The 144,179-nt window shown below is 43.2% G+C and overlaps 2 protein-coding genes across 3 annotated transcripts; both read left to right on the forward strand.

Moving 5' to 3' along the window:
- Positions 1–4,734: 4,734 nt before the first annotated feature.
- arhgap27l (Rho GTPase activating protein 27, like) lies at positions 4,735–31,145 on the forward strand (the record flags this gene model as incomplete). Its single annotated transcript, XM_080857144.1, has 17 exons — positions 4,735–5,724; positions 16,859–17,341; positions 17,925–18,131; positions 18,316–18,396; positions 18,573–18,707; positions 22,177–22,263; positions 23,218–23,285; positions 23,660–23,747; positions 25,457–25,558; positions 26,008–26,106; positions 26,246–26,309; positions 26,644–26,760; positions 27,885–27,983; positions 28,425–28,502; positions 29,750–29,884; positions 30,354–30,459; positions 30,816–31,145. The coding sequence occupies 17 exons, from the start codon at positions 4,735–4,737 to the stop codon at positions 30,991–30,993; spliced, it is 3,117 nt and encodes a 1,038-aa protein (XP_080713270.1). The 3' UTR covers positions 30,994–31,145.
- Positions 31,146–41,989: 10,844 nt separating this feature from the next.
- wnk4b (WNK lysine deficient protein kinase 4b) lies at positions 41,990–114,387 on the forward strand. 2 transcript variants are annotated; one of them, XM_080856621.1, is made up of 20 exons: positions 41,990–43,119; positions 72,573–72,745; positions 73,209–73,429; positions 76,998–77,155; positions 89,433–89,521; positions 91,070–91,289; positions 95,091–95,589; positions 96,793–96,974; positions 98,409–98,479; positions 99,591–99,726; positions 100,575–100,691; positions 102,451–102,621; positions 104,061–104,115; positions 104,324–104,455; positions 106,783–107,792; positions 108,656–108,752; positions 110,360–110,891; positions 111,195–111,400; positions 111,731–111,825; positions 112,131–114,387. In XM_080856621.1, the coding sequence occupies exons 1-20, from the start codon at positions 42,499–42,501 to the stop codon at positions 112,131–112,133; spliced, it is 4,788 nt and encodes a 1,595-aa protein (XP_080712747.1). In that variant the 5' UTR covers positions 41,990–42,498; the 3' UTR covers positions 112,134–114,387. The 2 variants fall into 2 exon arrangements, with proteins under 2 accessions (XP_080712747.1, XP_080712748.1); XM_080856622.1 differs by lacking the exon at positions 41,990–43,119 and having other exon boundaries at positions 72,728–72,820.
- Positions 114,388–144,179: the final 29,792 nt, after the last annotated feature.

Raw genomic sequence — 144,179 nt, forward strand, 5'->3', positions numbered from 1 at the left:
ACCTACTCAAGCGTCAAGTTCTTTTTGGTTTATGCTTTATGGTTCACATGTTTGGCAGGTTTTGATAATGTTACACTTCACCTACGCTTACATAACTGTGCAAAAGTGTTTGCATTTTTTAAACCATTGTAGTGCATGGCTTAGGGAAAGGTTGAAGTGTATTATCACTTGTCTCACCATTTCATGGCATGACGCTGTTGTCCTCATTGATAGTATTTGCAGGTGAAATAAGCCTGTCGTATGATGATTTGGGATTCAGTATGCATTGTGAATTATATATATAAAAACATTTGAAATTAGTCCACTCAGTGTGTCGAGTGTTGAGCTATACATGAGGGCATCTCTGTATCCTAAAAGATAAACAAGCCTCTTCAACAACATTCCTGTGTCAGGGGGCAGTCTGTCATTATGGTGGATCAGAGTGTGAGGTTTGGGTTCAGTTTCAGAGAGGCAGGAGGACACTTAGGAAGGTGTGCCTAAAGCCTGAAGCTGAGTCACACAGAGAATCATGGTACGTGTAAAATCTCACAGCGAGACGGTTGCAAAATGCAAGAAGGGAAGCAGGTGGGTCACTATATGAATACACTAGATCAGAAAGGATGTGAAGCCTATGCAAGCCTCTGCTGCTCTGCTGTACCTAATGAAGTAATAACTCTGCCACTTTACCTAAGCTCTTCTCAGGGGCCTTGCGTGGCTTGCAAAAGAACAGGCAGAAAACTGGTGAATATATACGCTGATGCATCCTCCAAAGGCAGCCATTATTTGAGATATTTTAGGGCACATGGTGTGTTGTGAGAAAAATGTGTGTCTTCATTTCTACCCTTTTCTTTTCTGTTCTTTTCTTTGTTCCTTTTGTCCTGTCAGACCCCTCTCCTCATGAAGTCTATCTTTAAGCGTCTTTGAGAACTTTGAAAAGCGCTATGTAAATGAGATGTATTATTATTATTATTATCTCTTTGTTGTTGTATTATGGTCATAAGGCTGCTAGCGCACTGCTTGCCTGTGTGATTGCATAATGACATGGTTATAGGAGTCATCATTACCTGTTTCAGTAGAACCATCAAAGCATATCTGCGTCTATGCTATCAAAACACCACGTAAAACATTAGCTATACCAAGTTAGATGGGCATTTAATCAGTCTTAAGTATGGGTTGTTGTCTTTGCTTCACTGCTCTCTTCTCAGTTGTTGGATGAAAGCCAGGCCTTTAGATTGGTTATGCTGCCTTTGTATGAGTCAGGTACTATGCTTCAATTACATACGGCTTAATGGCTCATTAAAAGAACGCAACCATTTTAAATTGAATTTTGAAAACCAATCAAAAACAAATGACCAATGACAATGAGGACATTATCTTAATATGCAGGGACAAAGGGTCAAAATGCTGTGCAGTTCAAAGCACAGCAGGATACCTGGCCTCCCTACGTTTGTGTTGACAGTGGGCGTAGGTCAGAGCTATTCAGTGATCTTGTGTTTACACAAGACGTCGTGAAATAATTCACTAAAGGTGAGGAGAATGTTGAGTCTTTGTGAAATTATGTTCACATAGCTTTTTAAGAAGTTGGGAGAACAGGACAGCAAGTACAGACAGAATACAATGAGTTAGAATGTGTCACTGAGTTAACCTGAGCTGAGTTTTTCTCCTAATTAGTGTGCTTGCCCGAAGGGAAGCACAGTATTGTTATCGTCAAGTTTTCTTTATTTATTTATTTATTTATTCTCCCCGTTTTTCTTGCAGCTAACTCCTCCTCGCCCGTTTGAGCTAGAGACGCCATTCAAACACCAAAATGTCCGGCCCGATCCGGTGCAGGTTGCTATGACTTTTCGTGGCGATACTCTTTGCCACTCCTTTTTTATCCCTCTTTTTCATCCCCTTTTTCTCTCATTGACTAACATGGGGAAGGTTGAGCCATTGTGACGTCACGCACTCTAGCCAACTGACATTAGATCAGTTGACATAGGAGAAGCTCTCTTAAATGCCAGAAGTGGTTAGATAGAGAGTGCAAAATATTAAAACGAATGTAGTGGCAACAGTTTCAGGTACAGTTTATACACCCGCTCTAACAGTGTTAACCAGTATGTGAGTAACGTGGGTTTTATTAAGGCATAGCGTGTGTAATGTGTAGCTATTTCATTCCGTTTGTTAACCTTTCCGGCTGTCTGTATACCAGCAGCAGAGCGGAGCATTTCACTCCCCTGCAATCTCGGAATGAAATAGCTACACAATACACACGCTATGCTTTAATAAAATTCACGTTTTACGAGACACCAACAGAGGCACAACCGACAAGTCTTACCATTGAAGATCTTTGACGTTCGGTCTGAATCTTCATCCAGCCATCCAGGTTAATCCAAGTTGTTATGGAGAACGACAGTTGCATCAATCATATTTCATTAAAACTTCACACTTCTTACATTGGACATATCCACCAGCCTAATTAGAATCTGCATTGTCTACTGAGCAGAACATTCTCCATACAGTAGATTTCCCTTCGTTTAGTATAATTTTAAACTTTCCAGATGACTGTATTGCCCTCGCTCGTCAAGTGATACGTGTCCAGAAACAAGGCTCCTTTGACTGGATAGCCAGAGCTAGCATAACTGCCATTGAAATCCAATGGTAATGCTACCTAGCTAGGTATGCTAATTGTCGGTATCCATCGTTAACTCGCTAATCGTTAACCATCATGTCACTGGCTTTAATTTAAGAATGGCATGTTAGTAGTACATTTAGTAGTACATTTAATATCAGTACACTTGATTCATTACTGCTGATGTGTTACTTATATATGTTACTTATTAGCAGCTAGCTACCTAGCTAGCCACTGTGTTCCGATGTGTTTTCAGTTCGCGTTAGCGGCAAGCTAGCTGCTGTAAAAGTTGAGTTGAGCTTCAGTTAAGACGCTGCGTACCGTACTTCATCATCACATTCGATTATTTATTACAAACAAATTCGAATTCAGCTGTAGGCATGAGACCTGTATCTTGGAGACTAATTGCATCCACAATGTAAGTACTGCAAGCTAGACTACTATGCAGTTGACACAACACAGGAGGTCCCTGGGCCTGAGAAGGGAAGGGAATGAGTTTAATGTGGCTATAATATGGAATTTTAAATGTGCCTAAAACTAGACTAAATTGTAATGAGTTTTCGAAAACTAGACTGAAACTAAGAAGGATAACTATGACTAAATGTGACTAAAACTGTTGTAATGTTTAAGATAGTAGTTCTCTGTTGTACCACCAGGCGGGGCTCTACTATAAAGTGACACTGGCATTATGCATTTCCTTTGTTCTGTGAATGCACGAGTAAAAAGACCTGTGGCTACTCTGTATGGCGACACTTCTAAGATTCTACATAAAGCTACATGTTGATACATCGTTCTCCGTTGTCCGTGTCTTTGGTCAGGTTACTACATAATATGGAATTTTAAATGTGCCTAAAACTAGACTAAATTGTAATGAGTTTTCGAAAACTAGACTGAAACTAAGAAGGATAACTATGACTAAATGTGACTAAAACTAATATGCATTTTTGTCTTAAGACTGAATCTAAAAATAGCTGCCAAAATGAACACTGAGATAGGGGACCCCTTAATCTGCAATTCATGGTTGCTAGCTCTAATCAGATGTACTACCTAGGCTTATAAGAGAAGACTAACTTGTTATGCCAACGAACACCAATAACTAGAACTAATTTGACAGACTATAAACCAATGTGATACACGTGCTCTCTATCTATACAGTAAAAGTGTTGCTTACGTTTGATACTAGACCTACAGTCTAACTCTAACTGCATTAAGTCTAACATAAAGGCCTATCTTACAATAAACTTTAAGTAAAGCTGGCTATGTAACCGCATTCTTTCCAATATTGTTGCAGAGATGTTTCCTTTTACCAAGATAGCAATTTCAACAATTAACTTAGCTCAGTAAGTCAGTATAACGAAACTCTGAGATGCCCTCATATGTCTAAACGTCAGTGGAGCCAAAAAATAATGGTTGAGCTTGGTTTCTTTCTAAAATATATTGGAAGAAGGCCCCAATACACTGATTGAGTAGATGTAAATACATGTTAATTCATAGGCACTTGTTCTCTCTGTCACAGAGCAAGCACACTCTCGCAGTTCGTTCACGAAACGCATTCTAGTTTTTTTCTTCTTCTCTTCTCACGGCAGTTGGTCTTTCCTGTGGTAACCTTGCAGTAGCACTTTCCTCTTTCATTTCATAAACGTCCCTCTCAACAACCTTGGTAACTTAAAAAAATACTGGTGTGTGCGAGTCTAGTTGAATTCATGTCAGCTTGTGACCGGACAATACATTATTAAATGATGTCATGTGTACTCTAAACTTGGTTTCTCTATACCTCTCCCCCTCCCTATCCATAGCTTTGTTTTTCTAGATATTTGGTGGAAACAAGAATAATGGTGGAGTCCACATTGTGTCAATAAGCATACAATTTGGCTCCGATTTGGAGAGAAAGGGTGTGTAAGGGGGGAGGGAGGAGGGGGGGGGGGGGGGTGGCAAGAGATACCATTCATGACTCTGGGTGGCTTGTGTCTGACTGGTGATGTACAATGACTTTATTGTATTGGGCGATATGATTTTTTCAAATAATGTTATTATAACTCTCTCTCCCTCTCCCTCTCTCTCACTCTTACAGGAGGGCCAGAGTTCAATCTTGAGCGGTCCTGTCATTGGGACTTACAGATATTCAAGAGGTCGCAGGTGTTACCATGGCGACACTGAGTGGTGTCGGCGGAGGCGGCATGGGGCTGATCCTGGTTGAGTTTGAGTACGAGTACAAGGGCCGCGACGGCAGCCTGGTGACCATCAGGCCCAACGAGCGCTACACGCTCCTGGCCAAGACCAATGACCACTGGTGGCATGTGCGCCACAACGAGCACTCCAAGCCCTTCTACATCCCCGCCAAGTACGTGAAGGAGCTGCCCAACACCTTCCCCTCCCCACTGGACTTTGCCTCCGCCTCGCCCCCCAGCCCTGAGTGCAAGCAGGCACCCCCCCTGGACCTGGCCGACGAGAAGAGGGGGGGTGACGAGGTGACCATCCGCCTGCGCTCGCCCAACAACTACCGCAAAACGGAGAACCGCATGTCCACGTTTGGTGTCCCACTGGAGATCCTCGACCCACCTACTGGGTTCAAGCGAGGAGGTCACACAGAATCGGCCCTTTCCATGAACAGTGGGATGGGAGGAGGAGGAGGTCTCACTCAGGAGCTTCCTTCTTCATCAACCTCCTCTGCCTCATCTCAGAAGAAGAGGCTTAGTTTGGCCTCTAACATTCTATTCGGTGGATCGCGAGGGTCCAGTACAGCTCCCGCCCCGACTGTGCCTGTCGTTCCGTCACTGGAGGACATATCCCATAAGCTCCGGGCGCCCAGCTTCAGTCCGGCTGACCCTCTCCATCGGCCTGTCCAGGGGAAGCCTGTGGATCTTCCCTTCATCAAAGTCGTCACCAGCGAACTCCCGTTACGGGAGGAGTCACCAGAACCGGCATCGCCCCTGGAGCCGGACTCGGAGTCCGCCTCAAGCATGGAACTGGACCGTTCGCCGGACTCGGAGAACATCTACGAGTCTATAATGGACTTGAACCTGGACAGGTCGCCGGAGACTGAGACAGCGCCGGCGCTGATCCCTGCTCCTGCTGTGCCAGAGTCTTCCTCCTCGCACAACTGCCACGTCCCCCCCGTACCTCCACACACAAAGGTAAGCACGGAAGACAGTTACATAGCCGCTGCGCTGGACATTATTGTGTGCACTACATCACAGGGACAACACATGTTCTGGCATGCATGCCTCTCTGTGGAATGCCGTGCCTTTAGCGGTATGTTCTAAGCTTTAGGGCTATGACCTCAGACTGATTTGTTTTTGTTATGCTTGCTTGATTTTTGTGTATTGAGCACCAACAAAGAGAGTACTTTCAAAACTGAGATGAAATCAGCAACTGTTCCAGATGACTTAGGCATTGTATCTTCTGTGATATTTGTTTTCCAACCATCCATGGACTCATATATTTGACATAAATATGGTACAGACCTGCTGATCTGAAGGTTTGTACCATGAAGAACCGAAAGATGACAGTGAGAGCTTTGGATGGCACCAGAAAAAGGAACAGGGGGATGTTTTTCTCTTCTGCATTCTGTTTACGTTCTTTGTTCTTCTTTTGTAAGAACCAGAGTGCCTGAGGATTATGGTATAGTTAGAGCATATTGATGTGGACACACCTGGCCAAACTGTTTCAGTCTCTCCAATGGCGCACATTTTTTTTGTACAAAGACATAGTTTCATCTAACAGGATTGTCTGGAGAAAGTTTTTCTCAAAGTCTGGGAAAGTGACAATCTGCTGGTGGAATTCCAGTAATGGGAAATTGTCATTTGTTTAAGGCTTACCATCCGAATGAACATGTTTATCAGCTGTGTTTTGTTTTCGGCAGTCCACTGAATTGCAGGAGGCCCTGGTGATATTACACTGGATGTTTTGGTTTCCTGGAGATTACGAGACGTCTTGAGTTGAGAGTCTGTAGGGTGGCTGTAGCATATCCTGCCCCCTTAACCACCAGAAAAACAGAGCCAGACGAGTCTCAACTCACATGCACTAACAGGTTGTTTTGGAGTGGGCCAGTAGCAAAGACAGCCACAGGGAGGTGCTGTTGCTCTCATCTCCACAAGTTCTATTGTTGCCTGTTGACTGTTGGCTGAAGAAAAAATATTCCTGCAGAGTCATTACATTTTATTGGGTTCCGTGAAGACTCCTTCAGTTCCCAGCAGCAGTGTTTCCTTTTCCGGGCAACAACTGTCTTCTTTTGAATTTTAGAATCAAACAGAGTGTTGCTCACACTGTTGACAGTGTGAGCAACACTCTGTTGACAATGTTTGTGGCCTGGCCTGGAGTTTTTTGTTCCATGAATGCTGAATTCTGACACAGACAGCCAAGTCACTAGATCTACTCCAACACTGAAACAATAGAGAATGTTGGCCATGTTGAGTCTGCTGTGCAACTGTGATGAGAAAGACAGGATGTGGAGAGAACGACTAAGTGAGAACGAGCCAGACATGAACCCATGCAGGATCCCCTGAGGTTGGATGAGCTACGTAACAAGACCTAAAGTATTCTTCTCACATGTTATGTAACAATACTCTTGTTACCATGTAATTATGCCATTAAGTACAGTTTAATACTGTCAGTGTGTACGGTCAGTACACTAATACTCTATTAAGCACTGGCCTTTACCTTCACCCTAGTGGTTGTGTAATGTAAAGTGTGATTCAATGCTTTTAAGGGGAATTTTCTTCACAAACTTGTGTGCCTTTGCAAGTGTGCAAGTGTATATGTTAGTGGAAATGGTTCTTATCGACTGAAAGAGAGAGATTGTAGGGCTGAAACTGCTTAAGCACTGAAAACCAACGAGTCCTTGAAAGGTCTGCCAGATGTGTCCGTAAAATGGGATACTGTAATACACTAAAGCTTTTTGTACTGCTGAAACAATAGTGCTGAAAGAGAGATGTGTCTATGACTGTAAGCCAGAGGAAGACGGCCATGTGTTTATGAGGAGTCTGCAGATACAAGACTGTGAGTTTCAGTGTCCTCCAGGTGATGCTTTGAAACTAGACTTAAAAAAGAAGAAAAAACGTAGTTTTCACTGGAGCCTAGAGAAGAGGCTCGCCCAGGTGGCAGAGCTTTGGCTCCACTGCAGAAAAATACATGAGGAATGTTAAGAGGATTTCTTGGCCCAAAGCGATCTGTCAGTCCAACCGGGAGTCCAAAAATGAGAGAGAGCTGAAAGTTCAAGTCGCTTCATGGGTAGCCAGACGTGTTGAGACACGCCACATATATGTGCTGCATGTCTCAATGTGGGTTTACTTTGAGATTTATAGGTGGATACCAGTTACTGAATTATGCAGAGCTTTCTAAGAAAAACATGCATGTGAATTTTGCCAGTGGAAAACACAAGCCTGTGCCTGTGAGATGAATTTCCATGTGAATCTAATGAGCCATAATAACAGCGCTTTTAGGAAATAGTTTTGGTTCAAGCCAAACTTCATGTTCTCTCTTTATTGTGGACATGTCTTACACAAAAACATACAGATTGTTTTGTTTTGTTTTACATCATTTTTTGTCATTACACTACCCACATTACTCTACCAGTATAATACACTGATAGAGGCTTCAGTTTAAAATTTGTGTCTAAAACACACACACACACACACAGACACACTTACTCCCGAGGGCCCCTTATCGCCTTCATAGATCTGAAAACAAACTGGACAGTGGACCCCTGCAGATGTGCTTGCCTCATCCATGAAGAACAGACTGAGTGCTTTCATAAGGCCAAAGCACCGGCAGAGGAGGACAGGTCTGAGCTCCCAGGAGCAGTGTTACTCTGTGACTGCCTTAGCATCTGGACCTGCATACCTTAGGGGCTCCGGTGTCCAAAACTTTTGGATTTTACATTACGGTGAGCAAGTCATGGGAAATGAGTCGGCGTCGGGTAAGTACTGAGAAATGTGCTCGGAGGGTTGCTTTTTGAGGGGGACTGAGTTTCTCTGGCACAGGTGAGGCTGTGCTTCACATCTCTATTATGTTCCTAGTGAATGGAGAAGGTGAATCATTTCCAAGGTGAAACGCTTATCTCTGAGCCTTTTCACTTTTTTTGCCTAGTTTTTTTTTTTTTTTCTTTCTTTCTTTTCACTGTAAAATATGATACGGAGGCCACAGTTCTTTATTTCTCTTTCATACCATTGCCTCACTTTACTTCATCTTACCTTAGATGAACCAAGCCACCACATGCCTTTAAGTAAGAGCGCTGGTAGGTACAGCAGATTCAGACACTTCCATCTTTACAAAATACACAAAATGAAAACACCTTTCTCTAACCACCATTAGGATCACATGGTGATATTATTTCGTGAAACCACTCAATGAGAAATGGGATGGGATGTAATATTTCATATCTTCACACTCTTCGCCAACTTTCACATCTGCTTTATGATTCAGCCATGTCTTCCTATCGTACGGTCATTTAAAGCCAACGCAGAGAAACCCTAGGGCTTGGGGTGACTGTCACAGCCTGCCCGCCTGCCCCAGTGCAGCCAGCTAAAATTACACAGGCATTGTGTGTCCCCAGGAGTCACAGTATCTGTCACAGCCATCAACTGTGTCAACCACGTGTGAAGATCGTGTTTCTTTTCATGGACATCTCATATTCTGATTTCGAGTAGTGCTCTCTAGTAGGTAGGATGCGAAATGAGTCAGAATGTGGAGTAGTGTGTATACGTCTGTCAGTGCCTGGCACTGTGAAATTAGGAAGGTCACATAAGGAGATATGTGTGTATATATATCAGGCTATCTCCAGTGTTGACATTAGAGAGCAGATTTACCTGTTTGGGATTTCTTCATTCTAATGAAAATAGGTGAATGACCCTTCAACTGACACTACTAATTCATGTGTGTTACATAGTAGAATGGGTTTTCAGTAAGTGGTACCTGTCAATCCAACATGGGGACTTGTTATCTTGTATTCTCTCAATCTGCACTGGTAAACGTGTCCTCCCAGCTCCTGTTTCCTTTCCGTCAGTAAAAAGGCAGACCCGCCCCGCTGCCCCTAGGCCACGGCTCTTGTGTTTACCAAACAAAGGAGGAGTTATTTTCCTGTAGGATTCAAAGCCTCGCCCGAGTGCTTTTATCCCAAATAACCGAGATCCTATGCACGCAGGCAGGAGGGACTCCTAGACACACCCCCAGTGCGCACAGGAACGTCATCGACACGTTTCAGAATGATCACAAAGTGTCGGATCAGTTTTGACACATTGGTGTTTTGACCGAGTGGGGCAAAATCGCAAAAGATGCAATTTCATTACCAACTGAAATTGCATGCTATAAAACAGAAGTGACCGCCATCTACTAACCCGTCAATTATCTTTGCTGAGTCCACACGATAACCTTCACAAACTGTTTATATTCCATTGCACACTGGCAAGTGGCGACTTGGCAAATTCCATCTGAGAATCAAGGCCTGAGAAATAGTAGTCGACAGCCAATAGCATATAAGTACAGGGTTTTGTTGGTGGAAAGGAAAGAGTTAAATTTAGCGGGACCAAACAACCACTCCCAAAGGACTCGTTGCTGAGCCCTCCTCACCTGCGCTAAATACTACCCACCTATACCTGAGGCGTCGATAACTAAGTGAATGAGTCTTAGACGGGGAACTGTACGGTACCAGCCTTAAATTAAAACTGTTTTTAGTATCTCTGCGCAGGATTGAAGAAGGTTGATTTACACTTCCACAATTCGACTGCCCGCAACAGTTGCGGACTACACCTAACGAAAACAGGTGAGGCAAATGTTAAACTTGAAGGCACAATTAAAGTAGTGTGAATTTGTTTGGGCAAGTAAGACAAAAAAGAATTCGCGTCAATTGTTTATCCGTTGGATCGTATGTTGTTGGTGTTGTCAGAAGCTGATCACTAATGTTTCAAATGACTGCATGCGTATCACCACTAGTTATAAGTGAAACCTGACGTCAGGAAGCTAATATTTGACCTTCTGCTTAGCCATTTGTTTAATTGTCACTCGTTAGCTTTATGTTGATTAAAGCGACCCAAAACATTTATTAGCACTTAATATAGTGAAAATTGCTTTTTTTTTTAAACAAGAGGAAATGGCATCAGCAATATTAAAATGCCAGTCTAGTAATACAATAATTTAACAGTGAGTTACTTGTTAAAACCATGGACAGCAGCAACAGAAGTTTGACTCATCACTTTCCTATCACAAGCAATGAGGAAGAATATGCGTATCGTTGTTGGACCTTTGAATGGTTGGCCTTTTGATCAAAACAAATCAGTGCACTGTAATCTTCTGGAATTCGTGCCTGGTGGAGTAAGTGATATCATGTGTGAGAGAAGACACTGTTTGTTTCTGTGGGAGAACCCTTGTGACATACTAGTTTACCTTTAAACCCCCGTGACAGCAAAACTATTATTGCATTAGCCTAAAGTGTGTGTGTGTGAGTGTGTGTGTGTGTGTGTGTGTGTGTGTGTGTGTGTGTGTGTGTGTGTGTGTGCGCGTGCGTGTGTGTGTGTGTGTGTGTGTGTGTGTGTGTGTGTGTGTGTGTGTGTGTGTGTGTGTGTGTGTGTATGCTTGTATGAATGTCTGTACACAAACTATAATTATTATAAATTACAAATGTGCTAAAGGTGTATTTTTGTGTGTGTGTGTGTGTGTGAGAGAGAGAGATAGAGAGAGAGAGAGAGAGAGAGAGAGAGAGAGAGAGAGAGAGAGAGTGTGTGTGTGTGTGTGTGTTTCAGTATGTATTGCCCCAGCCTGTAAGCCTCTGGTGGACCTTGAGCAGAAACAAAAACCTCATTGATGTGATTGATTCTAACTCATTATTCCTTACATCAAGGGACTCTGTTCTTATCTCTCCCAGTGAGGGAGACATATGGATTTTGAATATTTACCAAGGATTACAAGGATTTATGTGTGGGGTTTGAGGCCAGTTAACATTTGGTGGTGTTCAGCAAGCCTCTGCGTAACAATGTAGTCGCAGCTGGCATTTATTTGAGGTTGAGATTAACTGATGTTTCATTTACCACAGTATATGGATCACTGGCTGTAGTTGTGTTTGTGGCTGGGGCCATATATATTAGAGCATTATATTATCTACCTTCTTTGAAAACCGAAAAAAGGGACGATGGGACCGGACCACCATCAATACTATCCATAGGTCACACTATAATCCATTTATGTGCTTAGAAGAAAACCAATTATGGATTCTGTAAAAAGATAACAGTATAATCTAAATCCTTTCTATGCAAAACCTACATTGTTTAAAAGGGTTCTCGTGAGACCAAATTGTGCCTCAATAGCTTAAAACTGGTTTGAAGCTGATAGCCCAGAATGTTCTAAAGGGTTCCTTAAGGAAGTTCTCAGCAGTGGACTCTGGAGTGCTGTTAAGGGTTCCTCTATGGAGGCAAAGAAGAGGCAAAGCAAATCTGAGAATTCCATATCGCATAAGGTCTTTTTGAAGAACATTCTCTAGCTTTTCTGTAAGCGTTAGCATTTACCCTCTCTTACAGTAAGGGCATGGTCTCTTGGTAAGTGAGTCTAATCTGCCATAATTTATATTATTATGCCATCACACCCTTTATGATACTCCAAGCTATAAAGGAGCTGCGTGGCTGTGTGTATGCATGTGTGTTTGTTATTAGGATTGCCTCTGCTGGGGTCAAACTACCAGGGAGAGGAATTTCATGAGACCTCTCCTGAATGCATGAATCATTGATGCGCCGTCACAGTTGGCTGCACTGTACGCCCCTAGAAAGCGTGCCTCATGGGTTCTACAGCTCGTCATGAGACAGCCCTTCAAGGTTTCACCTCAGTAGGAAGAACTAGCCTTTGCCATTCAAAACTCTTGGAGCCAAATTTATGAAGGGTGTTTTTCTCTTAGATGCATAGAAGTTGGTTAATCGCACAATAATCAGGTGTTTAAAATGAATCACCAAATTACAAAGGGTGATTATTCAAATGACGTTTAAATGTTAGCCACCTGTGACCATAGGATGTCTTCCTGTAGATAAGTTGGCTACAGTCAGAGAGCTCCGGTTCCACTCGCCCTATGTCTTACCCTGCTGCCCTTTTCTGAAACTATACACTCAGCTTCACAAACACTGGAGGTGAAAAAGAAAGGGGGTTTTCCACCTTTTCTTTGGTGCTCCCCCCATCTTGTTACACGTTTGCAGTGCCATCCCAGTCTCAACAAACTGAGGAGGGATAGTGAGAACGTAGAGCTAAGCTTAAATTACTGTGTATTTTGTGGTATTCAGTTGATCATCTTAGTTTCCATAACATGGTACTAAACTATTAATAACTATTTACTATGAAATTATGAATAACTATAGTACGGCATACAGAGGCTATATTTATTTACTTTTAGTAGTTTTTTCTGAAAATGAAAGTTAGTGTAAGTTGCATAAGGTGTTTGTAGACAGTGTATGCTGCTGAGACATACTTAGATCAATTAAGTTCAATTTTATATCTTTACACATATTTATGTTGTATTGTTGGCAGTGAACATTGTCTGAAAGCATTTCTTGTCACAAGACAAACTCTTAGCAATAAAACATTTTTTGCCCCCACATCTAAAGTTTTAGGAGCAACTTTGTACATTTCCAGTGTAAGTTTTGTCATGAGCCATAACGTCTCTCCTTAGATAAATAGTGGAATGATTGGAAAGGATGGTTCTGTTGTGATCAGTGATGATCAGTGCTGATTAGCTGTAACCCTATCCCAAGGCCTCTGAGAAGACCAGGCCACTGGAGCAAGATCAAACCTAGCCTCCCCCTCTCCAATGTGACCCTGTCAGAAGGGCCAGGTGCTTAGGAGGCCATGGTGGTGACACACCCTACCACATCCACACATCAGTACTCACCTTTCCCACTGGAGTCAGCATGGTCACATTCAGTGTCTGTATGTTTACTTTTCATTACCACACCAATTTACAAGGAAGTGCAGCCTAGCTGAAAGGCCACATGATGGTATGGGCAGTGATTGGGCAGATGGAGGTTTGAAGCAAGTCCCACTAATTACCGTGAGTAAGTCTGCACTGGATCCTGTGCTAAGATCCAGTTGATCCAGTTGACCTTAACTATGAGACCTATGTGTGTTGCATTGTGGGTCTTGAGTTCATGCCCACATTAGTGCAGTTTGCTGACAGTCGTAGTCAGTTGAGAAACAGAAGGGTCTTTCCAGACCTTGTGTTCTTGCTTGCCTCTGGTTTACAGGAAAGGGAACAAAGACAGACGGTCTTGTTATCATGAGTGTGAAAGGACTGCTTCCCCCAGACGATTTGACGTGCGTGGGTGGGTGGGTGAGAGGGGGTGCATCTGTACATGCGTAAAAAGTGATGGTGGCTCTTCATGTGAGAGTTCTGTCTGGTTTGCAAAATCCTGTGTCTCTAAATGTGTCTTGCTATTCCAGCTAAGTCAGTTGTTGTTCCACCACTGTTCTAAACAAACAGGCCAATTGCAAAGTTTGCTTACATTCAAATGCTCAGTATCCCTTTCCTACAGGAAATGGATAATGGATTGTTCACCCCCCACCCAGTAACAGCGTCAGAAACACACTCCCCTGTGTGCCTATGGGTGTGTGTGTGTGTGTTTAGTGTTTATGTGTGTGTGCATGTTCTTACTTTGGAATGTTTTTGGTTTGCAGATGCATTCATCTGTGTGTGCGTGTTTCACTACTAAGGGTGTGCACATACTGTGCACATACTGTGCTTCAGGTACGTGCGTGTCTGTGTGTGTGTGTGTGTGTGTGTGTATGTGTGTGTGTGTGTGTGTGTGTGTGTGTGTGTGGGTGAACATGTGTGTGGGTGTGTGCACTGTTATATCTCTGTGTGTGTGTGATTTTCACTGTACTGTGCTCAGGGGAGTCCTGATAAGTCTCGACTTTGATGCCTGCGGACCCCGCAAGTGCCAAGCCTCTTTTACTCTCATAATGAGCTGCGTATCCCGTTAGTGTAACTTTCTCCTTCAGGAGTACTACATGCTGTGGTCAGCTAGAGAGTGTTCGGACAGTCTGAAATTCCCCCCTGTCTTCTCCCTGGCTGACGTGTTCATGTCTGGGTTGATATAAGTGGAAGTGGGGCCAGTGGCTTCCTCTGCTTGTTTTACTTTCGCCTCTGTCTCGTACTAGTCTTTGTCCTCGTGCTCGTCTTGCTCCTCGGTTAACTGCTAGTTGGTAAGCTGGTATTCAGTTATTGCACGTGCTGCTCCTCCGTTAGGATGCCCATGTCCGAACTGCTCCGCAAGGCCTCTCTCAGAATCAGGCCCCGCTTGGACTCGCTTCTGCGGATCATCAAGGTAAAGCAAGCATTCATGGGTCGAACTTTGAAGTCAACGAGATTGGTATGTTACAGATCCTTCCCGCCAAATTGACCATAGCAAGAGTCTATGAGTCGGTGGTAGTTTGTTGTGTTGTAGTAGAACTGACAGTAACATTCCAGTTGACATTGTAGAGATTTTAAAAAGTTATTCTTGTCACTAGCATATCTGCTTATCCAAAGTAATATGTTCGCCATTTGCTGTCCTTGTTTTGCACGACTTACAATGTGCTGGTTTCTTTGGTTATACTCCATCTATGCTATATTCCTACTCTATTGGTTACTCTATACTCTTCAAACCTGTGAAATTTGGAAACAAAATAAGTCTAAACAGAAAGGTGTCAATGTCAAAGGAATCAGGAGATGATGTATGTAAGCAGTGTGGTAAGCAGTAACAGCAATGCCTTAAGGCAATCCATCCTACTCCTTTGCATATTTTAAGCGCATTTATAACAATGTGGCTAAAAGAAATGTGAGTCTTTGAGTCCTTGTTTGAGTCAGAAGTCAGTGCAGTGGTTCCTGTTATTACGCTTGTGGATAATTTTACTTCAGATAATGCAACCCTGACAGTTTGAGCCAGGGGGACAGTGAAGACTCTACATGTAGTAACTCCTGTCAGTTTTCATCAAAAATGAAGCGTGGAACAAAACTACTGCAGTCAATTGTGCTGTTGTAGTGTAGTTGTAGAGTCAAAGAGTATCTTCAAACACATGAAACTATACAGTTTTAGGAGTGGATTCCAAATGAAGTTGGTACTGCCAGAGAATCGGCAGGAAACAGGTTCTCTGAAAAGGTTTTGGTCTTCGAACAAGAAAAGAGGAGGAATTGAGAGAGAGAGAGAGAGAGAGAGACAGACAGAGAGAGAGAGAGAGAGAGAGAGAGAGAGATAAAGCAGAATGAGTGGGGCTGTTTGACTGTTACCCTATCCCTCAAACGTGCTTTGTTTGGTGTGGGTAAGAAGCACAGAGGCCTGGTCGTCCCCCCAGGGCAGTTTGTCCTGCTCTGATTCCCATGACTTTTAACACTACGAGCCTCTGCTAGGCACCACTGTGAACCTGATTGGGTCCTAATACTTGAAAAATACACACTTCAAAAATGCTTTTTAATCATTCAGTGTTTCATGCTACATGTCTTTCAAACTGTCAAATTGTTGAAGCATAGACAAATCAGCAAGTCAGTTTCATTTTATTCTTCTTCTGAATGCTAACTACAGTCATAGCTGATTTTGTATTTTGAACCCAAGGTTAGCTTCCGTTAAAATCCTCACAACACAAGTTCTCAGAACTTTTCTATTTATTATAATCTATTTCCAACTGCTCTCACAACTTCATGTCAGCATTCATTTTTCTGCCAAATAAGCAGAAACCATCAGAAAAGATGACCTACTCTACAAAACAATGGAACTGGTTAGATCCACATTTGAAACTGGAGAGCATAGCTGTATAGGATCACTTTAAAACTTTTAATACAAAACATTTGTTGTTGAACCCTTTTGAGCGTACTTACAATATCAGAGTTCAGATATCAGTATTTTGAAGTGTTAATAATCCTGACAAAGGGGGTTTGCATTGAGGAACTTCTTTGTAATGCCTTTATGTTTTTAAAGAGGCATCACAGAGTTTGACAGTAAAATATCAAGCTAACTAGCTAACAGTCTAAAGATTTACCATGCAAACACCAACAACGGTGCAGTTGGAACTGATAAAAACTATGTAGCTAACTGTTGTTATTTGGTGATATATTTGGTAATACATAGTGAGTAGCTTGGACAGCTGGGTGTGTATATCTCCTTCACATGAATATGTATCATCAAAATGAATTTGGAAATCTTAGAAAGAATTTACGTAGACATTTTACACAACAAATGGCAAAAACCTATAACTTCATTAATGACCCCATGAAAGCCATCTAACATTGTATTGCATTAAGGATGACTGACTTCCTGTATCTTTCCACAGGCAGGGAATGAGAACTCCACCACGCCCGAATACGCCAAAGTGACGAAGACCACACCTTTAGCTCCACCTTCAGCCTCTTCCTCTTCCCCTTCACCCGGTGCCCCACAGCACCCCCTGTTGTCTGTGGAGGGATGGCAGGTGCACACTGATAAAGACAGTGGCAACGACTTCTACTACCAGCCCTCCACGGGCCAGAGAACGTGGGAGGATCCCCGCAGCCCTCTCCTAGGGCCAGGCATGGATTCGCTGGCCTCGCCCCTCTCAGCCGCCTCCTCCACCTCTTCCAGGGGTTCGGACTGGGAGCAGCTCCTGGATGAGGCCACTGGCCGGCATTACTACCACAATCCCACCTCCGGGCAGACAGCTTGGGTAGCCCCTGGGGCTGTCTCCCCTGCCTCACCTGTCTCACCTGTCTCCCCCAGTTCACCTGCCTCGCCGCTTGGGGAGAACCAGAGTCTACAGCGACAGAACAGCGATGGACCGGTAAGAGTCATTGTGTGAGGACTAAGGGGAATGTAGATCTAATGTCATATAAAAAGAGGTTTGGGTATATTGATTGTGTGTTGTAGAGCTCTACGACTGGTTTAGGCTTACAGGAGCTACTTTAGCAATGTTACAAGAGTGAGAGTGGGGTTGGTAAAGGAGCTACTTTAGCAATGTTACACGAGTGAGAGTGGGGTTGGTAAAGGATATTGACACGGCTGTGATTCGGCCGTAGGTACGAGGCTGGAGGATATACAGGATGTCCTCACTCTTGGAATGCCTCTTGTCCAATCAGAAATGAATAAATAGCTTGACAGGCTCTAACAGTTAGCTATTCTTAGAATAGTGCTGCCAGAAAAGGATAGGGCCGCACACCATAAGAAAGAGAAACAAGCCCATGAACCTCCACAAACAAACTTTCATCATGTTTCTAAGAGGAAGATTATTACCGCTAAGGTACCTGCTTCCTGAAAGAGCGTCAGATCACTGAACGATCAGATTATGCTTCTGTTGTAACTTCAAGTTTGATACAATCCAACCTCTATTTTATTCCACCTCATGCCTCTCTCTTCCATCCGAGTAGCCCCCCCTCCCTGAGGAGGACTACCCCACTGATGAGCAGAAGGAGCCCCAACCTCCCCCGGGCTATGGCAGGGATGTGTCCGCCCCCTCTATCAAACGCACGGTCATCCCCAGACCCATCCTGGAGTCCAGCATCCCTGCAGGCTGGGCCCGCACACACCAGCAGGACGGCAAGATTGTGTTCTCCAGCGACCGTACGCAAGAGCAGGTTGGAATTCTGTTCAGGAATCCTGCTAGGGAATTTTTGCAGGGGATTCTGTTTCATAAAATTTTGGAATTCATGTTTGCACAAGCGTTCAGCACAAATGTATTATAAGGTTTGCCATCTTAATATAACTGCAAACTGCAAATATAATTGCTGTAATTGCTGTGCTGTTTCATTTTTTCAACAGTGGATCCAATCCAAGGATGAGAAAGGGAAAACCTACTACTACCGGAGAGATGGGTCAAAGTCACAGTGGACCCTTCCTGAGGTATGTGTGTATGTGTGTGTGTGTGTGTGTTATACAGCATAGCCTTAGTGTAGAAATGTTGAAATGCCAACTTTTACTATCCCCGCAGTTTAAATAAATGAACGGCATATTAAAAGCAACAACAAAAGATGCACACATGCACGCATAAACACTCCCTTAATATCTAGCAATAACAGCTCCCTCCACAGCTCACAGCTCCCCCCAGCCAGCTTGCCATGGGCAATGGAATGGACCAGGAGGGACCAGCGGTCCAGAAGAACTGGAGGCACACCATGGGCCCAACCCAGCTGCCTGCACCTGCAGAGGACGCGGTGAGTGTCCAGCCTGACCCAATCTATTGTTCTGAATCACTTATTTTATGATAACATAACTATGTTCACTACCCAACAAGCATATAACTGACAGTGCTGGGCTTCTTAAGCTAGATGAACAAAACTTAAAGCGCAGCTCTGTGTCCCTTAGGCATACCGGTCCGATTGCATTATATTTGTATGTCAGCCTCCCCTGGATGAGGTTAAACCTTCATCAACTGCATCAGGCTGCCCAGCACACAGAGCCACATGAGATCAGTGGCGGGATTAGTTACGTTTTCTACCTGAGTATATATAAGTAAGGAAAGGTTGCAGTAAAGACAGAGTAAGATTACACGTTCTGCCAATGGGACTACTCAGCTCCGGATGTAGAACATCCTTTTGGGGATGCATCCTATAGCCATGATTGACCATCTTTTTCCATGCTGTGGTAGAGTGGCAAACTGTAAACTGCTTCCCTTCCCCTGCGCCAGCTCATGTTTTTGATTTGCGGTTAAAGCCCTGACTGCATGGTGACCTCATCACTAGAGAGGGAAACACCTGCGATCATTCCTCCTCTCCCAACAGCCACCCATCCACACACATACTGCCAAAGGGCTTTTAGGAAGGATGAAATAGTATAGTTATTAGGGTGAAGTGATTGTGGTTTATGAAATAGCCAGGAGCAAGGCAGTCTGTGAAGAGAGACAAAAGCCTAAACTATTCCAGATTCAGAAAGTTTTTTAGCTTCAGGAAGTTCATTTCATTCATGGTATTAATATGGGTTTACTAGAGCCTGCATCAATGGGCCACTGGTGTAGCTGAAGAGCCACCTTTATCTACAGGGCATAATTATGGCTGAAGAGGCCATACTTAGAGCCACCTTAATCTACAGGTCATAATAATGGCTGAAGATGGCACACTTAGGGCCTGAAGTCTAGCTGAAGAACTTTGTTGTACTGGCATTTGGTCGGTTGTTGTGGCTAAGACTCTCACTTATGTTTGAGATGTGTCTTGAGGTGTACAGTGCCACTTGAAAGTATGTGAACCCCTTGAGCACTTAAGCGTTTTCTGTTGTTTTACCATGATTTTTCATTTTTTTATCACCAATTTTCCATAGATGAAATGTCAGGTTTATGTTTATCATTTGCATGTACTTGTTTAGAGGAAATTGTTTGAGTAGCCGAAAAACTACATGAAACATGGAATTAGTCCATTTCAAAAGTAAGTGAACCCCCAGCTGAATTGATAAAGTCAAGCAGGTAACAGATTCAGTGAAACTTATTTGGGTGATTAATTAGTCAATTGAGCAAACCGATCATCTGAGACATCCTTAGGGAAAGGTTTGGGCAACACAGATTAAAAGAGAGAGGAAACCAACCAAACTACTGTAGTGCCAAGGTGTACCCACACAGATCAACAATGCAGAGAGGAAACGAGATATCCGAGAACATCAGGAAGAAGGTACTGACAGCCCATCAGTCTTGGGAAAGCTATAAGACCATCTCCAAAAGATTCCAGCTCCATCCATCCATCCAAGACAAATAATTTAGAAATGGAGGGCATTCAACATGACCGCATCTCTGCCTAGAAGTGGACGCCCATCAAGACCATCACCAAGAAGCACCAGAAGAAGAATAAATCAGGTAAAAGTCAACCCACACATCACCTCTAAAGAGTTTCGGACCTCTCTGGCAGCATCTGGGGTAAATGTACATGGGTCTACAATCAGACGAAAATTGTTGGTTTTGATTGTGACAAAATAATTCTATCTCGGACTCATCTGTTTAAAGAAGGGACTTCCAGAAGGCCTTTGGTTTATCCAAGTGCTCTTGGGCAAAGTTGAAACGGGCAGTTTTGTTCTTTCTTAAGAGCAGAGGCTTCCTTCTAGCAACCCGATCATGAATGTTATGTCTATTCAATTTTCGTCTGATTGTAGACCCATGTACATTTACCCCAGATGCTGCCAGAGAGGTCCTAAACTTTTTAGAGGTTATGTGTGGGTTGACTTTTACCTGATTTATTCTTCTTCTGGTGCTTCTTGGTGATGGTCTTGATGGGCGTCCACTTCTAGGCAGAGATGCGGTCATGTTGAATGCCCTCCATTTCTAAATTATTTGTCTTGGATGGATGGATGGAGCTGGAATCTTTTGGAGATGGTCTTATAGCTTTCCCAAGACTGATGGGCTGTCAGAACCTTCTTCCTGATGTTCTCGGATATCTCGTTTCCTTTCGGCATTGTTGATCTGTGTGGGTACACCTTGGCACTACAGTAGTTTGGTTGGTTTCCTCTCTCTTTTAATCTGTGTTGCCCAAACCTTACCCTAAGGATGTCTCAGATGATCGGTTTGCTTAATTGACTAATTAAGCACCCAAATAAGTTTCACTGAATCTGTTACCTGCTTGACTTTACCAATTCAGCTGGGGGTTCACTTACTTTTGAAATGGACTAATTCCATGTTTCATGTAGTCTTTTGGCTACTCAAACAATTCCCTCTAAAAAAAGTACACGCAAATGATAAACATAAACCTGACATTCCTTCTATGGAAAATTGGTGATGAAAAAAATGAAAAATCATGGTAAAACAACAGAAAACTCCTAAGTGGTCAAGGGGTTCACATACTTTAAAGTGGCACTGTATGTGTTGTTGTCTCCGGTATTGACGTGTGTCCTAACCCCTGGTGAGGGGGTTTGGGCTGGGACACCAGACACCACGGTTGAGCCTTCTTGAGGTGTTGTGGGCCTAATCCAACGAAACACTGACAAAGGAAGGTGCCCACTTGACAACCCCAGTTAAACACTTATGTAGGCGTTTCTTTGTTGTTGTTGTTGTTCTTCTTGTTGTTAAGTATTTGTAACAGGTGATGATGTATCCGTCAGTATCAGTTCTAGAAAGCATTGTTAAGAGTTTGGTTATAAGGGGAAAATGCTTAAGATTTCTTAAGATTGTTAAAGGCACCCAGTGCAACTTTATGTAAACATTCAATGAAAAATAAACATTCAATTTCTAGTCTTTTTTGCACGTAGTAAGTTTCAATAACTCCATACCATTACATATCGACATTCAAGGAGCAAAGATGAGACGTCGTTGTGTGGTGAGAACTGATAGAAAATCGTAAACAACAACAATCGCCGGTGGGGAGAAGCCATTTTTCCATTGACTGGAACCTGCTTTATTTATTGTAGGTTACCAAAAAATAAAGAAAATGGCGGCGATTGTTGTTGTTATCGATTTTCTATCAGTTCTCACCACACAACGACGTCTCATCTTTGCTGCTTGAATGTCGGTATGTAATGGTATGGAGTTATTGAAACTTACTACGTGTAAAAAAGACTAGAAATTGAATGTTTAGTTTAAAGCCTCGAAAGTTGCACTGGGTGCCTTTAACCTTACTTGAATAGATGTTTTTGGCCTTAGTGCCTGCTGTTTATATGCCGTGAGCCCCATGTCTGACCAATAATCTGTGTTTCTCTGTGTTTCCTGTTCAGAGGTTCTTTCCATCCCACCGGAGACACGTTTCTGACCACACCAGCGATGCCTCCAGCTCAGGAAACTCTCCAGAAACGTCTCATCGTGTACGTCATACTAAAAAAGAAGCTACAACACACACATGCGCATACGCACACAAACTCCCGTTCACCCAGACCCCCCCCCAAACACACACTTTCACTCCTCCAAACACACACACACACACACCCACACACACACCCATCGTGTCTACCTAATCACCCCTACCTGGCACATTATCCTCTGTTATCACATTATCCTTCTTGTGTTCATGCCGAACTCCTTCTTGTTTCTCATGTGTCCTGAAGGATGCTAGGTACAGACTGCGGAGGAACTCGTCCAATACGAGCACAGACTCACAGATTTATACCGTGGGTGTTTATTGAATAAGCCCAATGGCTGTGGGCATTTTTAATGTGCCATCTCGCGGTGTAGGTGATTCGGTGTTTCAATCTGTGTTCTTTAATTACTCAACCTTGGGATCAGTTTTTGGCTGAGGCCTCTGCATGTCTGTGCAGGTTATCTTATCTCTATACCATATTGATCAGTCCCTTGTCACGACAGGGCTTCATAGGCTTGACTACCTGCACAGATCTGCATAGAGTCCACAGTATGGCACTAACATGGTGACTAACATTGGGAGTGTAATGGGGGATGGTGGTTTCTCTGGGGTGTCTCCTCTCCCTGTGTAAATGTCTACAACACAGTTAGATTACAAAACCAACCGTGGAGCCACTGTAGAGGGTACTGGTACTTTTACGAGAACTCTGTCGTGAAAATAGTTCTTGAGGAACAGGGCTCACACTGACAGCAAAAGCCTAATGAATGCAGACATGCCTTGGGTTTTGTCTTTACTAACCACGGTTCTGTTCAGAGGTGCAATTCTTCCTTTCTTTCTCTGTTTTACCTTGATAAAATCTTCTCCAGGATTTCCTCTTTCCTGAGTTGAAATTGGGTCAGCCTTAAATGCTCATTGTTTGGCCTGTCTGAGACTCAGACTCCTCTGGTCCTGCTTCTTACAGGGCCACCTGCTGGAGAAAGCGGGAATTCTCAACAAAACCAAAGTGGTTGACAACGGAAAGAAACTCAGGTAATCTTGAAACTTTGGCTATTTGTTCAGCTGCAAGTGTTGTCTAACAGAGGTGACATTCAAAGGTAGTAAACTTAATACTTTTTATGATTGTTAATTAAAAATGTACTTGGGGTTAATGTTTATGACTTTGTTGGGGTTTAAGTGACATACATGCATTTTCACATACAAGGTATATAGATTTTTTTACACTGTAAAAGGTGTTTTTAAAAACTGAAAAAACTGTTCTTTCAAGGGGAAATATAAGCCCTGACAAAATGTTACATTTTCTGAAGCATCCATCGGTACATGAGTGTATCCCCTCTAGACTAGAGGATGTGGTTTACCTTCTGTTTTATACATGTATGTTCTTTGGCCTTTGTTCACTTTTCCAGGAAGAACTGGTCTCAGTCCTGGACGGTTCTTCATGGTGGCATCCTAACATTCCACAAAGATCCCAAATCAGCCCCATCAGGACCTTCTGTAAGCAAACCCGCTCTATGAAATATTCCCACTAAGTTAATATGTTCAGTGTATGTGAATATGGATTCTGCAATAGAAGGATAGCAGTCATGAAGTCTTGGTTGTTTTGCTACTTTTACAGTTTTTCACTGTTGCTAAAACCCGTTTTTCAAAACAGTAACGTCTTTCTCAAAACTGCACACAGAAAATTGAAAACCTCACACACAAAATGCTAAACCTGACACTCCCTTTGCAAGATGACTCTTTGCTATCAAATCTCTTAACTGTTCACAAAATGGAACTCGTGTTTTCATTTGGTACACACAGCCATATTTTCAAAACACACACACATACATTAATTTAGTACACACAACTAAGCATTAGCTGCACACTACCAAACATTTACAGCACACAGAAGTGCAAAATTGAAAACACAATCATCGAAACACACCATAAGGGCTCAATGAGTCATTGTCATTCATATCATATGAATGACAATGACTCATTGAGCCCTTTCTCCTTTTGTAAAATGTATCAGTGTAGGCCTACATTTTTCATAGTCAAACATAAAACAGCAATACCGTTGTTCTCACAAACCATATTTACAATTTTAGTCTCCTGTTCCACCAGATTGTATTGACATAAAATGGTATACAAAATGCTTATAGTTTTTCTCAATTGCTTACACACATTTTTTGAAAGCATGCCTCGTTCTCAAAACTCTAAACACAAATTCCAAAGCAACTAACTGAAAATGCAAAACCCTTTATATCTCCTGGAAAATGCTACTTTGCTTTCAAAAAATATTGAAAGTGTGTTTTCTTCCTCCACAGTGTGGTTCTCTTTCAGTCCTGCAAAATACAAATACTGTGAGCACACTACGTATATTATATTGATATGCAGTATTACAGTACACAAGGCAAACAGATTTCGTACTTGTTCTCCATCCTGAAGGTTCTAATGAAAAACCATGAAAACATGGTCTACCACAGCGGCCCAAATCTCATTAGAGATGACCATTCTCCTTCTTCTTTCTCCTGATCCTCCTCCTTCTTCACCTTGTCCTCATTCTGTTCCTCCTCCTTGTCCTCCTCTTCCTTCTCTCTGTCCTCCTACTCTTCAACCTCCTACTCCTCCTCCTTCTTGTCCTCCTCTTCTTCCTCCTCTCACTCTTACCCCTCTCCTTCTCTGGTTGTGGATCTTTTCAAAGTTTTCAATAGTTTATCCAACAAAACAGAGGCTCAAGACACTTTAATGGTGCAGTCCTCACTGCAAATTGGTCAAAAGACCTGAAAGTTTAGAGATTTGACTATTTGTGGTTTGCAGGTTGATGCTTTGAGATCTTACTTGAAAATTGTGTGCAACAACAGAACTTTGTGTACACTGTTTTGACAACAACGTGATGTGTAATTGACATCAGTGTGTTCACAAGGAAAATCGGACTCTAATGTAGATAGGGAATCTTAAGTATTTCCGACTTGGGGCGAGCGATTGATACATGACGTGAAGGTTGTGCAGATTGTGCCGAATTTTCGCTTTATACTTTTTAACAATAGTGAAAAACTGTAATAGAGGAACCTTTAAAGGTTCTCATAAGGACCTTTGGCTGAAGGTTCACTCAAAGCTTTGTGTCTATGTTAAATGTGTTGTGCGGAAACAACTGAGGGGGATCTTACATTTAGATGCCGTGACTAGGATTACATTTGTTATCACTCTTCTGACCCTTACAGAGCAAAACAAGCCAGATCATCCCTGAGTACACTGTTGAACTGAGAGGGGCTTCTCTCACCTGGGCATCAAGAGACAAATCCAGCAAGAAGAACGTTCTGGAGGTTTGTGTTCTCAACCAAAAGCTATTAGTCACAAGTTTCACTGCATTCATTATATGCACACAAGCTGTGTTGTTTCCCATATGGATGATACATATATTAATTATTTACACGTTGTGTGTTAGTGTTCTAGAGTCTGATTTTGAATGACCTTTCATCAACTGATATCATGTTTGCTTACTTATTAAACGTGCAATGTCATAAATACCTGAGCAGTATAGCCTAATGGGGTCAATTACAATGGTTTCTGACTTTCTTCAAATAATTCCCTTTTAGTTTAGAGAGATCTCATGACAGTCTTGCTATAGATTTGACCAGAAAGGTGCCCTAGTTATTGAACCCAAGTTTGAACCCATAGTTTATACCAGCTAAGTTACTGAGGCAGACTAGTTTTATTAAATGAGGCTGAACTGAAGTTGTGACATTGTTTTAACTTGTTGTGCTCTGGACAGATGAAAACTCGTAACGGGTCGGAGTACCTCATTCAGTATGACACTGACAGCATCATCACTGACTGGCACAAGATAATCGTGGACGCCATCAAACAGCTGGTGAGTGGCATGCAGCGCCCTCTGCTGTAATGCGCTGGTACTGTGCCAGAGAGATGGCCAGCATATCAGAACTGGGCTGTCGTTTGTGTGTGTGCACCTACGAGTGTTGTTTTATGTGTGTGTTTATCATGTGTCCCAGGAACTAGATCACTTCTCAGAGGAGGAGGAGGATGATTTAGAGAATGACAAAGACAGAAAGAGATGTGAGTATGAAAGATATAACATGGAAGTTCACTCTCACACAGATACACGTAACTCTCACAAAGAGAGCTGTGACTAGGATTCCCCCCCACACACATACACACACTATTTTGAATAAACGTGATTTAATAATACAAATACAACTTTTGACCCATAGAATTACATGCACATAGACATAAAGCACACATACATTCACACACACATCTATATCCAACACACCTCACACACACACTCACTCTCTCACACACACACACACACACACACACACACACACACACACACACAAACAAACACATGCTATTTTGAATTAATCAATCATGTATGGTATGCCAACAGCTCTTCGGACCGGATCCAACGTGGATTCGGACCCGGGCCGAGTCAAAACCAAGCTGCGGAAGTTCCTCCAGAGACGACCCACTCTGCAGTCAGTCAAGGAGAAGGGCTATATCAAAGGTGAGAGACACACACCACTGCCGTGGGCTTCTGGTAGAGCACACAGTCTACAACAGCACAGTCATAACACTCTTCACTGCTCATCACTAATTCAGTCTGGAATTAATCTTCAACATCTGTCCTACAGTCAGTCCAACATCTGTCCATCTGTTTTTACACTCGTTCACCAGGGCCATGTTCTTAGTGAATTTTAGCATCATTTAGCCTGTTGGCATGTGTGCCTCATTACTGAACTGCAATTCATTATTTACCGTATCTATTCAAAGTTCCAATCTCACAAAAAAGACTCTATGTAGGATATCAGCAGATATGAAGCATCAAAGTAGAGCATTTTCTTTTCTTTTTTTTGCTCCCTTAAAACTGTACGTCATCAATCATTATAGCTAGACTGTGAGTACGTAGGCGTCTTAGGACTTCACCTGTGGGTTCATGAAGACAGCTGACGATGAAGTCATCAGCAGTGCACACTTAGTATGTAACGAGTTTGGTATGCAAGCCTAACTCATTACTTTACTTCCTGTTTCACTTTCACAATCGAAAGGCAGCGCTTGTTTTCTCTTTGTGTGGGGTTTTACTGAGTGATTGCGTTTAGCATGTGGGAGAAACTCCTCTCACTAATTCGACAAGGGATATTCCTTCCGACACCTACTTTCTCAACCTCAAACAGCAAAGAGAAAGCTGATTCTTTGATCTGGACCTCTGGAACTGGTTTCAGGATATTCATAGTAATATCTAATCCCTTAAGAATTTATATGGTCATGAAACGTCATCATTTCTGGATTTCTGAATATTGGATTCTCCAAAGTTTTAATCAAGCACTGTATAGTCTGATTAGTCTGGCATTTTAGGAAAATCCACCATACCACCACCACCAATACATTAGGATTTATCCACTTCATTCTTAATCTTAATCTCTTTCCTTATCCTCAGCCCCTCTGCCCCCTTTCCCTATCTGAGGCCAAGTGTGTGACTATCTGTCATTTCTCTGTCATCACAGTATTTCTCTGGCTGGCCTAAATATACTTTTGAATATGGCTAAGATCGTGTTTTAGGAGTTATGATCTCACCTCTCTTCCCTCCCCTCTTCCCTCCACACACACACACACACACACACACACACACAGATGCTGTGTTCGGCTGTCACCTGGATACACTGTGCCACAGGGAGAACACAACTGTCCCGCGGTTTGTGGATAAGTGCATCAGGGCGGTGGAGAGGAGAGGTGAGCACCTCAGAGGCAATGGTTTGGATGAGGGTTGCTTCTCACGTCCCAGACAGGCAGCCAGCTGTAAAACAGGATGCAATCCGTAGGCTGTAACAGAGCAACTGTATCCCATACAACTTGTAAACTGATAGATGTCTGTTTAGCCTTGGCTGCTGTGTAAAAGCACACCTTGTACGGTAGTAATAAAGAAGCAGAGCCACACTAGAGCTAACTGTCATCGAGGATGACTTTAAGAAAATCCTCTCAAATGTTTGGTTTCATATCATTATATACAGCAAATCAGTTCACTAATAAATAACAAATGCTACTTGGGCCATCGAGATCCTATTTTTGTGATTAGATATTTGATGATCACCAAATGCTGTGTGACGTATTTAGGCATTGATGAATAAGTTACTTTCTGGGATTGAAAGGAACATGTCTGATGTTGCTCTCCAGGTCTTGATGTCGACGGAATCTACAGGGTCAGCGGCAACCTCGCCGTCATTCAGAGACTGCGGCACAGAGCAGACCACGGTGAGAGTCACAAATGTGTGCCCTCATAGGAATCAGTTCACCATTAAATGCCAGACAGAATTATAAAACATCCATTCTTTTGCAGCGATAGATAGTAGATTAACCTAAATAGAATTATATATTTATCTACTGATGAAACTCGTCATTTTAGAGCAGTGTGATTTATGTATGAATTATTTCTGGATGATTGAGTGAGAAGTGGTGCAGACTTAATAGCCTGTTTAACAGGTTAGCTGCACAAGTATTTCTCTTGCTCTTGTCATTTCTTCCTATTTCATTTTCACTTTGTGATGCACATAATTCTGTTGGTTAGATTGTGTTATGTTTGGAGGTATGCTTTCAATCATTATGAAATACACCAGTCCCTCTTGCAGAAAAACAATCCTGCAACATGATACTGCCACCCCCATGCCCCGCGGTTGGGGTGGTGTTCTTTGGGTTACAAGCCTTACCCTTCTTCTTCCATGTATAATGTTTATTTTTGTCTTATCTGACCATAGAACATTCCTGCAGTGCTCATCTGCAAACTTTAGACTTGCTTTTTCTATTGCCCGTTTTGAAGTAGTCGTTTCCTCCTTGGGGAACAGCCTTTTAGGTTATGACGATACAGCATTTTCTTTACTGTGGAAGTAGGTACTTTTGTACCAATCACCTCAAACAACCTCACCAGTTCCTTGACTGCTGTCCTTGGATGCTTTTGAACTTTTTTAAATGAAAAGTTCATCTTTAGGACTCAGTAACGCTCTCCTTCCTAAACTATGTGGTGGCTGTGTGGTCCCGTGGTGTTTATATTTGTGTAATATTGTTTGTACAGATGAACACAGTAGCTTCAAACGTTTGGAAATTGCAGGAATTCTGATATTGCGAAATAAAATCTCTCGATATCCTAACTGACTAGCCAAAAGACATTTATGTTAACATGAAGTGTCTGAAGTGTCTGAAGTGGTGATTTTTAAAGTTTTAAAAGTGTAAGTTCTTGGTAATCTTCTGACCTCAACTGTAAAGAACAATATGAGAGGTTACTATATCAGTTCCGTGAGAATCAAACCTGTAATCAATAGCAATTGTTAGTAAGTGCACTATTCAACTACTTGGTCCACATTTACAACATAATCGTCATATTAGTGATTTTAAATTCTGAACAAATGCGGCTCTAATGACGATGTATTTGTGTATGTGTGTGTGTATTGTCATCCTCACAGATTCTGTTCTTAACGCTTGTGTTTCCTCTTCCTGTTAATGTGCAGATGAGAATCTGGATCTGGAGGACGGGCAGTATGAGGAGATCCATGTCATCACCGGAGCACTAAAGCTCTTCCTCAGAGAGCTGCCTGAACCCCTCTTCCCTTACAGCTTCTTCGAAAAGTTCATTGCTGCCATCAGTCAGTACACACATTAACTTAAAACCACACACACACACACACACACACACACACACACACACACACACACACACACACATATTCAGTCACATATTTACACCCACATATGGGGACACACATGCGCACAGGATAAGTACCCCGCTCACAAACACAATAACACACATACATACACACACAGTAAGCACACCAGTTCATAACGTGGTCAAATCTCAGCAACCTACATATAGCTCAGATATGGTTTTTTATTTTTCAGTGACACCATCAAGACAACTGTATATGCACCAACATACAAGTTTACCTGTTGTCTCTTAAATTCAAGTCTTACATTTACATGTACAGTAGAGACCTAGTGTAACAATAAATACTATTTTACATAAGAAATAAATAAAAGAGCAGGAATGTAAATACTGTAAGTCCAAGTTAAGTAGTAGTTAGTCTTGAATTCATGATTATTTTTTCTCCTTTCCAGAAATCAGTGACTATAGTCAGAAGGTCTCCTACATGCAGGACCTGGTGCGGTCTCTGCCTCTACCCAACCACAACACCATGGAGGTCCTCTTCAAACACCTTCTCAGGTGAGCGCCCTCTTGCTGCCATCCTCTTCTCTGTCTGAGGCTGAGTCTGGCCTCAATAGTCTTTTGGCTACAGTGAATTTGAATAGGTTAATCGTTAAATTGATCGGCTTGAAAAGGTCAAAACTGACAAGGGAAGACATAGAGTTGAAATTCACACGTTATATTTATAAGAAAATTACATCTGTAGGTGTTATGAAAAACATGTCTAAAAACATGTTTGATTGAAACCGGATGGACTTAACATATAGCCGTTCGATTATAAAACTGTACAATCTTATAGCCCCCCCTTTTTTCACTTTCTTGGTTTCTCTCTCTCACACACACACACCACACTCTCTTTGTTCTCCCCTCTCCAGAGTTATAGAAAATGGTGAGGCAAACCGAATGTCAGTCCAGAGCACAGCCATTGTGTTTGGCCCCACATTACTGCGGCCCCAAACGGAGACGGGCAACATCACTGTGAACATGGTCTTCCAGAACCAGATCGTGGAGCTCATCCTTAATGAGTTTGAGGAGGTGTTCAAGCCCAGATGAGGCCTAGGTGATCTTCCCCCCTCTGGCTCACCACTAGCAAGAACCCTCATGAGACTCACTCAAAGCCCTCCCTAGTCTTCTGCTGCCTACTACTGCTGTCTCTCTCTCTCTCTCACACTCTGTATATCTATCCATCTACCTCTCCTTCTGTCTGTCTCTTTCTCACTCACTTAGGCTATCTCTCTCTCTCTCTCTCTCTCTCTCTCTCTCTCTCTCTCTCTCTCTCTCTATCTCTCTCTGTCCCTTTCTCTCGTAAGAACAGTGTGCCATAGAGAGAAAAGAGGACAAACTGACTGACTGTGAGACTCAGGCTTGTCACAGAGTTGGGGTCGACGTAAACTGTGATGAAGGACCATGGCGTGTGGGAAGAAAAATGCCTCCCTGGGAGAAGGCTGACTCTGGACCTACATGACGCCTTGTGTTGTGTGTCTTTTTTTATGAGACTCGAATCCTCCTCTACCACTTTTAGCCCTTTGTGGACTCCTGTGACTGTGGTGTAGGAGATGTGGTTGGTAAAGTACATCTGGATGGCAGCTGACTGTTCAGCCCTGATCTGACCTGGAGTCGGTTGCTCTCTGGACATGTTGGTACTGCAGATGTATAAAACAGAAAAATACTGTCAATGCTGAGGTTTTCCACCTGCTCCCTGCAGGAAAGCTAGTCATTGTAATGTCATCATTCTTCCCTTTTGTGCTATGAGTGAGGTGACTCAGTGCAGCAATGGGTATGTACTGTGCAGTGTGGGTATGGCTGCATGGATTTAATTGTATTACTTAGCCAAAATACAACAAGTATGGGTTTCATGTCAAAAGGGATTGTGCTGCTCACTTTGTCCCTGCAGGTGTCCAGATTTGCCACAATACTGTATTCGGCAGAAAAAGGTCTTAACCTGTATTGCCTATAGAGCTGTAGAGCAAAACAGAAGAAAAAAAAACATTCCACTGCCTTAACATTTGTATGTTTGATTGTTTTGTTTTATTGTGAAAGGGAATGGGAATTCTATACTGAAACATTTTTTTAAAGTGGTGGTGAAATCAATAAATAAAGCAATATTATAATTGTAACTGCAAGCTATGGGCTGTAAGATATGGAGACATCTAATATATGACTGTAACTGTACAGGCTGGCTGATATGTCAGTGATGATGTTTATATACAAAGCAGTATGAAATCAGTTCAGTACAAAAAAGGATTTGTTTAAAAATAGTTTAACTGTGTACATAAAAACTGGAAATACGTTATCAGTGAAGGTTCTTTAAATAAAGGAACTTAATTTGTATATCTTATGATTTCTGTCTTCATTTGTCATATACTGTAGGTCCGTGTTTTAAGGGCTTCCTCTACATCTTCACAGACATTCACATAGAAGAATATGTTTCAGTCATGGTAATGAAAACCAAACAATTATAAAAGGAGAAGCAGAACATTTTTCTCTATACTCAGCCTAATAAGTCTACCAATCGGTAATAGATCTATGACAATGCTACACTTGTAGAGAAGTACCACAGCGCCACCTGCTGGTTAAAGTTACCTCACAAATATTGTACGTATTGTGTATTGACGTAAAAAAAAAATAATAATAATAATAATGAATAATCCAGAGCAACATGATGTCATTTTGGATGAAAACAAAATGGTAAAAGTGACTGCCACCGAATGGGAGATAGAGGCTAGAGATAGAGATAGAGGTCACTACTATGCCTAAAAGTTATTGTGCCAAGTCTTGCATGATAAATAATAAAACACACATGTATTCGTTTCCTCTTGGTATCGAATACAGAAAATGGTCGGCAAATAAAGAGATTTGTAGCTTTATTGCCTTTTCTAGGCTATGGCAAACACTATCACTCGCATAATAGTAGGCTATCCTACATTTAATCTACATTTTATAATTACAATCATTGGCAAAAACCCTTGTAGATTGGACTACAACCTCAATGTTAGCATGCTGTGCAGTGGTTGCAGCAAGCTAATGTAGAAAATGTAATATAAGCTAACCATGTCATTTATTTATGCTAATAAAACTTTATAATTGAACACCTTATCAGTGGTGGAAAGTAACATTTATTCAAGTAGGCTACTGTACTGTTCCGTACATTTTCTTACCCCCCCCCCCAATGGGCGTGTTTTTCACAGTATGACGCATTATCCAAAGTTCCCGGATGACTGCAGATCTATCATGGCGGACAAAGGTACGGAAGACGTGTTGGGAGAAACAGCAAAGACTCAGGCACAGAAAAACCTGATGAAAAGGAAACTTGAACTTCAACAATGGAGAAATAATTCGCAGAAACTTCGAAGCCGCAATCTTATCACTGGACTCACGATTGGGGCTTTCGTCCTCGGCATGTGTATCCTTTCTGGTGTTTCATAACAGAAGACCGTATCTGTTATATGTCTGTACTGTAAAGTCGTTTCAGTTGTTGACTTGGACTGCACGGGTTCTTTCATGTTACTAATTTTGCCGACCGCGAACTAATTAGGCCTACAGTAACCGTGTGCAGGTCTAAAATGCGCATCGTTATGTAGATTATAACACGTATAACATGTAACCTCTATATAGAGGTTGACCTTAAATGACGGATGAACTAGACACAAACGGACTAGCCTCAGTTATGAAGTGTAGTCCAGCGGAATGTATTGTACTTTGCACTTCTGTATAACGTGACATTTTTACTTAATCGATGTATTAGGCCTACTATTCGTTTAAAGAAGACATATAGGCTTACATAGGTCTGCACAACTGCACACACCTACAGGGTCGATTGATCTGGCGTGCCGTTTGACCTGCCGTGCAGCCAATTGGTTATAATAAATAAACAAATGCAATGCAAGTGACCTCTTCAAACTTGTAGTAGTATATTTCTGGAAGCTGCCTGTGCATAACGTAGGCTATCCCAAGCAATGTAGGCTCCCTTGCCTACCTAGCCTTCTATTAATGCAGACTTGTTTTGCCTTTGGAGTTAATTTGGTCTGAGGATAGACTGTATGGTCCTTGACTGTTGTTTCCCCCAGTTACCTACACCATTTACTCAGTAAAGCAGGAGAAGATCATGGATGAGATTGATGAGGAAGCCAAGATCTTTAGAATGACGGGTCCCAGGACATCAGCCAACTCGTAACAACACCATATTTACTCCAGTTTCACAGACTTTTGTCTCATAGATGTGTTGAGGCTATACAGCTTTTATTGATTCATCTTGGGCTTAAGAGCGAAACCATTTTTGACGGTTTGAAAATGAATTGACAAATTGGTTCTTTGGATGTCCTTGGAAAATGTCGGCCTACGCTATACACTTCCTGAGACATGACACTGTTGCAAAAAGCATTATTTATGATTTAAAGTTATGTAAATAAAGATGGCATGATGTAATAAAATATTTGTCCACACTCAGCCAATATTGCTGAATGCTGTTTATCATTTGGTACGATTAAATGAAAACTCAAGGCATAATTTCGGACAAAGTTTAGTTCTATAAATTGTTATTCCACAGTTCACCAGGACATAGAAATAGGCTGCTCGTTTATGTGTTGCAAATAAATGGGGCAGATGTTAATATGTTGTGGTCATCTGAGTACATCTCCTCAACATTTTTTTTACCTGGCATTATTCTGCAGGAATAAGTGACTATTCACTTAGTGTGAATGAAAAATGCAATGATCCGCCAAAGACACGAGGATAAGAAAGGTCATTGTTTAATCAGAGAAACCAAATTAATTTTGTTCACAGAATAACCTACTGATCACAAAGCCTTGTCTTTCAAAAGGGAAATGTGTATACCGGTAGGTGATTGGTGCTGACTGTATATGACAGTCACTGACATAAACTTGAAACCAGTCAGACACTTGTGTTTCTCAGTAAACGTGAGTGGAATAGTTAAAGAGATTAACACCTCTGGTTGGGAACTAAACTTTTGACAATGGAAGGAGAAGCAGGCAGTAAAAAACAGTTTTATCTAAAACACTATCTTGATTGCCAAAGTTTGACCACTGTTTAGGCCTACTGCCCATGAATTATGGTAGGTCTTGACGTAGTCAAACCTCCTTGCAGTCTCTGTCATTTACGCAAGCAGAAACCATAATTTATGTTTGGTTTGGCTTGTCAGGTTTGCCCCAAGCTTGACATTGACACATTCAAAGAAATTTGATAAGAATGTTGCTTGGAAATTTCCCTCCTAATGTTTTCTTTGAATGCTTTTGGAGTGATATGTATGCAAGGTTATGAGGCACACAGGGGCTTGGTGTAACATTTTATAGCTACTGTTCTTATGAAGATATTACCTAATGTTATCATTACTTTCTGTCTCACTTGTAACCTTTAAAAATATATTCACTGTTTTCACATGGACAAGAAGACAGTCACCTTTTCTAACCATTGCCACCCAATGTTCAAGTTCCGCTTTAAACCATTAGGTGGTGTCATTGCTGTATTTTTCTGCGTCCCTCCATAAAGTTGAGGAGTCCAGAACAGGTAAGGCCCAGACCCAGCTGCTGTTTGGCCTGTTATCTCCATTGCATCTTTAAATATACTTGTTCCTGGAATGATTCTTGAATTTCTATTTAAAAGCTATGTTTATCACTTCAAGGGACAAATGTAGATGCAAGCTAAAACTTCTATAAAATGCTAATAGTAGATGGTAATGTTTTCCTTTTGCTGGGGTGAAGATGTGAAAGGTATATGTACGTTTAGTAATGCCATACCCACACATACTAAGAGCTAGAGATGGTTAATGTCTGCAAAACTCTGCATGTTATCCAGCGATATCTAACCCTTAAGCAGTCATGTTCACAGAGTCACGAACATATGCTCACCCATAAGCGCTTCTCCCCTGAAACAACAGAAGTGTCCCTTTCCCCCTGTTTATTTTTACTCTCCCAATATATAATGGATGCCCTCTTTGCTGTGAGCATATGCCCTGCACAAAGTTTTTATGAACTTGCAGTGAAGTCTGCATAAGAATAATAGGTTTAAGTAACAACTTACTTTACCTGAGACCAGGTACATTTACACACATTCCAATGCGTAATTTTACAAAAATTCCACCCCCATAGATTTGCACCTCACCTGTTTGACTGCAAACATAGAGGTAGAGCATCGATATGATCCTTCTCTTGTTTACACAAATATCTGCCCTATCTCAAACAGACAGCAGACATTACATCCTGAAGGCATTATTTCACTCATTATTTCTCTCGTTAACCAGAGGACTTTGACTTTGGGACTACTTTACATCCTACTTCAACTGCTAATGACCTATCTGTGTTAAAGATCTTTTAATATCTTCACAATGAGAATTAGTCATATAGAAATAACAAGTGTGTGTATGTGTGTGTAAGAAAGGGGTTGAGTCCAGACCATGGTTACATCTTACACAGGAATATGACCTGTTTGTTTTTTATGATCTTCAAATGTTTGTTTTGTGTGTGTTTGTTTAGGAACAGGGTGGAATTGTACCCAACTGACTGTATGATGTGTAACAGTTATGATTCTCTCTGCAGTAGTGTACGCTCTAAATTTAGCTGAAGATGTGTGCATGCTATCGACAAAAGCAAAGAAACAGCAGCTATAGTCTCCTCACGTGACTGTCACCCTATGAAATGGCTTGCATATCAAGATAACATATCCTGTGAAATGCCCGAGACAGACTGTGCTGGTTTACATTGTGTGCAGCCTCATAGAAAATGCACAATATTGACAGCTATCTCTATCAGATTAAATCCTAAACAAGTAAACACAATCACCAACATTTTAATGGTAATGTCTCCAATAGTCTCCAATGCAATATTATAACTATAATTACAGATATCTCCTCTCCGAACTCCCATTAAAGCTCTGTTATAATTATTAAGGTCTTGCAGAAATGTTTCTAACTGAATACCCTCTATTTTGATGTGGCTATCAGCACACTGGTATCTCGTGAATTGTGATTAAGAATTGTTTGGTAAATAAAGCTGGCTAGCTAGCTAATGTGCTCTTTCCTCATGGAGATCAGACTGAACCCATGTAATCTTTAGTCTTCGATTACTTTAGGCACACAGTGTGAATACTGTCAGGCCCCACAAGATAACTGAGAGCTAGGTTGCAAGAAGACGTAATTCTCTGGAAACCCAGAGCTGATTAGCACGTCTTCTTGGTGACCCAGTTAAGCTATCTCTCGCTCGCTCGCTCGCGCTCTCTCTCTCTCTCTCTCTCTCTCACACACTACCTACCTGTTTCCCCCTGTCTCTTACTATTTCTCTCTATCGCTTGCTTTATTTCCCTCACTCTCTTTTCCTCCTTTCCCCCTCTAGCTCCCCTCCCTCCCTCCCTGTCTCTCTCTCTCTCACACACACATCTCTCTCCTTCTCTCTTTCTCTGAAAAGATGACTCTGCAAGGGAATGAGGGTGATTAAGACTCTGTGCTTGTCCTCTCGCTCACGAAGTACAGGGGCTCGCTGAGAAGCAATGTGTTCAAACTGATAAGCCACACAGACACACCATCACATTCACTCAGTCGTAAACACACTCACTTGCTCTCACCCACACACATACACGCATGCTTATACTACTATAAGCTCTGCCTCCATGGTGTTGTAACAGGTGGTGCCTCTTGACCCCACCAGCACCATATCAAGATGTTCGACCCAAGCTATCCACACACACATACAGTATACATAAATACACACTCTCACACAGGGACACCCAGTGTTTATACTGCAAACGGTACAATTTATCATGTAGCAGAGAGTGATTAACAGGACAACGCGGGAAAGACAAAAAAATGCAGCTTAGCATGTTGGCTAAATACAAACAATGCCTTGGTCTTCATTCTCCAGTCAATGTAGGAACTCCAATGTAGGAAATACAATAAAAACATGAGGAAAACCATAAACAGGAATCATGCTTACTGTACAGCTAGGTCTGAGTCAGGGGCTTACGCCAGGTCTGCGGGGTGACCTCTGTACACACATCACATACGCCCTGGGTTCATTAAGAGCTGAGACTGGGCTGTTTGGCAGCGCTCATGGAGGTCAGTGTCATGGTGACTGAGGGGGATTGCCATCGTAAACCCACGACTGGCATCAGTTCCTGAGGGGGGATGGGGCTAATCCACACACATTGTCTCATGCTTGGTCTAAGGAGTCAAAGAGTTAATCCCATTCCCGATTCACAAAGTCCTGCCAAGTTTACTGTCAGCAAATCAGCCGTCGCCACTGTAGTGTCCTCACCTCAGCTGTCACCTGGATTGTCACTGCTGCTGGGTGAAAGTCTCTACTAGGTTAAGATTTGTTTGCATGTGTGTGGCAATTTAACGCCAGCTCTTACTGGAGACGAAAACAATTGTAGAATGACATTCTTTTTAAATGAAATGTAAAATTAATTTGCTTGATGATAAAGTTTCCATTGTGATCTGGCTTGCAGTCTGATGGCCCACTTTTTCTGTCTGAGGTATACACCGATCAACCACAACATTAAAAACACCTGCCTAATATTGGAGGGTCCTCTTCATGCCGCTAAAAATAGCTCTGTCCTGTGAAGGCTTAAGACTCCTCAAAACCTCTGAAGGTGTCCTATGGTATCCGGCACCAAGACGTTAGCAGCAGATCCTCAAAGTCCTGTAAATTGCGAGGGGGGCCTCCAGGGATCATATCCCACAGATGCTTGTTTGGATTGGATCTGGGGAATTTGGAGGCCAAGTCAACACCTTGAACTCTTTGTCATGTTCTTTGAACCATTCTTGAACCATTTGTGCAGGGTGTCATGGCGCACAATCCTGCTGAAAGAGCCCACTGCCATACTGTTGCCGCGAGGGGGAGTATGTGGTCTACTACAATGTAAAGATAGGTGGTTCAGTCCTAAACTGGGTTAGGACCTATCTAACAGGCCGGGAATACTTTGTTGCCCTCGGAGACCACAGCTCAAAAAACATTTCTATGACCTGTGGGGTCCCTCAAAGATCCATTTTAGGGCCCTCACTGTAATAAGGAGGCACAACTTTGATGACTATCATAGTTACGCGGATGACACCCAGCTCTATATTTCTGTAACACCCAACAACAACAGCTCTATTGCTTGTTTGGTAAATTGCATTTCTGATATAAATGTATGGATGTCACAAAACTTTCTCCAGCACAACCAAGATAAAACAGAGGTATTAGTCAAACCAAAAGAGAGAAACTATCTGCGCATTTAAAAACACTTAAGTGAAGTGAAGTGAAAGTCCTCTCTATGGCAGAGGTGGTGTAGACACACACACTCTGAAATCCACCTCTGCATTTAACCCATCCAGGGAAGTGACACACACACAGTGAAGTGAGGTTACACACTAACCCAGTGAGCTGCCTTTGGCGGCGCCCGGGGAGCAGTGATCGGGGTTAGGTGCCTTGCTCAAGGGCACTTCACTAGCACTTAACACCAAGCACCCTGCCAGAAGCCTAGGTGTCATATTAGACTCAGATCTCAATTTTGAAACCCATATCAAAAATATAATTAAAACATCTTTTTATCACTTAAGAAACATTGCTAAGGTGCAACCGTTTCTCGCACAGGCTGACACTGAAAGACTGATGCACACGTTTATCACAAGCAGGCTAGACTACTGTAACTTTCTTTTGACTGGTCTACCAAAAAAAGCCATTAGTCAACTACAAACAATACAGAATGCAGCATCGAGAGTCCTCACTAAAACAAGACAGAGAGCATACATCACACCAGTATTAAAACCCCTGCACTGGTTGCCTGTTAGTTTTAGAATAGATTTCAAGATAGTCTATAAATCACTCCATAGTCTGAATATATAACAGACATGCTCTCAAGGTACACACCCAGTAGAACCCTGAGGTCCTCCGGCACTGTTCTCCTAACAGTACCAAAAGCCAGGACTAAGAGACATGGGAGAGCAGCTTTTAGCTTCTTTGCCCCCAGCCTTTGAAATACTCCAGAATACCTAAAAATGGCTGAAACGGTTGGAAAATGTAAACATACACTTAAGACATACCTCTTTGATCTTGCGTATCACTCACTGTAAAATGTATTAATTTAATTTTGTAACATTTATTTATTTATTTACTCATCTGTGTCTCTTTACTAGTGTTTGTCCCCCCCCCACCACCAAGCAGCTGTCTCTTAGTTGGATGATTACTGTGCTGAGAAGTCCTTTACGGTGCCAGTTTTTAGTACATCATTTCCTGTTTATTTATCTCTGGCCAAATCTGTGTCTCTTTAAAAGTTTTTTGGTAACCTGTAAAATGTATTTATTTAACACTTATGTAATTTACATATCTGTGTCTCTTTACAAGTGTTTGTACATAACACATGCCCTGTTGCCATGTGATGCCTAGTTGTCATGTGATGCCCTGTGGTCATGTGCCACCACAATAGGAGGCAGAGTCTTTAGCTACCGAGCCCCCCTCCTCTGGAACCATCTCCCTGCCGCCATCCGAGATGCAGACACCGTACCTATATTCAAATTGAGGCTAAAGACATTCCCCTTTAGTGCATCCTATAGCCACAAGTAATTTGTAAGCGTAACCTTAGCTAAAAACAAATACATGGCACGTACACACGTAGGGTACACACCCGCTCTGCCCCTGACCGTTAGGTGGGCCTATAGGGGCTGACCGGGGGGAGAGAGAACAAAGCCAATCCCGGCATTGGGGGTTGCACTTCCCATTCTGGTGGCTCGCCGCTCATCTCTCAAGGCCGGATTATACTCAGTTTTAAACGCAACGCGTAAGCAAGTAAGATACACAAGAGCCCTTTGCGCACTTAAATAACCCCCCTTACGTGCTTAAGTGTGTCCCCCAAAATCACTCCTGTGATGCTTTTCCATGGGCAACTTGGTGGATAACACCAAGTCAACGGGAAGGTAAATACAAGGTAGAACAGTTAACTGAACTGTTTGGAAAGGCAACGTATTGTTAGGTGCATTGTGTTACCTCCTGGTATGAAATGTATATATAAATAAAGCTTGATTTGATTTGAGTTAAAAGTAACAACCACATTAATTCCCAACACCCATTAATGCACACACACCCAACTGTCCACATGATGTACAAGAAAACATGATTCATCAGATCAGACCACCTTCTTCTATTGCTCTTTGGTCCAGTTCTGATGTTCACATGCCCATTGTAGGCGCTTTAGAAGGTAGACCGGGTCAGCATGGGCAGTCTTACACAGCCACATATGCAGCAAACTGCGATGCACTGTGTTCAGACACCTTTCTATCATAGCCAGCATTAAGGATTTCAGCTAGTATACATGTGCCACTATAAGAAGATAATCATTGTTATTCACTTCACCTGTCAGTGGTTTTAACATTGTGGCTGATTGGTGTATATCTCTGCAACGCTCCCATAGGATTGGAAGACTGAGACACTATGAATTCTGCACAGTAGGTGGCAGCATGCCAGTCCCCGCTAAGAACATTACCGGGAGTTTCATACACAGACTTCAGACATAGTACCGTTTCGAAGATATAGTCAGATCACAATTCATTCTGTCCACGTCCACTCAGTGTCCATTGACACGCCGCCTCCTTTAACCAGCCCAGAATATAAATGCTTATATACCGTTCCTTCTAGTGTCCTTTTGGAGTAAACAGAACATGTGGTGATATTTGCTGAGTCACGTTCTTGAGAAGTTTAAGTCAAACTGTTATCTCCTAAACACTGCGTGTGGATTATTTTTGAGCTCATTTGTAAAATAGTTAATGAGTTTAAGCAATCGTATGAAGTTGCTCTCATGCCTATTTTGACTAATTCATTCCATTTAGCGCAGACTTTAGTTTTTTAAACAGAATCTAACGAGAGGTCACCATCCGCTATTGGGTAAAGTAATGAGGTATACACAGGGTTCACTGTACAGGTAAGGACTGTGCCGTGCCTCATGACACATAAAGTGGAAAGGTGATTCTGAGGGGCGGAGCAAGAGGAACACGCGCATGGAGAGCTGTGCGCAATTGAGATACTGAATCTTTGTGCGTCTTTCCACATCTAACTGTGGGTTCTGAAGAGGTACCATCAACTACAGACAACAGCGGAATAATCGGACAGTGCGTGTTCAGACGTCGCCAAGCATTGTCCAAAGGAGACTAAACATTGTGGACAATCCCGGGGACTTTTCTTTCGCTGAAGAAATTTGCGCGACCTTCAGAGATCCTTTCGTCAGTGTTTTTCGCGTTGCGCCGTGCTTCAAATCATTGTCTTACATACGTAGCAATTTAGTCTTTTTTCGTATACGAAGCTTCAATATTTTTTGTCGCTGTGGTTTTAGACTATTAAAAGTCACAGTGGGTTGCCTGGTGACGAGATTATGTTTATTATAGACGTCCAACAACTATTTCTTTATCGTGCGTAAATTGTATTTTTTGTCTATTCTTTCTATTTATTTGCAGTCATTGGAAATATAAACTGCCCTCATGCTCTGCTCCTTTTGGTGCTGCAGAACAAATCTAAACTGACGAAAACAGACCAAGGGACACCTGTTGTCAACGCCAGAGGCGAGCAACTCTTGTGACTGACAATGTCTCAGGTCGATGTGGATATGGCAGGACTTGGTTTCCCCAAATTACCTACAAGTTTCGATGCCGATACGTGCTTTCCAGCCAGAATGCCACCAAGGCGAAGAAGACATTCTGCTAATTCGAGGCGAAACGCTTACAGGTTGAATAAAATTCACACGATGGATCTGGAAGCTCAGGATAATGTCGCACCTCTTTCAAAGACACTCTCGTGGTCGGCTGACAACATCTTGTCAGAAAGTACGACAGACGAGAAGAAGGCTGATTCCTCGGTAACAGAGTCGCCTGCATCGAGTACGAGCTCACCTCCGGCCACCCAGGACCCTAGCCCACTGCCTTCACCGGGGGTCTGGAAAGTCGGCGAGCCCATCTCCAACGTGCTCGATGTCAGCTCGGACTCTGAGGAAGAGACCGCACAGAAGAAGGTGGTTTTGACCAGTGCTCAATCCGAGAGTAATCGGGAACAAGAGGAGAAAGATGAAGTGGAGACCAAAGCCGTGGCCACTTCACCTGATGGAAGGTTCCTCAAATTCAACATTGAAATCGGGAGGGGTTCTTTCAAGACTGTGTACAAAGGACTAGACACTGAGACTACTGTTGAAGTGGCTTGGTGCGAGTTACAGGTAAGGTTTGAATTAAGCATACTTGTACTAGTTTACTACAACAAATCGCTCACTTCTACCTTAAACTTTGAACTGAACACTTAACAGTAACTGCCTACCATTTAAAAGCCTTAACCCCAAAGACGGCGATATTTGGAACATATTTAGAGACGCTTATGGTAATTTGACCAAATAACTTAAAGGCTACTTGAGGGTAAACAAACACTTATCAGTTCATCATTTTGTTTTGGCAGTCATGAAAACTGTTTCACTGATAAGCAGTGGAGATTAGTAGGCCTAAACTTGGCTAGCATAGCATTGTGGTCAGTTCAAATCTTACTAATTAGCCTAGAAGTCTTAATATTTAGACTGTATAAGGTTGGTGCAAGATATTAGTTCTTAGACAGGTACATTTAAACCAAAAAATAAACGTATTAGGATAGATACAGACAGACATCTGTGTTGTCCTTAAGTGGAAAAGTGCTTTGTGCAGACTGCTTCCTGCTTCAAATATATAATTGTAGCAAAATCATGCAATAAAAGACATAACATACGAGTATAACACACGAGTCTGAATACACACAATTGCTGTAAAGATCTAGCAAAAAAAAATAATATATTTTTCTCAGAAAATATATAAGGCTGTGAAATTTGTATGTGTGTATAAATTAGAAAATGAGTCTTACCACTGATGCCACTACCTCTTTTAATAATTTTCAAACAACTGGAAAGATTTGTAGGTTAGATCATGGTGACAATGACAGACAGACAATGTTGTCTAAAGGTGGTGTCTAAAGGCCACTGATCCTAAGTGCTCTGTTTATGTTGTCTTTCATTGTTAATTGCCCACATCCACAGGGCATCTGAGTTGTGTGACTTGGACAGCAGCAACAGTAGGGCCGACAGGACAGACATGGACAACACCAAACCATTTTAAACACTGTATGACCTCCCACTGGTGTGTTGCGTTTGATTAGCTTTTTGTTCCCCACCAAATAGCATGTTGTGACTAGAACACCTGTAGTCCTAACACCCTCCTAACGCCTCCCGAACTCAACTCTCCAGTTGCCACATGAAGAACTTTTCCATAAAACACCTTTTGGACTTTCCCTTAGAGTAATAAAACACTGCTGAAACACTGCTTGCCAGAGAAGAGACATGCCAAAAACAGTCTCAAAGTTGTAAATACTCTATCTGACTGCCATGTGACTCAAGTGTTGGCTAATTTATTCCTCAGTCTCTTCCTCATGATTCTGTGGCCGTTTGGCTGTGGACATGCATTCATCACTGAGATGCTGTCAGTAAAACTGCGGAGGTTAGCAAGGCCCAGAGAAAAATGCATGTGTTGAGGCTCATGTCTATCAGTCCGTCAGGAGAGCTTAGACTGTAGCTCATGGACTTTTCAGGCTGTCAAAGCAATAAGGGTTTTGGAGCATTCGTTGTAATCAAGGAAAACAAGGCACCAACCTGTTACTAATAAATGTGTGCAAGTGTTAATGACTTTGTTTCCCTGCATTTATACTGCCTTCAGGCTTCTGTCTTGGCAGCAACCACAAAATCAAATAAATCCCTTGTTAACAACCCACAGTGTAGTTTCTCTCTCTTTTTTCCTTTGCATTTTTTCTCAAAAGGGTGCACATGTAGGTGACCTTGTCCTCTTCGGCCTGTCTCTGGTAGTGGAGGTTTGAACTGAGAAAGGCAGGCGGCGTGGTTTTGATAGCAGCCTAATCCCCCACTGACTGACCTTAGCTGTGGTCAGCTGGGCCACGGCCAACATGCCCCCAACCCCCCCAAATCCACTCCCCCCATCTTATCCTTTCTAATCTCTGTTTTCTTTGACAACCGGCCATGCCAGAGTGCATGCACCAAACCACGTGTTGCGGAACAAGAGCCACTAGATACAAGTACCATTCCCTCTCCATTCTTCTCATACGCTGTGGAAACACGCACAGCATGTGACTTTCAAGCACATCTGGCCCTCGTCTGGCCCCGAGCCGGTCAAACGTCAACTGTTATCTTGGAGGCCGAAGCTAAAATGTCAGGCTAGGCGTTTTTGGCACTCTGCAGGCAGGCTAGTGGGAGTACAGGGCAGCACACAGCAGGTTGTTTTAGTTTCCAACAAGTGTCTGTGTCAGTGAAGGATGCAGTGAACAGAGTAGCACGACTGACTGTCTGCAGTCAACCTCTGTGTCTGCGTCCCCTGAGCTTTGGTTGGCTCGTCTGGCATGACACATGGGCTGTGCTAAACATGACATGCTAAATCCTCATTGAAATGTTTTTGTTGTGTAGTTGGATCCATTTCCATACCCCCTCTCTCTCTTGCGGTTTTTCACCTCTCTCTGTGTGTCGTAATCCTTTGGCTCCTGGGCCGTCCTTTTTAATTATCCTCCCGCAGGCTGGACTGTGCTGATGGCTCCCTGCAGTAAGGTCAGGTATGGGACCAGGGGCTGGTGCTGAGCAGACACGTAACATTATCCTGCACCACCAGCACCCACCTCTGACGAGCGATCCCTCAAGGGGGGGGGGAACAGAGGGGGCCGATGGGAAGAGCGGCCGTAGGAGAAAGGAGCTTCTAAAAGGAGCCTTGCAAGTGGGAACCGAGGGGTGAAAGGTCAGAGATGTAAATATCTCTCTGTCAAGGGTAGTTGAGCAGGGCTGTATGAGGTTATGGGTGGCGCAGACTTGTTGAGTGGTTACTGTCAGTATGCCTGCCGAAGTATTCCCTCGTGCTGGCCCAGAATACAACAGAGCAGGACTGTAGTTACTATCAATCCATTTAGAAGCACAACACTAGTGAAGAATTTTTTTGGGAGGGGGTGGGGGTGTGGGGGTGTGTGTGTGTGTGTGCTATTTCCAGTTAGCGTGAACACTTCAGTGACACTGCCACCAGAGTTGCTGCTCTTCTCGCAGCTTCCTTGACACAGGTTTTGTCCCTGAATAGACTGCTTTGTGTAACAGCGTAGAATGTATGTACCTTACTACACCCCACCTCTCTTAAGACTGTTTTGCCCACATGATTTTATCCTAAAAACACCTTCAGCTAGCAAAGATTTTGCTGGCAGGTCTTTTTCCGTCAACCTTTTCCACGTCGGGTCATGCCCTCGTGCACCCGCTGAGCACCTCGGAGAGTTAATCCTCTTCAGAACAGGAACATATATTTTACCCTGACAATACCCACACCTTTTAATTCCCCCCCGATAAATCACCAAGGGATCTGAAACAAAAGGCTACCATGACAACAGTGGCTATTTAATATCCCTCCCTCTCTCCCTCCACCTCCCAACACAGGGGCAGCCATGGCCTATTAGGGGCAGCCGTGGCCTACTGGTTAGGGTTTCAGGCTGGTAACCGGAGGGTGGCCGGTTCGTTCCCCGAGTAGGAAAAATGTGGGCGGGGGAAGTGGTAGACCACTGCTCTCCCATGCCCACATCCACAGCTGAAGTGCCCTTGGGCAAGGCACCTAACCCCGATCACTGCTCCCCGGGCGCTGCCAAAGGCAGCTCACTGCTCCGGGTTAGTGTGTAACCTCACTTCACTGTGTGTGTGTCACTTCCCTGGATGGGTTAAATGCAGAGGTGGATTTCAGAGTGTGTGTGTCTACACCACCTCTGCCATAGAGAGGACTTTCACTTCTTTCACACTTTTTCAACACCACCACTACAGTGTAAAAAGACTTATGTCCATGTGTCAGTGAGACAAATGCACCTCCCAGGGCTCAAAGAGGGCCTGATGGGATTGATGGGGGCCCCTGGCTCTTCGAAGCCTCTGTTTATTCCTGTGACGTGTGCAAAGGGATCGGAGATAAGGCTGATTCAGTCTTCACGGGAATGACATCACAACATAAAGCCCTTCCATGCATGAACCCTAGGAGGCCTCTGTGAGGTTAGGCACTTTTCCACTGCAGGAAGTCGCGGGGCGTTTTACAGGGGCCGGCACCTCTGAGCGGTTTTCCACTGCAGTAACCGCCACTGCAAGACCTCTTTCTGGGCCGTTTTTAGGGATGAAACAAGTACCTCCTTTGGGCACGTTCTTGCAGTGATGGTTGAGGTGGCTGGGTGGTGCTTGCAGTAATGGTTAACACTTATTGTTTAAACGTGACATGAGGGGAAGACAACAACAAGTGCCATTTTTAAAACCAGCAAAAATGTACCAGACATTACAAAATACAGCTAAATACATTTTTGCTTACATATAGTAAGCTTGTTTAGATTTCATATAGTGAGCTTGTTTAGATTACAGTCATTATCAGCTATAATATAAGCTTAAATTAATCATAGTGGTGCTGGTATATTTATATAGGCTTTAATGAATCATAGTGGTCCTGGTATATTCACTGATCAAGTAATTACAGCTGACCTGAAACCAACGTCCGGCTATCCGACAACTCTTTTTTTTTTTTTGGAACAGCTATTCATAGGTTTACGGTGTCCATTGACTTTTCACTCCATTTGACTTGTAAACTATGAACCTTAGAATAGCTGTTACAAAAAAGTGTTGCATAGCCTGACATCAGTGCCCTGAACCCATGTCAAAGCATCTGAAAAGCAAGTTTACTTGTGGACTCGACCTTGAGGCAATCCTAACAGTGTTCAGAAAATCTCTGGTTAAACGTCTAATGTTGGTGCTGCCTGGAGAAATATATCATTATTTAGTTGTGTTCGGATTTGACATCAAAGAGCAAAACATTACGTCACTTGAAGGTCTGTTGTTCCTGCACCACAGTAGAAACAGAAAGGACGAATGGGCTAATTAGGGAGCCGTTCCCGTAAACAAAGCCTGGGAAGTGCCCCGAGTTCCTGCAGTGGGACATGAGCGTGAGATTGAGGTGAGCATGAGAGTGAGATGAGCGTGAGAATGAGACGAGAGTGAGATGAGTGTGAGAGTGAGATGGCATCTGTGAGATTGAGGTGGGCATGAGAGTAAGATGAGTGTGAGAGTGAGATGAGCGTGAGAATGAGACAAGTGTGAGAGTGAGATGAGTGTGAGAGTGTGTGTGTGTGTGTGTGTGTGTGTGTGTGTATGTGTGTGTGTGTGAGACAGACAGACAGACAGATAGACAGACAGAGTAAGTGTTTTTTTTATGTGAGGGGATGAGTAATGTTTGTGTGGGGGTGTGTGTGAGTGAGAGAGAAAGATAGACAGATAGATAGAGGGAGTGAGTGTAGTGTTTTATATGAGAGTATTGTTCGTTTGTTTGTGTGAGTGTTTGTGTGTGTGTATGTGTGTGTGAGACAGACAGACAGACAGACAGACAGAGTAAGTGTTTTTTTATGTGAGGGGATGAGTAATGTTTGTGTGGGGGTGTGTGTGAGTGAGAGAGAAAGATAGACAGATAGATAGAGGGAGTGAGTGTAGTGTTTTATATGAGAGTATTGTTCGTTTGTTTGTGTGAGTGTTTGTGTGTGTGTGTGTGTGTGTGTGTGTGTGTGCCTCTCTCCCTCTGGTCTTTGATGGTGTAAATGCCACTCAGTGCCAGCATACACGTTATGACTCCCTGTGGTGGGTCATTTATGAGGCCACAAGGAGAGTGAGAGCAAGAGTGAGCGAGAGTGTGGATGAACGGACACCTTACACCCTGTGGGGGGTTGTAGGTGGTGAGGGGATCCGTGAGTGTCACTAGGGTCACATGACCGTCAGGGGGCAGCCATGGACACAGTGGAAGAGTTGGTTTCACAGGCCCAGGCCTTCACCAGGAGAGGTGAAGTGTGTGTGTGTGTGTGTGTGTGTGTGTGTGTGTGTGTGTGTGTGTGTGTGTGTGTGTGTGTGTGTGTGTGTGTGTGTGTGTGTGTGAGTGACAGATATTATTGGATGTAGAACCAAGGCTCAAGATATCCCTTGAGCAAATCCTATTTTTAGGAATTATGCCTAATAACATTTCCTGTTGATGGGGACCTCTCTGTTTTGTTTTGTAGTGGGAATACTGGGAAACTGCCCCTGAGAGTGTTTCAGCGAAAGAGATCTCTTGACCTGTTCCCATGCCATAAGTTTATAAGAGGGTTTGCCCCATAGCCTGAGGTGCTTAATGATACTTCAGTGTTAAATCTTTAGCAAGCAAACACTTAAACATATGCATGAACACATGAAGAGACTACACACATGTGAAGCTTTACAGAGGAAAAAAAAACTAAAGTGTGAAACTAAAGCTATTGTGTGGCGCATGGGAATATTGCATTGACCCACCCCTGTTAACGCTTAGGACCTTTCTCATGGTATTCATTTAGCAAAATGATTAGCTTTAGCGGATTTTGTTCAATGCCAGTTGCCCATCAATAAAATTAGGGCCCTTTGGGTTTTTGCTTGACACACGCTCAGTCTGTCTAGCCTGCCTTTTTGTGCTGGTGTCAACATTTATCATCAAGCAAACTCACAAAATCAACCACCCACACAAAGTTGAACTCTTATGTAAAAACAAGTGGGACGCTTTGACACACATACTGAGCATGAAAGGATGTCTGTCCCACTTCACTGCACAGTGAAAAGTTTGAGTGGCCTTGTATCCTTTTGGTCTAGACTCCCCAGATATGTCCCTTACACAGAGGGTAAGAGTTTGAGCGGGTGTGTATCCGTGGTCCCACTCTCCCTCTATTGTTGTCTTTTGGATACTCTTTTGTTCTTTCTGTAACTTAGCCGGTAAAGAAAGGTGCTTACAGTAACTATAACTTGCACTCAAGGTCACTTTGGATATTAATGAAATTAATCTTTAATGACAGATTATAAACGTACTGACATCTGAAAGCATTGAGTATAATCCAAAGATTTTCTGTGGAAGGTAAAACCTGTTTGCCTCTTGTTTCAAACCGAAAGCTGAATATCTTAAAACCTGCTGTGGATTTTCTTCTTGAGGAAAGATTCATTTCAAATCTAATTTTTAACTTTTGTTTATTGTTGCCAAACAGAGATATATTTTTTAAAAGAGACCAAAAATGGCTGCAGATTTTTTGATTGCTCTTTGTTTATAGTAGCCTACTAAAGAGGATTGACATAGTTTTGTGGTAGACCCTGTCTTAGTAACGGTGGTCCGCCAACCTGACTGATGCGTCACTCTGGTCGACTTGTTCTCTGGTACTTCGTTTGAGATTGTTTGAAAGGGCCTCTCAGGACACCTCATGGAGTTTCAACCCACTCCTTTTAAAGTGAGAAAAAGCTGGACTCACTTTGACTAAGTATGCCAAACTTCAAAATGAGAAATAGGTTTCACAGCGACAGGTCTTATGTCACTTTTTTTCTGTTGGAGGCTATGCTGTTTTTGCTCTCATAGGAGAGTAACAGACTAGGTTTTCAGCACCTAATAGAAGTGCCTGTAGTTTGAATGATGGCTTTGACCACTTGAAGACATGGTGAAATGGATACTGCTGACATGAGTACAATGCAGCTAGTCTGGCCAACTAAAGCCCTTTATAAATATTTACATCCTTTCATTGAAAGTGGTGCAATGGTGAAGTAAAGGAAATTGAGATCCTGTGCAAAGTCATTATTTGAGACACATAGAAAAAACCTTATAGACATTCAGCGTTTCAAACATTCCCTCAGAAGAAAGGACATTGCGTTATGCTAACAATGCTAGCACTGGACTTAGTGCTCTAACTGATTACCAGTCACCTGTCACCTGCAACACACGTCTGCCCACCACAGGCAAGAGCCTGGCAGAGTCCTGACAGGGTCAGCTGCTGGAGGGCTGCCTGGGATAGGGCTCCTGTCACATGATACCTTCCCCAACTCGCATCTCCGCAACTTTGCCCAGCAGGGCTGTGCCATCAACCCACCAACACGTTTTTATTGCCTCCAGCTTTTTGTGTCACCATGATACTCGAAAACAGGTTATATTATCTCTTGTTGTGTGCGTGTGTGTGGGAATATATATGTATTGACATATAGAGAGGTGTGTGGGAGAGTGGTGGGTTACGTGTAAGTGACATTCCCTCCATCCCTTTCCCCAGTCCTGCATAAAACTAATTGGCAGCAGATTTTAAAGGTGCAGTCCACCATTCTAATCTGTAACACATTTAGTCACATTCAGCAAACTGCTCCTCACAGGTCTCTATCTGCCTATTCTGTGTGTGCACTTGTAAAAACAAGGCTCCAAACGAGCCATAGACTATTCCAGCCAATCAACACATAGCTTTAGAACCACAGAGGGTAGGAGTGTCATTTGATGAGAAGCTGTTGAGATTGGTCAGAATAGTAGACTCTACCTTTAATGCAGTGTGACTGTCAATCTATATCCTGTAGTGGAGCACAGGTGTATTTAGCCCCCCTCTTCTTATCACTTGCCCTTTGAACATCGTGATAGAGCCCTATGATGTCTGACTTAAACCAACAGAGAGAGTGACGGTCGATTTTGAGGTGTAGAAAGAGAGGCATGCAGACAAGCGATCAGTCATATCTGTTTCATAATGTAAATCGGGTGTGTACTCTGAGACACTACAACTATGCGGCCCTTTTCTATGCTGTAGATTTTATTTGTATAAGACAACACCTTACCGCCTTAGGTCTTTGTCTTCGCGTTAGTGAACACACTGAAAACGTGTACGTGACCAAGTGCGCACATCTGTGTCTGTGTAAGGGCTAGTGATGTCATAGTCATGTCATAGTGGACTCACAAGGCTGGCAATTAAAGCGCAACACCTGGAACCCCAGAGTCACACCTGTAGTGACACATGTAGGGTGTACATAGCAAAGACCATGATCCTCTTGTTACCCCTCAGCTGAGGGAAATGGTCCTCTGTGGAACTGCACTGACAGCCCAGAAGGCTCTAATCTAGGACTCTTTTGGATTCTGCAGCCTGCCTTGACAGAGGAACCTCTTTTGGCAGTAGTATCTAGATAACCTTTATCCTTTCAAAAAGAACATTTCTTCAACGGGTGTAATTAAATACAACCACAGAGGTTTTGGATTGCAAGATGTCTGCTGTTCTGTATCTGGGGTTTTTTTTGGTGTCCACCCACAGCCTCTTGCCTCAGCAATAGTTAAACTGGCAGAACCAGCCTCAAGCCATTAAAACAACACATTGTCTCGACATGTTGTCTCTCCTCTAAGATTAATTTAAAGGTACAGTCCATGATTGGAATCCCATTGCTTCTCATGGTCCTTCAGTGTTCAGTGTTCAGTGTACAGTGTGCAGTGTTCAGTGTTCAATGTTCCGTCCTGGCCCTGTAAGTAGAAAACAATCATAGTGGCATGGGCCAAGCCATAATCAATAGCAGCTAATCAACACTGTGCTTCAGGAGCACAGAAGGGAGGGGTGTCATTTAATTGGCTGTTGAGCTCAAATATCAACAGCCTTTCATGGAAGAAGTGTGCACTGCATCTTTAAGGACTGTATTGCCATTCTACAAAACAAAAGCAGATGCTGTTAGAGGCTTATTTGGTATAACGCCCTGGGGTTGTTTTACAGAATTGTGAATAAAGGTAAATCCATGTTATACTAATTGGTCAGGAATCTACTGAAGATCGGTATAAGCCCATCCTGAAAAAAATGTGTAGTGTAGGTTGTAGAACATGTTGTGGCATCATTATCTAAGATGCTCATCAAAAAGGGAGAAAACAAGAATTCAGCCAGAACTGTCTCTCCATCTGTAGAATTTAAAGTTTATGGAAATATTTAGGTTAATTTATAGTTGTCCCAATCTCCAGACCCACTTTCCAGATGTCTTTGTTATTGTATAAATGAATTTCATTTTGCTCATAAAAGAATATGATTACATTACATTTGTAGGTTTGTTGCCATGCCTTTGCTTTGTAATGGGTGACAAAGTCATTATCCTCCTCAGGATAGATGGTGTTGTAGTTTGATTTATATGGACGCTGTGTCAAAGGTTAAAAACATTTTAGTCAGGATCAGAAACTTCCAACAAGATAAAGTTTGAGCAAAGATACACAATAGTGGAGCAAGCCTGAGATATTCTCATAAGTCATCCGGTACATTCTGTGAGTGTGCTGGTCTGTTTAAAGCACTCAAGTCTCACCTTGTGTAACCCCAGTGAGCTCACAAGCCTGACCAGGCGAGGCCAGTTTCCTGCATCATTAGTGTTGGATATATGAGGCATTGTTTGCTGATAATTGAGACAGGCTGAAGAGCAACACTGTGGCATCCATAACATAATCACATCAAGTCACACGTCTCCGTTCAAGAATAATTTGTCCTGTTCTGGACTTTTTGCGCTGAGGTGAGATGTTTTCTGGAAAACCTATAGTCTGCACACATAGAGTTCAAATTATTAGATGTTGTTGTTGACTCATTGTCTTGTGGAATATCACAGTAGATGGTGCTAGACAGAGATGGCAGAAGGCTACAATGTCCAGCTTCGTTCTCCTATTCCATTCAAACTGATATCCTACAGTTATTAGATCGAAGTGTCCTCTCACAAGACAGTTTGTTTTTCCAGTGGGTTCACATTTTTCCTCTCGTACCTGAAGATGCAGTATGTAGGGGATTTTGTTGAATCAAAAAAGAAAATTGTACGTATTTATAAAGCTTTTCAAATGAAACGGTTGATGTTTGCAGGCCCTTCAATCTAGGAATAACAGAGCACTGTATCTTTAAATCTGATCCCCAACTCACAAGGCAAGCGCCTTTTTCTGTTCCGTGGTAAAATACACGGGAAACATTTAGAAAAACACAGTTACAAGGATGTTTTCCATGGAATCCAATTAATTCAAGTCCATGGTAAATTCAATACGTATGATGTCAGAGACATAGTCAAATGTTAGCTTTGAAGATGGATCTAAGATGTGTATCTCCACATGCCTCTACAGGGCCCCTTCTGAAGTATAGTTTAGGATAATGTTTCCCTGACTCGTGGTGGGTGGATGTGCACATGTATTGTCTGCAGTCAGCCAAGCATACAAAAGTATAGGTTAGTGCTAGACGTGGAACTATAGTTCACCTCAGGGTATTCAGGTTTTTGTCTTGCTATGTGCTTTATCGTGTGCGTGTGTGTGTGTGTGTGTGTGTGTGTGTCCATATACCCTTGTGACAGTGTGGGGTGTCTTTTCTCTCTCTCTCTCTCTCTCTCTCTCTCTATCGCTCTCTCTCTCTTTGTGTGTGTGTGTGCGTGTGTGTATACTCAGACAGTGTGGGGTGTGTCTTTGTGGGAAAGGGGCTTATTTTTAGTTTTACACCACTGGTTTTGAGAATGAGCAGTAACACAACTGTGTGGTGGGACTGAATGCTACTCAACAATGCAAAACACCGCTGTGCTGTAGGTGGGTGCAACTGTAATCTAAAATTCATGTAATTACACCAGATTATCATGGACAATGCATGTCCCTCCTTATTCTGTCTTTAACATTGTTTTTATCTGTCTGCCAATCCCCAGTCTCTCTCTCTTTCTTTCTTTCTTTCTTTCTTTCTTTTCTCTCTTGGTGTCTTCTCTGTTCTGTTTCCTTATTCAGAAATAGGCCTTTATGTGTGTATTTATGTATCATGTTCATTTTCCTTAAGATTGTAAATAGTTTTTGGCCACTTTGTAATGGTGCTTTTGGTATTTAATTTCTCCTTAGTCGAGGTCAAACTACATAAATGTCTCTAGTAACATGGGACACAGGTGATGTATTTGCACACTGTTGCATTCACTTCAATCCAATTTGGGATTCACACAGACTATTTAGCGAAGGTCACCAGCTTTAAAGAGTCAGGACTAGATGCATTATTTGTGCATATTCATGTTCCAGACATCTGTCCTGACTTGCCCTTCTCCCTTACAGTCTAGTCATTGCTTGGAATAGCTGAAATATTTATAGCTGATTGCAGCTGCTGATGCAGATTGGAACCCACTGAATCAACACCCTCACCCCTCCCTCTCCAAGCGTGTATGAGGAAAAAGGTTACATGTCCATGGTCATGTAGTAGCTATAGCTATCAAACAGGCTAAATTACCTGGCCAGTTAAAACAGGCAACTTCAGGTCTGGGTGGGCCTTGGCCCTATTGCTGAGGCAGTTGGGCTACCATTCCCCACTGCTGGGATGGCTGGAGTTCATAGCTCCAGAGCAGATCACTTACAGTGCTATCTGAACCAGCTTGGCATCCAGAACTCCTGTTGAGCCTAGCAGGTCAAATGTCAAATGATTGAGCAATGTCGTAGAGGGATGCAGTTTACAATTACAAATTCCAATATGCAGGTTATTAGGAAATGAACAGTGCAGTTTTACAGCCGGATATGGTGGCAAAGGTTAAACACAGTACAAATAAAGTTTTCTTTTTTCCAAACAAAAGAAATATAATAGAAACATATTCTTTTTGTTAAGTTGTGAACTTGTAATGTAAGGTGTTTTTTTTTCTGTAGAGTGAATGATCTTTCCCGTGAATTGTATGGTAAGCATGAAGGGTAAGGTTCAGGATTCAGGAACCAGACTTAAAGCCGCGTTCGTCTCTCTGTCTCTATGGCAACATCCCTCTGGTGTTTTCTGGCTGGTTAGCTCTCTGTATGTCTGCATGTGAACAAACTGTCTGGTTTCATTTAACTGACACCATTAAGTCTTTTCAAGAAGATTGAATGAGGTTTGCCCGTTTTACCCTTGTTATGTGTCAGCTTTGACCTCTGTATCAACCAGTCAATCGCAAGAGCATGGACAGAGGATTGCTTTTCAGCCAGAAAGTGACTGTGCGCAAACTAGTTGGCATTTTTTCCCAGATTGTAAGTTGTGACGCGTCATCATATTTAGATCTTGATACAGGTCATATTTGGACAGAAAGGAGTTTGTAATACGTGCCATAGAGCACAGAGGCGACTAACTTCGCTTTGTCCTGTCTTGACAGGTTTCCTGTGGGTGAACTGTTACAGTGTCAACTGTCTGAACTATTTCCCATACATTTTAACTTCCTCAATGAATGTGCTGAAGTCAGGGAAAGGCCCACTCAGTGTAACATGACTGTGCTGTGATTTTGCATATTCTGTCAGTGATGTGACAAGAGGCGTAAGATATGCAATGATATACAAGGAAGTGAAACATCATATTGTTGTAACATTAGAAAATACAGGAATGTATTCTCAAAAATATCTGTTAGCATGACTTTGGCAATGGCACTAGGGCTGGGTATTGGCAAAGATGCCCTGATTCGATTTGATTCGGTTCACAAGCTAACGATTTGATGCAATTGCAATCCGATTTTATTTGATTCGATTTCCTATTTTGATATTGATTGGAATGAGATATGAAATAGCATCTGTCCATATTTAGAGAAATGTTTTAAAAAGATCTAAAGAATGGTGACCATGTGTTTCGTGTGATTGTGTGTTTTATTTAATTTTTAGTTTTTATACCTTCCACACGTATTCCCTGGTACCCTGGCTCCTATGACTTCTGCAGAAGCATGATAATTCAAGATGAGTCAAGATGAGCCATACTCAGCCCCCACCCTCAGGTTCGCTTTTCAAGACACGTCCATTTAGGACACATCTGTTGCATCGTCACAAGTATACCAGCTGTTGTATAACTCGTGCTTTAGTGAAAGCCCTCTGGCTGGCTGTCCTGCAAACCCTTCAGGCAGAAAACAAAGCCAGTGTATAGCTGTCGCTGTGTTCTCTGCTTCAGTAGATGTGAAGCACAGCAGTTGGGAGCCAGATGGGTAGCGGCCATGCTACCTCAAACTTCCTGTTTGGGCTGGCAAATCCACCCTTAGAGGGACTACAAAGCTGACTCATCTGGCACTTATTCCTAGGCAGTTGCCTTTGACTCTCTTGTGACGGGGCGTACGTGACCCATAGGTACATGTTGGTACAAACAGTTTGAGTTACTGAGGTACAGATTGTCCTGAAGTAGTTCTTGGTGTAAATTGTTTTCACATACTGCCAGTGAGCGAATGTATGTGGGAGTTTTAATACCCCATCATTATTGGATAACAGTAATTTATCAGCATGTCAGGATGGCAAAGTGTATTAATTGGTTGTTTTTGTGGCAGCATGCACAACTAAGCAGTCATTGTGAATGGCCACTAAACAAGTCTCCTAGGGAGTGATGCCAAATAAAAATGGCTGACTAACGCTCAACCAAAGCTTTGAAGCTCCCTAACCATCTCCTATTTGGAGTTCTGCCCATTCGTCTGCATTCTCACAGGTCTGTAGCACTCAGTCCCTACAGTCAAAGGACACAGTCATTGAAGGGAGCACTGAATGAATTTCTCATACTAATTTTTAAGTTACTGTGTGATGTTTTGTGTAAGGGTTCTTGCTTTTGCTAGGTTTTCCAATCTAGTTGCTCTCTGTGTTTAGATGTCCACAAGCTATCTGTGCAATCTGTTTACTGTGATAGATTTGTTTAGACAGTTCAGCTTTCCCTTTTCATTGATTATTGTGTGTGTTAATCTGTACATTGAGATACTGGAGAGGTTCTTCCACTTCCAGTTTCTTTGCTGTGTTAGCATATCCATTAAGGCATTTTTATACTTCTACGATTCTCTCCGATTTGGTCGTAGAGGGACACTTTGGCACGCCTTGGTAACACCTTCACCCAGGTGTTGCCGCCCATCCGACCCGTCGGAGAGCCGTCGGAGAGCTGGTCGGAGACAAACGCTTTTTTCTAACTTTTCTTAAAGAGACGGAGAGAGTCGGAGACCCCCTTGGCTGTGATTGGCCAGTTTACGACATCATTTCCAAACAACATCATTTCCGGAATCACACATGTCAGGACCTCACATTTCCTGTTTTCTGTCAAAATGTTTTAGTACGACTTTGGTAAACTACAAAGCTGCACAGCATGCAGCATTAGGCTACCATATTTTATATAAACCCTCGAAAAGTACATTTCTCCCGACCACTGTTGGTCTCTTGGCTGGTGGCTCGGTGTTGAAAGTGCCTTCTCCAACCAGCTTCAACTGACATCTAACGTAATTTGCTACGGAGTAATGCTGGCAGCATAATTACTTTGCATCTATTAAATAGGAAATGTATTTCATGTATGTGTAGAACCTATTTAGAATGACTGACTTTACATAAAACGGCAGTGAAAGACATTTGAGTCAAACATTAGCCTACTTTTGCCTCAATGAGGGTGGCGTGTGAGAGCATAATCGGCACGACAACGTTGTACTTATTAGCAGCACACTTTTGAGAGTTATTGTGAATACGATAACGCTTGATTTAGCGGAAAATCTAGTAAACGTACGTACCACCTGTCTCCTGTTCTGTTGTTGTTGTAGTTGTCGCTCAAATCGCTACAAGCACGTCCTCTGCTTATAACTCAAACTAGTCCAGCAGCTCCACCATCTGCATGCTTTGCAGTGCATGCTTTGTTTTATAGTGACGTTTCACGCTAACACTTTTGACAAGGGCAACCGTCTCGTTGCAGATTAAACACATCGGTTTTGTCCTGCCCACAAGCAGCACAAATGCATAGCCTACTTGTCAGTCCACTCTGTCTTAAATTCGAGAGTTTTGGAATCAACTTTTCGTGTGTGAGAGCCTGGCAGATGATCATTAGTAAGTGTGCTAATGTATGTGTTTTTCAACATACTCATGGTTGAAATCGCAGTCCCACAACTGTATGTTGAGGTATGCATGTTCTTGCTGTGTGTCTGATATAACTATAACACTGCATGATGTATGATGTATGATGTATGATGAATACCGTGGGTTTATTTTTCTGGCCCTGTCCTCAGAGTTTGGGGGGTAATTTTGTTCGAAGTGTGCATGCTTTGTTTCATAGTGACACATTCACGTTACCACTTTTTGACAAGGGCAACCGTCTCGTGGCCAATGAGTGCATTGTCATAGCGTTGTAGTTATTCAAAGGTTACCCAGCGATCATTGCAGTATGAATGTGACAAAAATACCAAAGAAAATAAGGACGTATTCATTTTATTGGATCGTTTTATAATAGTTGCTCTTATTGTATGTAAGATAAGCATATCGTTTTGTTATAAATCGCAATGTTTTTCACAAAAAAATGACCACCACGATGGAGATACATTTGCCTACTCAAGTGAATACATAGCATTAGACATGTTATCATTGACTGTGCTACATGTCTCCAAGGCCCATGTGACTGCACCTGCCCGACAGGTCTTGAAGCAACATCCGTGTCATGTCAGTGACAGTTGGGAGGAAAAACAATCAATGACTTCCAATAAAGAGGTTATGTGGTAGCTACGGGCTCGACAATCAGTAGTTACCCCACCCAGCGGTCTGGCGTTGAATAGGTTGAATAGGCTTTAGGACGCATAGCCGTCGGAGTAGTATGTAAGCCCGACCAGTACGTTCAATTTTTTCTGAATCAACCGCCTGCCCCCGCCCGCCCATTTTTTTTTCGAGGACGGAGAGGGATGCAGAAGTATAAATTAGGCTTTATCATTTCATTGTTATGCAACACTGCACAGAGTCAAGAGCTGATTTTAAACACATTATCCTTTTTCTCTGACTTTCAACAATCACATTACCCAAAACCACTTTAGTTTTGGGGATAGGGACTTCAACTTCTTCCTTTCCGCGTTCTCCTCCTCCCTAGTGGTACAACAAATTACACTCTACTGTATGAACAGCACAGATTCGAGAGTGGATTTGATTGGCTACAATTCCTCATGCGCTAATCATCTCTCCTGCGAACCCTCAGCTTCATCTTCATTGGAGCCGCAAATGTGATTTCATGTTTGTGGATGAGATCATGCTGGCTTTGTTTTTTGTTAGCAGCTATTATATTACTTTACCTAATTACCTTTTTACGGCGCTGCTGTGGTGGTAATTATCTGATATGAATCGGGTTAGATCAGTGAATGAACCCAGCTGTGACTTGGCTGGGTGAGAGCTTCACATCTGGCTCCTTCCTCCAAGTCTCCTGCTCATTAACACAAACCTGTAGGCCCCCCTCCAGATACTAGTGCCCCCCCCCCCCCCCCCCCCCCCCCATCAACTTAAAGATGCCATTTTAAAGTGACTTGATGCGATAGAACATTTGCCTTTGAATAGTTGCAAATTCTTTGTTGGGTCATATTCAAGCATTCCCACCCAAATCAATGGTTGTATTATGTACATTCACATAATCGTCATATATACTACAGTATGAATAAAACTGTTACTGGAACAAGACTGGAGCACTGGAAGCTAGTGGTGGTTGTGCTTGTTCACTGCCTCATGTCATAAGACATGAGGATCTCCACCTTCAGTAAAAAGACCCCCACTGGATCCTGTCTGTGGGTTTCTGTACATGATATCAACCAATCCCAGCTAATAAACACCCACTACCTCCCCACTGTTTCCAGCTGCAGTGGTGTGTGTGTGTGTGTTTGTGTGTGTGCGTGTGTGTTTGTGTTGATTGCCTCTGTGTGGTTCTTTCTGACGTCACAGCTCAGAGGAGGGTGGAAGTGCAGCTTGTCTCTGTCCCCACCCCCACAGCCCCCCGCATCCCCTTATGGCCTCCGAAATCCACACAGCGACCCCACATTGGATAAGTGCTCCTGGGCAGGCATCTGCATCCGTTTAGAGATTAATCCATTGCAGGAGGTGACCAGATTCTGCTGAAGTACCCCGGAGGGACGATAGATTTAGACTGTGTTACCATGTATACTAAAGACTGCAACAGGCCATGGTTTTGTCACAAGATATACTCAAAGACTGCAATAGGCGTCTGTTGTGTTACAAGAATATGAGAATACAAGAGAATATGACTCTCCACTAAAGGCCTCGATGGTGTTATGAGCATGCTCAAAAACTCAACAGGCTATGATAGTTGTGTGGAGAATTGGGATTAGGTCCATAGAGGACTCTGGTGAGGATGATTGGATCAAGCAGGTTTGCATGAATGGGCAGTTTTGTCCCCAGTTGTGTTTGAAATGTGTGTGAAGCCATGGGGTCTAATTCAGCTGGAGGCCGTGTGATTGGACATTTGCTTGAGGCATTAGCAGCGGTGGCATTGTCATTTTCCACTTCTCTGATGCTCTACCGTATGACTCATATATATATATGTGTGTGTGTGTGTGTGTGTGTGTGTGTGTGTGTGTGTGTGTGTAAATGTAAGAGAAAGAGTGGATAAGACGGAGAGAGAGAATGTGGGTGGGAGAGTGCACGCGCATGTGTGTTTGAAGCCCCCATGAACCCCTTTTATTTGTCACATCCTGTCCTTGTCCTTCATGTGAGATGATTGGGGGCAGCCAGGCGGGTAATTGAAGGAATGACGTTGAGCTCTTAACCTGGCACAGTCATACAGCAGCATTTATAAGTGGCATCCGTCTCCCATGGTCATACAGCAGCATTTATACGTGGCATCCGTCTCCCACGGCAAGCTCTTAACCTGCTACAGTCATTCAGTTGCATTTAGACGTGGCATCTGTCTCCCACGGCAAGCTTCTAACCTGCTACAGTCATTCAGCAGCATCTACTTACTCTCCTACTGGACACAGTGCTGTTCCACATCAGTGGGTAAAAACATGAATGGAGAACAATACTCTCACATCTGCTGTTATGGTTCCATTTGATTTGATTTTAACTCCTGTAATGTTATTTATTTAAGTATTAGAAATTAGAAGTGACTGTGCAAGGATACTGCCATCCTGCAAGATTTGTGACATGCCTTTAAGTGCACAGGAGGACGTGAGCAGCCAATCACGTGTCGTGTACTCAGTGTCATCAACCAATCAGAAGCGCTGATACTATTTCTCAGGAACAAAGCAGGCCAATATAAACCTGGTAAGCCCACCATAGCGACGCTGTCTCTGTCAAGTTGCTTGCACACAGCTCTTCCCAAATCAGTAATAAAACTTTATGGTTTATGTGCTGTGTGCCTTGGCTGTTCTAAAAGCACACATGGCCTCTGGCTTCATCCTTGACAACTAAGAGCAGTTTGACCAGACTTTATCTAAATTCTGTGAGTGTGGCTTCATGCACTGGTTGTTAATCCTTCCGAAGAAGAACTTTGTGGTTTAAAAAAAAAAAAGTTTTAAGACTTAAAGTTAGATTTTTTTGATAGGCTTGAATTTTCAGAGGGAATTAGTATCGCTTTCAACACACACACACACACACACACTCACTCATAAGCCAACATAATGATAATTTACCGAAATCCAGTAAAGTATAAGTTAATAGATTTTTGGCACTCGCCATAACTAGTGTACAGGGTTTGGAGGATTACTTTAAAAATGTATTCCGATACAATTACTGATTACTTGTTAAATATTGTATTCAGTAACCTAATCCAAGTATCACAATATTAAAGTAATGTAACTTGATTACTTTCCGTTACTTTTGGATTACGTCAATGCCAAATATGCAAATGAAGACAACGGAAAAAAAGACATCAATAAGATGTCACACACACATACACACACGCGCGCATGCGCACACACACGCACACACTGGTGCACACATAGACAAAGATGTTCACGCTCACACACCAACACACATTTGATCTAAACCACCACAGACAATCCCTTATTTAACTGCCATGATGAGCCTCAGGCAGAGTCAGCAGATCAGCCATGTGGAGAATAGGTGACCATCAAGGGCCACACTACAAACTCCATTCAGCACACAACCCAGGGATAACTTCTAAACACATTCACTAGTCCCCTGACACACCTCACAACCCAGGGAGAACTTAGGCTCTAGTCACATTCACTAGTCCTCTGACACACCTCACAACCCAGGGAGAACTTAGGCTCTAGTCACATTCTGCAGCCTATGGAGGGCTGCTGACTGGACAGGGTTGGGAGAATTACTTTTAAAATGTATTCCGATACAATTACTGATTTCCGTCCTGTTATTTTTGGATTACCTTAATGCCAAATGTGCAAATGAAGACAACAGAAAAGAGATATCAATAAGATGGCTTTTACTTAAGTGTATTATTATAATATGTAAGTCAACAGCACAATGTAACCTTAGAAAAGAAAATGAGGAAACTAAGTTTTAAGAATTAAACCTGCCCTCTGCTCAGTGTTTTCTAAAGACAAATCTGCTTTTCATTATGCAATTTCAGCCTACAGACCTACATTGAAAGTGCACAACACCACAGTTTTACAGATTTAGAACATCCACAGTATTTTTAATGAATCAAGTGTCCACTTTCTGAACTGTCAAAGAGAAATCATCCTTAAAGTAAATGCTGAGCCTCAGGCAGGGTTAGGCAGCAGATCAGCCATGTGGAGATGAGGTGACCATCAAGTAGGCCTACAGGTTCCAAGTTAAAATAGGGGGCGGACCTACAGAGTTTGAATGTTGTTTTTTGAACTCAAGGTCATCATATTGACTCATAGTTCCTTTGCTGTCTTCTTGTGAGGTATTGTAAAGTGCGCATGTGGATGATAGTATAATGTTCTGCATTTTAAAATGTATTTGTAATCCTGTTAATAATCCCAATTTTTGCCTAAAGTATCTGTAATCTAATTACGTCTTTCTGTTTTGTAACTGTGCCGGAATACAGCCGTTCCATGTATTCCGTTACTCCCCAAGCCTGCTAGTGATCCATATCAAATGTTCATGACTTCTAAGCCCTTAAAGGCATTTGAAGCATTCTATTTTTCACCGAAACAGGTCTGTTTGCGTACATTTGCCTGTTTGCATGTGTTGTTACTGCTGGACATGTAACCTGTTTGCATGTGTTGTTACTGCTGGACATGTAACCTGTTTGCATGTGTTGTTAGTGATGGACATGGCAATGCTGTAGTGTTGTCTCTGCCACAGCCTCCTGCTTAAAGGCCTTAGTACGGAACATTTGTAGAAGCCAGACTTCCAGGCTTTTCCAGGGACCTGGAGGCTTTACGAGCCAGGGGCTACTTTAACGAGACATTCCCCAAGGGCCTGGCTGTGGTTTCAGGGTAACCCTTCTCTTCATCTGAAATCACCTAGCAGAATGTCAGTCAGGTGGCTTTTACAAGTGCCTTAACACCTTGTTTAATTTGGGCTGGACACTGGACAGCTGCTCAACCAGAACCCTATTACTCTTTATTTAATAAGAGGAATATGAGTGGCTAAGCTGCTTTCGTCTCTGTTGAAAGAGACATTTATTTGCATTCGTTTCCTCTGATTTCATACATATAGCGTTTTGAGTAGATATTACATGAGAGCCACCACAGTCAGGGTTACAGACCTCTCCCAGTTCCCAGCAGTGTGTTTCCATCCACTCTCTGTGCTGTTTCCTGTACCTTCATAATGAGAATCGAAAGGTTATAGATTACTGTAAATGCCCCTCTGAGTGTGCCAAGACAGGATTTCCTTTACTTGTGATCTGCTTAATGGGCCTGTAATCAGTTTATAACATGGTTTTGGCTTGAGCTTAATGTATTGATATTCCTTCTGTAGTGTCAGACATACCCCTAGACATATATATGTACATCTGTGAAGGGTGTTGTACATTGAATCCAATCAACAATATTATCAGCGCGAATAGTGCAATAGATATTGTGCAGCACATACTCAGTAAACATTACAGCCACATTTCTGTTTTCACTAGAAACTCCACTTTTCTCGTGGAAACCAACAGATCTGTAGGTTATGGCCTGTTTCATCTGAGATCAAACATGCGGAAATCGTTGACCAAAGGACTGCAACAGGAATGTGGAATTTGCTTGATTGATCCATGCGTGTGACGCAGACACTGGAAGCGCATCCTCCCTTTGTCTTCGACAGAAAGCTGATACTTCCTGCCTCAACAGGACCACAGGGCCTGGGAGCAGGGCATGCTGGTAGTCTGACCGCCACTCTCCAAGGTTGACGGAGAGCTGGATGAAGTGACAGTGGCAGTGAAACACCCCGTCATGTTTCTTTTAGAGGCTCTGTCTCAGAGGGGTCTATGAGAGCAGAACTGAACAGAACCAATAGACTACCTTACCATCCTCCTTTTCAGGGTAGTAGCAGACAGAATGTCAGGTTCAGGAACTGATTGAGCCTGCAGTGTGTTTAAATTATACATATGCTGTCTGTCTGCTTTGTGGCTCTGGGTTAAATGTAGAGCTTAAATGAAAAGGAGTCATCCTGTTAAAGCAATGAGATTGCCTCTCAGCGTGCACATTTAAAGGAGGCTTCCACAGGCTTGAGAGCCACAGAGGAATTTAGGTCACTTTAATTGGAGGTAACAGAGATGGAGCTGTTGGCACTGTCAACTATTTGCCGCGACGGGGAGATTCATGACCTGGATGGCTCTGATGGTGGGGTCTGGCAGGAAAGAGTATACTCACACTCAGACTTACCTGGAGATGAACCTGTTGACCTGCTGGGATGATATCCTGGCGCTGTGTTACCCAGTTTGAGAGGGCAACAGGGGGTGTAGTGTAGAGAGGTCTCTCAGCCCTATAACCTTACTGACCCAAGGAAGTGAGGTTAAGTTGGTTAGTTAGCTAACCTGTTGGTTTTGCTTGCCTACTAACGTAACGTAACGACCGAAATATGTTCGTGGCAGGTTAAATGAAGTTTCAGCGTGATGTGTGACAGGGGAACATCTGTTTATTAACAAAGCAAGTATGGCTCCATGTAAGTTAAATATGCACCGTTACCGCGACTATCACTTAAACAACATTCAAACAGCATATTTAAACTTTACAACTATAAAGACTGCCCTCCTATATTAACTTGGAACCTGTCGGCCTACTGTCAGCATGTGGCCCTTGATGGTCACCTCATCTCCACATGGCTGATCTGCTGCCTGACCCTGCCTGAGGCTCATCATGGCGGGCATCACAGGGCCTTACAGTTACATTTACATTAGGCATTTAGCAGATGCTTTTGTCCAAGGTGACGTACAAGGGAGAGAACAGTCAAGCAAAGAGCAATAAAAAACTGGTGTAACAATAGGCCCATGTCATCTCTCAGGCTTTTGTGACATGCATGAGGACATGCATTTCCTGAGAAAGAGAAAAACATGTTAAATAAGGGATTGTCTGTGTGGTGGGTTAAAGATCAAATGTGTGTTTGTGTGTATGTTTGGTGTGTGTGCTTCTTGCATGTTTTCCACTTAAGTAGTGTTAACCAGGGTCACAAGGTATGTCTGTAGCTATGTCACTTATAATGTGTTGCTCTAATAAATTGTGGTAGGTATTGGGATAAAACTACACTGTTAATCATGTTGCTAAATTGCTGTGTATAGTGTTTACTCTACAGTCTAGATAAAGAAGGTGGCAACAATGTTAAGGAAAAACTCCATTCAACAGGAAGAAACCTTGAACAGAACCCATCTCATAAGGGAGGGCCCATCTGCCCGGCCGGGGAGACAGACATAAAGTGTGGAACTGTGGTGACTCAATATCTCAATATCAACAACACAGCACAATATGATGCATAGTGAGACGAAGAGGTAGAAAGATAGATTCCCTGGCATGGTGTATGGAAAGTATATTGCGACAGGTACTGGATCTTTGGATTCTCTTGGAATTGCAAGAAAACCTGCACTCTGGGAATGAAGGAGTCTTGGTGGGCAGTAGTGGACATTTAATAAGGTAATCTGGAGCTAGGCCATTTACAGCTTTGTATGTTATAAGGGGTTACTTTGAAGTCAATTCTGCTTTTGACAAGGAATCAGTATAGAGAGGTAAGTAGGTCTATGTCCATATTATTCGACCCTAGTAAGTGTGCATGCAGCAGTTCTGTATTAGTTGGAAGCTCTTAAATGAGTTGCTGCGACACCCGGAAAGGATGTTACCATTCTGATAACCAGCGATTATGCGATGATAATCTGCTATAAATTTCATCACCACTATAGAAGCTCAGCAAGAGTAGGCTACACACTGACAAGAAATTGAGCTTAGTGGTCTCCGCAAGGGGACATCGTTTGTGCTAGTGTGAATAATAATTGTATTGTCCACACCGGCAAGTGATGCCACATGCAACAATCTTCTTATACCATGGTGTATCAAATTCCTACCTCTGATGGGTGATCTACTATATCCATTTTTGCTCTGGGGACTTGCCCTAGCATATGTGAGTTACAGACTCTGATTGACATTTTGCAGTGGTGGTTGTGTAACTGGGATTCTCTGGCAGCTGATCTTGAGGTCGCGCCCCCGTCAGTTCTCTGGATGCACAAGCATTTCTCCCCTCTTATGAATGTGACACCTTCTCCCGGTTTTTCACGCACAGCATAACAGTCTACACTGAACTCTGAGTTTGATCCACGAATTCCACAGCCTTTAAAACAATTACTTATTTTTTGCCGTGATAGTCCGGCAAGTCATTTTTAGATAGAGTTGTTTTTAGAAAACAAGAGCCCTGAATTTCCAGTTGTCATATTCTAAGGCAGCAGAGTCTGTGTTTGTGTTCGCGACCAACCTAATGGAGCCTGCAGACACGTTAAATATTGTAATTAATTTAAATGCAAAATAATCTTTTCATGATGCTTTTTTCATTACTAAGTAGTAGCATGTGAAAACATTCCAAACCCATTTTCTCTTGGTCCATCGTCATTTTACACTATAAATTGGATGCTAATTAATTACTGTAGTTGTTATCGTACACACTCCTTGCACATTTACAACTGTCTTAATGAACAATTTCTTGATTATGAGCAGCAAAATATGCCCCACTTACTATTACAACTCATTTTTAGAACAGTCGAGATTCCAGACACCCCCTGCTGAGCAGTCAAACAAGGAGACGTGTATCTGGCTAGCCAATCAAATGCCCTAGTCACAATGTTTTTGTGGTGCGTTGCCATGCTTAAAGCCCTTGCATGCTTCTAAAGGGAGCATGAATTGCTAGGTGCTTACGCGTTGCGTTGGGGGTGTTGCCAAGCAATTCACACCCAGAACAATAGGCTTGCGTAAAATAACGCAAGTCTAGAAAAAGGGGCCGACGCACGCAAGACGTGAAAAGTCACGCAAGGGTCGCGCAAGGGGCTTGCGCGGCCTCTTGCGCTTGCGCTTACGCTTACGTAACTGACCATAAATCAGCCTTTACACCCCTGGCTTATGTAACACTGGCATCCGCCTGCACAGAGCAGATATTCTCAGCACCGACACCACCCCCTATAACCCCAACCCTCCATGTCTGGCTTGCAAGCTGATGCCCCATGTGATGTGAGGACAGCTAATTTTGACCTCAGTGCCTAAAGTTGGCATCAACAGTCTCAAAGTGTACTAGCAAGTTAGTGCTTTAAACTCACTCACATTCAAGTAAAGGTACAGTGGACTCTCCTGTCTGGGAGTTGTTATGATATGAACAAGTTTAAAATAAAAAATGCATTGTTTTTTCTTCATTCTTTTACCGATGCATACTTGTTGTAGGACTTCAAAAACTTTTAATCTCAAATATTCTATTCTATTTTGTTTTACAAGGAAGTCTTAATTATAGAGAACTAGTTATAATGAGTCATATGTCCAAACCTGACAAGATTTATTATTGTAATTCTTATATCTTTCCAGTACTTGCTGGTAAGACTTGGCTTGGCTGAGCTGTTGATTGGTTGAGTGGTGAATCCATTAGACCCTGGTAGACCCTTGTAGTTGGTTGTTTTCCGCATGGGTAGATTTGTTCCCGGTCTTATGTGTACCGAAAGAAGGATTTATGCAGGCATGTCCAGAACTTTTCTCTCAATCTCTGTCTGTATGAAATCTTGCCCAGGAAATAGCTGAGGTTTCACCAACTGCTTAGTTCACTGACGTCACCCACTGCCACAGGTTTTTTTCTTTGGTTAGATATCAGAGGGCTTTTCACAAAGCTTTTATTGGAAAGATGCCCTAACAGAAGACAGAAGAGAAGTTGAATGAAAACATTAGCAGTCACCACCAGACATAATAAAAGCAGGAAAATGGCATTTTTTATGAACATAAATTGGAGAAATGACTTAATGCCATCATCTGTAATAAAAAGAGCCTTGTCAAACATAGTCAGAGTGTTAGGTTCTATATGTAGTGTTCATTCCCCCTTGTTGTTGAACATTTTAGATCACATTTCGATTCAATGCTCACCATTAACTATTTCTAAGATATTTTACCGACGCAAGGCTGATATTGTGTCAGGCTTTTTCATGTTGTATGGTTAAGAAACTATTCTGATGTTGCATAGTATTGTTGAGGCATTGAGGAGTTGGATGTGATGAAGTTATGATCTTTCTAGTTGTGTACTTATGAAAGAGTACCACGGTGTCACAGTGCCTCGGTGATAGACACCGTGAGATTAAGCTTGGCCTAGAGGAAGAACAGACAGTTCATGATAAGAAACAGGCAACACGTGCTATCCTTTCACTCTACTCTCTCTCTCTTTCGTTCTCTTCTCCCACTTACTGTCTATTTGATACTGTCTGTCTCACACACACACACACACACACACAGAAAGACACAACCGCACATATAGCATCCTAAGAGACTGAGACATGTTCACACATTAAATCTGTCACCACAAATACCATGTGTGTTATATTTGAATGGACGGTGGAAACGCACACACACATACTTTGTTCAACACAACCCACCCATATGCAAACACAAACACACACTCACACACGTAAACTAAACACATACTCAGACCATCCCCCTCATATTAACACACTCATATAATGCCACTGTGATCTTCCACAAAGTTATTTTTCTTCCCTCTGCTTCTATTAAAAACATTTCAGAACATGCAGTTAGAGTCTGTTCTTGGCTTGCTGTATGTGCCTGTGTGTGTCTGTGTGTGTGTTTGTTTTTGCTAAAGTAGCACACTCCAAGAAAGAATGTGAGTTTTTCCACAAAGCTCAGCCATGCCATGGCTGTGAAGGCTGCCGGTTGGCACCATGGCCGGGCAGCGGGCACCTCTCCAGGGCTCAGTCCTGCTCAGTGTTCCGTGACATGAAGTCATGTAATGACCAACAGTGACATCCCCTCTGTAAAATAAGGAGGAGGGGGAGGAAAGATGAGAGTTAGAGCGAGGAGAGGATTGGAGAGTTAGGGGAAGTGTAGGGAAGGAAAAGACAAGAGAGGTGGGGGAGGAGAGGAGAGGAGAGGAGAGCCAGAGGGAGCTGAGGAGAGGACAGGTGAGCTGGGGGAAGAGGACAGGTGAGCTGGGGGAAGAGGACAGGTGAGCTGGGGGAAGAGGAAAGGGAAGTGAATAGGTGAGGATATTTTCACTGGAAACCGCATTGAAGAGGAGAGGTGGGAGAGACAGGAGATGTGGGAGGAGGAGAGGAGAGAATAGGAGTGAAAAGGAAAAAAACACAGGGGGAGAAGAAAGTAGTAGCCCCTCAGGGCTTTCATAAAGATATCCTTCAGGGTTTAACCTGGCCCATCACTCGCCAGCACTGACGCACTAAAGCTGCTGTTGGAGCCAGTGCGCGTAAATGTTGTTTATGGGGCTGTGCTGAGGGGGTATTAAGTGTGTGTGTGTGTGTGTGTGTGTGTGTGTGTGTGTGTGGACATGCATGGTGGAGAGTATTGATTGTGAGGGTGTGTGCAATTATGTGACCAGGTGTATGTTTGTGTATGTTTGCTATGGTATTTGGAGTATGTGCTGTGTTTGTGTGTGTACACGTGTGTGTGTGTGTGTGTGTGTGTGTGTGTGTGTGTGTGTGTGTGTGTGTGTTTTGTGTACACAGGCCTCTGCTCAAAGCCTGAGCTTGTGTTGGGTCTTTTGGCACCAGAGAGATGCAATATAAAAGTCCACAGTGAAAACACAGGAGGGAATGAAAGGCTAACTTTCTTCTATTTAAGGTCTCATAAAACTCGTCCTCTCTTCTTCAAAACGACCCTCCATGCCAGGGGGCATTGCTCTCCACTGCAGGGCCATCCAAGGCTTAATGCAGTTGCAGAAACTATAGAGATATTTACATTTAAAAATGCCATTAAACAAAGGAAGCTGTGTGCATTACTACCATGAAACTAAAGTTGTTTCCGTTTTTAGGGATGTCACATAGAGAAATGTTAAGAAGATATTTGTTATTTTATTTACACTCAAAAGTGAGACTATATTCTCATGGCCAGAGGCAGAAATCCTGAAAAATATTAGATCTTTTATCCATCAGTTTCTGAGGCCCTTGAGTTGTTTGATGTTTTGAAAGCCAATAAATGTCCCTATTTCCTGTCTTTTCTCTGGGCGTTGCAGCTGGGGGAGGTTCAAAGGGCAGGGACTTTCATAAACCTTTTTGTTTTACACAGTGCAACAGGTAGTGAGCTTTCCTCACAGAGAGAAAGAGAGATGGTGAGATATGAAGGGAAAGAGTGATCAGCTCAGCTGCTTTTCAAATCCAGAAGTTCCTTCCCGTAGGACAGTTCTGAAAATGGTTTTACCAAATAGGTTTTGCAGAGATGCAACATATCCCTGTCTCACACACACACACACACACACACACACACACACACACACGCACACACACACTCCACCAGTACCCTTTACCTTACACACACACACACACACACACACACACACCCCTCCTTTCAATCAGTCTGCACTCACTCAGGTCACTCACCATGGTTATGTAATCCCAACCAGTCAGGGTGCCTGTGTATGTCTATCATCTTAGTGTCATTCATCATTACCCATAATGCTCTACTCCAGTTCGCCTCTGCCCCCTTGTCTGTACGGGTCCAGAGCTGGCAGCTCTGTCAATGCCGCCTCTGTGTGTCCGGCGCCCAGACACAGTCACACTGGACACAGCTGACAGATAGGCTCGCACCTCATCGTGGAAAAATGGAAAGTTAAGCACCCAAGAATGGGAGAATTGAACTGGTCTGTCTGTTGTAGAGGAAGCACAGAGGTGTTTGATCTTGGAGCTGAGTGGTGTCTGCAGCCAAATAAGTACTTAGAAGAAGAGAAAGAGAGAGTCATTTTTAAATAAACAAGGATCAACAACCAGACATTAAAGTGGAAACTATGGCGACCAATAAGAGAAAAAGAGAGACGGAGATAGTGAAAAAGATTTAGTGTAAGAAAGAGGTTTAGAAAGACAAGGAGGCTTAGACAGAGAGGGAGAGGGGGAGAAAGAGAGATATATGTAAAAGAAGTGTAGGTAGAGATGGAAAAAGAGAGAGGTACGTATAGGGTCGGAGAAAGGTGTTATTGTTACTAATGTGTGCCCTACACACTAGCATGTTATTATTGTTGCTGTCAGGTTGGGCCAAGGGGGGAGGGTTAGGGTGGGAGGGCCGAGTAAGAAACACGCTGAAACATTTGTGCAGCACAATGTCAGCTCTGTCAAGTGATTAACACATTTCCTGTCAAAGATTGTTTTTGTGGAATCTGTTCCAAAAAGCATGGCTGTTCCAAACAGCATTCTAGTTCTAAAAAGGCATTCTGTTCCAGAAGAAATGTAAGGAGCCATTTGTCATGCCCAGAGAGCTCATATATTCACAGTCTGAAAATGTCAGTGAATGTGCATTTCACTTTCAGTTTAGTTTCATGTTACAACTGCTTCACCTCCTAAAGTCAGTTGAACTGAGATTATTTGATGATGAATGGCAACTGAACAGCTTTAGGAGAATACTTGTATATGGAACATGATGACGAGGAAATTATGTTGTTGTTGTTGATGATGATGATGATGTTTCAGGAGTGATAATGATAATAAGGGTCTTCTTGGTGATAGCTATACTGCTGCTGATAGTGATGATGATGATGATGATGGGTCTTCCTCTTCTCTCCTCTGCAGACACGTAGGTTGACGAAGGTTGAGCGTCAACGCTTCAGCGAAGAAGTGGATATGCTGAAAGGGCTCCAGCACCCCAACATCGTCCGCTTCTATGACTCCTGGAAGTCTACAGTCAAAGGGCACAAGTGCATCCTCCTTGTGACCGAACTCATGACCTCAGGCACCCTCAAGACGTGAGTCTGACCACCCACCCCGGCAGAACCCCAGCTTACGTTACAGTACACCTAATAAGGCTGAAGCCAGTAAGAGTTAAGTAGAGAAGAGTGGCCTGGGAGCACATTTCTACAGATGTACTCACAATAAGTTTCTTTGATTAGTTTTCCAATCATGTCAAATATATCAGTGTCCATCATTAGGGTAGAGCATGTATACGTACTGTGAATTTTGCCCTGAAGTTTAAAATAGAATAGAACAGAGCCGAACAGAATAACTTCAGCCATGCACGGGGAGATTTCTTTGACTGCATTTGGCATGACATTAAAAAATGTCACACCTACAGCACAAAGTCAACTACTTATCTCAGCTGTCTCACTTTAGCTTCACCTGCTGTTTCTCAGCTGCCTTGCCTCATCTCTCTCAATTCTCATGTCTTACCTCTCTCACCTGTGTGCCTCACCTGTCTGACCTATGTCTCAGGTATCTGAAGCGCTTTAAGGAGATGAAACTGAAGCTTCTTCAGCGCTGGAGCCATCAGATCCTGAAGGGGCTGCACTTCCTGCACACACGCACGCCGCCAATCATCCACCGCGACCTCAAGTGCGACAATATCTTCATCACCGGCCCGACCGGCTCCGTCAAGATCGGAGACCTTGGCCTCGCCACACTCAAGAGTGCCTCCTTCGCTAAGAGCGTCATTGGTCAGTACTACGTCACTGCTAAGTGTTCCTTTATCAGAATGATGATGAGAATCAATCAGAATCAGACTTGGCCTGGTTTGCGAACTGTGATGACAGATACAAGGAGTTTGGCTCCGTATACAGATCATTTACTCAGTGTACAGACAATGTACATATTATACATAAAGTGAAAGTGTGTATGTTTTTGTAAAAAACATAAGGATACATTTCGTATGAAGATGTTGTGGTGAAGGAGTACGGTATGTACAGTATTAGTATAAGTATGTGAGTGTGTGAGTGTGAATTATCTACTAATTCACTTTCATACTTTAAGAGATGTAAAAATACAGAGTGAGGCGGTAGGTAAAGAAGAAGGGTTGTTTTATGTGTATAAAATAACGATATCAACACTTTAACATTACAGTCAAGTGCACAAGTGTCTCAGTCTCAGTGAAGTTCATTGGAAGCACTTGCTCCATGACTGTTCTGCTTTCTGAAAAAAGTGTATTGCTACTGCAAACACTCCCTCAGCCACATGCCTTGTTTCTGGATGGCCCCTGTGTTTGTTTGTTTAGGGGTTGAGTTGTATTTACACCCACACTGAGCCTGACGGAGATTCCTTTAAGCGACGTCAGAGCGAAATCCAAGCAGGCCCCATCTCCTGAGGATTGAACTAGGTCTTGAGGAGAGGGATTAGGGTCAATATCGCCTCGCCCAACTGGCATAGTAACCTTCACAGTATTCATGGCCAGGACCGAAAGAGAACAACTTGCTGCCAGACACACATCCACCTGAGACACTTAAGAGTACAGTTAGCTAATGGGCTGATGTTATAGAGGAGTCAAGATACAGAGTTTGTCAAGATTCAGGCATATGGCGAACAGTGTGAACACACTGGTAGAGGGCATGATTTGCATATTTTTAAATCTGTGAAGCCTAGTTTGTTTTGTTTTATCAAATGTTTTTCAGTCACCCGATACTTTAGTTTGGTACCACGTAAGTAACAGAGTTAGTTACTTACCTGCTCTGTGCTGTATTTTGATCCAGCTGTGCACAGACTGAGATTAGTTTGTTCAGTCATCTTAGATAAGGGTGTAGTGGTGGTTCTGTAGCTTAAAGGGATAGTTCCGGAATTTTGACATGAATCTATATGGCATCCCCCATCACCAGTGTCATGCAATCATGCTGACTTACCGACCGCAGCGTCCTTTGAGCAGAGTTCTCGTCCAGTTTTGGTCAAACCGAATGTAGTCCGGCAGGTTTGCTAGACCCAGCAAGATAAGATTGCCTGAGAGAAACGTCCGTCACAGGAAAACGATGCTTTATGTCAATTTTATCAAATGTTTTTATCAGTTTTCATCGTTTTCCTGTGACGGACGTTTCTCTCAGGCAACTTTGGTGAATCAAACTTTCGCGAATCAAACAGGTAGACTCTAGCTGTGAGGTTGCACTATCGAGCGTACTGAAAATAGGGCCAAGTGATAACGAGGTGTAACTTTTTCCACTACCATGTTTTTGGGATGCAAATATATCACTCTTTTGAACATAATGTTTTGGGAAGAGAAACGTTTTATTTTGCTGGGTCTAGCAAACCTGCCAGACTACTTTCGGTTTGACCAAAACTGGACGAGAACTCTGCTCAAAGGACGCTGCGGTCGGTAAGTCAGCGTGACTGCATGACACTGGTGATGGGGGATGCCATATAGATTCATGTCAAAAATCCCGAACTGTCCCTTTAACCTCATAGCAGGAGCTTTAAAGACCAGAGGAAGCATTCCTAGCCAATCAGCATACCTACATACAGTGCCACTTGAAAGTATGTGAACCCCTTGAGGACTTAAGCGTTTTCTGTTGTTTTACCATGATTTTTCATTTTTTTATCACCAATTTTCCATAGATGAAATGTCAGGTTTATGTTTATCATTTGCATGTACTTGTTTAGAGGAAATTGTTTGAGAAGCTGAAAAACTACATGAAACATGGAATTAGTCCATTTCAAAAGTAAGTGAACCCCCAGCTGAATTGATAAAGTCAAGCAGGTAACAGATTCAGTGAAACTTATTTGGGTGAATAATTAGTCAATTGAGCAAACCGATCATCTGAGACATCCTTAGGGAAAGGTTTGGGCCATACCGATTAAAAGAGAGAGGAAACCAACCAAACTACTGTAGTGCCAAGGTGTACCCACACAGATCAACAATGCCAAGAGGAAACGAGATATCCGAGAACATCAGGAAGAAGGTACTGACAGCCCATCAGTCTTGGGAAAGCTATAAGACCATCTCCAAAAGATTCCAGCTCCATCCATCCATCCAAGACAAATCATTTTGAAATGGAGGGTATTCAACATGACCGCATCTCTGCCTAGAAGTGGACGCCCATCAAGACCATCACCAAGAAGCACCAGAAGAAGAATAAATCAGGTAAAAGTCAACCCACACATCACCTCTAAAGAGTTTCGGACCTCTCTGGCAACATCTGGGGTAAATGTACATGGGTCTACAATCAGACGAAAATTGTTGGTTTTGATCGTGACAAAATAATTCTATCTCGGACTCATCTGTTTAAAGAAGGGACTTCCAGAAGGCCTTTGGTTTATCCAAGTGCTCTCGGACAAAGTTGAAACGGGCAGTTTTGTTCTTTCTTGAGAGCAGAGGCTTCCTTCTAGCAACCCGATCATGAATGTCATGTCTATTCAATTTTCGTCTGATTGTAGACCCATGTACATTTACCCCAGATGCTGCCAGAGAGGTCTGAAACTTTTTAGAGGTGATGTGTGGGTTGACTTTTACCTGATTTATTCTTCTTCTGGTGCTTCTTGGTGATGGTCTTGATGGGCGTCCACTTCTAGGCAGAGATGCGGTCATGTTGAATGCCCTCCATTTCTAAATGATTTGTCTTGGATGGATGGATGGAGCTGGAATCTTTTGGAGATGGTCTTATAGCTTTCCCAAGACTGATGGGCTGTCAGAACCTTCTTCCTGATGTTCTCGGATATCTCGTTTCCTTTCGGCATTGTTGATCTGTGTGGGTACACCTTGGCACTACAGTAGTTTGGTTGGTTTCCTCCCTCTTTTAATCTGTGTTGCCCAAACCTTTCCCTAAGGATGTCTCAGATGATCGGTTTGCTTAATTGACTAATTAAGCACCCAAATAAGTTTCACTGAATCTGTTACCTGCTTGACTTTACAAATTCAGCTGGGGGTTCACTTACTTTTGAAATGGACTAATTCCATGTTTCATGTAGTCTTTTGGCTACTCAAACAATTCCCTCTAAAAAAAGTACATGCAAATGATAAACATAAACCTGACATTCCTTCTATGGAAAATTGGTGATGAAAAAAATGAAAAATCATGGTAAAACAACAGAAAACTCCTAAGTGGTCAAGGGGTTCACATACTTTAAAGTGGCACTGTAGATGTTGTGTTCACAGCCTATTTTAGTCTTCTTAGACAATTTCTTCCTGTAAAGAACCTTTTAGCACTTCCAGAAGAATCACTTCTTGTGTTGGAAAGGTTCTGTGAACCCGTGAACCCGTGAACCTGTGAAGAACCTTTTTGTCCTGAAACCTTTTCCTCCTTCACACAGGGACCCCTGAGTTCATGGCTCCAGAGATGTATGATGAGAAGTATGATGAGGCAGTGGACGTCTACGCCTTTGGCATGTGCATCCTGGAGATGACCACGTCTGAGTACCCATACTCTGAGTGCCAAAATGCTGCCCAGATCTACCGCAAGGTCACCAGTGTGAGTACCATTTTGTTTTTCTCTCTCCCCCTCTCTCTCTCCCAAACATACATACTCATGCAACGGTGCCGTGCCCATTGACCCAACATCACATAACCAAAAAAAAAGACCAGACAATATTTGAAATGTCTAAATGTTACAACTAATGCAAAGGGATGAGTTTCCATGCACACATCTTGCCCACTTATACAGCCATCATGACCCAACCTGTTAACTCCACAGTTTGCGTTGATGTCGTTGATGTCGTTCACGAGTCTTGTATTGGCATAGGTAGCTGTCAGTGAGTTGTTGACATGCAGGCAACTGGACAGGTAATAATGAAGTGTTCTCCCTTTGATACACGGCAGTTTGATAGAGAGATCATAAGATTATGGATACATTGGGTAAATTGCATTTGTGTGTGTATGTGTGTGTGAGTGTATTTTGAAAAATGCCCCCACATTACACCCCCCAGACACGCATGTTTCCTTTCTCTTTCTCCTTCACTCTCTTCCATACATACTACACAAGGACACAGACACACACACACACTGAAAGATTGAAAAGATTGTGACCTTGAGTTACTCTTTCAAAATCACCAAGAGAAAATGCCCATAATAGAGAATTGAAATTGCTACAGGAGCAGAGTTCACCATATTGACACTTTTTTTTAAAGAAGGGAAGCTTTTGTATTGTCCGAGAATGTTCCGGGCCAGCTAGTTTAGTCCTCCAGTGGCATCCCTGAGGATACTTTGTGCATCACATCATTCTAAAAGCGTTTCAATATTTTTGAAAACAAAGGCATATGATGTCTTAGAAGTGAACTTAAATGCGAATGCTTTTTTTATACAATATTCTTTAATAATCATTTAATGATGTCAGTACAGGGTCTACACTGCATTGTTTCCATGGTTGCCAAGTGCCTGGTTTGGAGTGAGAAAGCTTTTGTTGATAATTTTAGAGCTGATTTCATAGGCGCTACTAGTTTTCTTATTGTCTCTGTCTTTGTCTTGTTCAGTTCTCTTTTCCTGGCAGTGCAACCTCACCCACATGCTGAATGGTGCACATTGTAGGGTTCGGCCTTGTTAAGCAGCTCAACACCATCATTCTCTCTTTGTCTCTCCTTGTCTCCCTTTGGCTCTCCTTGTCTCTCCCTGTCTCTTCTGTCACTCTTCTCATGTCACTCTAGTCCTCTCCCACCCTCTCTCTTTTTATCCATCTTTCTGCCCTTTTCTGGTTGGCTGATGCTCACAGGGTCTATACAAATATTCCTTTTCACTCCTTTCTCTTTTTATCTAACTCTCTCTCTCTCGCACACACACACACACACACACATATACAAACATACACACACTCACACACACACACACACACAACTTGCTTTAACAGCCTGCTCCACTGTCATTTTACAAGGCAACTAATGGCTCTCTGCACGTCTATCTGACATCCCACCATTGCTTCCGCCTGTGTCTGGCTCCCTGCCAGCTGGCATGTAATTTGACTAAAGAAAAAATACAGACCTTCAGACCTGTTATTATCCTACTGGCTCCTCCTGAAAGCTAGCACTTGATTGTCCAATTGCACAGTCCCAAATCTGGTATTGATTTCTGTGACGCAATTGAGGCTGACCGCAATGCTAGTGTGGCGAGTGCTGGCTTTCTTTCCAGTAATCTGCATCCCTCACACAGACAGACACCACACACGCACATTTATGCACACACAGACAGACACACACACATACGTACATAAACCCATATATGCAAGCATACACGTCACACACACACACACACACACGCACGCACGCAAGCAAGCACAAACAGTTGTACAGACACACATGTATGCAAGCGCACACACACACATACACAGACAAACACGCATAACCATAGTCACAACACATGTGGCATTGTTTCAAGTTTCAAACTAAATGTAAGAAATTGTTGTGGGAAAGAGACTGATCTCCATCTTTCCTAACCCTAACACTGTAGAAAGAGGGTTTTGTGTGTTATGTCTAAGTGAATATTCCCACACAGCTGCTGGCAGTCCCAGCAATCAGTCCTGGGTGTTCATTCAAGCAATTCCATAAAAAGGTAACAGTAACAGCAATAGCACCAATAGTAGATTGAAAACTCTCTTAAAAATATCAAACTGTTTTTTTTTCTCCACTTCACATTTGGAAGTAGAAAATCAAATCTAAACGATCAAACACAAATGAATGAGCTGTCTTCAGATTTCAGGACGCAGACCTCTTATCAGTGCTTACGTTTCCTGGGAAAACACCCCATGACCTCCACAAGGCTTGAGTCACTTCCCCTTTCTCTCTCCTGGTCCCAGTGTGTGATGATGTATTTGTGCAGTGACAGTAGCACACATTGATCCCATTTGCCCGATAGTGGAAGAGGAAGGAACTGGTGTATTGGATGGCTGCTTATCACAGGGCTGCGCTGTTTGTTATTCCTGTGAGACGCACAGTCAGGGGTAAACACCAGAACGCCTCATTTCATCTGGAGGTTCAGGGAGAAGGGCACTACATTGTGTGTGTGTGTGTGTGTGTGTGTGTGTGTGTGTGTGTGTGTGTGTGTGTGTGTGAGAGAGGGAGGAGAGAAAGAGCGAGTGTGTGTGTGTGTGTGTGTCAATGTGTGTCAGTGTAACCGCATCCTAACTGCCACCACCGATTGCCTGAGGATCAGAGGGCTGTTTCAGGAAAATCAGTCCCTGTAAATGTTCAACGGTGTACACACGCGTGTTTACGTGTGTGTGTGATTTGAAGGCAGATAGCCCTTACTGAATTATGTTAGATTAGGTTAGGGTTAAAAGTCTTCTGAACAGCACATGACAAAATAATGCTCATGAATTTAACATATTCACTGCCTAGCCATTGAGTCTCTTCACACAAACATGCCTGCAGCCTAATTTCAGAAACTACAATTAACTACAATGGGTCACCGTGGCGATGTGTGAGTGTGTGTTTCAGAGAAAGGGAGACATGGGTATGGAGCAGTCGCTAAGTGCACTGAGCTAAACTGGCTCACAAATTTGAACAGCCGATATCCCAGAGAGAAGATGACCCTGCAGCGGAGAGCTGCCGTCGACCCGACAGTCAGATGCTGTCTGAGACGGCAGGTGGCCATTTTTGTGAAATGATTCCCCCCAATCGTCGCAAAATCAACAAAGATTTTCCGGGAGCCTTTGTATCTCTGCTTGTTCTGTTCTGTTTCGTCCTGTTCTTAGAAACATGCACACATGCACTGGTCACGCTCCAAATAACTGCCTGCTCCTCCATCAGTTCTTTCTCAAGTAAGCCTCAGCCTCCAGTGGCGCAAAAAGTGGGTATGCGCTGTATGCGGCGCATAGGGGCGCCGCACCATGGAGGCGCCAAAGCGATGGTAAAAAAAAAAAAAAAAAAAAAATGTTTGGAGAATTTTCTATATGTAGCTGCTGTTGTGCGTTTCTAAATCATTTCTGCATTTCCTTAATGTTATATAACATTTAAGAGGACTAAACAGTCTAGAGTAGGCGCCTCATCTCTTAAGATTCCATAATAGAATTTTAACATAGAAGAGGGAGCGTGAGCGCCGTGACCGCTGAACACAGGCAATTAGAACTAGGCTAGGAGTAGTGAGTTGGTTGGATGGAAGATGGATAAAGCAAAAAAGCTGTCGGGAGCTGAAAACAGAAAAAGAAAGAGGGAAAAGGAGAAGCCATGTCAGGGGATGCAACAGCAATTAAATAAGTGGAAGGTGAAAGGCAACAGGTAGGTTTTAAGGTGACTTTACGTTTGTGCTTGGAGGCTTGTAAATAATGTTAACAGACTAGCTAGCAGGCTAGCTAGCGTTTGCAAACATAGAAATGTAGCAGCCAAATGGGGGTTTATGGCTAGCTTAAGCCTCATCAATTAGGCTGATGATAGCTACATTTAGATTTGGGTAAACCCTACTGTAATCCCATGTATGACACATCTCAATTTTATTAAGGCAAAATAACAACTGGTAAATATAAGGTGGCAGACGGGCTCTGGTAACATTCACAGTAATTAACAAGAAGCTGGAAACGTAACTCTGGTTACCATTAACTGTTCATGTTAGCTGTGCTGTCAAACATTCAGGCTATCTGTTGGCATGATGCAATACTAGATAAATGGGCAAGTGCAAAGGCACGGCGTGTTATTATTTAGTAGCAACTAAAGAGCACTGTAGAATATTTTGGTAGCAGCATTGTTACACATCCTCACCTTAAAAGATCTCTATTTGTAGGCTTACTTTTGCGTTTTAAGGCATTATGTTGCAATGGTTAACATTATAATGTAAATGTTTGCAACTGTTTATTATTTGTTAACATTGTTACTAATATATATATATATTTGTGTGTGTGTGTGTGTGTGTGTGTGTGTGTGTGTGTGTGTGTGTGTACAGTACATACTGTATGCACCATAGGGTACCATTACCATTATGCAGTGGCTGATATACTTTAAAATAAACCTTTATTATTTAAAGCCCATACATGATGATGTCTGGCACACTTATTTATTTGTTTAAGAAAAGAAAAAAAAAACGTGTGGGGGGGGGGGGGGGTCTGGGGGGGGGGGCGCCAAAATTGTTGCTGCATACCCCCCTGACACTGGGCAGTTGCACCCCTGTCAGCCTCTAGGGCATTACCTGATTGGTCGGTTCCGTGTGCCCTTATACACCATGAAAACAGTCATCTGCAGAGTCCTGATGGGAAATCAGCCATTATGAAAAACACATGCACACACACGCACGCACGCACGCACGCACGCACGCACGCACGCACGCACGCACACGCACGCACAAACACATGCAATATGCCCGGGAGGATCCATAATCAGGCCCTGCGTCACATCAAAGCATCAGCATTCAGACACATCATTAAAGACTGTAATCCTGTTGCTGTGTCCACAGGGACTGCAGGCATCCTTTGGCCGAAGTGTGTGTCTGTGTGCACGTGTGTATGTGCATGTGAGGGAGAGGGAGCACCCCAGATCTGTTCGCTGGCTGTTTGCTGTTCCTGATGGTGGGGGCAAATGATTGTGTAAAGCCTTCAAAGCGCCCCCCACAGCCCCCACCACATCCCTCTCCTGCTAATCAGTGTAGCTATAAATTACTACTGCAGCCATCGCTGTTTTGTTTTTTTTTGCACTATCCTGGAAGTTCACTGTTCACAATCCTAGTCATTATCATCAGGCATAATAGCGTCTGTGTTCCATGGTGAAAAGGGTTTTCACGAGTGTGAAAGAAGGATAATGAGGTTAATGAGACAGATGGACAGTGAAGGGAGAGAATCGAGAGACGGCGAGAACAAGTTCAATAGATAACTATCAAAAAGCAGAAAAAGAAAGACATCAACTGGATGTCACATAGAGAATCAAGGAGAGAGAGAGTGGAAGAGAGAGAGTGGAAGAGAGAAAAGATTTGTGTCTGTTAATGGATTTAAGTGTGCTTGTTTATTTGTATGTGTGTGTGAGTGTGTGTGTGTGTGTGTGTGTGTGTGTGTGTGTGTGTGTGTGTGTGTGTGTGTGTGTGTGTGTGTGTGAGAGTGAGAGTGAGAGTGAGAGTGAGAGTGAGAGTGAGAGTGAGAGTGAGAGTGAGAGAGAGAGAGAGAGAGAGAGAGAATATGATGAGTGTAATTAAGGCCATGCTTGTTGGTGCACGAGGAGTCTCTTCTGTAGTAGGCTGATAAGACGTGTGTGTGTTTCAGTATCCACGTGTGTGTGTGTGTGTGTGTGACAAACATGCTCAACATCTCTGTTATCAACAGTACACCACCTCCCACTCTAAAACACACTCAAAGAAAAACAAAACATGATAATTACCTCACAGACCTCATGAAAAATGCCCTGAAAATGAGACACCTACATGACCTTTAGGCAGTGGCGGACCTAGTAATTTGGGGACCTAAGGCGAACATAGCCAGGGGCCCTCTTCATCCGTCCTTTTAATGCAAAAAAAAAAAAAAAGGCCCACCTCAAAGCAGGGGCGGACTGGGGGAAAAAAGTGGCCCGGGAGTTGTCTGTCAGAGCGGCCCACTTAATATACGTCGCGTTGCCCGCCCAATGTATGCAAAATACCCATACACTTAACATAATTTTGGATGATTACAAAGAAATAACATTATATATGTTTTTTAATAACATTTGGATCCACAAATTTGCCTGGATGGACACATGGAATAAAATGATACTGGCTATTGTAACACTCCAAGGTAGGTATAGTTTGCTAGATGAATATGCTTAACTCTGGGATAGTATCAGATGGTTAGGCCTATATGTATAACTACAGAGCCTTTAGGAATAAATGTCCGCAGAGAAAGAGTACACAATTTTTTTTGATAACGATTAGGGCGACCTACATTAAGCAATATCAATTTTTTTTGTACGCTGATTAACTCATACAGCAATACCTTTTTGTATAGTAGATGGCAGCACAAAATATTTCCCCTCTACCTACATAGCTACAGTAGCTAGTTATATGGAAGAAAGTTGCATTCAGGAGCCTTCATAAGCAAACATGATTTGGCTCCACATGAAATGATCCCACTTTTTCATTATCCACATGTCTCAAATGTTGTATGATGCAACATAGCTTTACAGGACACATAAAATATGTCCAGTAACAACGTAAAGAAGGGGGCAACATATAAGTCAAAACCAACTATATTTATTGACTGATCTCGAAAGTATTGGCTTACAAAAGCTAAATAAGTCTTCACAAATAAAATAACTCAGTGTTAGGGCAAAAAGCGAACATTCACACTGTACAACCTATGAAAAGTGACAGATAGCCTACAAATAAAGAAATACAGACCGCGTTAGCCACTTCACAGCGTGCTAGCCATGATTTTCTTTCCTTCCAATTTTTGGATGTAGGATTCCACCCTTTGTAGAAACCTGTTGAATCGATACATTTGGTGTAGGAAGTCCTAATTGTTTTGTTGTCAATTTATCTTAATTAGTACGCCGACAGAGAAAAAAAATCTCCTTTTCCTGAAAGCAATTCGTCGCCACAATTGCCCTTAAAGTCCGCCGCCACTGGTTTGAACTTTATTGTAGAAATGAACAGAACAGAACATACGATGGGGTGTAAACATCAGTGGCAATGGTAGTGTTGCATGCTGGGTGTGATTATGTGTGTGTGTGTAGGGGTGCTAAAGGTGTCTACGAGCGAGACACGCAAGTATTAGACATTTGATTGACATTTAATAACAAATAAACATAGTAAGACTGACGGAGGAGATTAGATTAGTAAAGAAAATAGTAACCATGAGTGTGAATACAGGTCACTAGGAGTAGTATAAATAGCAGACAGTGACTCCTCTAGGATATCATTAGAGGTATATAATGTATTCGGTGAAGCAAGGAAAGCTGTCGCGACCGACGATATCTGCGGGAGGGCCGGTTGGTTGACTTGGGCCATCCCATCGGCCCATCGGTGCCTGGGTGGGCAATTTATCGGGGGCTTTCTGCTGGGTGGGGGCCTAAGGCAGTTGCCTAGTTCGCCTTAATGGTAGGTCCGCCACTGCCTTTAGGGAAATAGTTTCCAACGCAGTATGCCCAAAGAATCAGAAATTCTAGGAAACATTTGATGCTTGTATGAATCGATGTGTAACATAATGAATTACTTTCTTTTTTTCAAGGGATTTTGGAAGGCAGTTGGTTTCTGAAATTTCAGGCAACCTTACTGTGCCAGAACCACCACTCGCTCCTATCATGCCTCTTTTCTTGCCATTTTGGCTGCTACCGATAAGTTCATGTGCAAAGATGGTGAGGTTGTGCCTACAGATGCTGTTTGTGCCATTGCGGTTATGCTACTTATTACCACTAATACATAGAGCTCACACTAGATACACAGTACTCACACTCCAGTGTTTCCATCCACACAATCCCACTTCCTCTGATTGAAGCATTGGGCGGAAAATTAAACGTTTTCTTTTTCTGTCTCACTGCCTGTCCTTTCCCATCCAGTGATTGGCCATTGGGTGAAAATGTGTGAGGGCACTGTGGACCTGTGAAAGCTATTTTGTGCCATTAGCTCTGAAGGCTGCTGGTCTGGTCTCTCCAGGCAGGAGCCCAGAGCTGATTAAACACCCTGAGGGACAGATAGAGACATAAGCTTGGTGTTGTGCTTGGGAGCTCTAAAGCATTGTGCTTAATGCGGCACAAAATGGCCGTTGTTTTTTTGGTGGGGTGGGTGCTGGTTGGTGCTAATTTAAAGTTTTCATGTGTGTGCCTGTAGGTTTGAGTGTGTGGTGGTCTGACAGTAAAAAAAACTATAATTAAAAGATCTCCTCCACTCTCTTGATTTCTCCCTACTTCTCTCTCTCTGTCTGTTTGTCCAACTAAGCTAATTTGTCTTAACTTAATTAGCCTAAAAAGTGAAATATTTGTCTTCTCTCTGGAGTTAATGGATCTGTGGCGTGGATATAGAGTGCGAGTGAATGACTGTTTACCCTCTCCTCATTGCTCTGTTTACATTAAGTGCATTTTCATCAGTGAGCCTGGAAGCGTAACGTATGGCAGGGGCTATATCTGGGCTGGTAGTCTTTAGCCAGCTCAAGCCTCTAGGTTTTAAGTAAAATCAAATAGTCTCTTAATTTCGCTCCGAACTACAGTAGCCTCCTTTCTTCCGTGTGCTCTCTTCTCATCTTGTTTACCCTGGGTCTCTTTTCCTGATTCTGAAAAGAATAATCTCTCTCTCACTCACTCACTCACTCACTCACTCACTCACTCACACACACACACACACACACACACACACACACCACACACACCACACACACCACACACACACACACACACACACACACACACACACACACACACACACACTCACACTCTCTCTCTCTCTCTCTAGGTGTAGTTAGCTTAGCAGTTATGAAACTGTGAAACAGGCTGTCAGTGACTCTGGGGATCTAGACAAAGGTCTGGTTCTTCTCTAGACCTCAAGTGGGTGAATATGGGAGGGACGTAAGACCAGGGAGTCTGAGAACCCTGCATGAGCCTGCATCGTTCACACACACTCTCACAAACACGCTTGGGAAAGGAGCGAAGAACTGAGGTCACTGCTCTTGATGAAAAGACAGCATCCACAGAGCATCCTCTGTTTCCCACCTCCAGCGCCGCCACTACCTCACCTTACACAAGCACCTCAAGGGCTCTGCTCAAACACCTTCTACAGGAAGTCTGTGCATTTACAGAGGGCAGGTACTGCTGCCAACAGAAAACACTTACAGATTCAGGTCAGGTCTTGGGCTCTGCTTTGAAACCATGCCTTTTTTTAATGGTGCTCTATAAGTTCATAATATCATTGTAATGTCTGTGCGTGTGCATGTATGTGTTTATTTGGACCTCTGTGTGTGTGTGTGTGTGTGTGTGTGTGTGTTTTTTTTTCTCTCTGTAACATTTTCCATCTGTTAATTGAGGCGATTATCTGGTTGGGTAACACAGTAGCAGTCAGAATCACATTACGTCACACTATCCCAAAGCTCCTTGTCGGCCCACCTAAAGATATCCTATCTCTCCCTCTGCCTGTCTGTCTGTCTGTCTGTCTGTCTGTCTTTCTCTTTGTGTCTGAATCATCCGGGCACGCATGTACACACATTTAGATACAAATACAGACACACAGCCTTTTTTCTCTCCCACCTTGTCCTGGACAAAGCCGCTGGACCATCACTGAGTTCTGCCGTAGGCCAAACCTGTAAGGGTTTTAAAAGCCAAGCGTGCGATGCCTCTTCCTGCTCATAGAAAGCACCAGGCAGGCTACTGGTAGTGTCCAGGCCATATTTTTCTGATTTTGGGAGTCAATTTATTTAATGGTTTTCGCATTAATGCCAGTATTAGGGACGAGTGATGTCAACAGTTTGCTTTGAATGGGAGTTACACTATTTACTGCTGTAGCTTTTTAAGGAGGAGGAATTTACAAGTATGTGTAGATGTGTTTAGGTGTGCGTGAATGTGTGTGTGTTTGTCCATGACGCTGAGTGCCTAACAGCTCATTTGAGGTTGTGTGTGTGTGTGTGTGTGTGTGTGTGTGTGTTTGTGTGTGTTTGTCTTTGTCCATGACGTTCAGTGCCTAACAGCTCATTTGAGTGTTTGTGTGTGTGTGTGTGTGTGTGTGTCAATATGCCCGGCTTTGACAACTGTTTTCTTCTTGCTCATGAATTTTACAGCAAGGCTGGCATCAAGCTTTCGTTAAGCAAAACCAGGCTGCCCCAGGCTTCTTTTCAATCCTGTCGGTTGTTTTCTCTCTCTCTCTATTTCTCTCTTTCTCTCTCTCTCTCTCTCTCCCTGTTGCTTTCTTTCCATATCTCTCCATTCCTCCTTTTGGCCCCCCTCACTGGCCTAGGAAAAAAACTAAAAGTGTTGGTTGGAAAGTAAAGCTGATCATTTTAATAAGACTTTCCCTATCTGAACTCAGCTGATTGATGTTTTGTAGGAGAAGGTAGTATTTGGTGAATAATGAATAATCGCCCAATAATCGTGTGCGTGTGTGTGTGTGTATACGTGTGTACGTGTGTAAGTCATGCTTATGTGTGTACTCAGGTGTGTGTGTTTGTGTGTATACATACATGCTTGAGGGTGTACTCAGGTGTGTGTGTGTGTGTGTGTGTGTGTGTGTGTGTGTGTGTGTGTGTGCGTACATGCTTGTGTGTGTGTACTCAGGTGGGTGGATGTGCTGCTGTAGGCTCTCCTGGCACACCCGTGCAGCTTGTGTGAGGCTGCTGGGGAGTTACATAACACCTGTTTATTTAGACCTCATTGTCTGAGAGTCCAGAGGCTGTTCAAGGATTTCTGTCATTGTATCTGAAAGAGGACCAGAAACTGTAAATGGAGTTTCTCTCATCTATCCTTGTCTTTGAATTGGCCCTCTTTCTTTCTTTCTTTCTTTCTTCCTCTCTTTCTCTCCAGCTCTGTCTGTTTCTGTCTCTGGCTTAGTCTTCTCTGTTACATCACCCTCACCTTTTTCTTCTGCCCTCAAAGAGGAGTGTGTGTGCGTGTGCGTGTGCGTGTGCGTGTGCGTGTGTGTGTGTGTGTGTGTGTGTGTGTGCGCAAATTATTACCTAACCCACCTCACAGAACCACTACAGCAATGCTTGTCACATTGCAGAGCCTTGACCAGGTTGACTTTGGATGGTGTTTATGGTATGCCATGTGTTGGTACAGTGAATTAGAGAACACTCTGTGTTGGCATGGTGGTTGTGTGTTTTTGTGTTTTTGTGTGTGTGGTATGTGGTTTGTGGTGTTTGTGTACAGAAGACATGCCACATTAGGGCACCACCATGCAGGATGTCTCCGTCTCAGCAACTGAGCATAACCCACCCAAAGCTCAGGCAGCATGCAGCCAACACAGGAACTGGCCTCAAAGACCACAGGACTTGCATGGAGACACCAGCTCTCTTATGCTGTACAACATCATGCCACCAATACAACATATTAGGAATGAGACAAATGAGTGCCTCTGGGACAGACTGTTAGGCAGTGCTCATCGTGGCAACCATGAAACAAAATAAGGTGGAATGAGGTTGTTGACCTTCCTGTCCTGTGCTGTGGCTGACTAGGACAACCTGTGCAGGCTGGACTTGCCCTCCTCCACACATTTACGTCTGGAGGATTCCATTGGTCCTTTGATCTCTTCTTTTGTTTGCCCTCAGGCCACTTTGCAAGGGAGTTTCCTTCATTCCTTGTTGTTTGAACAGACATCTCTGTTCCTGGCCTGACTTTAAACCTATAACTCAGACTATATACTATGACCTGCATGTGAACTTGTTAGCCATACCCTAAGCTAGGATCTACACTATATAGCTTCGACACTAAACTATGACCTGAGGTTAAACCTATATCTCAGACTCTAAGCTGCAACTTGCCTTGAAACCTTTAAGTTTAAGTTTTAAGCTTTTGTGTGCACTAGGGCTATTTATGTGAGGGGAAATAATGGGTGAGTTTCAGTGTGTCAACCCCCCAACAAGTTAAACAGGGTTACAATTCTCCTAAAACTTCATTAAAATGTGAGAAAAGTGTGTGAGTTGTGGGATGGTGTGAGTATTGTTTTATCTACTGTAGTGCGTATTGGTCATGCATCTATGCGTTCTCACCTCAGGAAGATATAATATGATGGCCACACCCCTCATGGGTGCCTGGTGCCCCACCCACTTCTTCTGATCCCCTACCTGGTTGCCCAGGCGACTGCTGACTGACACCCATGATGACATTTCTGAAGGTGTTCCTTCCATGGAATTAGAATTAAAATAGGTCTCTAATTCTATGGTTTCCTCTTTCTGTGTCTCACAGGGCATGAAGCCTGACAGCTTCTTCAAAGTCAAAGTGCCAGAGCTGAAGGAGATTATCGAGGGCTGCATCCGCATGAACAAAGACGAAAGGTAACCCAGTAACTCTAAACACCTGCAGCGTACACACTCAGCCATATCCTGGTGTAGGATGGTGTAAGGAAAGCATGCTTGAATGGGTGTATAGACGCATAGACACAAACACACACAAACACATACACACACACACACATCCACCACTGCTGTAGTTATCCCATAGAGTATACATACCACACACACACTCACACACACACAGAGAGACTCACACACACTCATAGACACACACACATACCCACATACACCACGCACACAGGTACACAGGTAAACTCTCATAGGCCAGTTCCAAAGTTCAAGCACCCGTCTGGTGAGTTTTTCCACCTTCCATATGTGCACAAGTGCTGTATTATTTGCCTGGTTGTATGATTGCCCAGGAAATGATGGTGTGGCTGCTCTGCACTGAGGTACTTAACCAGCTGTCACAAGAGAACCAGCGTCCACCAGCCGGTTCCACCTCGGTTCTCTCACAGCAGGCTCGATTTAATGACACCCCGGCCTAAAAATAACCCCCAAAAATGGTGATGGGCAAACAATCCCTCGGTGTTGCCATGTTGCCGGGTCACGGGGATATCAGCTGCATCTCCACTCCACTACCCCTCACGGTTTACCTCGTTCCCTCCCCCGGGCGCCCAGCCAATTAAACGGTTAGGGGGGATTGGGGTGCCACTCGATGCACCCATTCCCTGCCTGCGGGAAATAGGTCAGCTTAAGACCCCCCAGCGCTGTGACATGAAGCTGCAACCCTCTAAATGTGACCTACTCCTATCACTCCTCAGAAGTGCATGGTGTTCTCTTTAGGCGTGTGAAGCCTCCTCTTACATGTTTTTCGAGAGGCCAGGTCTTTTTGTCCTTGTTTTGTCCAAATCTCATCTTATGTACAGTCATTAGTTGGCTGCCCTAATTTTTTACTTAAGTTAACTACCCTGACCTAAAATTCAGCCCAAGTGGTCAGGAAATCCAAAATCTCAAGCATCCTATGCACAGATTAAGCCACACTCCCTGATTTCTACTTGACATGCCATTTATGTCCTCATGAGAAAAACATGCCCTTAGTGCTGCGGTTGTGGGAGGCTTGCCAATGTACTAACATTTGCTTTTTTGCAGTTATTACCATCAGTTGATGGCGTAAATACAATGGATGAGTGGAGGAGGGAGTCTTTTTTCGAACCCTTGTTTTTCTGTCTGGCTAAAATAACATATACTATACACTTCTCATAATGTACTTCTCATCTGTACTCGCACACAAGTGTGTCTATCATTCAGTCTTATCATTCTGCACCTTCTGTCTTTCTGTGTCTCTCTACCCCCTTAGCTATCTTGCATATACCATCCACCAACATGGTGGTATGGTATGGCTATCGCTAAATTAACCACCATCCTGCTTGTCTACCACACTCATGACTCTCCGTTTTAAGACAAGTAGGCATGTAAGTTTGAATCCCTGTCATGTTGTAGCTTCACAAACCTCACCTTTCTCCTGCACCGACCCCCCCCCCCCCCCCCCCCCCCACACGTCTCTCTCTCCCCCTGGCCTCACCTGCACAGGTACACCATCCAGGACCTGCTTGAGCACACATTCTTCCAGGAGAACAACGGCGTGCATGTGGAGCTGGCCGAGGAGGACGACAATCTCAAGTCGGGCCTCAAGCTGTGGCTGCGCATGGACGACACCAAGAAGCTCCACGGGAAGTACAAGGACAACAACGCCATCGAGTTCCTGTTCGAGCTCTACAAGGACGTGCCCGAGGAGGTCGCCCAAGAGATGGTGAGTTGTCTGTCAGAGCCAGACTTAAAATTAGATAGACTTTTTGAGTACAAGGTTCTTTTAGGGTTCCGAATCTTAGTTTCAAAGGAGAAGGGAAAATGTCAATATACTATCTTAAAGGTCTTAGATAGGGTCTCCTAATACCCCCAAAGTACAAAGTAGAGCCCTCAAGGGTTCCCCTGTCAGTGCAATTCCAAGAACCTTTAGGTTAGATAAAAAAAAAATACCATAAACATACCTTAATATGGTCCTCAGAGTGAAGACTGTATAGAACCTTCTTTCTGTAGACCAGTTAAAAATGATCGATGGAGATTTAATTTTGAGCACTTTGGATTTTTAATCTTTTAAAAGGCACTGATAGGTCCATTCAGGGGCATCAGTGATTATAGATCTGTGCACCTGAATATCAGCTCTAAGTTCACTTAACATAACAGTCTCTCATTTATTTCAGTGAGTAACAGAGTTGGCCAATCAATATTGGAGTCCAGTAACCGCAAAGGGACTTTATTTTAGAATGTCTTGAGGAAATGGATGTCTCCACGCGTTGAGTCATTTTTTAATAGGATATTGATTTTCAGAGTGCATTTATGTCATTGTCTAGCTCCTAGTGAGAAACTCATAAGGAGGAATTTAATTAAGTAAGGAAATAAAAGGCCGAATGTGAAAGTAATTAGCCCTCTGTTCATCAGACCTTCTCCTGGTAAATTATGTATGGGCCTGGCTGTTATACATTTGAGTGCTCTTTCATTGTCTTTCATTATACATTGTTTCTCACAATAGTATATTAATAATTACCTTTTAACTAATCCGGTTAATGCTTCTCAGAATTAACTGGATTTCCAAAGAACCGTTTACTTAAGTATGTGCTCTTTGATGGCTTTCCAAAGTCAGACATGGTTAAACTTAACAGAACAGTGTTTGTTCAAGATATCCTTTTACAACATGTGGTGATGGCCTAGTTTTTCTCTAACTTAGTGATGCACTGTTGGGTAGACTGGGCATGTTTATCTACAGGGTGGTGGTGTTTATGTGGGAGCTCTTTACTGCTGCACTTAAGACTGGACTCTTGGTGGGGGTCAAAGGTCACCAGATAGAGCCCCTACCCCAAAAGGCATTCCTCTGCTTTACCACTGCTTTACAGCCATGCCCTTGACATAATGACATCAAGTTTCCATGGCAACTATGCCCTGCTGGGTTGCTTTGCCCCCTCGTTGTTTTGATTGTTTGGATGTTTTTTTTAGGTGTTTAACAATATTTGCATTATAATTGTTAGTCTGTGTTGTGGGGAGTGTGGTGTTTTTTTGCTTTGACAGTTTCCTTAGTTCTTTACTGGTATTTCTACATTCTGTGTTAAACCTTTCCCATATCTTTGTTTTTTTTGGCTGTCTTTCTGTTGTTTTTTATGTGAGGCCAGCCTTTTTTGCTGCCATGTGGAAAATCATGTTCAGCTCATACACAGCCATGATGATACATTGTTAGGGAATGGTTTATTAGTGAAGTTATTTATTTGATTAACTAATTAAGTAAGGGATAACGGCCGACGAGCTGTACAGTTTTACAAAGGTAATGGACGCTGCGGGGCAAAGAACTCCACGACGCAAAGCGGAGTGGAGTTGCTCCGCAAAGTCCATTACCTTTGTAGAACTGTACAGCTCAGAGGCCGTTATCCCGCTTATCTCCCGTTCACAACATCCAAAAATGTTTTTATTATTATTATTATTATTATTTAGAATTTCCTTTATCTTTAGGAAACTTAATATGCATAATACCCTGATGAATTCTTGATTTGAAGCCTAGTGCTCCCGTTAGAGAAAGTAGTGCGTGGAACTGGTCTTATCATATGACCTTTAGTTTCCGCGGGCATTGCTGCAAAGTGACACTCATGAGCTCACCTCTGTAAACGGACACACGGACACAGGTGTTGTTCATAAGGTTTTACTATTTAAAGTTGAACTCCACGTTTCCGTTGATGGTGAAGTTGGACAGAGCAACAGGGAGGTCAAGTTTGGTGATTTTGGTCGAAGGCTCACAATCGAGCCGGTGAGTTAGCCGTGTGAGCTACTATCTGTTTCAATGGCTATTTGGTCTAAGCGTTAGCAGCCGCCTACAAATAATATTCAAGACTTTCAGTTAAGACTAACAATGCTCTGCAACATTCGTGTAGCACATAAACAACTAACCGAGTCAATTTAGACATATAAAAAGTCGTGTAGATAGCTTAATTCACATAAAACATTTCCCACTAACTTCTCCCAACACGCCGCCATCCTTGTTCGAATGATCCTAGCTGTCAAAAAATAAACGTTACGTTGGTTGTCAATGGTAACCATTCAAGAGCATTGATATGGGACGGCGATTTTACTTTTCTACTGGGACTACGTCCAAGGTGTCCGGTTATACGAACTTAATGTACACCCCATTAGCCAATCAGAAAACAGTATTTCGTTCCAGAGGGAGATAAGTTGAGTTTAGGGCCTGTGTTTCTTAGTTTTCTGGCGCCCAACTGTGGGTCAGATTGAGCTTTCACAGATAACTGGGCTTCATATGTGTGTTACTGGGTTGGTCATATGACACATTTCATCGGTTGTGATCTGAGACAGTGAATGCACAGAAGTAGAAGGGGTTCATGTCTGTAATTGCATAATCCACTATACTTTTACCTAGAGCGGAAGAATACCCCCTCTTGAGCCCTCTCTGATTCTACCATTAAATATATACTGACCTAAAGGCTCGGCAGATGTGAACTAACTCCTTACCACTGTTATTGACCACACAGTCCAGGTAGTTCTGTCTTATGGTGGTTGGTGAGATGTGAAAAAGTGACATGTCAAACACGTGGCCCTGTCTGTGCATTACAGGTACAGTGTGTAGTTTTTAGATGCATCTAGTCGTGAGGTTGCTGAATTGCAACCAGCTGAATACAACTCAAAAAGCCTCGAGCCAGTGTTTTGGTTTGCCCATTCTGGACTACTAGAGAAACATGGTCGCACACCATGGTGGACTCGTGGAAAGACCCGTACACTCTAAGCTAACGGAACACAGCGATTCATAGTTACAGGCGTCATCATATAATAATGAAAATATAATTATCAAAACGATATTCCATTTCTACTAATAGATGCCACTTCAATCTACACACTGTACCTGGTGGACACTGAGTTTTTTTTCTTGAAACTAAGTTTCAGTAAGAGACACTGTATCACTGTTTTTAACACTGTTCTGAGATGCAGCGTTTGAATAGTAGAGACCCTGAATGTACCTAGAGCTGATGCAAAACAATCACATCAATACAATTACAATGAGAAACATGTCAGTGACAACAGTTTTGATCAAATTTTGTTAAGAGGTATAATTTTATGTTGTCTGAACTGTGTATGTCTTTTTATGTGTGTTCAACTCATTGTTTGAGAAGACCTGTGCATAGCTTGTGAAGCGAGAGTTTGATTTCTCCCAGCTCCAGCTCAGAGGGAGGAGCCTCAGCTGCAGCATAACTCTGATGCCTCTCTGTCTGCTGGATGACTTTGGCACAGGAGGGTCTCTTCTTGAAGTCCCCCTCTCTCCCAGTCGTTCACTATTTTCTTTTTTCTTTTTTGCTGGTTTTGTTCTCCCCCCGTTACTTTCTCTTTTGGTTTTCTGTACATGTCTGGTTCCTCCGGACTCTCACTCACTCACTGTCTCTCTCACTTCCTGTGGTTTTTCATTCATGTTTGACTTTCTTTGTTTCTGTCTCCCCCAGTCATTCTCTCATTTCAATTTTCTTTCTGTACACCTTTTCCTCCCCCTCCCCCCTCCCCTCTGCAGGTGGTTCTGGGATTCGTCTGCGAGGCCGACTACAAGCTAGTTGCCAAGGCGATCCGCGACCGCGTGACTGCCATCAAGAGGCAACGGGAGAAGAAGCGGCGGCTGGCAGAGGTGGCGCAGCGCCACCGGCAGGAGGGGGTCATCGAGGAGGAGCCGGAGCCGCCACCCGAGGCCGAGCCCCTTGCCACCTCCACCGCCCCTGCCACTGTCATCCTCCCCATTGCCCCCGCCCCCAGAAGCCCCCTGTCCACCTCCTCCTCCTCCTCCCAGCAATCATCCGACACCCCCTCCCCCTCCACCACCACTTCCGCCCCTGTGCCCCCCCACACGCCCCCCACCCTCACCATCTCTGGCCCCCTGCCCTCCCCCACCCCCTCCCATGCCAATGGCTCCATCGACTCGGGCATCAACGCCAGCTTCACCACCGAGCCTGACGAGCAGGAGGCCGACCAGCAGCCGCACTACATCATCCGCCACGCCAGTTACTCGTCTGCTACCTGTGAGTGAGAGAGTGCGCACACTCACATGCACATACACACACACTCACACTCACACTCACACTCACACTCACACTCACACTCACACTCACACTCACACTCACACTCACACTCACACTCACACTCACACTCACACTCACACTCACACTCACATAACACAAACACACACACATACACACTCCCACATGACTCCCCCCTTTGGCCCACTAGTGCACAACAACTGTCTGTGCTTCCTCTGGGATATTCAAATCAGCTGTCTATCTATTGCTGCCAATTATTTATAGAAGACGGTTGGTTTACCCACCTGGGTAGATTCCAGGTATGGGGTTGACCAGTGCAGATTCACATGGTTACCTGAGAAAAAGCCCTGCTCCAGAACAGCCTGTACGGTGTGTAAACACCATTGATTTCACTTAAGACTCCTTTAATTACATACCCAGTCCAGCAGGGCAGCATCTCCTGAACAACAACCATAAGCAGGAACATAACAAGGCCCTTGAGTGTGCCCAAACAGATCCAGAGAGGCGGCTTAGGATGTTTACACATCGGTCATACCACAGGATGGCCACGTTCCATCTCATGTTTATTATTACTAATATGGCTGTCGTCATAATTTAGTGAGACAGAAGCACAGGGGCCCCAGCAGTACACAGTAAACAGCAGTGTTAATGGATCCAGCTATAATTTAATGATTTTTGAGTTTATTGTCTTGTTGTTTCAAGAGCCATTAGTTGTTGTTTCAAGAGCCACATACTGAAAGCGCATATTGTGGTGTGGTGTTGTTTAGTGTCCTCGGTGGGGCTGAAATTCACTTAGAGGAATGGAAATGTCACTGCGGTGGTGATGCTGCCCATGGTTGTTTATTTCTGTGGCTGTCAGCTCTGTCACAGGGGTTGGATGCAAGCCCAGTCCAAGCCCTGCATTTACCCAGGCAAGCAGTCCAGGGGCAGCACTGCCCTGTATAGAGACGCAGTGTTAGTGGGATAAAGCAGTTGTTCTGCACTTTAAAGTGCCTGTTTGTGTATTTGGGCTATTGTTTGGGCTAAAACCTATTGCATGCTAAAAGGGTATTCTTCTCTGAATCTTCCTCCTGTTGTTTCGCTTTATCTAACTTTACCCTTCTCTCTCACTCGGTCCATCTTAATGTTTGTTTATCTATCTATCTGCCCGTCTCTAATCATTGTCTCTGTCTGTTGTCATGGCAGCTGACTGCGAGACGGACGGCTACCTCAGCTCCTCCGGGCTACAGGAACCTTCCGAGGGTCCACCCCCAGAGGCAACTCCCACGCCAGTCACCCCAGCAATCACCGTGGAGACACCTTGCACCGAGAGTCGACGCCCCGAAGACGAGCCGGAGGGACCAGTCCCAGCCCTTCGCTTCCCCTCGGTGGGTAGGCTGTGTTCAGGGGGTGAGGTGAGGTATCCCCACCTCCAGCTTCACGCTCAGCATTTCAAAACTTTCTAGAACAAAGATGGCCGAGATGACCTCTGGGCTACAGAAGTTTCTAAACAGAATGCTGTGTTAGTGAAGAAGGGTTATTCGGTGGCATCCTGAAATCAATTTGAATCCTCTATTTGACATAACAATGCAGTTCAGGCTTTAAGTCACACTCTTTCAGTCCATTAAGGTGGCAGAGTAGCCAAGCAGGTGCCCACACAACATTGCCCTTGATTTCTCTTCATTTAATCAGGTTTCACTACTCAAACACACCAGTCCTAACCTGGCTTGATGTAGCATCTCATGAGAAGACTCTGTTTGGTTAGTCAGCTAGTTCATGGTGGTGTTGCTAAGGACCATTGTTTTCTGCTGTTCCATAACATTCTTCTGTGCTTCTGGATCAACCAGAATGTACAGTTCATTACCACATTCCTCTATACTACACATTGTCTCTGACGTTACCAAAAACCTGAGCTAAGCCTTCTTGACATTATATTGACAGACAGCTTGATCTTTGTAATTTGTTATTTAAGCATCGTTGCTATTGGGATTAGATAATTAGCTTGAGTGTTTACCAAACACAAAGGTAAGTGTGGTGTCTGTGAGCAACACACTGTCTGTGACTCACGTTAGCAGAAGTCCAAAATCCAATGGCTTTAAACCTCTAACACAGCCCTTCTGTTCGAATTTACACAGCCTTTCTAGGCGACAGGCAAAATACTGTCATTGATCACTTATTCAGTGTTATGTGCCCAGTGTCTTTCAGTCTTGATTCATGTGGAGGGGATATGGGGCTGGCAGGCTCCAGCCTTCTCAGTATTTTGTGCCTTGGCATCAGAGTTAAGTGTTAACACATTTTCTATTAAATCCCCGGATTTTTCATCATATTTTCCAATGGGTTTGTTTTTACTCTACTCCATTTGAAATTCTGTTTGGCTCACGGCTGTGCTCCGATCTCTTCAATGCTCAGAGAATGGTCTGAGCTTCTGTAGAACACACTGCTCGTATTGTTAAGCCTCTCAGTGCTACCTCTTACAGGAGACGTATCCAAACCATTGTTCTCCTGTTATCCATAGGAGAAGAATGGTTTGGATACATCCAACATAAAGGCCTGGTCCCAAATTACTCACTATCCCACCAGAGAAGTGTGCTGAATTTATTTTGGCTTGATATGTGAGATATGTGAAACTCAAAACTGGACTGAAAAGGGTGTTTGGGAGACCGCTCTGGATTACAGTTGGTCCCTCAGGCTTTAACCAGGGAATCTTGGGGTTCAGGGCTTGGGCTCTGTAAAATGACAGGGTTGATGGCGCTATAGAAATAAATAATACTGATTTGAATTGAATCTGACATTTGCCCCTCCCACCCTCTTGTTTCCCACAGAGCATTGCTGTTTTGCAAGCCGAGAGGCCCCAGTCAGGGATCGGCAGCGGCTTCAACTCACCTGCCGACAGGTAACCTGCCTTCTCTTACTGTGTTAAATGTTAAAAAGAAACAGTGTGTGTGTGTGTGTGTGTGTGTGTGCGCCTATGTGTGTAGGTGTGGGTGCATTTGTGTCTGTGCGTGTGGTACTGTATGTTTTCACATCTGTGTGTTAGTTTATGTTTGGTACGTACATGTGAGTGAGCAAGGATTTGTCCTATAGCAATGTCACAACTCACACTTCGACAGGAGAAGAAGTTTGACATTAACAGTTTGTCCCAGGGCAAAGATGCCCGGTCACGTGCATCTATTGAAGAATACTTTCTGCAAATGTTAGACACACTCTCTCTCTCTCTCTCTCTTTCATACCTTTGCACACACACACATACACGGAATGCAAGCACACAATTTCCTGTGTGCTCTTAGGCTTCAAAGCAGGTGCCGCAGCTCTTCCTTGACACTAATGGAGCAGTAAATATCCATCAGGATGGCCCTAATGGAGTCGTGCCTTTAATGGACTCCCACAGAATATCATGTCCAGCCTTGAGTCAGAATGCAGCTGACTGACTGCAGTCCTTTCAGTTGGCCATGCCTTAGAGTATAGCTTTCAGACCAGAGGTGCCACATTAATATGATATTTAGATGCGTTTTTGGAGGCATTGTATGGAGAAGGAGTCTTTCAACACTGTCGTGTGGTTTTTATTTCTTCCACTGGTACAGCTTGACATTAATGACAAGGACCTGTAGGGCAAGATGGCTGTCAGCTCTCAGTGAATAGAGGGCACTCATTCAACACTTCACCGGAACAATAAACACATGAAACAAAGATAGCCCTAGACCTTACGCTGTTAAAAGCACAGATTTATTTTTGTGTGAGTCACACAAGCTATCTAAGAAATGTTTTGAACATTTTGATTGGCCTCATATCTCTGTACGCATACAGGGACAAACTTAAAATATGTACTTAACCTTTGTCTTTATCATAAGTCTTTTTTCTTTACATTAATTGTTGACCTGTGGCTCCTAGCAATAGCTCAGAGATTTAGTGTCCGTCATTCTCCCATCCTCAACATTGGCTTGAAGTTTTGAAGCTATTTGGGCTTAGGCTCAATACATCATGTGACCTCCCTTCTCTCTCATCAGCTATGCCTCTGATGTCACCTCTGGTGTGAGTGATGGCTACGAGGGCCTATCAGAGAAGAGCACGGAGGGTGTCCACAAACGCACAGGTGGCAAGCTCTGCAGGAGACGGACCCGTTCTCGCCTGCGCATTACCGGGGTAGGCACCCTAATCAGTCAATCAAATAAATGATTTCATATGATCACCTAAGAACTGAATTCTTAATCAAATAAAAGTCTGTAGTCTGAAGTGACAGTTGACAAAGTGAAGAGAAATGTGTCGTTAGAGAAGAGGTTTGTTACAAATATGTTGTGTACATGACACTACACATACGTATAAATATATCCAGCTGAAAGATCTTGGGGGCAACTGCTTAAGTATTGAGAGAGAGAGAACTTCACAACTTTACCTTCAAATAGAAAAGATAGACAGAACCTTATTGTTCAATCGTGCTGTCAGAACACTGATCCTTGTCTGATCATGATCTAGTGATAGGTATCTAAAACAAATTAGTCTGTGTCATGTGTCTGCTGACCTACTCCTTTAGTGTAAGATAATGCTTAATACAACAAATGATTTGAAAGAAGAGTGGTGGGTGTGTATTCTCTGTCACTCTGATATTGGGGGCTTTGAGTGTTTTCATAATGTGTGTGTTGTGTGTGTTTTTATGGGTGTGCATTTGTGTGTGTGTATATTATGTGTGTTGTTGCTGATGTATGTGTTGTGCGTGTCTTCTCTAGCTGTCTATTAAATTGGACCATATGTGTTTTATAGGTGTGCATTTTTAATATTTATTTTACTGTAGTCGTGTTTCAGAAGCTTAACTTGTGTGTTATGCCTTTCTGATGTATGTGCGTTGTGTGTGTTTGTTTGCTTTCGCTGTCTGATAAAGTGGACCTCGTAGTGGAGTGTGTTAATGTTGGTTGCTGATGTATGTGTGTTGAGTGTCTTTTCTGTAGCTGTGTTAGTAAGCTGAACGTGTGTGTATGTGTGTGTCATTCCTGTAGCTGTCTGATAAAGTGGACCGTGTAGTGGAGTGCCAGCTGCAAACACATAACAGCAAGATGGTGACCTTCAAGTTTGACCTGGATGGAGACAACCCTGAGGACATCGCTGCTGTGATGGTGAGACACACACACACGCAGACACACACGTGCAGGCAAACGCATGCATACACACACACAGACACACACACACGCACGCACACACACAAGATGTCTAAACTGAAAGAGACCCAGCTGTTAGTGTGGTTGGAGTCAAATTCATCAAAAATAGCAGAATGTGAGGTGAGGTGTTTCAGTGCCTGGTGTGCGATATGGGAGTGTGTGTGTGTGTGTGTGTGTGTGTGTAAACCAGTGAGCATTGCTTGCAGTTTTTGCATTTGCACAATATCTTTACTTTCCCAGCTTCACAGGACCTCAGCCGTATTAGCCCATGCACAGAACACACACACACACACACACACACACACACTCACACTAACACACTCACACACACTTTGTAACTCCATAATGTTGATGACAGATTTCAGACAATCCTCAGATAAAAACTAAGAGCAGATAAAAGCTAGTCCTCTGTGACATTTCACAAACAGACACACACACACACACACACACACACACACGCACACACGCAAACACACACACACTAGACCCACTTATATGTCGTATAAGTAAGAGATAGTGTCTACCAACTTAGGCGTTGTAAAACACTGTGGATGATCTAGGTCAAGTTTTATATAGCCAGGTTTCTTAAGATATTTTTACACAGACACACAGGGTATTACCCAATGTCTTTACAATAGCACAGGTTGAAGTTGACCATATACTGCTGAACTTTAAAGCTGAGCTGTGCACCATAAAGTAACAGCAGACTTTGGAGTGGATCCAGACTCAGTCATCTCCTACCTCCTATCTGGGGCAGCTTTCTGCAGCACCACCCAATCAGCCTCGTAGACACAGCAATTGAGAGGCCCACGAAAACAGATCCATCATCATCAGCCCTCAGGCTCTGTGGGAATATACTTGAACCTGCCCCAGCTGCAGGGGCCTAGATAACCGCAGCCTCTGGCACCGTTCTGGCCCCGGTCTGGCACCGATCTGCACCGGATCCATTCTAAAGTCGCTCAGTCTCTGGAAGAGTACTCCATGCAAAGATTTCATTTGATGACAGTATAATGTGAACTAAAATTAAATCTGAGGCTTGCGATTAGTGAAGATTACTTTATTTTAAGTAAGCAGTAGTTTTAACTAATGTGGGCTATATTGTTCTATTAGAAAATTATCTAACTGACGAGCAATACATATCTTAACAAAATGTTAGCACCATGACCAAAAATGACACTCACTGTCTAACATATATGAAGAAGACCTATTTCTTTCAGTCTTTGTCAATTTGCAATGCAGAAAAATTCAAGCTTTGTGATTGCGATATGTATTTATTCAGTTCATGTGATTCATCATGCCATTTTGCATTGAGGTATGCATATAGTTTTAAATCTGATTAACTGACATTACTTCTACACACAAATGGTCAGAGTCATACACATAAACACACCTAGGCAGATGTATCATGAGCAAGACTTTTTTTGGTGTGAAATGGTTAAGGCTCCTTCCAGATAGTAGCTGAGACTAGAGCAAATCAGGCCCTAATCAGGTCCTCGGTGAGGTCCTCTCCAGTGTGGAGCTGACTTCCATGGAGGTGGAAAATGCTGAATCCCTCTTTTCCACTAACAGGCAATGCTGTGTATCCTGTGCTCTGCAATGGGCACCGGGAGAGGAGAGGGGGAATACTAGCTCAAGGCTATTTGATGACTCACTTTCCATTTGTTTTCTCTGTCTCTCTCTCTCTCTCTCTCTCTCTCTCTCTCTCTCTCTGTTACAGGTCATCAGAGAGTTCATTCTGCCATCTGAGCAAGAGGGTTTCATCTACCGTATGCGTGACATTATCAACAGGGCGGAGGCTCTGATGAGGAGAGAGCCAATTGGGTTCCTGCAGGGCGAGGGCTCTCGGCTCCCCTACCTGAGCGGGGCGGGAACTCTGTCTGGGTCACAGGTGAGAGACAGTGACAGTGAGATTTAGCCAATTGGTGTCGAGGATTGTTTAAAGTTGAGAGTGGGTGCTAGATCCTACTGACCTACTGTCATTTAAAACCATGTGTTAACAACTCTAATAGAACATCTGGTAGTGTTTCCCTTCTAAGTCATCTCAATCATCTGTCTACTAATCCCATCAGCAGAACATAGAACATCATGACATCATGGATTGAATTAATAATGCAGAGGATATTAACAGTTCATTTCATTCCATAAACTCTTCTTACGCAACATTGATGCAACATTTGAGCAAAGTCTACAGAGCAAACACACTCTGACAGCACAGGATTCATGCACACTCACTACAACATTCAAACAGACAATGGAGATTCCGAACAGAGCACAGTGTTTTTTCTTTAAGTGTTAACAGTGAAAATCAACCAGACGAGGCGTGAAATACTGTTGTCTGTGCTGTCAAAAACACTCTTTCTCTCACACACACACACACACCCTACATGACTGCTCACTTATCAGAATGATAATACTCCAACACACTCACCCTAATAATATCTGTGTCTTGATCATCATCTTAATGATTTCAATGCAGTTTTTCAATCCTGGAGGAATGGAAGTCTGTCCAATCCCTATACCAGTGCACCTAACATAATTACTGAAGCTATCTAATATATCTCAAATAGCAGCCTTAAGCCTTTAGCCTGCAGCAGTACTCCCCCAAAGTTTCCTCTATTCTCAGATCAGTTTGTTTTGTAGCCGGCTCCGTGGTTACCTTGTTATCTTTATCTGCCCCATATCTGCCCCACGCTCTTTCATCCCGGCGCTGCCGAGGTCGTAGCTCTGTGGCCAGATTAGCAGGCGTCCCTGAGCCTGCCGTTGGCACACAGTGAGCAGCGGTCATTAGATGAGATTAAACGCTTACCTATTGTCTGAGATTAGTATCTCATCTACTGACAAGAATAGATGAAAGGAGGGGTCAGATGACAGACAGACAGACAGACAGACACTCACACACACATATACTAACACACTCACACACACACACACATACTCACACACAAACATACTAACATAATCACACACACTCACAATAACACACAATAAAATTCTGCTGTGTGTGTGTGTGTGTGTGTGTGTGTGTGTGTGTGTGTGTGTGTGTGTGTGTGTGTGTGTGTGTGTGTGTGTGTGTGTGTGTGTGTGTGTGTGTGTGGTGTGGTGTGGTGTGTGTGTGTGTGTGTGTGTGTGTGTGTGTGTGAGTGTGTGAGTGTGTAAAGAAGTGACAGAGCTAGTCATTAGGATCCCTTGGTCATAAAATACTGCTGTTTCTCATTGAGTTAAGTTCTCTGTGCCAGATTAGCCCAATTTTTTCTTGTTTCTCTTTCTTACACACACACACAAACACACTTCACTTCATTCCCTCATCCACTCTTCTTTCTCCTGCAGCCAAACCTGCACACACAGGGGCTGGCGCGGACACACTCTTCCTCCTCTCTGCCAGGTAAACCTTAGTGGTGACTTCATCCTCAGACCCCTTACCTGTACCTCACCCATGGCTCTCAATATGTACAAGCAACATATGGCAGTACACTGGCAGGGTGTATGAGTAGTTACTTCTCTAATTATCTCTGTGTGTGTGTGTGTGTGTGTGTACGTGTGTGTACGTGTGTGTACGTGTGTACCTGTGTGTTTGTATTCTTCTCTTCCAGACTACGCCGCTGGCAGTGTTGGCCAGGCAGCCCGAGGCTCCTCTCCCGCCCTGGCTGGAGACTTCCTCTTGGAGCCGGACGGAGCTCCTCTCACTCGACCTCTCCGCTCTCAGTCCTTCCACACCACCTCAGGTAGACTAGCACTTCTGTGACCTTTAACCTCAGTCACCCCAAAAGCCCAACACCACCTCAAGTACACTGTCACATCCACTACCTCTCACCCCTATTAACTCCCAAAGCCCATCACACACCTCAGGTAGCCGTTCTTTGCTAGTATACAGTCATCTTAAGCGCTCACCCACAGGAACAACCACTAGAAAGTTTCGTTCCATCACCTTTTCAAAATAGCTTTGCTGGAAACATGCAGTGTAATGGCCCATTTCAGTGGACACCAATTCATAAGCTCTGTTCCCCATCAACATTGTAAAGCGAAGACGCAGAATTTGGGTCGTGTTGTACTCTTCACTCTGTTTGCTCTTAGTGGTTCTGACTGAGGGCAATAGGTGGCAATACAGAATACATATAACAACCTTTTCAGATAAAGGAGGTTTGTGTGTGTGTGTGTGTGTGTGTGTGTGTGTGTGTGTGTGTGTGTGTGTGTGTGTGTGTGTGTGTGTGTGTGTGTGTGTGTGTGTGTGTGTGTGTGTGTGTTTGTTTGGCTGGATTTTTTTTTTTAAGTGAACGTAGACAAGCAGTGTTAGTGGAGATGTAGGATGCAGGTGGAAGAAGTAAAGTATGATGTGTAATCCCCCGGATGGCTACAACACTAGAGTTAAAGGTGGTTATATGTGTGTGGTGGTCTACAGACTTGCCATTTCTGGTATGTGTGTGTGTGTGTGTGTGTGTGTGTGTGTGTGTAGGCAAGTTTAGGGGTGATCTATGAGTGTCTGAGTTTGTGTAACTGTGGGAATGATTATGTGTGTGTTTAAATTGCATGAATGTGTGTGTGTTTGTGCATTAGAATGTGTGTGCCTTTAGGTCATCTCAGGCCTGTGTTTGTGTGAGTGAGTGTGTGTGTGTGTGTATATTCACTGCCTTAAGGTTCCCCTGCTCTCCAGGGAGGTATTATGTAATCACCCACACACTCCTCAATATGGTGTGTCTTCAGTTACCACTCACACTCTCTATCTCTCTTTCTTCAGTTATCACTCACTCTCTCTATCTCCCCTTCTTCAGTTATCACTCACTCTATCTATCTCTCCTTCTTCATCCTTTCTCTCTCTCTCTTTCTAACCTCCCTTTCTTTCCCTTCTAACTCTTCAACCCACGTTCTCACCCGCTCACACTGTCTGTTATTGTAACAGCCTCGGCTCAATGTATCTTCAACCATTTTTTTTCTTCTGTATGTTACATCACCTCAGGGGTTAGCTGTGAAGGCAGAGGCCATGCTTTTCAGAGTGGTGTTTTCTCTCTGCCTCTTTATTCCCGCTTTGTGTGTTTGGTGACACACCGGCCCCTTGGCAAACTCTGGGCGCCTTGGCAACGTTCTAGTGACATCAGCAGCAGTAGGTTGTTATTGGTGACATCACTGTCGGCTCCCGGGGTCTTTTTATCACCTTGCGAGGCAGGTACCAGAAGGGCTGTATGGTCGTCGTGGGAACTGAAGATTGACTAATGTTGTCACAGAGATGGTAGCGATCGATGTGCTTCCAGACAGGTCATTAAGGCTGGCCCAGACGGGGACATCACCGCAGCCAAGCCCTTGCAACACACAGCAGATGGCAGGAAGAGGGTCAGGCTGACACGAGCAGCAGAGACACGTGCTGGCTTTAAGATATTCATGTGTGAACCTAGTTTTTCACCATTGGAACTGACTCTTGAGAATAATAGGAATGTTGTGCTGATGTTGCTACTTTTTAAATCAAGGCTCAAAACGTTCTTGTTTTGTCGGGCTTATGAACTATGTTTTGCTTCACTAAGAGCACCCCCACAAAGGAGTATAACCTGTGAGTTGTAGGATATATAAGTCGCATTGTTGGGTTGAGACATACTGTATATCCCTGATTCGCCTGGTTGGGTTTGAACGAACTTTACATTTTTTGTTTATTATCTTCTTTTTATTTGTTTCACTTTACTCTTATTTTTGAATCCTTTTATTTATGTTATTTATTCTATTTATTTCAATTCTTTATTGTCTTTGTATGTAAAGCACATAGAGTTGCACATGTGTATGAAATGCGCTGTATAAATAAAGTTGCCTTGCCTTGATGACACACCAATGGAACAAACACTGGGTCTCAGTAAAGTGATGGCAATCTTTTATTTTACCTGATAGTAGAGATTAGATATCTATTAGCAGATAGATAATATCTGATTTAAATGTCTTTTCTGTCTTTTTTTCTCTTTTGCATTCTCTATTTGTCTTCTTACTCTTACTCTCTCTCCCTCTCCCTCCCTCCCTCCCTCCCTCTCTCCCTCCCTCCCTCCCTCTCTCTCTCCTTCTCTGTCCTTCTCTCTAGGCTCCTCTCAGTCCTACTATCCCGGTGTCTCTCACTACCACCCTCACTACTCCCACCCAGACTCAGTGCCTCTGCTTGTGCCCAACCCCATGCCCCAGTACCCCAATCCGCCTTTGCAGCAGTCACCCTACGTGCCAAACGCCCACTACCCCCACCATTACCCCCCACCCCAGCAGCAGCAGCAGCAGCGCAACCCCAGCAAGCCCCCGCTGGCCCTCTCCACACTTACCAGGGTGCCCAGTATCACCAGCCTTGCCACCCCGTCCTCCTCCTCCTCAGCTGGGTTCCCAGGGCAACAAGCGGGGTCAGAGGTCACCATGGCGGGCGAGGGTTCCCACCACTCACCCCCAGCGGGGTCGTTGAGTGGGGTTGCCCCGCAGGGTGCTGGCATGTGGCCCACAGACAACCAGCCTCTCTTCTCCCTCGCCAACGTGCTCTCACTGGCCATGAGCGTGGCGCAGTCCTTCACCACCATGCCCAGCGGACTCAACCCAGGCTTTCACCCCCACCTGGGCACCACGCAGGCTGGGTACCCGCCCATCTACGCCCCCCAGCACCAGGCCTCCATGCTGGGGCAGTACCTGGATATGCACCAATACCAGGATGCCAGCCACCCTCAGATGACCTATCAGATGCCAGTGCACGATGCCCAGGAGGGAGGCTACAACACTAGCCAGCCCATGGGGGGTTCAATGGGAGGGTTGAAGGTGAATGTGCCCCCCGGGGGTTCCCCACTCACAGGGTCCATGGAGGACCTGCGGGCTGCAGTGATGAGGACCAGACAGGCTGGGTTCACAGACTCCAATCCTCCTGTTGCCAATGCTGCTGCCTCTGCCTCTGCTCCTGGAGCTCCAGTGGGGGCCAAGTCTGGGCCCCAGGGGGAGACCCTAGCCTTCAGCCCCAGAGATGTAAGCCGAGAGCGTGCAGGCAGCTCTGCATCCTCCTCCCCCTCACCCCTCACCACTTCCTCCTCACCGGCATCATCAGGGCCCTCCAGCCCTCAGAACACGGTGAGATACACACACGCTCACACACCCTCACACACGCTCACATACACACCAGGGTTTGTGCTAGGACACAAATTTTAAACTTACTGGTGTAGTATCAATTTATTAGTATAGTATCAACTTACCGTATCAATAACAATCAATGTTACAAACACAAATATAATGTAGCCTATATCAAACACTGTGTAGCCTATCAAACTATCTTACATAGCGACCATAGATGTTAAACTAAAGAACTAAAGATGTAAAAAGAAAGGAACTAAAGTGTAACCGGGGAAAAAACATTGTAGCTTTTAAATGCACAAGATGAACAGGACTATAGAAATGCATTGTTTATTGTTGCTAGCTCTATCTAGGTAGTTTGGGAAACCATAGTTCTTTCATTATGTATACTGAAAGTTATGATCTACAACTACACAAGATTATTATCAAAGCAATGTACAAATTACTATGACACGAGATAAATCCTAAAAATTGTTTATAAGTCAACATCAGAACTAAACTGCCCTAAACTGAAATATAACAATTTGGTTAGTTAATCACCATGTGTCTGACCATCAATATTAGATGTTCTATTCATTGGCACTACTGCGGACGTGGTGAAGGCTTTGGAGGGCGGAGCTCAGACTGAAGCTTTACGGAGAATGAAATGTGATTGGAAGCAGTCAGATTTCGTGACACGCATTGATCAATAAAATACACAATAACATATAGTTATTGATTTATGAGCTTTGTTTAAAACACAAAAGTCCTGTTTAAGGATACGTTTTGTATGAGCGTTATTAAAGGACATTTTGTTTTGAATTAATCAGGTTTTCTTTATTGATTTACTTTATTTGTATTTTTGTGTATTCGTCTCCCGCCAGGTGTCCGCCGCTAGTCAGGCCCCTTCTGTTCTTCTAACTGTCGTTGAATCCAGCAGCAGCAGCGCTACAAAAGCCAGACTCACTCCCATCTCTGAGGGTAAGTTCACCACAGGCCATTGTCCTGCTGTAGCCTGATTCACGTTTGGGATGCTGGTGTTTGGTTTGGTTATGATTACAAATGATGTGTTACGAAATGATGCATGTCATCCGTATATCTGCACACTTAAAATCAGACGTGTGACCTTGATCTGTTAGTTAATCTGTACTTTCCAAAATGGGGCTTGTTATGACTGGTAATGGGAAAGGAAGGACAGTGAGTAATATACACTCACATACATAAATTCATAGGTTTAATTGTGCTTAGAATGAAAACGAAGAGTTTACAGTTGATTAATGTACAATTAGATATACTTCATGTACTGTACTCTTAATCGTTTCATTAAATGAGCATAAATTGCATAATTTTAAGTATACCGTATATATTTTATATATATTTTAATATTACCAGCTCGGGTGATGGTTTTATCGAGAGTAAATACGAATATTTTCAGCTCTTGTTGGCAGGGCAGTGCTGGGCTGGGCAGGGCAGGATGGTGTGGTGTTTAATTAGGTTAATGTCTACTACTAACTGCTTTACTCTTGTAGCCTGCTACCATCTGTTTAAAAACAGCCACTATGCTGACCTGTTGAAATCTCTTAAATCCTAGGCAGCTACAAGATAAGAAAAGAACACAATTGTGTGTGATTTCTGTGTGAAATGCTATCTATCGTGGCCTTTGGAAGAAATGCATTTTGTAGTCACAAATATTTCATGAAGTTAACGCACTTCGTGCACGACAACAGAACGAGTTCACAGAGTCACCTAGAGTTCAGAGAGGCAAGGCAGAGGAAGTGTGTTATGTTCCAGTGGTGTGTGTGGGCCCCACAGGCACGTAGGCTACGTGAGCCATCAGCTGCACACACACCAAGCTGTGGTTGGGATCTTAGAGCAGAGGCCCTAGCAGGTGCAGCGCTGCCGATTAGTGTTTACCGTAAGAGTGAGTGGGCGTTTAGGCATCGCCAGCAGCACGTTACTTTCCGTTGATAAGACACACTGTGTTACACTATAACAGGTCTGTGTGTGTGTGTGTGTGTGCGCGCGCGTGTGTGTGTGTGTGTCTTTGTGTGTGTGTGTCTTTGTGTGTGTGTGTTTGGGGTTTCAGGTTCCCATGACTGTGATTTGTACCGTTATGAATAATAGATGTATCCAGTTTTTGTTGTTATTGTTGTTTTTGTTATAAATACTGTTTTGCAGAGGGGGAGATTTCCCAGGAGCATTTGGTCACATCAGACTTTGATGGTTTGTAGACATTTGTAGAGTGCAGTCAAGTCTGCCATCTAGTGTATAAGATGAATTCATCTGATAATCTAGCCACATCATTTATCCACATTTGTCTTTTTTTCTGTGGTTTTCTCTCACAGTAAAAAACTATTCTGACCTGAAACCACTTTTTTTAAATAAACCCAAATAACTGTTTTGGGCAAATTAAATGAAATATTAATATTTAAGAATGAGAGCAGGTAAAACCCTTTATAAGTTTTTGACTAATTCATAAATTAATATGAATCCTATTTCTTCCATCTCTCTCTCTCTCTCTCTCTCTCTCTCACACACACACACACACACACACACACACACACACACACACACACACACACACATAGTGAAAAAACCTGTGACAGTAGGGCGTTTCCAGGTGACCCCAAGTGTGGACATACCAGCAGCCCCTCACCACCACGTCCGTCCCCCTACCCCTCCCCCAGACGCGCCTCCACCTACCAGCAGTGAATCTGACAGCAGCACCGAGGAACAGGGCGAATCCGAGACCAGCTTCAGCACCCTCACCATCTCGCCCCCGAACAAAGCACCTGCAGGCTATCCCCTCCACTGTGAAGAAGAGAAGGAAGAGAGGACCGAGGAGGACGAGGAGGAGCAGAAGCAAGACCAGGAGGAGGAGGAGGAGGAGAAAGAGGAGGGAGAGAGAGAGCAGGGGGAGGGAGAGGAGGACAAGGGGAGGAGGGAGGGGCGGCGCATCAGCCTAAGCCTCTGGGAGGGAACGGAGGGGAGTCCCCTGATGACCAGCGCCCCCAACCAGCCGTGGATGAGCTACACACGCAGCGCCTCCTACGTCAGCAGCGACGAGACCGAGAGTGACGACGATGAGATGTGGGAGGAGCTACACCAGCTGCAGCTCAGGTAGGTGGAGCCTTTGTGAAGAAGAAGGGGTTTGACCACATTTAGACATCTGTGTATGGGGTTAAATGTGTCCATATTCTTGTGAAGTAGAGGGGGTACAGTGGATATTAGTGTGTGTGGGTGCCTGGTTTGGGCATAAACCTATGAGTAGGTATATGAGGTAGTTTGTTCTGCTAGACCTGTATGGGCTTTGAGTCTCTCCATCCTTTACCTTCACCCTCTTTTTCTCTGTCTGTCTCTCTCATTCCCTTCTTCTTTAACTCTCTCTCTCTCTCTGTCTCTCTCTTTCTCTCTCTCTGTCAGGCACCTGTCTGAAGTGCAGACTCTGCAAGCTACCCAGAAGCGAGAGATTGAGGAGCTGTATGAGCGGATGGGTAAAGTGCCTCCCCCTGGTATCGTCTCTCCAGCGGCCATGCTCAACAGCAGACAACGCCGCCTGTCCAAGAGCGGTGGCTACCCCTCCTCCCGCAGAAACAGTCTGCAGAGGCTGGACATAATGCCCCCTGCTGGTAAACACACATACATGTGTGCACACACACACACACACACACACAGACACACACACACACACACACACACACACACACACACACACACACACACACAGGTAGACAATCACACATACATGCACACATACACACACACAGAGACACAGGTACACATTCACACACACACACACACACACACACACACACACACACACACACACACACACACACTCACGCACACTCTTACACCTATACAAATACATACACAGTCAAAACAGCCACAGGTGTGAGGAACATCTGTGTCTGTTGCTGGTCTTCAGTCTGTGACCTCTGACCCTGTTTTTGTCCTAGGCATCATGCGGAAAAATTCGATCAGCGGCAGCAGCAGTGGCTCACAGGACAGGAACAACAAGGCCGTGACTTTCGCCGCGGACTTCAGCCGCATGGTGAGTCCCCACTCCTCACTCTGACCCCACTGTGGGTCAAGGACTCGAGCACACATAATTCATTTAAACTATAATTAGTATGTACAGTATATACTGTACTTATTCAGGGATCACCTACAACCGAATCTATAGTTGTGGATGGTGTGTATGGTGTTTCCAGTCCAGGGTTAATCAGTGAAAAAGATAATAGATAAATGATAGATATGACAACAATGCAGAGATAAACGGCAGTCTGTTTTCATCCAGTCATGGTAGATACTCACAGTTCACCATCTAATGTTCCATTTTCACGTCTTTCCTGTTAGTAAGCTACTAGCCGACAAGATGCACCACCAGCCCCCCCACACCAACAAGAGGAAGTGATGTCACAGGAGGGCCTCTAGCTTCCTTTCAAGAGGAAGACACAGGAAGGCAGGACAAAGCAAGACACAGACAATAGTGTGTGAAAATAGCCTCCCAGAGCCTTTGACAATAAGCCATTGTTGGTGCACAATCACACACACATTGCCGCTGAATCTTACAGTGTCATACAGCTCAATCTGAGTGTGTGTGTCTGTGTTTTCCTCCTTAGTTTGTATGCAGTACAATCAATGGATTTCACCTCCCCCCTTTTCAGAAACTCTTAATTTCTCTTTGCACTTTCCTGTTTTACTTTGATCATCTGCCTGTGAATGTAGCCACAGCGCCTTCTAGTGGTGAAGACACGTAAATGCACCTTTCACTCGCTGCCTATTTCCATTGCTGTGTAGAGAGACATCAGCCAGCCTCCCAGTTCTACCAGCTTTAAACATGTTCTCACTGCAGTAATGATGTTAAATGTTTGTGAGCTTTGTAAATTACAAATTGTGTGTAGTTATTTTGTTTCATATTTAAGTATGACTTTTGTTTAACTCTATGTCAGAATGACAGAGTATACAGAATTACAGAAACATTTAATATGATGATTTAACTAATTGATAATATTGATGAAATAATGATGCAAAGAAAACATAACTGACAAAAACATTGAAGAAAATGTTAAAGAAGAAGAAAATATTCAGCTTTACCACTTCAGAAGTTTCTAAATGGTTTTTGCATTATTTGTTTGGTTTTGCACATGACAGACCATCAGAGTACTCTCTCGTATACTGATCAAGTGTCAGTATCCTGACACGTTCACTATCCCAGCCATCCCCACTAAACTGTACAGGTCACCTTAAAACCCAGTGCAGAGTTCAGCCAAAACTTTGGGGTTGTTGTGAATTCCAAATATCTTTGGCATACAAATAGCTGGTAATCAATCCCCACAAGATTGTAGGCGGTCGACAGACCTTGACAGATTTATATGTGCACACTACAGCCCACAAGAAAACCCATCAGCCCAGAGAGTTGCTAATTCTAACCCAGCCCTAATCTGGCTCTGACCTTGCTCAGAACCGGCCTTGATCTGGTAGGGATCTACAAATCACTACCAAAGACCAATAGCAGCTGATGAACTATTCTACACCAGGAACTCCATTTTGTGGGTGAATTGTGGGACCAGTGTCCCGCTCTCACCATAATGCACAGCTACAGGACAGGATTACAGCCTCTCCCCAGGATGCATCCAGTTTCTGATGGGGAAAATCCCATGTTGCGTATATGTCACATTAATTCAGCATCCTAAATTGAATCACTTGATTTCTGTCCAATATATTCTTACTCCACTGTCTTAATCGCACACCCTTTAACAGGGCAGCCATGTGAGACACAAAAAGCTGCTACTCAGGAACAGATAAGGCCCAGATCTGCCTGAGATCTGTCTGAAAACTGGCCCAGAGTAAGCAGCTATCTCTAACACTGCTCCCTCGTTAATCTCTCTTCTTCTTCTATATCTGAGCTGACACAATGCACTTTTTCTTCTGAGGGATCTCCCATTAAGTTGATGTCATGCAATCTCTGTAAATAGCGATGGGCGGGTTAAGAAAGACCATGCCCTTTCAAATACGTTTTCTTGTGTGCTTCAGCCTATGCAGTCGTGTCTAAAAAAATTGCTGATTCTCTAACAAACACAAAATAATTTGAAATTAAGCTGTGAAGACTGTTGCCTCAGAGTCAGTATATAAAAAAATGCCGTAAGAAGTGACACAGATTGTATTCTTCTAAAAACAACAACGAGATTTATATATTTAGATAAAGAAATATGATATGTTGTATTATATTCTGTTAGGAAATTATGTCGTACTGCCATGCAGGTTTTGTGCCTTTTTTTTTTACCCCAAGAGCTTGATTGTTGTTTCGGAAATCATGTTTGTAAATAATGATAATACATGAAACTTTAAAATGTGTCTCGAGTGGTATTCAAACTTCACAATGTTTTTCTATCTGTCTTGATGTCCGTCTCACAAACACAAACACAAACACAAACACACACTTAAGAATCATATAGCAAATACATATGAAATATGAGGCATCCTTACGTTTGAAGCAGCCATTCAGTGATATTGTAGAGGTAGTATATCCACTTGCTACGCTTAAGAAATGCGGCATCACAAGGGGATACTATCAACAGAATGATTGAATGTGTTTAGCGGAGGCAGGCTTGTAGAACCTGATAATGTAATAATTTCCCGATAATGTAATAACTCCCGATAATGTAATACAAATTCCTTCATAAGTCCCTAAAACATGTTATAAAACCTGATAATGTAATAATACCCCGATAATGTAATAAAGTGCTTTTCCCAATAATTTTGCAAAACCTGATAATGTAATAATTACCTGATATTGTAATAACTTTGGTTGGTGCTGTAGCATCAGGTCTCCAGTTTCAGAGGTCCAAACAGTGAAGCTGTCCAGAGACCTGCTGCTTCACTATTAGCAGATACAGTATATATTTTATATGATTGCGAATGCACAATTTTTACAATGGTGAAAGGGATATTCAGTGGTAATCAACTAATAGAGAAAAAATAAGAACATTTTGGTATGTTATAGACCGGCAGCTAATGGGCACATAGAACATTGAGTTTCTAAGTCCTCATTGATCATCAATAGCGACATTTCGCTATTTGATTTATATAAAATTCTCTTTTGATTTTGTGTGGCAATGTCCCTTAAAAATTACACTGTACCAGGCCAATCAAATCGTCTTTTGTCATTCGTCAGTCGCTCGGATTAGTTGTAGCGCCATTCCTATTGCGTGGCATTGCGTGCAGAGGCAACTTAACAGACAACCGTTAATCTCGCCCACACTGAAAATCGTGTTGTGCCAGACCCTTGTACAGCTTCTTGCTGTACAGGTTTGGCTTGCGAGGCTAAAGGCCTATACCATTGGGATCAAAATATGAGCAAAACAATAGTGGGTGGTTGTCTACACAGCATCACTACTTGGTCTGAATAACTGGTGTCCCAACATTTCAGCACTGACCAAAGTTTTTACAATATCAGGAATGTATTACATTATCAGGTTCTGCCAAATTGAGGCTAACCTGATAATGTAATAACTTCCAATTAATGTAACATTTTATTACATTATTGGTATGGCGATTGTTACATTATTGGGAAATGCACTTTATTACATTATTGGGATATTATTACATTATCAGGTTTTATAACATCTTTTAGGGACTTATGAGGGATTTTTTATTACATTATCAGGGTTATTACGTTATCAGGAAATTATTACATTATCAGGTTCTACAAGGCTGTGTGTAGAACGGCAAGAAAGATCTCATTCCATAGGATCAAGCTGTCACTTTATATGTGTTTTAGGATGGTGTGAAATAATCCAGTGTTTTCCTCTGTAACTGAAATTTGTTTTGTGGTGTGGAGAGTATGGAGAGCTCATTGGCTATGTGCAGGGTTGGGAAGGTTATATTTTAAATGTCATAGATGACAGATTACTAGTTACCCTGTAAAAAGTAATGTTACTCCATCAAAGTAATGTAACTGATTACATATGATTCATTTGTATTAATTTGTCATTGGTCAACAAGAGTCAGTGCTAATAACAAGAAAACCAATGAAAAACGTACTTCCAAATGAATGGAGCCTGTCTAGATGGCAAAAAGATGTAAAGCAAAATAATGAATGATATATTCTACACGTAATCGCTAAAGCTTTTTACAAAAAAATATATATATTCAGATGTAACTTCTTTGTAATCACCAACATTTTGATAACTTTAATTTAATTGCATATTTTGTAGTAACTGCAATGGATTATGTAATTCAGGTCAATGTAACTAGTTATTCCCCAACCCTGGCTGTATGAATATTGAGAACATTCTGTGTGTTTATGTGCATGTGCCTGTGTGTATGTGAATCTTCTTGGTAGATAGAACTGCAAACTGGATTCACTCATTGGCAACTGACCATTAAATCTGAAATGATTCCACGCGAAACACTGCACACCAACATGTGCTATGTGCCTGAACCTCCTACTTAACACTAAAAGGTCTATATCCCTCGTCCGGGATATTTTTTTTTTTAGTTTTCGTCTTAGAGACATAAAAAGAACAACCACGGAAACATTGAACCCTTTTCTAATATTATTGCTGAGGTCTTCTAACTTAGAAAAGTCTAAAAGGCCTTGGACCTTAGAGTGTTAAACGTTTCTTTTTGCACATTCCACTGGTTATCACAAACATATGCAGCTCAGAAAATGAGTCTCTTTTCACTCTTAAACAGCTTCACAGTGAGACTGCTCTCCTGATTAATCCCAGAGCCAATATTATAATGACCCAAGATGTACCTCTGGCAGATCCTAATTTAGCTTTCATAGTTTATAGAGACCTTCAGGACTATTCTTAGACAATATCATTTCTTACTATAACGCTGTGGTGTGTGAGTGGGGATGATCTGAACACCTTGGCACCGAAAGGATATGTGTCGAACCCTCTACTCTACTCCCTTTTCACCCACGACTGTGTTCCTGCTCATGGCATTAACACCATAACCGATGGCACCTCGGTGGAGGGTCTGATCAGAGACAGTGATGAGTTGGCCAACAGGGACAGGACCAGGCAGTGTGATGTGCTGATAACAACCTGCCCCTCAACACCCAGAAGAGCGAAGAGTTCATGGACTTAGGGCGCCCACACACACACAAACACCCATCCACATAACAGGGCTGTTGTGAAGTGTGTGAGCAGCTTAATGTTCCTTGGAGTCCATATCTCTGAGGATGCCACCTGGACACTGTCAAGCGATGCAATGACTATGACGTTGAATCAAATCTAATCTAATGATGATTTATCAGTCCATCCAACCCTTATTTGAGGATTTAACTTCTCCGTTGTCAAACCCAACTTTTGTTCTGAAGTTCAGCCATTAGACTGTGATTAAGGCCCTTTGGGCTGCACTTTACCATGGTCATCATTTAAGAAAGCCATGCTCTAGTTAAAGTGGTGTTGGCCTGTGAGCACAGCCTACACCCGACTCTCGGAGCGAACAAAGTGAAAACAGAGTTTGTTTATTTCAGATGAAACGCTCGCTGTGTCCCCTTTCACACTTGCACGGTGGAAACGCCTCTTTGAAACCGGCAGGAGCTGGACGCTCGGTTAAATCCAAACTGTTTCCAGGGTGAGGATTTCCGTTTATGGGCCTTAGTGCAGCGGCTCTGCGTGTGTACACAAACACTAGTAGCCTATGTATGCAATGTATACTTTAATTTTGTGTAGCGCATTTCTAGCTACTCAAAGACGCTTTAGGCCTCGGCTTCCTCTCTTATCCCATCCAACATACCTCCAGTGTACGGCATTTTCTATTTGACCATGGTTTTACAGTAACTGTAGACTAGAGTAATTAAAGATAAAACATTGCGTTGTGTTTGTTAGTATTTTCAAAAAGAAAACATTTGTACGAGGACAATAATGTTAAAAAGCTGTTAACGAACACCAATATCACAATGGGAACACTGCACTTCTCATCAGTGAGATGTTTACACACACTTCAGTTGGATGCTTGTACACATTCCGTGCCTGGAACACGTTCCCCGCGGCACTAGTTGGCAAGGCTTGCATCTTTTTTTTGTCTTTCTTGTACTCACGTTGTAACTTTTAATAGGTCTTGAATGTTCTGCTTTGGATCAAGTAGCACCTATTTTTCACTGCCCGCATTCCACGGATACTTTGCAGGACGACGCATTGTGTGTGTGTGTGTGTGTGTGTGTGTGTGTGTGTGTGTGTGGTCAAGACCAAAACGATGCCCCCCAAAAAACTGGCATCGATGACGCCCGATAGACGATGACGTAGGCTACATACATCCAGAGAACGTTTTTAGGGTCAGCGACAGCTAGGGCATCGTCTTGAGTGCTCAGAGTGTAGAAATGGTCCTTTACTGACAAGCTCCTTGTCCAAAGGCAACATTCCTCTCACAAAAGGCAATCATCGGGTATTTACTTTCTTTTTAACGACTCAATCGTCTGAAACTAATCTACGAAAGCTATTTCTTATATAACGGTCCTAACAACTCCTTGTTTGGAGATGCAGGACCCAGATAGGCCACTCCAGCCATAGATGTTTTCTCTCCAAACATTGAACTCAAAACAACGTAATAGCAATCATGTCATTCAGTCATGCTTTGCTGTTCTTACACGTAGCTTTAGGCTCACAGGTTAAGACAGAGATGAACTGACCGGAGAAAATCAAATTTATAGGGAATAGCCTACTTCAGGTGAAGAGGAAGACGTAGTCTCTGTGTCTTTGTTGATTTTGGCCAGTAGAGGTCAGTAGAGATTCTCATGTCAGATTACGACCATGGCCAAACGTTACCGCTGGATTATCCATGTTAGACGCTCCTTTAAAGGAACATAAAACTTAATTGCCCCGTGATTTTAATAAGAACTAAAATGAAAAGAAACAACACACAAACACACACATACCTAGTCAAAACTTAATCACATGGCCCATGCCCACACACACACAGACACACACACACACACACTTGTGCACACACAGGAAGAGAGAGAAAGAAAAAAAACACAAAACCATGATGTCTTCAAACTAAGATTAAAATTAGGATACTCTAACTCTCCCTAAATTAACATTGTTTAAAGCACCAATTTGCCATTTGTTTTGGTATGTTTTTGTTGCTAACAAGTTTTGGTATCATCCTCAAATTGATTTTGATGGTATGTGAAGGACAAATAAACACATCGTTCTCACTAGACATCTAAGATATGCACTATGTGGTTCTGGGTTTCGGGCCACAATGCCCAGCGAAAATATAGAAAAACCTTTTGCGGCACCACATTGCCAACGATATTGGCAAAAGTCACCAAGCTAACACATGTTTGCAAGCTTTTATGGATTATGTTATTTGGGAGGTTTATGATGGTGTTATTTGGGAGGTTTATTTTAGGCCGTAGCATTTAGGTAGGCCTAGTTAGATTGCGAATTGCAGACCAAAACTCTTTACTGCTGTTTTAAGAATTCCTCTACTGACTGTCTTGCATACATGAGCACATAGGCTACTTATAATCCATACCTCATCAATCTCATGTGTATCTATAAAAGGAATCACATGGCAACAGAATCTACCCACCTACCCCTTTCTTTCCATGACAAGCCCCCACATTTTAAACGGATCTGTGCCATGCTATTGCCATGGCAACCTGGGTGTAGCACATGATTGCCTGGTTGCAAGGGGAATTCCTTCTTTTGGCAAATCAGGGGGGCCCGCCTTAGCCCCCCTCCCTGGCAACTGGGTTGCCATGCCATCCTGTTGCTGTGCTGAATTTTCCTGTATGAGATTTTTCATGATCATGCTTTTTTTCACACACACACACACACACACACACACACACACACACACTCACACACACACAAACTTGCATGTGTTCACACATGCTCGCACAGATAAACACACACACCCTCTCACACATACACACCAGTGGCGGCTGGTGGTTTTTAAAGTGAGGGAGGAAGGACTGTGCGCCTGGTTGCCATTGGCCTGCTAATTCCGTTGGTGGCATAAGTATGTGTTTCAGAGTGTTTTTGTGGACTACAGTACAACAAAATACCAGGCAGGGATACAATTGATACAAAGCCACCAGTGTGGCACCATTGTACTTAAAAACCTGGTGGGCAGAATGTCCTTGGACTAGACAAGGCAAGAAGGAAATGATGCAAAGCCAATTAGTCAAATCAGGCCTACTCTTGATTTTAAAAACTACATTCTACATTTTGGGCCTACCATTTGGCCTATTTTCCCCCTCAATTACTAAAGCTATTGGTTATTATTTGACTCATTTTATTTTCAGCTGCAATTGTTTTAAGAAAATTAAGACACAAGACCAAAAGTGATGCCATTTAAAATGCTCTGAATCATTCACTAACATCCTTTCCACAATATCAAACAACGAGTTACAAAGGCAACAAGTAAGAGAGCATTATTTCAGAACTATTAACATGGGCTGTTAGCCTAACATTGTTTGTGGCAAATGTGTATGTTAATGGATGTTTCAGAATGTTGGTCAATGTGTAGGCTAATTCGAATAGATACGAAACACATCGCAATCTGAAACATTCATTAAAAATATCCATTCAGAATGTCAGCTGAACGTGAACAGTCAGACTAACAATAGGCGTATGAACGATTTAAAAACAAAACAGTACAGCCGATTGTTTTTTTATGGTACCAGTGAGCTATAAGTATTTTGCATACCAGTTAGCATTAACGGCAGCGGTTTTACCATTGGGTTTAGTGACTTGGATTTTTGGAACAGGTTTCCCTGTTGTTTTGATACTAACCTTCTCTCTGTAGCTCAATGAATGAAACGGTTTGTTCAATAAAACATGAACAATATCTTCGTTTTCCATTGCACATCCTCTTTATTTGCCATCTTTCTACAACAATCTTTAAGGGTGACGTGTTATCGATATCCTTCTGCAGAGAATGGTATTAATGTCTAATCCCCTCCCTCCAACGCCAAATCCGTTGTTTATTGGTTAAGCGATGTTGGCGCAGACTCAGACGCTAGGGAGGTCTTTCCTCCCCTGGGCAATGTAAGTGAATGAGCCCCAAGAACCGCCAGTATCAGAGACAGATTACATTGATCTCAATGGGAGCCAAAGGGAGGACGTCCTCCGTGCAGTAATTTCTTGTTACGATAGGGGGTGCTAATGTTATTTTAACTCAGGGAAACAAATTATAATATGCATAGTATTAAATACTGATATCAAACTGCATTTTTAAAGGAGTTTAGTCAGTTCAATTACAAAAATACATTTCTCAAAAAGTTTGGGGAGGTTCTTCCTCCGTTTCCTCAATGGAAGAACCTCCTCTGATACACACACACACAAACACATGCACACACTTACCTCCCCCTGCCCACAAAACATTCACACACACACACACACACTTATGCAAAATCACAGTGCTGAATGCTATTAAAGTGTCATTTCAAAGAGTCTTTGGTGCTTTTGTTCGTGACTCACAGAAATTAGTCTGTAAAAAGAGCCCAAAGGTCACCCTGACACAAGAATAAAGACTGGTAACGACAAGACTGCCTTCCAAAGACCACTTTGCTTTTAAAAAGCACGAATCTTAAAGCTTATGTCATTTATTTTCTGCCATGGGTTGCAGCTATAAGTCGTCTAGTCGCATAATGTAGTCGTCTGCCATAGACTTTCTCAAAATGACTTTTCAGAAAAGAAAAAAAAAACAATTGTGATAGTCCTATTAGCTGCAGAGCTAAACTAGGACATGCTTTCACACTAGATATGTGCTTAATCAGTATTCTTTTAACAATGTGTAATGAAGAGTTATGAAGAGTACATGAAGAGTTACGGTTCACTGTTGGCTTGTGATGTTATACCGCCACCCAGGGCTTGTATGATTTAAACCACAACACATACACACAGCACAGCACATATGTGAGCAATTAGCAATGAATGGGACTCATGATGATGAGAAGTGTTGTGATGTTTTAATTCCAGCCAATGCCCTTCACAATAGCAGGAAGCAAGCCAGAAAGGAAGGCAAGAGTGTAAAGACCCTTGTGACAGACTAATAGGAATAACAAAAAATGCGTAAATGTCACAGACAGCATGGGAGCGTAAGTCTAGATAGATAGATGTATGAATCAGCATGTGTCGGTTTTCTTCCCCAATTTCATCAGCTTTTTGTTTTGTGTGTTTCTCATTGCTGGACAGTTCAGTGATGTGGCCCAGTGAAGAGTGGAGGAGGATACAGATGAAGTTTTCCTTACACTTTCAGGATCACAAGAGAGGAGGGGGAGAGGGGTTGGGATCGGTCTCGTGTTTGTTCTGCGATCACGAAGGCTTCTGGTGTTCCGCTACACAAGGACTGACAGGCGAGATCCTACCCTCAGTGCCGAATAAGCTGCCTATCTCCCACACCCACAAAGAGCGCCAACCAACACAATCCGTATCTCTCTGCAGCTCTGCTGCCCCCACACAACACACACACACACACACACACACATGCTCGTAGACACACATGCTCGCACACGCGCATACAGAAGAAAACACATACACACACACACACACACACCAAAGCCCCTGTAATCCCCCTTCTCCTAATACGGCCAAAGTAAGGAGGGGGGTTTAAGGAATGGAAGAGTCATAAAGATCTGTAGTGGCATTTCCATAAGATGCACATAAACTAGTACCCATCTACAGTTGCATTTCAATAAGATGTTCACAAACTAGTATTTGCATATAATGCACACAAACTAGTACCTATCTATATACAAGTAGTTCCAATAAGTTGCATACAATCCGGTGATAGTCTCTGGTATTTCTATAAAATGCACCCAAACTCAAACCAGTCTAAACTGGTATTTGCATAGGGTTTGTGCAAACTAGAACCGGTCAATATTGGCATTTCCAAAAGAAACTCTGACTCCCTCAGTCAGAATGGTGCAGTGATGAATCCCAGTCTCAAGCAGTCAAATGACACACACCTAAGACAACACTTCTGACCATGCATATGTAAACCACGTGGTGGAGAGAGCGCACCCTTTATGCTCAAGATCATGGGTCTAAGACCTATGTAGAGATTATTAGACTCTGTTATATATGCAAAGCTATAGCATGTAGCTATACCACAGTCCAAAGCTATATCAAGTAGCTATACCACAGTCCAAAGCTATAGCATGTAGCTATTCCACAGTCCAAAGCTATAGCATGTAGCTATCCCACAGTCCAAAGCTAAAGCATGTAGCAAAAAAAAGCCCCATCTGGGATTGACTTGAGCTCATTAGACACGCACATGCCTCATCACACAGGCATGACTCCAATCGTTATCTTAATTAATTCACTTAATTTCTGCGGGGAGGAGTAAAGCAGAGGAGATTGTTGTGGACAGAAAACAAGCTTGCTGTGCATAAGGTGAACACTCTAACCGGGCCCTCGTCACATAGAGTGCACACAAACAATGCTTAATTGTATGACACCATGGCTGACTGAATCGGTGCAGTGAGAAGCCAGTAATACACATGCTGACAACGTGGAACCTGTGATGATCCAATCAAACCAGTGCACAATAATGACAGGTGGTGGTGGTGGTGGCCATGGTGCGGAATACTGAACATACCCGAGATTCCACGGTCACCAAGGGAACAAATAAGATCCACCCACTCAGCAAACCGCCATGTGAGGTGTAAGACCAGCAAAGGATGGCTAGAGAGAGGAGGGAGGTGTGGGGTTGTGGGACACACTCTGGGATAATCTCCTGTGTCAAGACTTGAGATGTAGACCTTCTCAGGGTATGTTTGCAAACAATGAAGGATTTCAATAAATGAATAAACTGCTCTGTGTGACCTGACTTTTCTCATAAGGCACTTTCAATACATCTCTTCCCTCTTAAATGACGAATGGCTAGATGCCAAAACATTGATATTAGCTATTTCGTTTTCACAGCCATGACGAACTTCCTGCGTTTAATTTGATTATCTATGCTTTGTTTATTTTAAATCCAGGTTACACTATAGTTACAAATTACAGCATGCATCTCATTTAGCACGTAAGCTGTTTCCTTTTCCTCACTTGAATGTTTACTTATTTTTTCCGTTTGTTCAAACATCAGACCTATCATCAAAGACACTCTTACAAACAACATCGCCAGTGATAGCACTGCCATTTTTACATGGCTGAGCTGTTCATGGATACAGGTGTCAGATCCAGGCTGCTGCTATCAAAATCCAGTTCCCTTTAGGTGTACCTGATATCCAAGTCAGAAATGTCAACCTGCAGCACACACCAAAAAATGCCCAACACAATATAAAAAAGCTAAATTAGGATTTCCCCCATACCCCCCTTTAAGCGTCTCTTGTGGCGGGGTCAGAAATAAATTATTTGGGCGGGAGGGGAGATGAAGAGATAGGCCAGATGGGGGAGGCAACATGCAGCCTTGCGTAAAATAAATCCTATTTAGATTATTGCACCAACCCATGCTCCCCACCCCTGGGACCTGAGCGCTGTTAAAAATAGAATGGCCCCCAAAATCATGGGCCTTGACAGGTTAATGCCGTCAGTGTGTAATAGCAGTGTGCTCCGGTGCTTGTGTAATCTACCCCATGATCAAAGCACCAAGAACAACACGGGCAACAACAATAACAACAACAAACACTGGTTCCTGCCCCGTGTTTCTGTCTCCATTCTTGGTTTCCTTTGGCTGGCCTCTGATGTGTGGTGGTAATCTGGCCAGGTAGCATCTATGGCGTGCTGATGAATCATCTGTGTCATGTCTGTGTGTCTGTGTGTGAGAGTATTCCCATCTCTGTCTGTGTGAGTATTCCCATGTCTTTGTGCCTGTGTGTGTGTGTGTGTGTATCAGAGGAGGTTCTTCCATTGAGGAAACGGAGGAAGAACCTCCCCAAACTTTTTGAGAATGTATTTTTGAAATTGAACTGACTAAACTCCTTTTAAGAATTCAGTTTGATATCAGTATTTAATACTATGCATATTATAATTTGTTTCCCTGAGTCAAAATAACATTAGCACCCCCTATCGTAACAAGAAATTACTGCACGGAGGACGTCCTCCCTTTGGCTCCCATTGAAATCAATGGAATCTGTCTCTGATACTGGCGGTTCTTGGGGCTCATTGACTTACATTGCCCAGGGGAGGAAAGACCTCCCTAGCGTCTGAGTCTGCGCCGACATCGCTTAACCAATAAACAACGGATTTGGCGTTGGAGGGAGGGGATTCGACATTAATACCGAAAGAAGTTTTCCTCTTCAACCATTCTGCAGAAGGATATCGATAACATGTCATCCTTAAAGGTCACACTAGAAAGATTGCAAATAAAGAGGACGTGCAATGGAGAACGAAGATATTGTTCATGTTTTATTGAACAAACCGTTTCATTCATTGAGCTACAGAGAGAAGGTTAGTATCAAAACAACGGGGAAACCTCTTCCAAAAATCCAAGTCACTAAACCCAATGGTAAAACCGCTGCCGTATAATGCTAACTGGTAGGCGAAATACTTATAGCTCACTGGTACCATAAAAAACAATCGGCTGTACTGTTTTGTTTAAATCGTTCATACGCCTATTGTTAGTCTGACTGTTCACGTTCAGCTGAAATTCTGAATGGAAATTGTTAATGAATGTTTCAGAACGCGATGTGTTTCGTATCTATTGTAATTAGCCTACTTGTAATTTGGGCATTGGCCTCATACTAGGCTACTTTGAGTGATAGCTGTAATAATCTGGCATTATCTGATTAATGTTAATAGTTCTGAAATAATGTTCTCTTTCTTGTTGCCTTTGTTACTTGTTGTTTAATATTGTGGAAAGGATGTTAGTGAATGATTCAGAGCATGATGCATTTTAAATGGCATCACTTTTGGTCTTGTGTCTTAATTTTTTTAAAATAATTTCAGCTGAAAATAAAATTAGTCAAATAATAACCTTAATAGCTTTAGTAATTAAGGGGGAAAATAGGCCAAATGGTAAGCCCAAAATTTAGAATTTAGTTTTTCAAATCAAGAGTAGGCCTGATTTGACTTATTGGCTTTGCATCCTTTCATCCGGCCTTGTCTAGTCCAAAGACATGCTGCCCACCAGCTTTTTAAGTACAATGGTGCCACACTGGTGGCTTTGTATCAATTGTATCCCTGCCTGCTATTTTGTAGTACTGTAGGCCACAAAAACACCCTGAAACAACTTGTATCTCAAATACTTATGCCACCAACAAAATAAGCAGGCCAATGGCAACCAGGCGCACAGTTCTTCCTCCCTCACTTTAAAAACCACTAGCCGCCACTGGTGTGTATTCCCATCTGTGTGTGTGTGTGAGTATTCCCGTGTCTGCGTGTGTTTGTGTTTGTATGCCCCCCCACATCAGACACATCTTTCCAGCACCTTCTCTAGCACCAGCAGCGCTGCTCACCAGTGAAAGTGGTGGCTCCTGACCCCTCTGCTGTCTGAAATCTATTAAGAGTACAGGGGTTAAACGGTAACTCAATGTCTAAAGCCTCTGACTTTGACAGAGCGCCTGTCTGCTGGAGGTTGTCAGATAATGCCTAGTAAGAGCATGATACCTCCAGGGGGGGGTCCAGCCTTCAGTTTCCAATCACAGGAAGCCAGATCCTCGACAGCAAAGAGCCTGGTGTTACAAGCCGCCTGTGTTCACGATTCCCACCAAATGCGCACCCACCTTAATGTATTGCATCTGCTTAGACCTGTAACTTATAATTGTCCAGGTGTTGCCAGATGTCTTTCCCCTGCTCCGTCAGACATGGTCTGTAGACACATTTACAGCGGCTGTGTGTTACTTGGGCCTAGTCTCAGATTGCAAATTGTCATGTGCTTTTTTAAATAATTCTGTTCCTTTTGCCTTTTGGCAATATCATGCTTCTCGTGAACTACACATTTATGGTCTAAGGAGTACAGATGTCATGCACCTCAGATCTAAAGGGGCCCTGTATTGGAGCAGTTTCATTGCAGTAACACATCATAAAAAAAACAGCAGTAGTCTACAGAGAGGACCTTGACATTTTAGAGTCCTCTTGGAATCAAAATGTAAAGTGATCCACCGGCCTTTCCAAACAAATCCTATTTTCCTTCCATTATATCCTTTTTGCAAACTGCTTCCTCTAATGTTGTGCTTTTTGATTTGGAGTAAGTAGGTCATATTCAGAGGAAACATCACTTTTTTTTGTGCAGCTGTATGGTCACAGAAATACCACTAGAATGTTACATTAGATTACAAAGTGATTCTCTTCCTTGACATAGAATTGAATCACAGAATTTCGTGATGGTGTAAATATAATGTAGCAAGATAACATCGCTGTGATTAAGCCTTCACAGAATAACCTCAGATAATTTGAGAATGATTCTCAAATACGTTTGCGTAGCCACATTAGACCCTCTGAGGTGGCATGTACTCTTCCTTTGGCATCATGTTAGCCTCCTGTGTCTTGTTGCATTTCTCCATTGTAAAAGGTTCCAGGGTTGTTTATGATAGATCTAGGGAGCAGCAGTCTAGTCTTTGTGAGAAAAGTGTTCTGTGAAGACAGGAAATGGGCAGGGAGACGTGTTTTGAGCATTATAATCCTGCTGTGGGGGGCTTGGAGGGCATTGTCTCCAAGCCAACAGCAGCACACTCGTCCACCGTGTCACAGCAAAGTAATCTCATTCTTATAATCAATCACCACAGCTTAGCTTTCACTTGATGTGCTGGACACAAAATATCTAAAACTGGGGGTATTTCACCTCTTTTTTTCTCATGGCTTTGTTGTGCACTGGCCTGACAATTTAGTTTCAGTGGGGTAACAAAAATTGGACTGGTTCCTCTCTTTGTTTTGCTTGTTTTGTTATGTGTACATTTCAACACCACAGATGGTGAGATGTGTGTGTGAAGTGCGAACAATCTGACAGGATGTATCATGTCATAAGCCTGATTTGCATGGGGTTTTGCAGGGCGAGCCCAGCTGGTGTAGAGGCTTAGAGAAGGCCAGCATCCATGTGGTCTTTCAGGAGGGAACCGTCTATATTTAGGGCTGGACAGGTAGCCTTTCATGTGTGTGTGTGTGTGTGTGTGTGTGTGTGTGTGTGTGTGTGTGTGTGTGTGTGTGTGTGTGTGTGTGTGTGTGTGTGTTTGTGGTCCACTGGAGGATTCTGGCATCTGTCTAGTATTTGTTGATACAGTGGAAGTTCGACTATGGGTTCTGCTGTATAAATACTTTAAAGGGGAAAGGCAACGATTCCGGACGGAGATTAGATACGTAAGTGCACTGGTTGGAATGAGAGACTTATTTTTAATCAAAGAGAATGCTACATCTCTTGTAGCAACTGCACAATCTCTTTTGTTCTTTTTTTTTTTTGACAGATTCAGACTGTGAAGATGCTTATCTTTATCTATTATTTATCCTCAGGGAAATTTATGCCATTTCCAAAGCATTCTCAGGACTTCCTGTTTAAGAAGGAAATGGTGTGTCCAGGCATCTTTAGAGTCTATTCTGCTGGAAACAAACAATCCCTATCAGCTTTACCACATCAGGTTGAGGTGTGCAGTGGGTCTCGAGACTATGTCTGACTGTTTACATACTTTCTCAGATGAAAGCCTTGTGATTTAATTTTTTGAGCCAACACACCTTTTGCAGTGGTGTGTGCCAGCTAAACCTAGATTTTTGTGGAAGTGGAATGTGGTTTTAAAGCCTGTATAGTACATTATTGTATACCTTTAGGGGTACAATGGCTTGTCACTGGGGCAGATCCCCCTTAGGTACTTATTTACTTATTTATAACGTTGTGGTGTGTACCAGTCTTGAAACTCTGGCGACGACTTTGTGCTTTAATTTAACAGTACAAAAAATGGACCATTGAAAAGGGTCAACGATTGGCTTTTATAGGGTACAGTAGGCCTAGTATCCCATCATATATTCTATTTAACTTCCTTTTTTCAAACACAATGTCAAGCTGTGACACACACAAACTATTATCCCCAGAGTAAGTGTCCTTTGCCTAAAAGTCTCATCTCCTGGTTTCAGTTAAATCTGTTCTCCGTCACCATTGACATTGTAGGCTATGCATGAAAGTCACAGTTATTTGACAGAGAAACCAACATTTTACCTCAAAGGATCCCCATGGTGACTATGCTAAAAATGTACTTGCTTTGCAAAAATAGTGCAATTATCTCTGAATACAGACCATCTATGACAATTACATAGGCTACTTGACATTGTTACTGTGAAGACAAGTTAGATAGCTTTGTCTGTAAAATCAAGATGATATGAAGTTATGACTGCTGTCGGGGCTCTCTGCGGTTCCACAGATAAAGATACAAATGGAGTGATCATTTTTCCGGGCACTTTTTCAATTTCACCGAGCATAGCCTACTCTGTGAAGAAAACTCATTGTCAACGTGGGTCAGTTGTTCAGAGTAGTAGCAATGTTTACAACAGTTTGTCAGTTATTATAAATTGATTACGTAATGACACTTCGGTGTAATAACATCCCAACATAGTGATGTTACATTCGGGAATTATCCGATGGTTTTCAGTGGCTCTTTATTCTGAACAAATGGAACCGTGAACTTAAGAACTGGTTTTCTATCGTTGTGCCCAAATTTCAGTCTACCTGAAATTTACTCTATTCTTTTTACACGAAGAACCAGGCAGTCACAAGAGGTAGGCTAGATGTTGTCAGGTTAGGTTCCTTAAATGTTTTAGAATAAAGGCATCCCAGAAAAACTAAATTTCCTGATCAGTCTCTTTTGTGTGAAACCATGTAAATATGCTTGAGAGGGTGCTCTTAGAAACTGAGTTTCCAAACAAAAATTGAAAATGTAACGAATTCGATTCGAATATTTGGCCTTCATTTTTAGTAGGCTACCCATGGACTACAGCCTGTCGTCTGTCACCATAAAACATGGCAAATTACAGATTATTAAGCAACCTTGAACTCCAGCAAAGCTATTATAAACAGATCCAACGGCCCCGCCTCCCTCGTGAATAATGTAAGACCCTCCCATCGACCTGAGCTCCCTGGCAAAGCTTACTGCATGCAGTGTTCGCTTTGGTCCTGCCTGATGCGAGCTTGTTGTGAATGTGAACTGCACTCCTTAATAGGGTCAATGAGGTTCACTTGAATTACTGAAAATCTTAAATTTCACAAAACCTTATACCTCGCCTACATATATTTACAAACGCGGACTGTTTACTCCAAGGAGCCAAAACTGACTGACGCAAAAGCTCGCAAGAAGTCCACCCGTTGGCTTTTTGGCTAAGGCGGTCTGAAATCCAGCTGTTGGCTGATATTACGGATAGCCTCCCGTGCTGATAAGGCAAACGCCGTCGTCGGAGTACATTGCACGGCTGTTGATGCATCGGACTGTCTGACAGGAGGAGCAAGCAAACGATCAAGGTATTCAATACAATTCCTTTCACTGGTTTAATCATGAAACCATGCAAACGATATTATTTACCACATCATGACTGAAACCGAGCAGGAACAACGTTTGTTCTGCGTTTTCGACAGTACAGAATTATCCCTGTGTTCAGCGAATTGTAAGACGAGCATCGGTGTCTTCAGCGCAGAAAAGGCAGGTAGCAACCGTACTTACTGCTAGCAGTCCTGCTAACCAATAGCCAGCCTGCTTGCTAGCGATCTGAAATTATTGAAAGACAGTTCAGTTAGACAAGGTTTGCGGGGAAAACGCACTTCGCTATTTTGCGACACGGATTTTGTCGTTAGGTTTTTGCTCAACTCGCATGGAAAGTATAGTTCTATGTTAACTGATATTGCTTTGTTTGCTCATGTAATCATACTGTAAGGTTACTGTACAAGGCAGATGTTGGCTCATGGCACGTTTTGCTGCTCAGGGATGTCCGTTTTCTGTTGGTCACTATCACCACCCATTCAGGAACGTCCTAACGCGTGAACGTACCGTCTAACATTTTTAGAAAACTAGATAGCTACATTTTCACACTAAACCAGACTTTCCAGTTTGGTTCCTAAAGTCAATGTCATCTTGTAACATTAACGTATGTTAACGAAAGTCTGTATTCATCGTGCAATGCAGCGTTGGTGTAAGGGATCACTGTGGCATCATGCCATAATATGGTGAATTAAATCCCAGGTACTGTTTTCGAATTAATTTAAAGACTACGCCCTGATGAACGAACGGCGCGTGCATACACGTGAACGAGTGGAATATGGTTAGAGGAGCCGAAGGGGTAAGACGCGTTCACGGCGGATCTACCTCAACCCTGGACCTGCTCTGACCGCTTGTAATTGAAAGTATGCCAAGCAGTGATGTTAAATTCGCGAACGATCCGATTTTTTTCAATGAAGCTGTTCTCTATATAGTTGTGCCCAAATTCCACCACCTGCGCTAAATAAACTCCACTCTGATTTACGTGGACAGTGAGAAGCAGCCAGTGACAAGGGGTAGACTGACGCGTTAGGATCCTTAAAAGTGGAATGGGTAGGATTTGACGGTTGCTGTTTGTAAACACCATTCAAAGTGGGCCCCTCCTCTCCGGCTCAATTAGTACGAGAGAGAGCATGAATAGAAAGCAGAAGATATGGTTGGAATGAAAGTTATTGGTCGGTTACACGTGCAGAACAATTTGACAGCAAAGTGGATCTATGAGAAGAAGACTATAAGACCAGAGAACTAAAGGGTTGTAATAGGTCCTCTAAGATCTGTCTCTCTTCAAAGAGCCGTTATTCCCATCACTACACGACAATACAATATTTCTGTTAGACTCAGGACCAAAGGAGGGAGCCAGTGATAACTCTACTCCCATCAGTAATGCCAAGTAAACACTGCTGTGCAAATGTCAGGCCAGTCCACGGTATAACTCGGTGCGAAAGATGTCCTGATGCGAAGCAGATGGCGAGAGGAGAAAATGTCACAATATCCCAATGAGGCTCTGGGTAGGTAACATGGGTAGATGGGTAGATCACATGTGAAATTTTCGAACCCACCATTCCAATACCGGTGTTCCACGGTGTCCGAGTTGAATGAGTGCAACAGGCTTTGAGGTAAGTTTTTTCTTGTTTGGTGGGTGTTACCAAATCAACATAGATGTGTATATAAACCCCACATATTAATATGTTTAAAAAAAAAAAAAAAATTAAATACCGCACATTTGGGTTCTCTCTTCTAAATGTCTTGGCCAGTTGTGGAAAAGTTATTAGGGAGATGGAAGAGAGGTGAGCAGTTGAAGGCACTTCCCTAAATTACCCCAGATGTTCCACGATGAGGGGCAGCACCATGAGGCATTCATCCTGGGCTCAGGGTGTCAGTGGAGGAAATAATGCAATCATAATTAAGCCCTGCAAATTGATTTACCTTCTGGTTAGAGTGCAGGGAGCTCTAGTGATGAATAGACCTGCGGGTCCTAAGCTAAACAGCGCCAAAGTAGTCTGGAAGGACTTAGTTACCGGCAAATTAAGCTTGACTGACTTTCCAAATGTTCAGTTTAAATTCTATAGAAAAATATAAAGACACGTACAGTCGAAAGAGCTTACTGACAGACGCAAAGCTTAATAGACAGGGTGTAATTCAAGTTTGTTTTAGTCATGATTTCAATTTAGTTTCGCCTTGAACCGCAGAATGAAAACATGTTGCCAAGCTCCACAACCACTGGCTCCACAAATGACAACAAAGTATCCCTGTCCACTGTGTAAACTCCTCTAGAAGTCTACCAAGGCTATGACTAACACAGACGATGACCTTAACCCTGAGGCAATATCATAGCCTGCCCTGAACCATTCAGCCCTGGACTACACGGCCCGTTACCAGGGCAACAGGTCACCACAAAGGCAAACCTGCCAGGTGTTGCCATTCAGCTCTTTTCCCTGTGAGGGTTTCCAAAGATGCAGCGCAGACCAACTGCTGCTCTTGTGTGTTTTGTGTGTTGTGCACAATTCAGAATGTCTATCTGTGGGACTGGTAGACCAGTATTGTTTATTTAGAGAGTGAGGTAGACTATAAAGGCTAGCCAATCTGTTACATTTTGGCAAGCAATTTATTGCTTTATCAGGATAAGGAGAGGGTAGGATTATGGATTATTTATGCCCGGTTTGCTATGTGAGGTCACTCTAATTGGCTATGCTATGTTGTCGGTCAGCACATGCAGACATGCAAATTTGGGGGTAATCTGAGCAGCTGCGTTTGGGCTGTGCTACTCCCACGCACCAGATCTCACACCTCCCCTCTCCTATATGCCACTGCAGACCAGCCATTCCTCTTGGTCCACTCTGATGGCTAGGGTGTTCAGATCAAACATCAATCTCTGTTTCCTATTTTCTTCTTTTTGTATCACGTTTCATTCACTTGCCTCTCATATTTAGTTTTCCGAGCATTTCACTCAGCAAGATGCAGTGGTGGGTTTTTTAAAGTTCTCATACTCCATCGGTCTGCACAACTGAACGCCATCATCATGTTTCATTTTCAAGGACACCTCCATACTTATTTATATCAGATTCATCAAATCAAAAAACGCACACTGCAGATATCAATTCAATTTTATTTTATTTATATAGCGGCAAAACAATAAAGTTGTCTCAAGGTGCTTTATTGAACCCCCCCTTGAGCAAGCATGACAGAGGCAAGGAAAAACTCTGTCAACAGGAAGAAACCTTTAACAGAACCTCAGATTGGAGCATCTGCTTAGAGATGGCTGGGTAGAGAGGAAGAGATATAAAAAGAAAGGGGGGGGGGGGTGTCAGAAGAGAAGGGAGGGGAGAGAATCCGAAACCTGGCAGATCAATTCATACACCTATCAGGATAAGCATGCTAACATACATGTGCTAAATGTACACATTACTTACCAACATAAGATGGTATATTCATGATACATGCAGTAAGATTAATAGTGGATAAGATGGAGGGAGCATTCAAGGACTGTAGAACGGCTCAGTGGGTATACAGTGTGCTTGTAAGGGTAAGTAGAGCAATGAAACAGAAAACTGTTGATGGTGGCAATTATTTACATCGCGGGTAAATAGGCTTGCACAGAGTATGTCGACGAATCATGAGCGTGGTAGAATTCATGTAAAACAGTGTGGTGGGGACGGGGAGTTGTAGGCAGGGGGTTTCTGCAAGAAGATCAGGTGGAGAGACTACAGCAGCATCCCACAGCGAAGACTGTCTGGACTAGGAGGATAAGAAATCAGCATCCACTGTCCTTCCCTTGCGCCAGGTCACCACTGAAACACTCTGTGTCTGCACCAACTCAGAATGTAGCAGATTCTGGAATGGATCAACTTCTCTCAACCCAACCAAGGTTACAAGAAACCTGGGTGTCATGATTGATGACCACCTACCCTTCTCTGATTATGTTGCGCCTGTCTCCTGGCTTTGCACTATGCCAAATTACAAAAATCAGGCCATACCTGACACAGCATGCCTCCCAACTCTTGGTACAGTCTCATATCGACTTCTGCAATGCCCTCCTAGCCCTCCTAGCATGCACAGTAAAACCCTTACAGATGGTCCAGAATACGACAGCACTTCTGTGTTCCTATACTCAAGGCAATCTCAATCCAGACTGTTCCCGTTTGTGGTTCCCCAATGGAGGAACGAGCTACCAAATGCTATTAAGCAGGGGCGCCCCTCTATCGTCAAGACTTTTTTGAAGAGTAATCTCTTCCGAGAGCACCTCCTTTCTTAACAACTCTCACACCCAACTTGCACTTACTGTGCACTTCATTACCTTCTTAGTTCTTAGTGTTTACAACAAGGTCTCCTAACTTACTGAAGCTTGATTGTTGTTCCTCGCCAAGTCGCTAAATGAATAAATGTAAAATGTAAATGGATTTGGCCCTGATGTAGCCTCTCACTGTGAAAAGGCAGGGTCACCTCGCAACCGTGGTGATGGTAGATGATTATCTGGTGACTGCCGTCATGCTCCGTGGCTTCAAGAGCGCTCCACCGTAAACAGAGAAGATGACCCGGCCGGGATTATACCCCTAAAGCCGAGCCTCGGAAGCCTAATATGTTAATGTGTAATGCCATTATGTCTCACCCGATGACCCAGTCTGACTCCGACACAGTTTTCATAGCAGCAGCTGCTGCGTACTCATTTGGAGCGGGCATGTTTTGAAAAGGTTTTGTTTTTTTCCAGGGCTGTCTCAGATGAGGTGTGTTCAACTAGATGGAGCTCCCTAGCGCAGTCGCTATAAGAGACATACATTGCACACAGACGCACACATACACACACACTCACTTTGCACGGTTCCTCTCAAACCGAAGACATCTTCCTCCTTTTTGGGAGTTCTTTTTGTTGCCATAGCAGCTTGTTATTGATTCACCTTTACTTGCTCAGAAAATTGAGCATTTCTTTGTAAATCCTTTTCCATTCTGCTAGTCTGTTTTGCTTGTTTCATTAATCTGTCTGCTTTTTTCAAATCATGTCTGTAAGTGTTTACTGTGAACATTTGTAAGAGTCTAATTTCCATATTGTCAATTATCATCGGCTTTGTGCACTCCCCAAGCTTGCACATATTTGCTTTACAGGGCTTGAAGGACTTATCTAATTAATTTCCCCAACAAATACACACATTGAGATTAACACAGAAATGAATGTGCTCCGCTCCACATTTAAACAAACACTGGTGTCTGGGCCGACAAAATTAGAGAAGATTGGGGCTATTTAGGATGCTGTGTGTGTGTGTGTGTGTGTGTGTGTGTGAGAGAGAGATAAAGAGAGATAGTGTGTGTGTGTGTGTGTGTGTGTGTGTGTGTGTTTATGTGTGTTTATGTGTGTGTGTGTGCTTGCAAAAGAATTTCAAAAACAGGTTTTAAGGAAGACTGTTAAGTCTGACTCTTGACTCATTGACCTTTGGCCTCTCTCTAACATCCCCCCCCCCCACACACACACACAGAGGCACACCTTCAGGTGGGTTCCATCAGCTGTCGGACGGCAGCTCTTATCTCTCTGACCAGAGGGAGCTTGCATGCCCAATTTTCCTTCCCACAGTCCCTCAGGACTTCACTCAACTGGTCCAACAGACAGAGTTGAAAGGGCTCTGTGTATGTGTGTGTGTGTGTGTGTGTGTGTGTGTGTGTGTGTGTGTGTGTGTGTGTGTGTGTGTGTGTGTGTGTGTGAAATGGACTTTATGGGGTCTGTCTGGTATATTTTTTGCTCTTCTGTTGCATTCCTTTGGGCTGTATTTAATTACTTGTCAGTGTCACTTTGCCAGTGCTTATAGAAGTGTCTGTAATGAAGGGGCTGGATGTTTGTGAGGGAGAGGTGGGGAGAGATATGGGGTGGAAGAATGAGTGAGAGAGGGGAATGAGCATAGAAAAAGAGGGTAGAGAAAAAGTGATAGAACTGTGGAGAGGTGATAAGAAGGTAGGAGAGAGAGTGAGAAGGAGGGGGGGGGGAGAAATATAAATACAGACCGCACATTAGTAGCTAGCATATGGCATGTTTATTGATGCACCACTCTACGTTAGCTGGGCTAGCATCCCTTTGTGCTCTCTGCTCTTCTGGAGTGACTGGTCTGTGGTTTTGGCTCTGCATCGATGGGGTTGAGATGAATTCTTAGACAAAACATGATCAAATTAGCCCCACAGGTTAGCCCACAGACCCCTACCTCAACCATCCACTGGCAGTATAACACCTTAGCACTCTGTGGTTGCAAACCAATGCTATCGCAGGACTTAGCAAATGAAGAATCCCTGTAAATCAGCACTTCTGAGGTGTGTGTTTAGTGTTGTTAGTTGTCAAGCATTTGCGTTGTTTTACTTGAGAATGCAGTGTTCTCCTGCAGTTCTTTTGTTGTCTGAGAGAACCAGGCGAGACCCTTGAATGCATAGTGACTTGGAGATGGAGCGTGTGCTTTGAGCTAAACCGCTTTCCCATTTACTGCTTTCTCTGAGTAATTTGTCAGGAGCAGCCGTAAGCGGCACCAGTGTGGCCAGTGGACCTGACAGTGGGGTTGTGAGAGACAGCTGGTCCTGTCAGCACAACTGTTTTCATGAGGTAAAAAACAAGAGACAAAGAGATTACATATGTTCTTTGTCCTTTTTTCGTCGTACCTGCAGTTACAAGAGTATAAAGAGGATGGATGATCAAAGGTGTTTCTCCCTATTTGTGTAAAAAAGTAGGAATTATTAAGGCATGACTGTAGCCATTGTTCATTTGATTTGACATCCGTTGTGATCTGTTGTTCCCTTGAGCTGATTAACAGGCATTTTATCTGTGAGTGCTGAGATAGTCAACCCAGATGGTTGGTAAGTAATGGCCCAATCAGGGTCAGATCCCATATATGGTTGATTGTTATGTGATTACCTAAACCAGTGACAGTTTGTTGTTATTCAGTTTAACCCATGTCCATTTATTTATCTATTTGCTTAACTACTTGCATTGTGTTGTAGATGTTTTTCGGGCATGATCTGCTGTCTCACCTCCATCGGCGTTGTGACAATGTAATTGCATTGGTTATTATGGTCTAGATATTACCCTCCACTTTGATGTTCATAGTGTCCTTGTGGTATTTAGTATGGAAGTGATCTCATGAAAATGGAAGACGGGGGGAAAAAAGCATTCATTAAGTATTAATCAGCATTGTTTCTGTGGTATGTCTGTGATGGCCGTGTGCTTATGAAGGAGAGCCCCTAGTGTCAGTTGTCAGAACAGACCCTCGTTATGCTAATATTTGTCTGTGTACACTGCGTGTTGCCTTTGGCATCAGTCTGCTGAGGCATGTGTGTGGCAGCCTATGTGACACTCTGAGGAGAGTGGGTTATGCGCAGAGAGAGCCATTTTGTCGGAGTTGCCCATGGATTAGTGGTAAGGGACGGCACTTCTTGTTCCAGCGGACTCCTGGCCTGTCGGCTTCGATGGTGCGTGCCACCGATGCCCTCTGATTTGATCTGATGGCTCTTTGACTACCCCCCTACCCCCCTACCCCCCAGCCTCTCTCCTGCTCTCTCACTCACGTGTGCTGTCTTGCTCTTTTGCTCTGGAGCTCTCCTTCTCCCTCTCTCTCTGTTGCTCTCCCTTTTTCTATCCTCTCCTTCTCCCTCTTCTTCTTTCCGCCCAATTTCCGACTCTTCTTCATCTCTTCATCTCTTCATCACCACCCCTCACCTTCTCTCCCCATCTCTCGCTCTCTCATCTTGCTCAATCCCCCTCTTTTTTAATTCTTTCACTCCACCTCCCTCTCTGTCCTGCAGTCTACCTCTCTCTCCCACTTCCTCTCTCACTCTCGCTCTCCTTCTCTTTCTTCTTCGGTTTCTCTCTCTTCCTCCCTCTCTCAGTCCAACACTCCCCCCCCCCCCCTCGCTCCTCGTCTCAGAGGAGTGCTGCTCACTTGCTGGCTCCATGACACTGGGAATCTTCACGGAGACGTCTCGCTCATTGGATCCATTTCATGTTCATCTGAAACATCTGCAGGTGTGCTCTCCTGGGGCACAGCAGGCCACAGACCCGGGGGCAGGCCAAGTTTATGCTTCACAGCCCCTTTATCCAATCGCAAGGGAGGAGAGAGAGGGGTGGGGGGGGGGGGGGAGCCAGGAAGAGGGAGAGGGAGGAGAGGTGGCGGGTATGGGGGATGGGAGTGAGGTGATTGAGAGAAGCACAGTTGTGATGGAAAGACATAGAGAGGGAGAAGGAGAGAGGGGGAGAGAGAGAAAGAGAGAGAGAGAGCACACTGTGCAGTTTATACAATCATGATTACAGAACAGCACACCGCTATCTGACATGTTAGTGAACTGCTAACAAATAGCTGTGTATACAATAACTTGATTTTATCTTCTGTTTTTTGGGATGACCTCAAAGTTTCAGTAATGTTCAACAAAATGAGCATATATAAATATTGCAGAAGAGGAAGTGGCTAGATTCTACTCATACAGGTGTTTAAAACAGTATTGGGATTTCTAGAAAGGGTTGAAAAAATAGTGCTAAGCATTACCTCGGCCTTCTCCCCTGGTTGCTCATCTTTGCTTTTAGCCGTATTGTCTTCAATCCAGATGCCACTTGTGTGACCTCAAAGACCCTGATGTCTAAGGGTTGTTGAGAGGATATGTTAGTATCAGACTAGTTTCTTACATTTCCTGATGCTTCCTGCCTTTCTAATGGAGAGATCCACACCAGGAATAGCAAGACCCTCCACTTCCTTGCTTTCATGAATTCTATCCAGTATTTTTTTTGTCTGTCTGAAAGTCTTAATTGTATTTCTGTCCTTGATTAGTTAATTAGTGACAAACCAAAAAGCTGGTGTAGGTATGGATTGTGTGTGTGTGTGTGTGTGTCTTCAGTTGGCGATTGTTTCAGTCTAGTGTGTGATCCTTAAAATGAATCTCTGTCATGTGTGCGGGAGCTTGCAGTATCTACAGAGGCAATTTTATCCCTCTCTGGAGTGCGTTGTGAGACAGCCAGCAGCCAGTTGTTGTCCTTCGCCATTAACCTTCAGAACATCCCCGATAACTCGGCCCCTGGTATCTGTGTCTCTGTCGTGATGTCGTGCTCTGAAACTAAACCCCCTCGACCTTTGCTGTGTTTTTCTCTCGCCCAAATGTGTCCCCAGTCGTGACTTTTGGGACGAGATGAACCAGCCATGATAAAAAGGACAGAACTGGATGCAACAGGGATAGAAAGAAAGCCCTCACTCTCTCTCTCCCTCTCTCTCTCTCTCCCTCTCTCTCTCTCTCTCTCTCTCACTTCTTATAGTTGAGATGAATGTTGGGCCTGTGATTTCTTATCCTCTGTAACGGAGCACACTGCTACAGAATATCTCCTTTAACTGTCCGACATCTGTTTTCCCCGTCGCGGACTGCCAGACACTGACATGATCCCCTCTGGACGGCCAGCCGTTCCTCAGTCCGAGTAGCGGGTACTCACTGATTTAGTGCCCTGGAGCGAGAGCAGGGGAGGTCAGCCAAGAGGAACAGCCAATCAGGACACCCCAATGGTGCAGACCTTCTGGTCATGGACCGTGCGTCTCTCTCCAGACACGCTAAATGCCTTTCTCACAATGTGCAGCAGGGCTGTCTGAACTCTAGCATGTGTTGATGGGAACTCCTGACCAGTCTTGCACTTATCAAAAGTATGGCCATGTTATCCAACGTCACAGCTTGTGATACCACCTTGCATGTTTGTTCATGTTGACTCAAACTTGAACAATTTGACAACAATTTCAACAATATTTGCTAGTTATCATAACCTCCGTGTTCTTGCTAGAAATCAAATGCTCTGGCTAGTGATACAGTCTGTTTTTGCAAGTGACCCGCCTTATACTTTTTGGCAATGACCTAGCTTGTTTTTATTTTAGAGTGATGCTACCTTGCCCTTTTAACTGTCCCATGTCTGGATTCTTGATCCTATCTACCAAAAAGGCAAGGATATATAGTCTGAGGAATTCTCCTCTGAGATCCGCCGTGGAAGAGAAGAGATAGAGTTTATGGCCTTAAATGCTGTTTTAATGGCATTACTCGGTGATCAGCAAAGGTCACCACCTCATTGCATTAGCAGGGAACATCACTGGGTTTACATTAACTGCGAATGCTGCTTTGTCTTGTGTGCTGTAAACAAGTCTTGCTCCTGAGCCCTCTCCCTGGCCAAGGCCTCTGCTCCGTGTGCTAATGTGCTAATGTGCTAATGTGTTCATCAACGAGTGAAGTGTGGCTGGCCTGAACCTTATTCTGTCAGTGTGCATGTGTGAGTGTGGGTGGCTGAGTAGGTGTTTTTTCATTTGTAGGTATGTGTGTGTGAGTGTGTGTGTGTGTATTCGTGTGTGCTGAGGCCTCAGACGGGATTGAGATGGAAGGGCCTCCTTGATTATACCTGTGTGTTGCAAAGTATGTGTGAGCATGTGTGTGTAAAGGGCAGAGTGTGTGTGTTTTGCATTCTGTACCACCTGGTCATGATAAGCGAAGAGAGACATGACAAGAGACAGTGAATACCTGTCTGTAATTCTTGTGTGTGTGTGTGTGTGTGTGTGTGTGTGTGTGTGTGTGTGTGTGTGGTTGTTTACAAACCACTCATCAACCCACCTTGAATGAATGAGTGAGTGAGTGAGTGAGTGAGTGAGTGAGTGAGTCTCTAAGTGTTTTTACTAACCACTCACCAACCCCTTGCTGTGCTTGAATGAGTGTGTGTGTGTGTGTTTGCAAACCACTCACCAACTCACCTCTGTGCTTGTGTGGGTGTGTGGTTTGCAATTGTGAGAGAGAGATGGCTCTCTGTGCTGCCTGTCTGCCCTCTCCATGTATGCAACTCAGACTAGATAGATGAACGCACAGCAACCCCACCTCCACACACACACACACACACGCAGACGCACACGCAGACGCACACACACACACACACACACACACACACACACACACACACACACCACACACAAACACACCACACACACAACACACACACACACACACACACACACACACACACACACACACACACACACACACACACACACACCCTGTGGAGTAGGGCCCAGCTGGAGTCCCTTAGTGGGGTGTGTGGATGCCAGCACACACCTGTATTATTGATGAGTCTCACACTTGGCGGTACAGGGCAGTGGGAGGGGAGGGCGGGCAGAGGAGAGTGGAAGGAATGGAATGTCAGGGAAGGAAGATGGAGAGATGGATAGATAAGGAAGCAGAGAAGGGTGGAGAGAAAAGGAGAGGAGCGCGGGGAAGAGGTGTACAAAAGAGAGGAGAGGGGTGGGGGGAAGACAAGAGGAATGGACTGGAAGAAGAGGAGGAAGACATGTGGGTAGAAGCCCATCAAGCATGTACGTACACACCAGAAATGGCCAACCATTCCCAAAAAGTGCTGTTGTGGCTGCGTCTCAGTCAGCCAGGGACAAACCTGATTATATGCATCATTCATCTGTTGACACAAAGGTGATTTGTTTAAATGAGTTGGGTCAGGTGTGAGTCCTATTTACCTGGCTCTGCCAGTCTACATCTTGGCTCACTTTTTTGAGAGCCTGCAATTGAGATGAGCCTCTAGTGAGTCCCAGATATTCTGGTCCTTTAGTCATCGAGCTCAGGGGAGTTGGTTAAGTTGATAAAAGAAGTCTGTGCTCAGTTCAAAATCATCAACACAGGAAATGAGTCATGTTGATTGTCATTGGTCAAAGGGTGATAAATATCATTCTTGACCTCTTAACATTACTGGTCCAAAGAAGACCAGTCTTACAGACCAAAATTAATGCAGTGAAATGTGTGGGCAGGCAGGCAGCTTGGATGGCCTTGTAAGGGGTTGTTGTTGTTCCTGGTATGTTAGATATTTAATCCTGTGCTGACTTTAACAGAATGACAGTTCTGAAATAAAGACAGGTGACTGGATAGCCTACTAGGTGGCTAGCTTGCTAATTAGCTCGCTAGTTCAATCTGTTACATTATTTCCACACGCCATGCCACGCCCCGCTGGCATGTATCTGCAAGGTTAAGCATTTCAAACACGGAGTAAAACATCTTCCTGTCTACCGGTAGTCTCTAATTTTGAATTGTCTTTCTCTTTTTTGTTCCTTTCTTTCCCTCTTTCTCTCTTTGTCCCCCCCTCTCTTTCTCCATCTCTCTCCATCTCTTCCCTCCTCTCTTTATTCACATTAACAATGGAAACACCCATCCAATGGACTGGTTTGACTGCAGACAGACCCTGCAGCTTATCGACATCCTGTGTTTGTGTTTTGTGTGTGAGTGTGTGCGTGTGTGTTTACATAAAAAGCAGTGTGTGTGTCACCTGTGTCTGCCTCGGGGTGTGTCGTCTTGGGTGAAGCGAGGCACAGATGTGCTGCTGTTTTTGACGTGTTTACACTGGCTCATCTAAACTGAAACGCCCTGTTTTGTGTTCTGGGCTATGAAAGGACTATTGTTGCCTTGGCAATATTTCTAAAAGTGTTTCTGTGTTTCTGTTTACGTACTGTTTTTGGTGTTATTCACAAGACCATTTCAATTACAGTGTTCACTGAATCTTCTAGTCAGTTTAATGAAGGTGAAGGGGAGAAGTAGCTTACCGTGTATTAGTTCTTCATGGTTAAAATATCAAACTTAATTGCTTAAGAATCGTATCATATTTCACATAATTAATTAATAGTAATTCAAAATAGTTCAAAAACACTTCACATTGATAGGCATGTGGCTAATGTGCTGTGGATATTTATTTACACCCAGAAGAGAGTAGCAGGTAGGTGGGTAGGTTGTAAATTTGCGTTTTTCACCAGAAGCTGATGGTGTCACGATGTGTCAGGTGGCTCGCAATTCAATTCACCCATTTTCAGCAGAAACTGTGCGTCAGCCCAGCAGGCCTGCATGGATCCTCTTTCACAGCCCCCACTCCCTTGACTTTGGATAAGACTCCCGGAGAAAGGCTTTGTGTGTGTGTGTGTGTGAGAGTGTGTTTTTGTATTTGTGAAGGGCAGGGGCCATGAGTGTGCTTTTATCTCTGTAAGAATCTCTGTGCTCAGCAGCATCTGGTGTGTGTGCCAGGAGATTGGATGGGTTGATGGGGAGTAAAGAGAAGCTAAGATGCTAACAATTGGGAGCTGAAAAGACCAAAGAGTAATAATGCCGAGCTGAGCTGAGAGATATATTGACTCCTCCTATGCAAAAATATAATATTCTTGTTGATCACAATATGAAGTACACTGCAGCAAAGACATATTTACTGTGCTGAGTTGTATTGATCAACATTCTGTTTATTTAGGAATATACATAAATCATTCTATGAGATCACTGAGGCAAGATTACTTCTTAATGCCTTGACTAATTTCTTACATGGATGCTTTCCAATCAATACCATAACTCCTTCGGTTACAAATAAGTTGGTGCTTGGAGCGAAAATAATATCAATATGGGGCTATTTATTTGGATTATGTGATTCAAGATGGGAAATGCTGTATGATGTATGGGGCGTGTTCTGAGGTGTGTGAGATTGTTTTACCAGACATTGCCTTAATCCACGTCTCGTAATGCTTTAATTGTCATTCCTTGCCGCCACCACACACGTCTCGGCCAGCGTCACTTAGTATGTTTAAGCAGGATCACGAGATTCCCATCCGTTTTTATCAAGCTCTTGAACCTCTCCGCACTCACCCGGGTGAGGCTGTCCTGAACAAATACGTATTGTATACAGGTCCGCTCAGAGAAAGGGCTTCATTACACAAATCATCAATCACAGCTCCTTTGCCCCCCGAGTTCGCTAATCACACGCATTTATCATGTTCATTTTCTGATGGAATTTCTTTATTCTCTCTCAATGTTCCCGGTTGTGTTTTTTTACCCTCGCCCGGGCTGCCTGACTCAGAATAAGGAGTAATGCAATGCAATAATGCAGAGTCTATTGGTATCACAATGGTAGAGTTTGTAGGGATGAAGGGAGAAGGGGTGGGGTGTTGTTTGGCTGCTGTCTCTACAATGCTGCAGAGATTTACTACAGGTTTTGTTCAGACTTGTGAATTGACTCTCACAGAGCATTGGAGTGTGTCTATGTGTGTGTG

This window comes from Sprattus sprattus (genome assembly GCF_963457725.1).
Source record: "Sprattus sprattus genome assembly, chromosome: 18".
Lineage (NCBI taxonomy): Eukaryota > Metazoa > Chordata > Actinopteri > Clupeiformes > Clupeidae > Sprattus > Sprattus sprattus.

Excerpts from the sequence above, each read along its gene's own strand:
- wnk4b (XM_080856621.1), top strand. The coding sequence starts at position 42,499 with ATGTCTCAGGTCGATGTGGATATGGCAGGACTTGGTTTCCCCAAATTA. Across the intron at positions 72,746-73,208 it reads ACCTCAGGCACCCTCAAGAC|GTATCTGAAGCGCTTTAAGG; the intron begins GTGAGTCTGACC and ends CCTATGTCTCAG. Across the intron at positions 111,401-111,730 it reads GGACATAATGCCCCCTGCTG|GCATCATGCGGAAAAATTCG; the intron begins GTAAACACACAT and ends TTTTTGTCCTAG.